Genomic DNA, 144179 nt, shown 5'->3' on the forward strand with positions numbered 1-144179 from the left:
TTGAGCACAGAAAGCAAGGCTGAGGCTCAAGTGAGAAGCTGAGGGAGGGATGCACTGTCAGAGGTGCTGCCTTTTGGATGAGTCGTTAAACTGAGGTCCCGTCTGCTCTCTAAGGGAAGCGCAAAGAGAGCAGGGAAGTTCTCCCCGGCGGCCCAGTCAATTCTTATCCCTCAATCAACATCTCAAAAAACAGATAAATAAAAGCATAATACTACGGATGCTGGAAGTCTGAAATAAAAACAGAAAATGCTGAAAAAACTCAACAGATCTGGCAGCATCTGTGAAGAGTCTGAAAAGTCATACGAGCTCAAAACGTTAACTCTGTTTCTCTCACCACAGATGCTGCCAGGCCGGCTGAGTTTTTCCTGCATTTTCTGTTTTTATCATAAAAACAGATGATGTGGTTGTTAGTGCTTTGCTGTTTGTGGGATCTTGCTGTGTGGAAATTGGCTGCCGCCTTTCCTACCTGACAACAGCGACAAAGCTTCAAAAAGCACTTCATTGTAAAGCCCTTTGTGACGTCCCGAGGTTGTGAAAGGTGCTATATAAACATAAGCCTTTCTTTTTTAAGTGCACTTTTGAAGTGCAGACATCGTTGTAATGTAGGACAAAATTCTTTGAATTATGCTTTGTTTTGTAAATTTTTTGGAGGAATGTTAATGCTGGTGAATGAGACAACTGACAGTTCAGGCATCCTGTGTCAGCACTTAGCACGCAAAGGTCAGCTGCACAACCCTGATCCAGAATGAAGGTCTCCAACTTTCTCCAACACTGACCTCAGTTACAAATTAAGAAGTGTGACCCCCTACCCTACCAAAGCATTGTCTTTCCTGTTCCTATACCATTTATCTTCTGGGCTTTGAGCACAATTGCAAACCGTAGGCTAGCTTTGTACTGAATGGCTGGATGGAGAAGGCCCAAACTCATTTCACATCAAAACCTTAAAAGAAGCCGGGCTCTTCATTTTAACTTTCGACAAGAAATATTAATTACATTTTACGTGGGTTGGTTAGCAAAACACACATGGATGATTAGCAAAACACATGCACATGGAAATTTCCCCATCATAAGCCTCTGTCACATGAACAGAAGATTAAAGGAGAGTCACTGGCAGACAGCTGCAAGCCCCACATTCAGACCTCTCCATAGTCTCGCCCCTCCCTACCTCTGTAACATCCTCCTGTTCCCCAGGTGACCATGATCTCTGTGCTCCTCCAACTCTAGCCTCTTAATCACCTTCCACTCCACCAATGATGTTCATGCCTTTAGCCATTTAGGGCCCAACTTCTGGAATTCCCTCTCTAAACCACTTGACCTCTCCGACCAAGAATTTGGTCATCTGTCCTAATGTCTTCTTAGGCTTGGTGTCAATTTTTAGTGTAATTATGCTCCTGTGAAGCACCTCGGGAGGTTTTACTATGTTAAAGGTGCTATATAAATGCAACTTATTGTTGTCAGACAGAGAGGTGAGGTTGATGTTGACTTGCAGCTCCTTTACTAGCCTTGCAGGTTGACTATTTAACTTGGTAATGGGGCTAATTTTATTTATTTTTAAACACTACAGCCTAGTTAGGCCAAACCAGGACATCCACTCTAACCTGGATTGCTTTGTTCAGCTGTGAGCTTTTAATAAACGCTCTATTCCTCTCTGTTATCCAATGTGCTCCACTTCATAGAATCCTACAGCACTGAAGGAGGCCATTCAACACATCATACCTGTGTTTGTTCTTCGATACAGCTATCTTTCCCCGTGGGCCAGCCGATTTTTCATTTTCAAGTATTTATCCAATTCTCTTTTGAAAGTTATTACTGAATCCGCTTGTATCACCCTTTCCGACTGTGCATTCCAGATCACAACATTCTCCTCCCTCTGCTTCATTTGGCAATTATCTCAAATCTGAATCCTGGTTATCAGCCACCTGACGGGAATCAGTTTCCTCCATCTTCTCAATAACCTCTTTGAAATCACCCCTTAGCCTCCTCGGCTCTAAGGAAATCAACCTCAGCTTTTCAGTCTCTCCATGTAACTGAAGTTTCTCATTCCTGGTACCATTCCAGCAAATCTCCTCTGCCCCCTTTCTAAGATCTTGACATTCTTCTGGAAGCATGGTGCCCAGAGTTAAACACTATTACTAAGATCTTGACATTCTTCTGGAAGCATGGTGCCCAGAGTTAAACACTATTACTAAGATCTTGACATTCTTCTGGAAGCATGGTGCCCAGAGTTAAACACTATTACTAAGATCTTGACATTCTTCTGGAAGCATGGTGCCCGGAGTTAAACACTATTACTAAGATCTTGACATTCTTCTGGAAGCATGGTGCCCGGAGTTAAACACTATTACTAAGATCTTGACATTCTTCTGGAAGCATGGTGCCCGGAGTTAAACACTATTACTAAGATCTTGACATTCTTCTGGAAGCATGGTGCCCAGAGTTAAACACTATTACTCCAGCTGAGGCACAACAAATGATTCAAAACAAACTTCCTTGGACCCTGTATCCGACTGATCTAAACCTTTCCCAGGCCATCCCCCGCCATGTCCCAATGCATACACACCTAAATATTGAAAGACACGGGTTGCATAATTTATTCCATAGTAATGTACATTGGACTTGCAGCTCACAGTTCATACAGCAGATGTAAAACCATGTCAACTGCCTTAACACCAAGCAATTGCATCCACAGAGGTTTTAACAGCACAATTTGCACAATTCACAAGGTGCCAGGCTGTTACAGGAAGCCTTCATCTTCCTCGGTGAAACTGTAGCCACAAAGTTCATCCGCCCTTTCCAGAAATCTTCACTCTACTTCAAAATGGGCAATCGGCTCTTTGGTTACTGAATGCGGCATCTCTGAGTGAGTACAGGTCTGGCCCACCCAATCCGTGGCACAGTTTAAAACGTCAGTAGTGCAAGACAGCACTGGCTTGCGGACTTGCTGCTGTTCGGCAGGAGCATTTCGTATAAGGTAAAACCTGTTCTGGTGAATTTGGCGGGGTGGTACGAAAAGGGGAGGCACCTCCTGTATGACCCACACAACCGGTATTCCATTGTTAGGGTCTACTTTGACTGCAGATTAAAACCTTCTCTTGATAACCAGATGAGGCGCCATTTCTCAGCCGTCTCCTGATCCTGCTCATGTACAAGATTCAGACCGAGTTACGTGTGGACTTCGCTTTCTGTGGGGGTTGGCCTCACCTGCCTGAGAGTCAAAAGGCACCCACAGAACTGGAGGTCTTCCCTGTAAATGGCTGCTTCTCTCCCACCTCCCAGGTGCCAGCTCCTTGCCTGTCACTTTGCCTCCGGCCCTGTCTCTGGATTTAGAAGATCCCCAAGAACTTTTTGCATCCACCTGCGTCTCATCAGGGGCAGCTCCTCATACATGTCAAACCCACAGGGCGATTCCACGTTGGGCAGCTTGAAGTGAAGCAGATGCCTTCTTAGTACCTAGACAGGAAAGAAGGAAATAATCTGCATTTATTCCTTTTACCACCTCAGGATGTTTCAAAGGGTTTTATAGACAAGGCTGAAGCATAGTCACTGCTGTAACGTCAGAAAAGCGAGAGCCAATTTGTGCACAGCAAAATCTCACAACAACAATGGCTAGGTAATCTGTTTTTGTTTTCTTCAGTGTTGAAAGATAAATGTTGGCAAAGACTTTCCTTTTCAAAATAGTGCCATGTGATCTTTTTAAATCCATCTGAGAGGGCAAATGGGGTTTCGTTTTAAAGCATCATCTGAATGACGGCACCTCTGGCCATGCAGCATTCCCTCGGCATCACACTGGAACGTCAGCCTGGATTTTGTCCTTGTGTCTCTGAAGCGGGATGGCAACTTACAACCATCTGGCTCAGAGGCCACAGCAATGTTAAGCAAGACCAGAGGGGCCCCAATCTACAAAGCTTGTGCAAGAACTGCTCTCAAGCGTGCTGAGATACACTGCACCTCACTATAAGAGGGTAGGAGTTCCAAATGTACAAACAATGATGGAAGGGAATAAAATCTATGGACTATCCAGCATGTCTCCCACAGTGGTGAATGTCTTGTAGACATCCCATGCCACTTGAAAGCCTCGTAATCTCCTGGAAGAGGCAAAAGCAATGATCTTAGCCCCAGCCAGATGCAGATCCAGCTTTTGCTTGAAGGAACTCAACAAATCACTGACCACCATACAAGAAAGCAGCTGTTCCAGAGCTCCACTATTCTCCACAAGAACTACTTCCTGATATCTAATCTAGATCTAGCCTTATACAATTTAAAATTGTGATCCCTTCCTCCCTAACCTATTTAATTAGAACAACCTATCCACGCAAACTGTCTATTCCTTTCATCATCTTATAAACCTCGATCCGATCACTCCTAAGCCTACATGTATTTAAAGTGTAGAGTCCCAACTCTTTTAGCCTATCTTGATAATTAAGATGCTTTATACTGAGAATGAGTCTAGTGGCCCTCATCTGCACCCTTTCAAGACCCTTAATATTACTCACCATGCAAGGAAACTAAAACAGGATACAATATTGTAAGTGAGATCTGACCAAGGTCTTGTATTAGGACAGAACAGTGGGCCTTGTTTGTACAGGGATAAAACAGTATGCTTTGCCTAGAAGAAACTTAATTCTGTACCCACTATTCCCCAAGGTGTAAGAGCAAAGTACTGTAGATGCCGGAAATCTGAAATAAAAACAGGTAAATACCCACCTCATCTGTTAATAAGAAAGATTTTCGAAGCATGCTCCTTCTGGCAGCATCGAACACCTGCAAACAAAACAAAACATCACTACAGAAAACTGTATGATATGATGCACACCATCAAAGTTTGAAACACTACAGTACACTAACTGCTTTAACTTATTATAACTAAACACGCAAGCATTTCAATGAATATTTTGGCATATTGTAAATCAGCTGCTAGTCTCTTGGACTTTAATCTTCATTGTGACTGGCTGAACAAACATAACGTTCCAATCAGTGATTACAATAAAGCCCAACTGATGTGGCTGAAGTCCATCAGTTCGCTTATTAGTTATGGTATAATTGATGTCAATCCCGGTACAAAATCCTTACATTATAAATACACTTATACTGTAATCCAGGGATGTGACCATGCACACTTTAGAAAGCTAATCACTTTTGACCAAGTTACTGCTTCTTAGTCAAGTGCTATTTCTGCTGTTCTGATTTAGCCCAAAATACTGATTGATGTGTTGTGATGGTGTTTTAAATTGACTGCTTTATCTGCAGTATGCAGGAACCCTGGCCTAAACTTTACATATCTTTCTAAAGCACCGATGCATTTTTCAGGTTTCAGCTGTACGTGCACCTAATTTATTTCTGCATTAGAGATGATGCAAGACATCTAATCCCTGTGGAATGCTGAATCTCACCCTGATAATATGCCAGGACTTCTGGTTCGCAAAGATTACATTTCATTCTGAATCCTTTCAAGGCTGAAGTATTGTTCGATTGAATAGGCCAGCAGTTCCTAACAAAATTTTGCATTTATTAATAATTTTGTGCTCAAGGTGACAGATTACATAGAATATACAGCACAAAAATAGACATCCTGCCTGTCCTGCCACATTCAGTCATGAATGGTGGTGGACAATTAAACAGTTAAAGAGAGGAAGGGGCCCAACAATTTCACCATCCTCAATCATGGGATTGTCCAGCACATCAGTGCAACAGACACGGCTCTAGTGTTTGCAACTATCTTCAGCCAGATGGAACAAGTGATCCGTCTTGGCCTCCTCTTGAGGTCCACAGGAGCACAGGTGCTAGTCTTTAGCCAATTCGATTCACTCTACGTGATACCCAAGAAATGGCTGAAGGCACCGGAAACACCAAAGACTATGGGCCCTGACAACATCTTGGCTGTGTTACTGAAAACTTGTGCTCCAGAACTAGCTGTGCCCTAGCCAAACTGTCCCAGTACAAAGAAGTTTCACTCAGCTGAATTCTAGGATCCAGGGATTATTTTATGAGGAAAGGTTGGACAGGTTGGACGGGTATCCTTAGGGAGTTTAGAAGAATGAGGAGTGATCCGGTTGAAACATATAAGACACTGAGGGGGCTTGACAGAGTGGATGCTGAAATGATGTTTCCCCTTGTGAGAGAGACCAGAACTAGGGGGCACAGGTTAAATAGAAGTACCCTGAGGTGAGAACTTTTTTTTCCTCAGAGAGTTGTAAGCCCGTGGAATAATCTTCCCCAGAGAGTGGTAGAAACAGAGTCATTGAATATTTTTAAGGCAGAGGTAGACAAATTCTTGACTAACAAGGGAATCAGAGGGTATCGGGGGGTAGGCAGGATAGTGGCAGCGAGACAGCAATCAGATCAACCATGATCTTATTGAATGGCAGAGCAGGCTCGAGGGGCTGAATGGCCAATGCCTGTTCCTAATTTGCATGTTAGTATGTACTAGTTTCTCCTTCATGGTATCTATGCATTAACTATTCCTTGCAACAGCGAATTTCACATTCTAGCTATACTCACTGTAAATAAATCTCTCCTGAATGCTTTATTGAATTTATTGGAGCTTGTTTATGACCCTTAGTTTTGAATTATTCTACAAGTGGAAACATATTCTCTATGTCTACCCAACCCCTTCCTAGTTTTAAAGACCTCTATTGGTTATATGTTATATTGTATGCGTTAGTATTGGGTAACAGAAACCCACCATTTCAGGCACCGAATCAACAGAAATAAGGAGTCCCAGCTCAAACACAGTAGATGTGAAGGAAAATTCCCTCACTGTCCCAAAAATCTCAAACCTTAAACTGAATAGAGTATCTCGGCTGCACCTTTGTGACATTGTTCCATTCCAATGCCCTGCAGCCTTCCTGAACATCATGGCCAATGTAAGGACAGATTGTGCTGTGCAACCAAGCTCATCCAGATTGCGCACACATTTCAGATCAGACGGTTAAAGCTACTCCAATAGAAGGCGCTCATCTACTAATTTTGGGGTATGAGAAACAACAATTGCAGATGATTAAGACATCCTTAGTGACGTCAGGAAGGCAAGAAAAAAGAAAGAATCTACATTCACATAATGTCTTACATGACCTCAGGATATTCCAAAGTGCTTGACAGTCAATGAGTGTAGTCACTGCTCTGATGTAGGAAATGAGGCAGTCAATTTATGCACAAGTTTCCACAACAGCAATGAGGTATTGACCAGAAAATCTATTTGAATTTTGTTGGCACGGTGATAAATATTTGTTAAGATACAAGAGCCACTATAATTCACATACTGCAGTAAACAAAGACTTGGGTTTCAGTTCACACACTTGCCTCTGAAGGCCCTGGGTCCATTCCAGAGACTTGAGCACAAAATCTCGGCCAACACTTCAGGCCAGTACCAAAGTGGGGCTGCACTGTCAATGGTGCTATCCTGCAGATGAGATGTTAAACTGAAGCCCTGTTTGTTCTCTCTCGGATGGAAGTAAAAGATCCCATGATATTATTTAGAAGAGGAGCAGGGTTGTTGCTCCCGGTGTCCTGGCCAACATTCATCCCTGAACCAACAGCTCTAAAACAGATTCAACTGATCATCATTGACATTGCTGTTGTGGGAGCTTCCTGTGTGCAAATTGACTGCAATGTTTCTTACTTTACAACAGTAACGCCACCTCAATAAATACTTCATTGACTGTAAAGCGCATTGGAACATCCTGAAGCCAGGAAAGATGCTGTATAAATACAAGTCTTTCTTTCCTTTCATGACAGGTGCCTTCTACCTATGGAAAGTGCTGACTAGCCATTAACACCAGAAGAGTGTGGGGGAAGAGAAAGATTGAAGGGCAATGAGGGCCACTTTATTTCTTGGGAATCTTTATAACTCAAGGGTAATTAATGAGCTACTTAATAGGAACTATTACGCTGACTTGGTGATCGAGAGCCATAAACACTTCTAACTTTCAGGGGGACGCCTTCAGAGGTTAATTGCCACCTTACTTGCAGGTCTAAAGCTGACTCTTAAGCAGTTAATTTATCACAGAATGAATTCCCCTCTGCACTGCTTTCAATTTTAATTCCATTTCTTGCCTCCTTTCCTGGAGGCATTATCGCCTCTTGGGGCAATAGGCTGACAAACACCAGCCAAATCCTAGTACCCTGTCCTTTAAACTACTCAGACTGGTGCCTGAAGATTTATTATGTCCTGTTCACCCTGCACTCTTGTGCTCGCTCACCTACATTGACTCCCAGTCCAGCAAAGTTTCAAATTTAAAATTCTCATCGCCCTGTTCAAAATGCACCTGTTCCTCCCCACACCAGGCTTGTCCCTCCCTTTTGCTGTAGCCTGCCTTCGAAACCTTTGTGCTCCTTCAATTCTAACCTCTTGTCCATCCCCCAATTCCTTCAGCTGCCCAGCTTCGCAGCTTTAATTTCCTCCCTTAAACTCTCTTTGTTCTACTTCAAGCCACATCATAAAACCAAACTTTTGGTCACTGTGCTAATAGCTTTTTATGTAGCTCAGTGTCAAGTTGCTTGATAACACTCTTGTGAAGCACATTGGGACATTTTATGATGTTAAAGTTGCTATATAAATGCAAGTAGTTGTTGATGTCACAGGTACAAATGATTTATATATTATGCCAATGGTTTGCTCTGCATGAGATCAGACTGGGCCTGTAGCCTTTGAATCCAATCTACCTCAGAATGTACATGGAAGAGAGAGATGTGGGATTAGATAGACAAGAAGAAAAATAAATTGGATAGGGGTACCAGCTTTTACCTTCTATCCAACTGCACCAGGTGCAGTCAGGATCAGCTCTGACAGGCACTTAAGGTGTAATAGTTAGCTGTCAATCACCAGCAAGCTCAGAACAGCAGTTCCCTATGTGAGCAGAGAAAAGATAGACAGTACCTTTCACAACCTCAGCACCTCCTAAGATACTTTACAATCAATGAAGTACTTTTTGAAGTATAATCACTGTTGTAATGTAGGAAACACAGCTGTCAATTTACAGTCGGCAAGTTCCCAGAAACAACAATGTGATAATGACCAGACAATTTGTTCCTGTGATGTTGACTGAGGGAGCAATATTGACTAGGATACTGGGGAGAACTCCCCTGGTCTTCTTCAAAATAGTGTTATGGGATCTTTAACATCCACCTGAGAGGATAGACAATGTAACACCTCATTTAAAAGAAAAACAAATGCAAGTTCTTTCTTTACCACAGTCACTCTTTTGAAGGATAAAGTAACAGCCCAGTAAGCCATTATCACCAAGTCTAAAATAAAAGCAAAATACTGTGGATGGTAGAAATCTGAAATAAAAATAGAAAGTGTTTTAATCCTCAGCAGGTCTGGCCGCATCTGTGGAGAGAGAAACAGAGTTAATGTTTCAAGTCCAATATGACTTCTTCAGAACTCCAACTCGAAACGCTAACTCCATATCTCTGTCCGCATATGCTGCCATTCCTGAGTTTTTCCAGCACTTTCTGTTTTTATGTCACTGAGACTAGACTTAATCAAGTTGTGCATTTGTAAGCGGTGGGGGGGAGTGGTGGGATGTAATAAAGGTACGGTCAAAGACTTTGATGAATAACATGACCTTTTAAATTTAGCTTCATTGCGCTATCTTAACCAGAAGTACTGTTTACAATTCAGAACTAAATTGTGGGTCCATGTGTGAGGATGAGGGGGCGAGCATATCTGCTTAGTGCCAGGTATTTTTCAGGATTTGCTTTCTGTCCCTTCTCATAAAGTTGCTGAGTCCACAGATACAACAGCCACCCAGTATCTCACCCAAGTAACCAACCTACACCGATTGTTTGACTGTGGGGGCACCATAGCTGAGCAATATCCTGTTCTCACCCCAGCCTTCCCAAAACTATGATTGGTTAGGGATGAGGAGAATGCACCCTGGCTGATTATTTCACTCCTCTTTCGCCAATGGTGGTTGTGCCCCCGACGCCACTACGCTGGCTGGGATCACATAATTATGTGCAGATGTAACAAGCTTGCAGCCTCCTTGCCCTGAATGTTTTGAGGCCAAATCGGTTGGGCAATCTTTGGCCACTGGGCAACTACGTGGAATTCTTCATAGGAACAGGAGGAGCCCACTTAATCCTTCAGGCATCTTCTGCCGTTCAATGAAAATTTGACTGATCTGGAGATCAACTCTATAATCCTTAATATCCTTGCTGAACAGGAGGATGATAATTTTAAATTGGAGATGTGAGGCAACAGGGAGTCATTGTAGCTCAGTGAGTACAGGGATGATGGGTTAGCATCATTTGGTGTGGGTTAGGACATGGCCAGCTGAATTTATGACGAGCTAAAGCTCATGAAGATTCAAGGAGATCAGAAAAGAGAGCATTGGAATGGCCAAGAGTGGAGGTGACAAAAGTAATGTCAAGTGTTTCAGCAGCATGAGGGCTGTGGCAACCAAAAACTTATCCATCTCAAGTCTTGAAATTTTCAATTTCTTCCCAGTCATAGAGTCACCATGGCACAGGAGGAGGCCATTCAGCCCTTCGAGTCCATGCCAATTCTCTGTAGAGCAATCCAATCAGTCCCATTCCCCCAATTTTACCCCCATAAGCTCCACAAGTTTATTTCCCTCATGTATCTATCGAATTTCCTTTTGAAATCATTGATCATTTCTGTTTCCAGCACTCTGTAGGCAGCGAGTTCCAGCTTGTTACCACTCATTGCATAAAAAAGATTCTTCCTCATGTATCCCCTGTATCACTTGCCCAGAACCTTAAATCTTTGTCCCTTAGTCCATGTACCATCAGCTAATGGGAACAGCTTTCCTTTGTCTACCAAACCTAAACCTATCATAACCTTGTAGACCTCGATCAAATCTCCCCTGAATTGCCTTTGATCCAAAGAGAAAAACCTCAGCTTAAGACATAGGAGCAAAAATTAGGCCATTCAGCCCACTGAATCTGCTCCGCCATTCAATCATGGCTGATAAGTTTCTCAACCCCATTCTCCTGCCTTCTCCCCGTAACCTTTGATCCCCTTACCAATCAAGAACCTATCTATCTCGGTCTTAAACACACTCAATGACCTGGCCTTTACAGCCTACTGTGGCAATGAATTCTATAGATTCACCACTCTCTGGCTAAAGAAGTTTCTCCTCATCTCTGTTCTAAAAGGTCTTCCCTTTACTCTGAGGCTTTGCCCTTGGGTCCTAGTCTCTCCTACTAATGGAAACATCTTCCCCACGTCCACTCTATCCAGGCCTTTCAGTATTCAATCAGATCCCCCCTCATCCTTCTAAACTCCATCGATTATAGACCCAGAGTCTCAAAGGTTCCTCATATGTTAAGCCTTTCATTCCTGGGATCATTCTCGTGAACCTCCTCTGGACCCTCTCCAGGGCCAGAACATCCTTCCTGAGATACGGGGCCCAAAATTGCTCACAATATTCTAAATGTAGTCTGACCAGAGCCTTATAAAGCCTCAGTAGCACATCCCTGCTTTTATATTCTAGTCCTCTTGAAATAAATGCCAACATTGCATTTGCCTTCCTAACTACCAACTCAACCTGCAAGTTAACCTTAAGAGAATCCTGGACTAGGACTCCCAAGTCCCTTTGCACTCCAGATTTCTGAATTCTCTCCCCATTTAGAAAATAGGCTATGCCTCTATTCTTCCCACCAAAGTGCATGACCTCACACTTCCCCACGCTGTATTCCATCTGCCACTTCTTTGCCCATTCTCCTAACCTGTCCAAATCCTTCTGCAGCCTTCCCGCCTCCTCAGTTCCTACCTGTCCCTCCACCTATCTTTGTTTCATCTGTAAACTTAGCCAGGATGCCCTCAGTTCCTTCAACTAGATCATTAATGTATAAAGTGAAAAGTTGTGGTCCCAACACTGCCCCTTGCGGAACTCCACTAGTCACTAGCTGCCACCCTGAGAAGGACCCCCTTATCCCCACTCTCTGCCTCCTGCCAGACAGCCAATCTTCTATCCATGCTAGTACCTTGTCTCTAACACCATGGCCTCTTATCTTACTGAGCAGCCTCCTGTGTGGCGCCTTGTCAAAGGCCTTCTGGAAGTCCAAGTAGATAACATCCATTGGCTCTCCTTTGTCTAACCTGCTCGCTACCTCCTCAAAGAATTCTAACAGATTTGTCAGGCATGACCTCCCCTTGATGAAACCATGCTGACTTTGCCTAATTTTACCATGCACTTCCAAGTATTCTGAAAGCTCATCCTTAATAATGGACTCTAAAATCTTACCAACAACCGAGGTCAGGCTAATCGGCCTGTAATTTCCTGTCTTTTGCCTCACTCTCTTCTTAAACAGAGGAGTTACATTAATGCTTTTCCAGTCCTCTGGGACCAAGCTTCTCCAACCTAACCTTGTAGCCAAACTCCTGCAAGCCTGGAGCCATTTTGTTAAGGACCCTCACATCCTTTCCTAAAGTGTGGTAACCAGAACTGGATGCAATACTCTAGTTGTGACCTAACAAGAGCTTTTTACAGGTTCAGCATAACTTCCCTGCTTTTGTACCCAATACCTCATTTATGAAGTCCAAAATCCCATATGCTTTGCTAACGACTCTCTCCATATGTCCTGCGGCCTTCAAAGATCTATGCACATGAACCCCTAGGTCTCTCTGCTCCTGCACACTCTTTAGAATGGTGTCATTAAGTATGTGTTACCTTTCCCCATCTCTTCGGCAAAAATGCATCACCTCCTTGTGTTCCCTCAACATTCGCACTGATTGCAGAAAATGTTTAGTCAGATGATGCCTTACCTCATCGACAGCCTCCTGCGAGAAGATGAAGCTATTGATGTGAGCAACTGCCACTGCGTAGAGCACGGGACACCAGCTGAGGCGTAGGGTACCTGTCACCAAGGTCTTGAAGTACTGTCGCAGCAGGTCCAGGGAAGTCTCAGCGGGATGGGTGTAATTTTCCAAGGGGATTGGCAGCTATTTTGATACACAAAATGTTGCACAAGTTGAAAATTGTGAGCAGACCAGTTTCTCAAGCAACCTCAGGGGTTTCACACATCACCTCTTTGCTGTGGAGGACGGCAAAGATTCAATTTTAAAATTCTCACTCACATATTCAAATCCCACTGTGGCCTCGCGTTCCACACCTCTTTAACATCCTCGAGCCCTACAACCCTCCAAGGACTCTGACCTTGAGTATCCTGATTTTGATTCCTCCGCCACTGACATCCCACCATCAGCTCTCTAGGCTCTAAACTCTGGAATTCCCTTCCGAAATCTCTCAGCCTCTTCCACTCTTTCTTCCTTTAAGATGTTCCTTAAAACCTTCATCTTTGACCAAACTTTTGATCATCTATTCTAATATCTCCTAATGTGGCTCTTTGTCAAACGTTGTCTGCTAGTGCTCCTGTGAAGTGTGCTGGGGTGTTTTAGTACATTCAAAGTGTGATATAAATGCAATTTTTCTTTCATTTTCTATAGAATGATGCAGCAAAAGGAGACAACCATTTGGCCCATCATTTTAAAGAACATCCAATTCCCCCACACTTTCCCCATTGTCCTGCAATGTTTTACTTTATCATGTAAATATCTAATTCCTTTTTATCTTTGGAAGTTATTATTGAATCTGCTTCCACCACCATTTTAAACAGTGCATTCCAGATCATAATAACTTGGTGTGTAAAAAGAATTCTCATCTCCTCTCCTGGTTATTTTACCAAATATCCTAAATCCTCTGGTTACCTACCCTCCTGTCAGCGGAAACCATTTTTCCTTTTTCTATTCTATCAAAACACTTTACCCTTATCAACATTTATTAAATCTCCCCATGACAATCTCAATTAATTTTATTCGAAATGTGATGCATTGAGAACTTGTACAAACCATCAGCCGAATTTTCCCTATATAAGTTTTGCGTTAAGGTGAGGAATATCAAGTCAGGCACCCAGTATCAGCACCAATCTCCCAGGATAAGCAAGATGTACGTCAGCATCTCAGGTAAACCCTCCTCCACTTTGCCCCAGTTATCTGCCTCAGCCCCAATCTTAAAGTTAATTATATGTTGGACCCTTATGCTCACAAGTATTGAGAATGAGGATGTTCAAAATCAATTCATATGTGCTCAAAGCCATTAAATAGAGGTTTTCATCCCTCTCAGTTTGGGGGTGATTTGAACCCATGTTCCTGATGCAAGAAGGAAGTGTCCAACCCACCACACCACCCAGGTCCCCAACCAACCACATACACATAGTTAAGCCATCGTTAGACTATCGATTGATCCAGCCTATTTTGACATGCTGAGGGACTCAGCACTGGCCCGTGTGGGAGCCAAATATTGGAAACCTCTAAGTATTCAAATCGATGGAAACTGTTTGTGTACCTGCTTCAGTTGCACTCCCAGTGTCCGCAATACGCTAACGTGCTCCCCAAAGACAGCCTGGCGCAGCTGGGTGTTGAACTTCCTCTGCAAGGGCAGCAGAAGAAAGCAGCCAAAGAGCTGGTTGCCAAACGAGACACTCTCAAACTGCTCAAGGAGGCTAATGTAAAGATCGTGAAAGGAAGCCAGTCCTGGGAGTGGGGTGCTCAGGTCTAAGGTGTTCATCTTCTTCTGTTGACAGTAGATCAACAAGAGGGCTGTCAGGTTGTCATGAATGCCTGGCTCTAGAAACAGGTTACTGCCTGTGAGGAATACGCATACAAGCCTTGCCAGTTTGGCAGCCAGGGGCAGGCCCTGCAAAAGTTCATCTCGCCAGGTCTCCAGCAGTAGTGCCCACTGGAGACTGCAGGTCACCATTTCCACTAAGTTAGCTGGAAGCGAGTCTACCATCTTGCCCTTCATTTCCTCTCGGTTCACCTGGTCATACAGGTTGATCAGGGGCAGGAAGGCCCAATCAGCTGGCAGAAGGGGACCTGTCATCTCGGGGAGAAGCACTGATTGGGTCAAGTGATTCTGGCCTGTATAGAATGCCTGGGACCGTAAGATGGCACACTGGAGGTGAGCAAAGTGAGCCAAGTAGCGGGCACGGATGGTGGGCAGCTGTTTGAAGGCTGCTCCCAGCAATGTTCCACGAGTTGGGTTAAAATGAACTTTTACTGAAGTGTCTCCATCTGCTCCAAGCTGGAGAATGTTGCAAAGATCTTCTGCTTCAGGACCACCAGATTTACCTTCCCTGTAAATGCAGCATACACAATACATTGTAAACATGGCATACACAACACTGTAAACACCGTATACACCCACACTGTAAACACGGCATACACAACACTGTGAACAGTGTATAAATCCCCACTGTAAACACTGAGTACACACCACACTGCAAACGCTGTACACACACCACGCTGCAAACACAGTATAAATACCAAACACTGTAAATACTGCACCCGCTCCACACAGTAACACTGCACGCACACCCCACACCGTAAACACTGCATGCACATGTCCCACACTGTAAATGCAACACACGTCCCACACTGTAAACGCAACACACGTCCCACACTGTAAACGCAACACACGTCCCACACTGTAAACACAACATGCGCCCCACACTGTAAACGCAATATGCGCCCCACACTGTAATCACAGCAAGTAAAAAATTTACAAAGGGACATAGATAGATTAAGTGAGTGGGCAAAGATCTGGCAAATAGAGTACAGTGTGGGCAAATGTGAAATTTTCCATTTTGGCAGGAATAATAAAAAGGAAGCCTATTATCTAAATGGTGAGAGATTGCAGAGCTTTGAACGTCAGAGGGATCTGGGTGTCCAAGTGCATGAACCACAAAAGGATAGTATGCATGTACAACAACTAATTAATAAAACTAATAGAATGTTTATTAAGAGGGGAGCTGATTGCAAAAGTAAGGAGGTTATGCTTCAGTTGTATAGGGCACTGGTGAGACCACATCTGGAGTATTCTGTGCAGAACTAGTCTCCTTATTTAAGGAAAGATATAAATGCGTCAGAAGCAATTCAGTGAAGGTTTACTAGCCTAGTACCAGGAATGGGCGGGCTGTCTTGTGAGGAAAGGTTGGACAGGTTAAACTTGTATCTACTGGAGTTTAGAAGAGTAAGAGGCAACTTGATTGAAACCTTTAAGATAAAGAGGGGCCTTGACAGGGTGGATGTGGAGAAGATGTTTCCTCTTGTGGGAGAATCTAGAACTAGGGGTCATTGTTTAAAAAGGGTTGCTCATTTAAGACAGAGATGAGAAATTTTTTCTCTCAGAGGGTCATAAGTCTTTGGAACTCTCTTCCTCAAAAGGCAGTGGAAGCAGAGACTTTGAATATTTTTATGCCAGGACTAGATAGATTCTTGATTAACAAGGGGGTGAAAGGTTATCGGGGCAGGCAGGAATATGGGGTTGAAGTTACAATCAGATCAGCCATGATACTGAATGACGGAGCAGGCTCAAGTGGCCCAGTTCTGCTCTTTAATTCGTATGTTTGTACGTACAACACAATGTACTTATGGATAAAACTCTGATCATTGAGGAAAGGGATGTCTATATTGGGAGACTAAACATTTTTTTTTCCCATCTCGGTCAGATACCCACCTACATCAAGCCATTTTAGCTTGGATAGGCACAGAGTAAAGCTCCTTCTACGCTACCCTTTCAAGTGCATCTGGGAGTCAGCCAAACCTTAGGTTAAATATATAGTGAATTTCCCTGTACAGGACCACACCAAACACTAACAGAATGCGTTAAATGCAAAATAGAACTTGCTGCACAGTTCCTGACTCAGTAACCACCTCAGTTGATTGACACCATGCAGTTGGTCTGGCATTTCCACATCTTACACTAACGGTTCTTTATGGTTACTTAGTGACATTTCCAACTTAGTGTTAAATTTAGGATCAACCATGGCGCAGAGAGTGGCACTCTTATCACTGAGGTTGAGAGTTCAGGTCCCACTCCAGAGATGAGCACATAATCTAGCATATCGCTCCAGTGCAGTACTGAGAGTCAATCTTTCAGATAAGACTTTAAAACCAAGGCCCCATCTCGCCTTTCATTTGAATATAAAAGGTCCCATAGCACTATTTTGAAAAAGAGCTGGTAAGTTCTCCCCAGTGTCCTCAGCTAACATCACTAAAAGCAGGTTATCTAGTCACTTTCTCATTGATGTTTGAGAGAGCTTGCTTTGCACAAGTTGGCTGCCATATTTCCTACAGTATGTTTGAAATGTGACTTGTGGTTGTGAAAGACGCTATGGAGATACAAGACTTTCTCTCTTTCTTTACATTAATTTTGTGCACTGGACCCAACAGCCCAAACAGATTTCACCGTGCTATCCAGGGAAAGGGTGTATTCATCGAGCATTCCAGGCTTAGAACTAAGTGAAACAATAGAAAAGTACTTACGAGAAATATCGACCAAATTTTCACACCAGGGATACTTACGGAATCAAATCCTGATTAAAGACCAATTTCGACAGCAAATCATGGGCCAAATGCTCACTCCCTGGCAGCAGCTGCCTTAGCAATGTCATAGCAACATAGTGATAGAGTGGAGCTTGTCGTGTAACTTGAGGGCTGAGAGCAACCTGAAAGGGTGAAAGAGCCTTATATTGTTTTGAAGAACTGCAATATTATAATTGGAAAGGGAAGTCTGGAGGGTTGGGGGAGGAGGGGGTGGGGGGCGGTGTAGGGAGGGAATTTAAAGGGATGGAAACTGGAAGGATGGAGATGGCAAGTCTAAAGTGGATAGGTGTCAGAGCGAGTTGGGGAGGAACGCTGGGTAGAGTTGGTGGGGGTGAAAGGAAGACTCTGCTGGTTTGGGAGAAAGATTGAACAGTTCAGAGTACATCTTTGGACCTCTTTCTTTGAGGATTTGGCCAAAACACAATCTACAATACAGTTAAGAGTTATTTGCAAGTAATCCAGTGAACATTACGACCTTTGGCATAAGCAAAGTGACGCCTTCACAGTTCATTCAAATGAGGTAACATATCCAGGAGCACAGTCACCAAGATCGTTCTCCCAAAAGTGGGTTATGTCTGGACAGAGAATTTTGAGTACTTAATATTTGATGGTTACAGGTCTGTCACAAATATTGAAGGCAATTTGAAGTGATGAATTGCGCATTAACATATGTTAGCTTTAATCGTGGTCTGGGCTAATAAACTTGAATTTATATTGCACCTTTCAAGATGTCTCAAAGCACACAGTCGCTGCTGTCACGTAGGTAGATATAGCAGCCAGTCTGTGCACAGCAGGATTCCAAAACAGCATAGATATAAATGACTAGTTAGCTTAAGTTGAGGGATAAATATTGGGCAGGATTCCAGGGATGACTTCTCTGTTCTTCTTTGAAATAGTGCTGCAGGATCTTTTGAGGGGGGCGCATAGGTCCTTGGTGCAGCATTTTCTCAATACTGCACTGCAGTGTCTGCCTGGATTATGGGCTCAGATCCCTGGAGTGGGGCCATGAAACCTCGCCCTCCAGATGTGAGGGATGCAATATGCTGGTTCTAGTGCATTAAACAAGCTCAATGTCTGAAGCAACAAGCAGGGCCACTTACTGTCTTGGACACGAGTTGAAGTACGAAGTGCTGAAAATGGAACTCGTGACGTAGCAACCAGGCAGACCGGTGGTTTATTGGTGGGGTCCCCTTGCAGCTGTGGACCAGGTAATCCCTCAGGCCTTTGCTGTACAAAATGGTGGAGCACTGCAAACAAAGTGTGTGAAGAAACAGGTCAATGGCAGGAAACATAGATCAGGACCGAGGGGAGGTGCCAGCTAATGGCTCACATCATAGGGAGAGGAGGCAGCCATTTAGCCCATGGAGGTTGCTCCATGATTTAATTAGATCATGGCCAATCTGTGTATTAATTCCATTTACCTGCCTTGACTCTGTAACTCTTATTACCCTTGCCTAAGAAAAAAAACTTCAAGCTCAGTTTTGAAATTTTCAATTGGCCTTCGCCCCTCATCACACCCCGAGTACTTTTTGGGAAAAAGAGTTCCAAATTTCCACTTTGTGAAGAAATGCGTCCTGAAATCACCCCTGAATGGCCTAGCTTTAATTCTGAGGTTACCCTGCCTCATTCTGTACACTCCCTTTAGAGTCTTTCTCTTTTCTCTATCAACTCCTTTAATCATCTTACACACCTCCATTAAATCACCCTTTAATCTTTTATAATCAAGGGAATACGAGCCCAGTCTATGTAGCCTGTGCTTATAATTGAACTCTTTTAGCCCAGGTATCATTCTGGTGAATCTGTACTGCACCCACTCCAAGGTCAATATATCTTTCCTGAACTGCAGTGCCCAGAACTGAACAAAGTACTCCAGATGGGGTCCAACTAGAACACGTCCAAAGCTTTAGTGCATCATTTCATGTAGACAGATGAGGGCATAACAAGCAAAGCATGAATTGCTGCATTTACCCAGAAGCTGCTTGTCTATTTGAGTGTAGGACAAAGAATATTAACTTTGTTCAGGGGAGGGACAGACAGTGAGAACAACAAACCAGTACCAATTATTCTATCAATCATGTGATTAGACAAGAGGGAGATCAATGAAGTGTCATCTCTTGTCTTGATTTAAGTGCAATCAGTAACATTCATTAATAACTACTGCTTACTGATGAAGCACGAGCTTGGCCTAAATAGCCAAGTGGTTATGGTACTGGGTTTGTAACCCCAAGATCGAAGAGTTCAAATCTCACAATGGCAAACTATGAAACAATGTAATTTCATCTGAAACAGATGGAAATGGGTTTGTACTTGAAAGAGTTACTGATGAAGCACTGTAAATTTATACATCCAGCTATTACAGAAAGCTAATCGATTGCTCAATTACACCACATTGAAGCACATGACGTGTGAGAAACCTGGCTGTAATGATGAATATCTCAGTGACTGGCCTAAGATGTACAATAGTCCACAACAGGTGGGCCCCGCAGACATGAAGCACCTTTTAACAAGGAGCTCCCCTTCCAGCTCAGCAGTTAAATGGCTGATGTGGCACTGCAGGAAAGCCCAGGCTCATGCCACGGTTATTGGTGATCAAAGTTGGGGCTCCTGTGATGTGTTACTAGCCTGTTGCTGCCTTAATGACCAATCTCCAAACTAAGTGACTAGGAAACACTCAGCTGCAGTTTGTGGTTGCCCGATAAGGAATGCTTGCTTGCTTCCCCGCAAACCACCTCTCTCTAAAATCCTTTCCTTGTGAAACAGCTTCCATTCACTCCCTATCACCACCGGCCAAACTGCCTTCGGATAGCTGAAGCAGCTCCCCGCTTGTCCCTCATAGTTATTTACACTTGGAGACTGGTAATCAGTGCAAAGGAACTGGAGCAAGGCTTGTCCTTGCAGGGATTACAGTATGAAGGGGAGCTGACTGAATTTTTCACTCCCTATTCTCCCAAATACAATGACTCATGCTGCTATTGAATTCTCGTGCTTTACACATTATTTATATTTGCATTGTGTTAATGGGTGTCAGCAAAACCATTCAGTTCCAGACAATGTCAACACCTATTGTGATTTTGTTCTCCCCAATATACATCCTAACAATAGGGCTGCAGTGGGGCCTGTACCTCAGATGACAGCGTTAAGGTTAGAGTCTCTAGACCAGGGAAACAGTGAGGCTTGAACAACACCAACAATTTGCATTTATATAACACCTTTAACATAGTAAAACATCTCAAAATACTTCACAGGAGTGTTATCAAACAAAATTTGACATTGAGCCACATCAGAAGGTATTAGGACAGGCGACCAAAAGTTTGCTGAAAGGGCTAAGTTTTAAGGAGTGTCTTAAAGGAGAACAGTGCAGTAGAGTCCAAGAGATTTAGGAACTAGGGATTTGGGCCTTGGCAGCTATGGACATGGACGCCTATGTCGGTAAGATAGAAATTAGAACAAAAACAGAAATATCTAGAAAAACTCAGCAGGTCTGGCAACATCGGTGGAGAAGAGCACAGTTGACGTTTCGTTGAAGGGTCATGAGGACTCAAAACGTCAACTGTGCTCTTCTCCACCGATGCTGCCAGACCTGCTGAGTTTTTCCAGGTATTTTTGTTTTGGATTTCCAGCATCCGCAGTTCTTTGCTTTTACCTTAGTTAGAAATTAGATATATGCAAGAGGCCAGAGTTAGAGAGGCACAGAGATCTGGGAGAGTTGCAGGACTGGAGGAGGTTACAGAGATAGGAAGAGATGAGGCTTTGGAGGGATTTGAACACAATGAACAAGTGGAAGAATTTACAGGTCTATAGGAAAAGGGCAGGGGAGTGAGATTATTCGGATAGTTCTTTCAAAGAAACGGTGCAGGCACGATGGGGCAAATGGCCACTTGCTGTGTTGTATCATTTTATGACTCTTGAGAATTTTAAAATCAAGGCATTGCTGAACCGGGAGCCCAATGTAGGTTAGCGAGCACAGAGGTGGTTGGTGAACAGGATTTGGTGCAAACTTCCAGCAGGGGTTGCTGGGTGGCATCAGGGATGGGCTTATTTCCCCCTCCCTAGCCGATGGACACCGACTGAGATCAGTGGGCTAAACATAGAGCCAGGATTAAAACTTGACCTTCCTAGAAGAATTAACAGACATGGGGCATAGTGTGGGGGAAGCACAAAGGGACCAATTTCTAAAATGGATGGGGTTGGGAAACAGAAGCTGTTTAAAAGACACACACACCCAAATACAAAAACAAATCCATCTCTTACTGTGCTCCATGACAGTCCTAAGAGAAACCCATCTGCTAGCTGATAAGACAGCCATGATTAATGCATGTACGAAAATGCCTTACCTTTTCTGCCAAGCCTTTGTGTACACTGCTGATGGTGTTCAGCAGATAAAGCAAAGCGGTCAGGAATGCAAAAGGAGATTTGGACCCCACTAGGCTGAGGGGTGGTTCTCCCCCTGCGAAGCCCAGCGATACCAGACTGTGGATGGTCTCAGGCCCGGGATAACAGGACCTTGGGTTGCACAGGACAGAGTGTGACCTGAGGAAAGATAACAGCAACTAGTCACACACTGATATTGTGCCAGCTATAGGTCAATAAATTGAGGGGAATGGGGCTGCAAGATCAGGTCAGATAGTGTCCTCCAACTCTCAATAACATCCTGATCACTTTCTGAGTGGATACTCCACTCGTGATATTGAACTGAGAGATGAGGGAGAGTATCTGCAGTGAGATATCTGAACGGGGTTAAATGAGTAGCCTGAGGGAGCAATCTCCTGGCCTAGATTAAGTAAACCAGGAGGATTACTCTTAAAGAAGTAGATGCTATCTGCCTTCTGGTCCAGCATTGTCCAACACACAAATACCAGGATTCTACGTGCAATGCTATGGAAGGGTTCTACAGCTAGATCTCCTGGTCCCCTTTCCAAATGACTGATGTCCTGTTGACCTGAGTCAATTCCTTGACAGATGGCTGCTCCTTCCTAGCAGGGATGCTACCCTTGCCACCACCAACTGTGCAGGAAGGGTTTTCCAAGACCACAAGATCCAGGGGTGAGGCCCGGGCAGTTTTCATTCTTAGAGAAAGAATGCTTTTACAGGGGAGAATGAAAGTAGAAGGTTGAGGGAAGTTCCGTTAATGTGTTTGCACATAAAATCAACAATGAGGAACACAAAGGTACTTGACTATTGCTGAAAAGGAGAAAAGAGACATGCTGTTGAAGCTTTTCATCTTACACTCATCAGGACAGATGCAAGAATGCAAAATTTCAAAGGAAGCAACAATTTATACTGCGTGAGAAAAGGGTGCTGATTGGTTGGCAAGTTAACTCAGATTGGTCGAGGCATTGCCATGAGAATGCACCAGAGAACAACTGTCCCCACACTTTGTTTAATTCAAAAAAGGCTCAATGCCTGGACATGTTCCTTTTGCCTTATCAGGGCAGAGGACAAGTCTCTGCATATGAATATATGTAGCTTCTAGCAAGCAAGCCAGGCTGACAGTTCAGGCATTTCACCTTTTTTGTAGAGTATAAATTGTTGCTCCCTTTGAAATTTGGCATTCTTGTGATCTGCCCTGATGAGTGCAAGATGAAAAGCTTCAACAGCATGTCTCTTTTTTTCAGCAATACAAAGATACCTGCTCCCCACAAAGGTAAAGTTCTTCAGTAACCTTTCATTAAAATCCAGGACCTGGCTTGTAATGGGATTTCTGAAGGCAGAACACACTTCTTCTGGGTTGCCCAGGACAATACTGCAAGGATATCATTTCATTCTTGGGCTGTAGTTGGGACATAACTAATCATGAATGCTATCCTTGGCTGTAGCAAATATAAGCTGTCCAGCTGAGCTAGTAAAACTCAGGGGTGGGTGAGAAAACCTACTAGTTACAGATTTATATGGAGGGGCTACATTCTGGAGTGCATGGTATCATGCAAATTTTGGGTTAGGCGGCAGCTCTATGACTAACTCATTTGTGAATTATGATACACCATCACCCCATCCCCAGCATGTGTTCAATGCTGTTGCTCCATCCTACAAACTTTAATCTTTGATCCATCTTTCACTCCTACTTCAACCCAGCTGAACATGAACAATTAGTCAGGCTGCATAAATGGTAGGGATTTCACAGTTCCAAAGGAAACAACAGCTTACCTGAGGTCCTCAAACATGTTCTCTAACGCTGGCAGGCTAAGGAATGGGATCAACATCTCTGAGCAAAACTGCTCCAATTCTTCCAAACACTCGACTGGCCGATAGGAAGGCTGTGGAAAATTAAAGAGAGAACAGTATCAGGAGGACATGGTGAAAACATAAACACGTATGTATGACTCAGACAAGGGGAAAATTACAGCATCTCACTATGTGTCTGACCGGTGTAAGGAGGCACCCAGAGCATCTCACCATGTGTAAGACTCAAACAAGGAGAAAGTCAGGCCATCTCATTCTATGTCAGAGAAACACAAGGCGACAGCCAGAGCACCTTAATGTTCATTTGGCTAGACAGTGGGGTCCAATTGAGCTATGAGATTGAATTACTCTGATCACCATATCTCTGAGAATATGCTCTATGAAAAAAAACACCTGCCCAAAGAAATTGGTGGGCAGGGGAGCAGCCTAGGGACAGAGACAAAATGGCAGGAGGCCAGAAAATACAGCAGTGACAAGATAGTGCAGTGTCCATGTTACAAGCAATACATTGAAATGTAGACTTCAAATTATCTGGAAGCAGCAGAATCCTGAAGTTGGTTCCTAATAAGACCATTTAGGTTAGAGGCAGAAGTGGGGCAATCTAAAACATGTGTAGGCAAGGGCACCACCAACTCTCATGACCAGGTGTGGAGAACTCAATCAGGTTGAAAGCACTCTCGTCTTTGGGTCAGGAGCTTATGGATTCAAGCCCCACATCAAAGAGTTGAGCAGATAATCCAGGCTGATTCTCCAATGGAAAACTGAGGAGAGGACTGCGCTGTTGAACACCGTTTTTCAGATAAGACGTTAAACCGAGTCCCCAGCTGCATCTCAAGTGGACATAAGGAACCCATAGCAACATTCGTAGAAGAGCAGAGGAATCTCCTCGGTGTCCTGGCCAATATTTATCCCATAGCCAATGCCTCCAAAAGGGGATGGGTCCATTTAACTGATTGCTATTTGTGGCACATTGTTGAATTGCGGATTGGTTGCATAAGAACAGAGGGTACACTTCAAATGTAATGTTAAGCATTTAGAGATATTCTGAGGTCATGAAAGACTTTATATAAATGCAAGTTCTTTCTAGGAGTAATTTTTTTTTCAAAATTTATTCTTGAGATGTAGGAAGGGGCAACAAATAATGCCCATCCTAGTTGCCCTGAGAAAGTGGTGGTGGGCCTTAGCAGTTTGATACATCTGAGGGGCTTAGTAGGTTGGGTGGAACTGGGATCATACATAAGCCAGACCGGATATGGGAGGCATTAAAAGACATTAGCGAACCAGTTGTCTTTTCTTCAGCAATCCCACCATTTACATATACAGCTCTTTACTTTCGACTTTTTTCAAAACTGAATTAAAGTTCTCCAAATGCTATAGAGACTCTGGATTCCTAGTCCTGAGGGAATCACTTTCCAAAAACATAACCTCTATCACAACCATACTGTACCAAACAAAAAAGTAACAGAAATAACGTGACAAGCATGATTGTGACAAGGAAAGGAAAAATGCAACAAGGAATAGTGTTACAGGAGTAAGTGTCATGCAACTGGAAGCAAATGCACACAGACAAGGCATGTAGGTAAAAAGTTCTGTACCTGTTGGATGAGTTTGCTATAGTATGTCCCCAGGTAAATGATATATGTTGCCGTCAGTTGTCTCACTTTATTCCAAGTCACTGGACATCTGATTTCCTTGAGGCACCTTTTGACACAGCCCTCCAGGAAGGGTTTGATACCTGCCACATGGCTCCAGTCCAATGGAGGAGGGGGAATATGTTCCATTTGGTCCCTGCTCCTGTGCGAAGCAAATAATGTAGTTATTGGCCAGTTGTTGCCTTTGGGATAAGTGTCACCAGCCCAAAACAAGAATGGACGGAGAAAGGGACCACATTAAAACAGAGAATACAATTGCTAAGGATTTCATGATTGAGCCAGCACAATGGTAGCACTCTTCCCTCTCAGCCAACAGGTTGCCTGTTCAAGTCCCACTCAGGGACATAGGAACATAATCCAATTGTAGTACTGAGGGATTGTTACACTGTCAGAGCTCCATCTTTCAAAAAAGACCTTAAACCAAGGCTGCGTCTGCCCTCTCAGGTGGGCATAAAACACCCATGGAATTATTTTGCAGAATGGTCCGGGGTTTCACCACTCACCACCCACTGTCCTGGCCAATATTTATCCCTCAACCAATGTCACTGAAAAATGGCCAGACGATCAATCTATTATCTTTTTGCTGTTTGTGGGACCTTGCTGTGTGTAAATTGGCTGCCACATTTCCTATATTGCAACAGTGACTACACTTCAAAATCAAAAATATTTGGCTATAAAACATGTTGGGACTACCTGAGATCATGAAAGGCACTATAGAAATCCAAGTCAATATTATTTATTTTATTAAGGAAGTGCTGCACTGTCTTTCAGATGACACTAAGTTAAATCAAGGCTTGTCTGCCATCTCAGACACATATAAAAAGATCCCACAGTGTTAACTGAAGAAGAGAAAAAGTCTTTATTTCTTCAACAGAGGAAACTAGATTTCTTTGAAATCAGGAAGCAGTTGTGCCAAGCAGCCTATGAAGGCCCCAGCTTTGACCTCCAATATGTGAACAAAATGATCTTACCCAGGGTGGGAGTTGGGAAGCTTCAGCTGGGTTCAAGACTCTTGGGGCTCTGTTTAGCAATGTCCACCAGAAAGACTTTAATGTGAGAGAATGAAAATGAGGACAGGATCAGACTATATGCGGCGTAAGCCCCCGTGGTACAATGGCCCGCCCAACACACACTGTTCAGGCTCACACAAGAACAGTGAGTTCTCAGGGTGGGGCAAATAGTATTTGTGGAACTGGATCCGGTAAGAAGTTAATGGCTTCAGAGGAAGATTGGGGATGGAATGAGGGGGTGAAAAAAGGGATAAAGGTTAAAATTTCTTGGGGGTATTTCGACATATTCTCTACACCTCGATAGAATGTTCTCTTTACTAAGTGAGAAATCAAAAATTTAATTTAATTCCACTGATTTCTTACTTTAATGAGCATCAAACTTTGAACAGAACTTTAGTGTGGTGCTATTTGAAATTTTAAACCCCAAATGTTGCTCCTGAGCATAGACTGGATGGAGTGCTGTATAGCCAATTCAAGGTTAGGAAATAGATACCTGATACCAACCTGCATGCTCGACCTCAAACAATAAGTGCCAATGCCAGGGAGCATGCCATCCTTAGAACACCTGCTCGCTGACACACTCAGCCCACCTTGCTTGAAGGAGCTAGCACCTGACACAATCCTGGTCAAAACATTGGCACCCAATGCCAGCTAGCTCAAACCATGCAAAGTAGCTGACAGCATCCAGTGCATTCCTGCCCAAAGTTGCTGGTAACTGCATCACCCACTGTTTAAGTCAGCTGGCACCCAGTGCTACCTTGGCCACACTATTTGAGGTGAAGGGTAACTTGGCTGTCCATCTTGTGCCTTGGAGCATGTGCCACTGTCCAGGCTACCCCATTTGACCAGATGGTACCTGCAACTCAAGTGCTCCACTCCCACGCAAGCAGGGTGATTAGAAAGAAGAAACTAGAGCTTATGGAATTATAGAATCACACAGCATGCAAAGAAGCCATTTGGTCCATCATGCTTGTACTGGTTCTTTGAAAGAGCTATCAAATTAGTCCCATTTGTATTGGCTGTGGCTCAGTTGGTAGCACACTCGCCTCTGAATCACAAGGTTCCTGGTTCAAGGCCCACTGCAGGACTTGAGGACAAAAATCAAAGCTGACAGTCCAGTGCAGTATTGAGGGAACACTGCACTGTTGGAGGTGCCATCTTTCAGGTGAGATGTTAAAACCAAAGTCCCATCTGCCCGCGTGGGTGGGTGTAAAAGATGGCACTATTTCAAAGAGTATGAGAGTTATCCCTGGGGTCTTGGCCAATATTTATCCCTCAATCAACAACTAGATTATCTAGTCATTATCACATTGCTGTTTGTGAGAGTTTGTTGAACACATATCGACTGTTGCTTTCTCCAAAGTCCAACAATGACTACACTTCAAAAAGTGCTTAATTGGTTATAAAGCACTTTGAGACATCTGGTGGTAGCAAAAAGCACTATATAAATGCGAGGTCTTTTTTTGCTTTTCACTCCCTTGCTCTCTACCCATAGCCCTGATTTTTTTTTTCCTTCTCAACTATTGATCCAATTCCAATTGAACGTCCTTATTGAACCTGCTTCCACCATCCTTTCAAGCAGTGCATTCCACATCATAGGAACTCACCACATAAAAATATTTCTCATCGCCTCTTTGGCTCTTTTGCCAATTTTCTTAAATCTGTGTCCACTGGCTGTCGATCCTCTTGCCAGTGATAAAAGTTTCTCCTTATGAACTGAGAATTTAAACAAACTTCATTTATCAAAACCCTTCACCTGCACAGCGTCTTTCACTTCAGGACTTCCCAAAGTACTTTAAAGCCAACGGATTACATTTAAACTCTAGTCATGTTGTAATGTAGGAAATGCGGCAGCCAATTTGCGTGTGGCAAGATCGCACAAATAGCATTGTGATAATGACCAGGTAATCTATTTTTTATTCAGTGAGGTTGGTTGAGGGATAAATAATGGCCAGGACACCAGAGAGAATGCCCCTGCTTTTCTTCGAAATAGCGCAAAGGGATTTTTTTTACATCCACCCGAAGGGGCAGACAGAGCTTTGGTTTAATGTCTCATCTGAAAGATAGCACCTCTGACAATGCAGCGATCCCTCAGTTCTGCACTGTAGTGTCAGCCTAGATTTGGTCTGTAGAATGGGACTCAAACCCATAACCTTGTGACTCGGAGGCAAGAGTGCTATTGCATAGAACTGCCTGTCTAAGTCTTTCAAAGGATTCTAAATTAAAGCAGACAGCATTTCATAACAACGAGCAGCAGTGTAACCTTGGAAACAGCCTGGTCACAAGCTCTGAGAATACACAAGGGAAATGTTGCAGCACCAATCACAAAGGCCTTGAAATAGGTTTCACTTGGAATCACTGCTGACCTAATGTGATTGACGAACGTGCTCTACACTGTAACCCTTAATCACATTACTAATGTTTCATGAGTACCTTTGGGTTTCCTTTATTTCATGACGCTTAAAATGCCGTGTACACCAAGGAGGTGTCAATCACTTTAATACTGACTGCGAGATCATCAGCTCTGATGGGAGGCATTCAAAATTAGGTAGCATTAACTCAAAAGTGTTCTGCTATGGGAAACAAAATCAGCCTTTGTTGCTGTATATATCAGTCACTTAGCAACAGTCATTGACCCCAACACAGCTGCCCCCTCCCCCCAACTCCACATGCTCACTATCAAGTTCTAGTCACCCTACATCAGTCAGCAATCCTACCACAGCCGCCTTGTGTCAGTTTAAGATCCGCTTCAATCATGAGCAGTGGCGCCAAGCTGTCCAGCAGTGTTACACTGTACAGCAGTATGATTAGGCATTAGGACAAATTTTTATGTGTTACAGCATATTCATATAGCACTGTTAATGCCTCAGGATGCTTCACCAGGAGAGGGAGATTCTGGCACAAGAAGGAACCCGGGGCAAAATTAGAGGTGGTGATGGAAAGCAGTGTTAATGTGATAAGCTTTCAGGAATTATATAGAATTTACAGCACTGAAACAGACCATTCAATCCAACTTTATCCACCATACAAGCCTCCTCCCACCCTCCTTTATCTAACCCTGTCAGCATATCCTTCTGTTCCTTTCTCTTTTATCTACTTATCCAGAATCATAGAATAATACAGCATTGAAGGAGTCCATTTGGCCCATTGAGTCTAGGCCAGCTCTTTCAAAGAATAATCCAGTTCTCCCACTCCACCTGCTCTTTTTCTTCTTCAAGTATTTACCCTCTTGAAGGTTACTATTGAATCTGTATCCTCCACCGCATCAGGCAGTGCATTTCAAATCCTAACCATCCATTGTATAAAAGAGATTTTCCCTCATGCCACCTCTGGTTCTTTTGCCAATCACCTTAAATCTGTGGCTTCTCATTATCAAACCCTCAGCCATTAGAAACAGTTTCTCTTTTTATTTATTCATTCATGGGACGTGGGAGTCACTGGCTCGGCCAGCATTTATTGCCCATCCTCTAACTGTTCTTGAGAAGGCAGTAGTGAGCTTCCTCCTTGAACCGCTGCAGTCCACGTGGTGTAGGTACACCCACAGTGCTGTTAGGGAGGGAGTTCCAGGATTTTGACCAGTCAGGGTGGTGATTGCCTTGCCCTTCTAGATGGTAGCAGTCATGGGTTTGGAAGGTGCTGTCGAAGGTGACTTGGTGAGTTCCTGTAGTACAACTTGTAGATGGTACACACTGCTGCCACTGTGCGTTAGTGGTGAAGAGAGTGAATGTTTGTGGATGGAGTGCCAATCAAGCGGGCTGCTTTATCCTTGGTGGTGTCAAGCTTCTTGAGTGTTGTTGGAGCTACACTCATCCAGGCAAGTGGAGAGTATTCCATCACACTCCTGACTTGTGCCTTGTAGATGGTGGACAGGCCTTGGGGAGTCAGGAGATGATTTACTTGCCGCAGGATTCCGAGCCTCTGACCTGCTCTTGTAACCACATATTTATATGACTAGTCCAGTTCAATTTCTGGTCAATGGTAACCCCCAGGGTGTTGACAGTGGGGGATTCAGCGATGGTAATGCCACTGAATGTCAAAGGGTGATGGTTAAATTTTCTCTAGTTGGAGATGGTCATTCCCTGGCACTTGTGTGGCAGGAATGTTACTTCCCACTTGTCAGCCCAAGCTGGATATTGTCCAGGTCTTAGTGCACTTAGACATGGACTGCTTCAGTGTCTAGGGAGTCACAGATGGTGCTGAACATTGTTCAATCAACAGCAAACATTGCACTTCTGATCTTAAGATACAAGGAATGGAAGAATGAAGCAGCTGAAGATGGCTAGGCTTAGGACACTACCCTGAGGGACTCCTGCAGTCATTTCCCAGAACTGAGATGATTGACCTCCAACAGCCATAACCATCTTCCTTTGTGCTAGGTATGACTCCAAACAACGGAGAGTTTTCTCCCTGATTCCCATTAACTCCAGTTTTGCCAGGGCTCTCTGATGGCACACTCGGTCAAATGCTGCCTTGATGTCAAGGCCAGTCCCTCTCACCTCTAAGTTCAGCTATTTTGTCCATGTTTAAACCAAGGCTGTAAGGTCAGGAGCTGAGTGGTGTTGGTGAAGCCCAAGCTGAGAGTCAGTGAGAATCAATGCCGCCTGATAACACTGTTGATGACCCCTTCCATCACTTACTGATGATCGAAATTAGACTGGTGGGCATCAGTTGGCCAGGTTGGATTCGTCCTTGAGGATTCGTGCGTGAGGAGGATATACCTAGGCAATTTTCCACATAGCCGGATAGATGCCAGTGTTGTAGCTGTACTGGAACAGCTTGGCTAGGGGCATGGCAAGTTCTGGAGCCGGAATATTGCTGGAATATTGTCAGGGCCCATAGCCTTTGCAGTATCCAGTGTCTTCAGCCTTTTCTTGATATCACTTGGAGTGAATCGAATTGGCTGAAGACTGGCATCGGAGGAAGCCAAGATGGACTCCTGGTTGAAGATTGTTGCAAATGCTTCAGCCTTATATTTTGCACTGCTGTGCTGGGCTCCCCCCTCACTGAGGTTGGGGATACTTGTGGAGCCTCCTCCCCCACTGAGTTGTTTAATTGTCCACTGCCATTCACAGCTGGATATGGCAGGACTGCAGAGCTTTATTAACTTTATTCTTCTTATTAACTACCTAAACCCTTCATGATTTTGATTACATTTAAATCTCTTCCTAGCCAAAAAGAGATCAACCCCAACTTCTCTAATCTACCTCTATAATTACAGTCCCTCACCCCTGGCACCATTCTGGCAAATCTCTTCTGTAACATCACCCAAGCTTTCACATCCTTCCTGAAGTGTGGAGCCCAGCGTTGGACACAATGCTCCAGCTGGAACTAAGCCCATGTTTTAATTATAGGGTTAACATAACTTGCTGATTTTTCCACTCTCTGCTTTTCTTTATAAAACCCCCAGAATCCCATGTGCTTTATTAATAGCTTTGTCCTACCACCTTCACAGATTTATGCACAAACCACACCAGGTCTCTCTCTTCTTGCACCATCTTTAAAATTGCACCACTTAGCTTGCACTGTCTCTCATTTTTCCTATCAAAATGTATCACTTTACACTTTTCTGCACTGAATTTCATCTGCCATGTGTCCATCCATTCCACCAGCCTGGCTATGTCCCCTGGAAATTTATTACTACCTTCCCCTGTTTACTACATCTCCAGGTTCCATGCCATCTGCAAATTTCAAAACTGTGCCCTGTACCCACAAATCCAGGTCATTACTGTATATCAAACCAGCAGCGTTCTTAGTACCGAACTTTGGGGAACTCCACTATATACCAGTGCTTGCTTCCAATACAAAAAGCAGCCATTCACCACAACTCTGTTTTCTATCTCTTAGTCAATTTTGTATCCATTCTTCTGCTGCCACTTTTATCCCATGGGCTTCAATTTGCAAACCAGCCTAATAGTTGTTACTTTATTAAAGACCTTTTGAAAGTGATATTGATAGCATCAACAGCACTGCCCTTATCTACTCTCTCTGTTATGCGATCAAGAAACTCAATCAGGTCAATCAATCACATTTTCCCCTTGACAAATCCAAGCTGGGTCTCCTTCATTAGTCCATGCTTGTCCAAGTGGCTGTTACTTTTTACGTAGAATACAGTGCAGAGGAAAAGGTCACTTGCCCAACCAATTCATTTTATTTTCTCCAGGATGGTTGTTTCTAAAAGCTCTAAAAGCTTTTAATTGCCAGGTTTATCCTCCTCTCCTTTCCTGAATAAAAGTATGAAAGTTTGCAATCTTCCTTTAGTATCATTAGCATCACCCCTGTAGGTGAGGATTAGAACATTGAGGCCAACACCTCTGCAATTTTTAACTTTACTTCCCTCTGCATCTACGATACATCCCATTCAGACCAGTTGACTTATCTATGTTAAGTGCTTCCAGCCTTTCTAACGCCATCTCTATTTTTATCTCGGCACCCTCCTCATTTAATATAGCTTTGACAAACTCCTCTTCCTTGGTAAACACCAATTCAGAGTACTCATTTAGTATCTTAGCCACAACTTCTGCCTTCAATAGAACTCCATTTTCTTCCCTAATTAGCCCCACCACTCCTCTGAACAAGCCTGGGGGAAACCTTTAGATTCCCCTTTATGTTAGCCACCAATCTATTTTCGGCACTATCTCTCTGGTCCTCTTATTTCCTTTTTCATTTGCCCTCTGTATTTTTTTATATTTAGCCTGATTCTCCATTGTATCATCAAGCTGTCATTTGTCTCACACCCCCCTTTTCTGCTTCATCTTATTCTCTAACTCCTTCATCATCCAGGAAGCTCTGGCTTTGGTTCCTTATGGAATGTACTTAGACTGTAACCAAACCATTTCCTCTTTAAAGGCTGCCCATTGCTTCATTTCATTAGCCCTCCCTTCAGTTAAATATTTTTATTCTAGTTTTCCTTTATATAAACTATGCTATTTGTTTCAACTACTCCTTGAGGTAGCATAATCTACACAATCATTCTCTGGGTCAAGAAATAGCTCCTGAATTGTTCATTGGATTTATTAGTGACTATCGTATGATTATGGGGCGTGATTTTGGTCCATCCCAGAATTGTAAACATCTTCTCCACCTTTACCCTGTTGAACCCTTTCATAAGTTTGAAGGTGGGGTATAGGAAGAGATGAGTTCATTGGTTGATTCATTGATTTGAATTAAGCACGAGGACTGTGTGCACTGGCTCGAGATAGCAGATAACAGCAGTGATTTCAGAAGGCGTGAAATCACCAGCTCACCAATGAAGCTGCCCCACAGAGGCGTAAGTCTAGGTTGTCCACAGTCAAAGTCTTAATTTTTAATGTGCTGGAAGGCATTGTAAGGAACAGTCTTGGATTGGCTGTCCAAACATTTCCTAATGCATTGCAGTGGTCCTTTTTGCAAGAGACAGTCTTACTGTTAGGCTCACTTTGTGACCCAGTATGCTCTACTCAGCACTGAATTAGGAGCATAGAAACAGAAATAGATCACATCGCCCCTTGAATTAATAATCTCATTCGATTAGATCCTGGCTGATCTGTAACTTAAATGCACTTACCCACCTTATTTCATAATATTTAATGTCCCTCCCTATTAAAAATTGATCAATTTCACTTTTGAAATCTTCAGTTGGCTTCCCCCCACAGCCTGAACAGCTTTTTGGGGACAGAGTTCTAGATTTCTGTTACCTTTTAAGTGAAGGAATATTTTCTCATACACCCTTGAATGGCCTGGCTCTAACTTTAAGATTGTGTCTCCATATTCTGGGCTCTCACCACCGGAAGAAATAGTTTCTATCTACCCTATCAATTCTTCTAATCATCTTAAACACCTCAATTAAGTTACCTTTTTTATTCAACACAATACAATCCTGGCCAATGCTCATAATTTACCCTTTCAGCCTTATAACATTCTGGTGGACCTCTCTAAGGCCAATTGATCCTTCCTGAGATGCAGTGCCCAGAACTGAACACAGTGCTCCCAGATGGGGTCCATCCAGAGGTCTGTGCAGCTGTATTTTATTCCAGCCCTCTTAAGATAAAGGTTAACATTGCATTAGTCTTTTTAATCCAATCTATTAGCTTTTAATGATTTCTGCACATGAACTGCTAAATCCCTCTCTTCTCTTCCGCAGTTACTAGGTTCTCATCATTTAGAAAATATAATTTTCTTCAGTCCAAAGTGAATGACTTCATGCTTGCCAACACTAAACTCCATCTGCCACAGTTCTGGCACTTTACCCATCAATGTCTCTTTGCAACTTCCTAACTTGGGTGTTACCAGCAAATTTGGATTGTATGGTTCTCTAGTTTTGCATCCAAGTCGTTTATACATCACTTAGATGAATTATGGGTGACAAATGAGACATGGTTGCATTGCCACAAGTATGTCTCAAGAAGGGATGTCAAAAGCTACTGTACTTATACTGAAAGTATAAAGGGAATTTTTTTCTGACCTGATTCATAGTGATTCTTAGAGAAGATGAACTTCAGTCTTACTACTGCCCTTTGGGACCGCACTGTTTAGGGATGAAGGGCACTTTGACCTCTTATTCTGCTTCAATTTTGCCAATGAAGATTAAGCTTTTAGGTGTCCCCGTTGCTCAGAGGGACTCATCATCCAGATAAAATATTCAATCATGGCCCCATATGCCCTCTCAGGAGAACGCATATGAATCCCATGACGCTGTTTAAAGATCGGGGGAATTCTCCCTAGTGGCCTGGCCAATATTTGCCCCTCAGTTAACATCACTGAAACGTTATCTCTCAGTTGTTTATGAGATCTTGCTGTGTACTTCATTGGCTGCAAAGTACTTTGGGGCATCTTGAGGATGTGAAAGGCTCTAAATGACTGCAGGTCTTTTCTGAAGCACTTAGGGGTGCAACAGAAGAGCTCATGTGGGAGCATACCAACCTGAGAGGTAGGTTAGTTGCCAGATGTGGAAGCAGACCCTTGAAGTAAGGGCCCCAAGTTGGAGTTTGCACTAAAGCTTGTACTCCATATAGGGCTAACACAAATTCTAACTGCGTGGGTTTCTCAGTAGATTGAATTGGTGACTTTTAAACAGAGGATGAGATTCCACAGGAGTCACAGAAGTATATCTGACCAAAGTAAAACAGGCCACTGATGGTCAAGTGGGGTTGCACAATATTCCAGGCTCAGACGTGTGAAGGGTTTGATCTGGGAGCTTGGTGCTGGAAGAATGCTCAGAGAAAATGGCATATGACCCAGAAGAGACAGTTGGGACATTCAAAAAGGTACCTGGAGGTGAACTGGGCCTGTAGTTCAGCAGCACAGCCTGCACTGTTAGTGATATTGATCAGGAGGCAAACCAACACCTCGGCTCTCTGCATGTAAAAACTGTACAATAGATCATCCTTCTTTGGCTGAGAGATAAGGCTCGGAAGTGTCTGAAGCATCTTCATCAGTGCAGGATAGAAATCTCTGGAAGACAAACAGAAATGAGCCACACGGTGAGGGAATAGTTGCTCTCCCTTCAAATCAGCAAAGAGATTTTTCAGTGCTGAAGCTATTTGCAGGCAATTTAAACTACATTTCTCTTGATTCCTCCTCAGGGCCATCCCATACACAATACATTTCTTGCAGTTCTCAGAACTTGTAGCCTTTAGATCACTCACGCAACCCTGTTCCCATACTAAAGAAAATATATACCCATTCACTCTATGTCAGCTGGACTTCAGTGGGAGTACACTTGTCTGTGAATCAGAAGGTTCAAATTCCATTTCAGAGATTTTAATTCAAAAACGAAGAGGAGAAAGGGAGCTCTCCCCAGTCATGGCCAACAGTTATCCCTCAACCAATATCACTAAAAAAGATTGTTTGATCATTACCACATTGCATTTTGCAGGACCTTGCTGTGCACAAATATACTTCAAATGTACTTAAAGCATTTTGGGATATCTCAATGGCCGCAAAAGATGCAAACATATGGATTTGACAGGCTAGAAAATAAACAATTGGTCCATTAAGCTTCGAGCAGAATCACTAGACCCTTTTCCCCTTCTCTTCCCACTTCATCACCCTCCACTCTGGTAGTATGTAATCCCCAGGGCCAAAAACATTGGAAAATTACCTATCTCCCACTCCCCAAATTGTACCCTGCAAAAATGTAGGCCAATCCCCAGAACATACTCACACCTACACCTCAAATCAAGTGTCCCTGACTTCACCAAACTTCCTCCTTCACTATACCCATCCAGTCTTTCAGCATATGCAAACCTCCCATACATATTTCCACCACAGCCCCCTAACCCATGCACATTCAGCACATGCCAGATAAATATTCCAATCCTACCCCCGTCTCCTTTTTGCCTCTCACTCACTTGTACAGGTCACATGTTTGTCCATAATTGGCCGCAACAGCCCATAACCGCAAGGTCTCAATGCTCAACACAAAGGCCTCCTGCTGCTCCAAAAGCAGATCGCTAGGGTCCTCCGATATGAACCTCCCGATTCGTGCCTTCATATTGTATTTGTTTAACTGTATAAAAAATTATGCAACAGCAAAAAACATTTGTGTTATTAAGTAGTCTACTCATTCATAGACCAATAGATAGAGTCCAACGTGCCCAGATGTAAGTGTGTGCCATGTACAGCTATAAACTGCTCATTACAAAGAGCTACTTCTCTCAATGGATCTTTTTTCAGTGATATTTAATGCCAATTGTGGGGGTGTAATCTCTGTGTTAACTCAAGTGAGAAATATCAATGCTGGGAAAAAGAGTACTTTTCCACTGAAGGCACCCAATGTCATTATAGAACACTCCCAGGGCAAGTATAACACAGATTAGCTAAAGCCTGTTGCTCATTCCACACTGCCCCATCAAGTATTCCCAGACCTAACCTGTACAGGTTAAATGCAAAGTAAAATTCCCTTTACATTTAGCCATTTGGTAGCACAGAACTTGAGTATCGCTGAAAAAAAGACACATTTTTTTGTTGAAGCTTTTCGTCTTGGACTCATCAGGACAATGTCAGGAGAAACAAAAAAATTATACTGTATGAGAAGAGTGCGCTGATTAGTTGGCAAGTGAACTCTGATTGGCAGAGGCATTGCCATGGAGAATGCACCAGTTGATGGTGACTGACAGTTAATTGCCAAGCATTGTTTGAAATTTAACCAGAGAGGTTGAATCTAACTGGTCAAGACATTGCCCTGGGGAATGAACCAGCGAATGGGCTGACACTTATTTTGTTTAGCTGAAATAGGCACAATGTGTGTACATGTTCTTTCTGACTGCAAAGAACAGGACCCTATGTATTAATATATGTAGCTTCCAGTACATACAAATGCGCCACACTGCAAGACTGATTGACATCAGTATATTCTTCTGAATTGTCCTGATGAACATAAGAAAAAAAGCTTCAACAAAGAAAGTGTCTCTTTTCAGCGATCCCTCTACTTTATTCCTCAAATATACCCAAATCCTGTGCAACACCAATAATATATGGAGTTATTTTCTCTCTTCTCTGTCCTATGTGCCTTAGCCTTAAACCTTAGCTGAGCATGACCTACTGTGATCTGCTAGTAGTCTTTTTAAGCAATGCTGCCAATTTAGTGCTGAATTATGAACAGTTCTGTAGATTTCAGCCCACAAATGGTATCAAAATGTTAAAAGCCCCTCATGTTAAGGTCTTTAGGCGAAAAAAATAGAAGAGAAACAATAAAATCAAATTTAATCTTACAAGTCTAGAGTGAAGCAAAAATTGTATGACCAGAGATGGCTAGGCCAAATAACAAAAGGTAGATTCCTGATTAGGAATTGGTTAAAATAAAAGCACTTTGATCTAGTTGTGAACCGAGCTGAATATGATAGGATTTCTAGCAGCAGTTGGGTAATAGGTTTAGACAACGTGTGCTGAACTTCCAGAGTGTCTTTGTTATTATGCTTTCATCTTGTGTACCTGAGCAACCTGTTCCTTGGTCAATAACAACTTGTATTTATATAGCACTATTGATGTAATAGAAGGTACATGATTAACCATCGTCTCCAGTCAAGGCCCCAATCAACACAGGCAACTGTGGGACAAAGAATCATTGGAATTTAAATGCAATAAATTTTAGGAAGACAGCAAGATTGAGGGTAAGAATTCCCATGATCTTGAGGTCTAGGAAAGGAATCATTAATTTACCAGCAACTGTGTTACAACAAGTTGTATTTATAGAGCACCTTTAACATAATAAAGCATCCCAAGGCGCTTCACGGGAATGCTATGAAGCAAAATTTGACAACGAGCCACTTAAAGTTATGTAAGGGCAGGTGACCAAAATCTTGGTCAAAGAGATCAGTTTTAAGGAGTGTCTTAAGGGAGAAAGAGAGGCAGAGAGGCGTAAAGGTTTAGGGAGTGAATTCCATAAAACTATAGGTATGTCTCACTAGGTCTTGGTAAATTACCAGATCCTATGATAGGGGATGAAATTACAAAACATATGAAGAGAAATGAGCTGATGAGGACCAGGCACACTGGATTGCAAAAAGGACAGGTTATGTTTGATTAATTTTTTTTCAGAAACATGGAGAAGTAGAGGAAATTAAGTAGATGTGATTAATATAGCATTTTAAAGAATACTGTAATTAAGGGGGATGTCATCATGTTAATATAGCGCTGATCAAATAGCAAAAAAAAACAGAATAGGGGTAAAAGGAAGGTTCTTCAGTTAGAAAGGTTGAGTGGTACTCCACATGGGTTTTTGCTGGGGCCACTCTTATATCCAATATAAATAAAGGAACTGTATTTAGGAATTGAAATACAGTTTGACATTTGTCCATGATTCTGAGTTGGCCAAGTATGGCAAACAGTGAGGAGAATTGTGAAAGACAATAAGAGTATGTAGATGGATAAGAGGTGGGAGATGCAGGTTATCATAAGGAAATGTGAACTACTAGATCAGAGGAAAAGAAAGTGAACTTTAAGTGGTATGGCCTTTAAATGGAAAAGACAGATGGATAAATGGACATACAAGTCAACAAATGTAGTGAGTTTAACTATGATAGACCATAAAAAGGCAAATAAAACCTTGGTTTTGCATCCTAAAGCATAGATTGCAAAATAAGCTGGAGGATTATACAGAGTTTTGGGCACCCTCTTAAAGGAGTAATATAAGAGGGCAGGATGATGTACCATTTATGCAACTAAGATATTACTAAGGGTTATAATTATAAAGAGAGACTTTAGAAATTAAGGTTTTTTCCACTGGAACGGAGATGGCTGAAGAGTGACTTGGTAGAGGTTTTCTAAATCTTGAAGGATTATAAGGTGATAAAAATGCAAACAAAGTACAGGATTCATTGCTAGAGGGGCAGTATTGAAATGCAGAGATGTTAAACTTGGTTAGACTACATCGTGAACAATTCTGGTCGCTGTATTTAAAAAAAGGTATCAAGGTACTGAAGAAGGTACAAGGATGATACTAGAATTAAGAAGTAATATCTATCAGGAAAAATTGTACAGGCTTTAGCTCTTTGCTCTGGAAAAGACAAGGCTAAGGGATGACCTAATAAAGGTCTTTAATATTATCGGAGTGTTTGATAGAGTAAACACAGAGAAGATGTTTCCACTTGTGGGGAAGACAAAAACGAGGAGTTATATATATGAGATAGTCACGATTAAATCCAATTGGGAGTTCAGGAGAAACTTCTTTACCCAGAGTAGTTAGAATGTGGAACTCGCTACCACAAGGGGTGGTTGGGGTAAATAGCATAGAGACATTTAAGGGAAAGTTGGATAAGAACCTAAGGGAGAAAGAAACAGAAGGTCATGCTCCCCGGATTAGATGGAGAGAGGTGGGAGCAGGCTCGTCTGGAGAATAAACACTGCCAAAGACTAATTGGACCAAATGGTCTGCACATTCAATGTAATTCAACATAATGATAAGGTAAATACTGACAGATTGGCCAAAGAAATAACGTTAGAGGGGAAAAATTTACCATCAGAGGATCAAAAGGAAGGTTGGAATTTTTCCCCCCACACAGAGGGTAGTTATAATGAGGAATTTGCTGTCATAAATTCTAATTGAAGCAACGTTCCTCAGTTCCTCTGAAAGAGAGAGTTAGATCATTGCTTGAGAATGAAGAATATTGAGAGGTATGGAGAGCAAGCAAGAACACAAAGGTTAGACCATGTGGAGAAAAACACCAACACAGACACACAAAGTCGGCCCCAAAAAATAGCAACCAGCTTAAAGGGATATCACACGAAGAGTCCCTTCATTTGTCGTCAAGTGTGGCAGATGAAGAATGAGTTAAGCTAAGATGACCCTCACCAGAATAGCTGACATATTCCTTCCAGCAGATGCCAGGATACGGATCAGTTTCATGGCAGCTGCAATTGGCACACCATAGGTACTGGTCATCGGCTCGCCCGTTCCCAGTGTCTGGATCTTCCAGGTAGACGGCAGGAACTCTGAAACGATAGTCTCTAGCAGCCTCGGGCACCCCAGAATCTGGGTGAGCAAGAAAGACAGAGATCACAAGATTGAAAAGACATTCTTTACGCAATGGCTTATGATAATCTAGAATGTATTGCCTGAAAAGGTCAGGGAAACAGATTCAATAGTTGCTTTCAAGATATATATCTAAAAAGGATTTGCAGGGCTATGGGGAAAGAGCAGGAGATGTGATGAAGTGAAAAAGCTCTTTCAATGAGCCGGCACAGGAATGATGGGTGCAATTTACCACCTACTGTGCTGTAAGATGGGGAGGGCTGTATAAGAACCAATACATTAAATCCAGAACAGAACACTCTAAACAGTTCTGAGATTTCTCTCCCCTCGTGCTCCCCCACGTACTTGATTCTCAACTGACCACTTTGTCTGCTTCCTGGGCTTCCAACTCATTCCTTTCCCTTCAACCCACAGTGTCTATCGAGCATCCTCTGTGTGCGTTATCGCAAAACCCAAAACTTCCTCCCCATCATCACCCCATTTTCTCTCCTATTCCCTCTCTTCACTACACACAGCATTTATATGTAACTCCAGCCTAAATTCCAGACTTGCCTCAGTGGTAAATAAGATCATGAGAAATAGGAGGGGTAGGCAATTCAGTGCATCGGGCCTGCTCTGCCATTCAATATGATCATGGCTGATTTTATTGTGTTTTAATTCCACTTTCCTGTCTGTCCCCCATAATTCTTGACTCCCTTGTAGATCCAAAATCTGTCTAGCCCAGCCATGAATATGTTCAATGATACAACCTCTTCTGTTCTGCATGGAAGAGAATTCCAAACACTAACAATTCGCAAAGAGAAGAAATTCCTCCTCGTCTCCATCTTAAATGGGAGATCCTTCATTTTTAAACTATGTCCCATAGTTCAAGATTCATCCCATAAGGGAAAACATTCTCTCAGCATCTACCTGGTCAACCTCCCTCAGAATCTTATATGTTTCCATAAGATTGCCTCTCATTCTTCTAAACTCCAATAAGTATAGGCCCAACCCTGCTCAACCTTTCCTCGTAATCAACCCCTTCATCCCAGGAATCAGCCTAGTGAACGGCTTCCAATGCAAGTGTATCCCTCTTCAAGTAAGGAGACCAAAACTATACACAGTATTCTAGGTGCAGTCGCACCAATGCCCTATATAGTTGTAGCAAGACTTCCCTACATTTATACTCCATCCCCCTTGCAAAAAGGCCAAACATTCCACTTGTCTTCCTAATTACTTGCTGTACCTGCATGCTAACTTTTTAATTCATGTGCAAGGACACCCAGGTCCCCCTGTACCAAAGCATTTAGCAGTCTCTCCATTTAAATAATATTCTGCTTTCCAATTCTTCCTGCCAAAGTGGGCAACCTCACATTTTCCCACATTATACTCCATCTGCCAAATTTTTGCCCACTACCTAAACCTATTTATATCCCTTTGCTGACTCTGTATCCTCTTCCCAACTTGCTTGCCCACCAACCTTTGCATCATCAGCAAATTTGGTTACAATGAGCTCTGTCCTTTCAATCAAATCATTAATATAGATCATAAATAGTTGAGGCCCTTCTCACGTATAAGTCAATGAGGTTCAATCTCCACTCCAATCTGACATTCCACTGTAATACAGTGGGAGTGCTGCACTTTTGCAGGTACCATCTTTCAGATGAGATACAACACCCCATCTGCCCTCTATGGTGAATGCAAAAGATTCTAAGGAACTATTTTGACGAACTTCATGGAAGTTCAACCCAGTGTTCCAGTCAATAGTTATCCCTCAACCAGGATCACTAAAACAAATTATAGGGCCATTTATGAAATTGCTGGTCATGGGATCTTGCTGTATGCAAATTGGCTGCTGCAATTCCCACATCACAACAGTGACTACGCTTCAAAAGTTAATCATTGGCTGTAAAATGCTTTGGAACTTTGTGAAGTTATGAAAGGCACTAAGCAAATGCAAACCCTTACTTTCTTTATATTGGATGCTTTCAGAGCAGTTGACCATGATAACAATTAATAGCAATGGAATAATTACCTGATTACAAGCCTCTGAGGAGTGTCTTGCTATGCGAGTCAAGATCTCCAATATGTCAAGAATGACCGAAGGAACAGGTCGAACAACTTCAAGGATATAACGCAAACGGTGAAGTATCTTCATCTTCAGCAAACCCTGAGGGGGTAAGAATACCACAGAAAAGTTAAACATCAGGGAGGGGAGATTCTGCTTTAAGCACAATTGGCAAAGCCCACAGAGTTTGAAAAGTGTTTTTTTTTCCGTGTTTCCACACGCCCATTTACATAAACACAATCTGCCATGAGCCAGCGCAATCAAAGCAGCATCTTAAAACAAAACTCCTTTGAAAGAAATTTCACTCTAAAAATGCTCTGCAATATATTTGAGTGGTAACTAAATGGAATTTTATTAATACAGCTGCAAATGGGTTCATCACAAAAGTTAAGCATGTTAATCCATCACCTGAGAGTAACATATTTAAATTACTAGAAATTATTTTCAAAAAAATATGCAGGACCAATTGCTAGTTACTGCAGTCAATTTCTTAGCAAGTTTTTTAAAAATGTAACCTTTTGCTTTCTAAATAGCTCAGAGGAGGTTTACTAGACTAATACCTGGAATGGGAGGATTGTTTTATGAGGAAAGGCTAGGCTTGTATCTGCTGGAGTTTAGAAGAGTAAGAAGCAACTTGACTGAAACATATAAAATCCTGAGATTTGACAGGGCGAATGTGGAGAGGATGTTTCTCCTGGTGGGGGAACCTAGAACTAGGGGTCACTGTTTAAAAATAAGGGGTCACCCATTCAAGAAAGATGAGGAGAATTTTTTTCTCTCAGAGAGTTGTGGATCTTTGGAACTCTCTTCCTCAAAAAGCAATGGAAGCAGAGTCTTTGAATATTTTTACGGCACAGCTAGACAGATTCTTCATAAGAAATGGGGTGAAAGGTTAGAGGCTAGATGGGAATGTGGAGTTGAGGTTACAATCAGATCAACCACAATCTTATTGAATGGGGGAGCAGGCTCAAGGAGCCAAGCGGCCTACTTCTGCTCCTAACTTATATGTATGTAAACAGGTCTAATAGTGTCCTTGCACCCAAAAAGAACTAGCTTAATTTTTAAAGAATCCTCAAAAGTGCACTGTTAGTGGAAACACCCAGTTGCTTGGCCAGCAGCTTTTCAACTAGCTCAAAATGATGACATTGCAGAGTGTAATTTGGTTTAAAATTCCCCAAAACTTTGTGCCATTTTACAGCAATTGTGGCTGAATTATGTCGGAAAAACCAACATAGCCAAGTGAAAACTTCAGGCCAGGTAGATTAAAGGATTTGCTAATTAGTGGGGAGTCTAGAACAAGGGGGCATGATCTTAAAATTCAACTGAAGCTGCTCATGGGCTGATGCCAGGAAACACTTATTCATACAAAGTGTAGTGGAAATCTGGAACTCTATCCCCTAAAAAGGTTAGGGGTTGGAGAGAGGGGTTTGTGGTCAATGAAAATTTCAAAACAGGCTGATAGTTTTTGTAAATAAAACAGAAAATGCTGGAAAGACTCAGCAGGCCTTGGCAGCATCTGTGGAGAAAGAAACCGAGTTAACATTTTAGGTTGATGCACAGATGCTGCCTGAGCAAACCACCTAGGAGGTGGTGGTGGGAGCTTGCTGTGCTTACAATGGTGACTACACTTCAAAGATAGTAAATTGGCTGTAAAAGAGCTTTTGGACGTCCTGATGTAGTGAAAGGCGCTACAGAAACACAAGTCTTTGTTTTGCTTTTTTTTACAGTGTAACCAACATAATTCAAACACATAATGCAGATAGGGCTGGAAATTGCCCAAAGGTTAGACCGTAAGACCAAAAGACATAGGAGCAGAAATTAGGCCATTCTGCCCGTCGAGTCTGCTCCGCCTTCAATCATGGCTGATAAGTTTCTCAACCCCATTCTCCCACCTTCTCCCCATAACCTTTGATCCCCTTACCAATCAAGAACCTATCTATCTCGCTTTTAAATACACTCAATGACCTGGCCTCCACAGCCTTCTGTGGCAATGAATTCCATTGATTCACCACTCTCTGGCTAAAGGTTTCTCCTCATCTCTGTTCCAAAAGGTCTTCCCTTTACTCTGAGACTGTGCCCGCGGATCCTAGTCTCTCCTACTAAGGGAAACATCTTCCCCATGTCCACTCTATCCAGGCCTTTCAGTATTCTGTAAGTTTCAATCAGATCCCCCTCATCCTGCTAAATTCCATCGAGTTTAGACCCAGAGTCCTCAAACGTTCCACATATGTTAAGCCTTTCATTCCTGGGATCATTCTCGTGAACCTCCTCTGGACCCTCTCCAGGGCCAGAACATCCTTCCTGAGATACGGGACCCAAAATTGCTCACAATATTCTAAATGTGGTCTGACCAGAGCCTTATAAAGCCTCAGCACCACATCCCTGCTTTTATATTCTAGCCCTCTCGAAATAAATGCCAACATTGCAATTGTCTTCCTACCGACTCAACCTGCAAATTAACCTTAAGAGAATCCTGGACTAGGACTCCAGGATTAACTTAGGTTGAACCTGATGCCTGCGATTAAGTGATTTAAAAACCATCCAGACATTCCCCTCACCACAGTCTGCACAGAAAATCAGCTGCCTCACCAGCCTGTCTTTTCCCACTATCTCAAAGGGGTTTGGTTTGTAAGGTCTGTGAATCCAATCCCTGGCAGTGGCACCTCCCCAAACAATCCAACATGATGTAGGTCACAGATCATGGGTGGCACATGATTAACAAGTGTAAACTGGCATGGCTGCCATCTGTGGATGGACAAAGGTCTAACAGGGCAACAAACTTGGGTCAAGGCCCTGGTCTAGCGGCCTTAAAGAAATTATTCTGTACCATTTGAAATGCTCAAATGTCTCTGTAAAGCAATGCAGGATGTTTAAAGGACATTACTTTCACAGCATCAGCACGGGCAACATCCGGGTCAGCTTTCTTATCATCCTTGGTCTTGTCTTTCTCATTCTCCCTTGCCTTTGACTCCTCCTCCTCAACATCCTCTTCATCCTCGTCGTCCTCCTCCACTTCATTAGGTCGAAGGGGGAACGCAGATGCTCCCAAGTACCAGGAGAAAGTCCTGTCAAGATATTCCTGCAGGGAACGGATTCATTTTAAGTGGCAGCAACAGAGTCAGTCTCCATTCAGTACCAAATATGTTCACATTTATTTCTTGCATCACACATATTGCATTTTAAACAAAAAATGTTTTGCAGATTCTGAAGATACACTGTGAAAGAGAATGTGAGATTTTCATCGCTTTACAATATTTTAAGGCTAAGGCACTCTCATGGTCCAGTAGGAGTGCGGCAGAGTGAGTAAGTGACTGCCATTTAAGTCGTTAACCTGAAGTAAATAATTAATAGTTAAGAAAAACAGAAGTACAATCTTCTTTCTTTTTGATCTAAATATTCCAACATATATCAACTGCATTTCCAGTTGTGTTGAAGAGAGTTGAAGTACACCATCTCCAGCCTCCCCCACCCCCCCAAACTTATAATTCTGGGACTACCCTGCCAACTCATATTTCCCTGCCATTGCTCCGCCTCATTCCTTTCATCCAATCTCTTTCTTCAACTCCATCTCTGCGATCCCCTCCCCTCCTCTCAACTCATCATTGTACCACGTCCTCCATCCCTTCTCTTCGCTCTCCTTCATCCCAAATCTCCTCCATTCTCCCCTTCACCACATCTCTCTTGCTCCTAATGCTCCCTAAATAACCTCCTCCTTCCTTTGTTCCATCTCTCGCTCCCAACCCTCCCCCTCTTTCCCCCAATCCTTCCCTCCTCTTTCTCGCTCCCAACAACTAGCCCACCCCTTCCCATTAGTCTCCTCTCTTCATCAGTCTAATTATCTCCCAATCACCTAATAATGTTTGACCTGAATACAGCACTTGCTTTCCACCCCTCATCCAGAGTGCCACAAGAGACAGAACCAGTTTTTAATATGAAGCCAGAGGCATGATGCCTTCAACAGTACTAGGCTCATAAATAATCCAGTGCAATAAAAAGACTTCAGAGTTGGATTGTCAACAGTTGGATATAGAGATTTCATCACATCTCATCACTTCCCTCCAACTGCCCCATCCCCACGCTGCCATCATTGGCTGCTTGACACATTCATTCTCACTGTGTCCCTAATTCCCACACCAACTGGTCTCATTAAAGGGCTGGATAATTCATGACTATCAGACAGCCCTTTTTACCCCCATTTCCAATGTTTTTATAACCAGTGAACAAAGAGCTTTTTTTTTAAAATGCCTCTCTGATTTTTCTCCTGGTTTTGCTCGCAGCTTTCTCCAGGGGATTAGACTTTAATTCCTGGGGACTCCAAGGCAATCCTGGAGGATTGGCACCCAATTCAATAGTAATCCAGTCAGTGGTAAAAGCTCAGGTAACTGAGGCCAGCGATGGATTCCAAGCCCTTCTCCAAATAGCTGCTATGTGCTTGTGGACAGGGAACCCAAGAGAATTACAGGCCCACACATCATGGCCAACAGTGGCTGCTATTCTGAGAGTCTGGGAGAGTCAGATGTAATCAGAGATACAACCACCCTTCAAAAGAGAAGCTCATTAACCACGCAGTGAAAGTGGCACACCCTGATAAGAGAGGATGGTGCAGCAAGGCAAAACATCTGACGTGTGGATGATATTTAGTGTGAGCAGGAAGAGGGTCTGCAAGAGCTCTTCTCTGAATTTTAAGATTTCTGAGTGGAATTAGTTGCCACAGCACTGAGGCAGCTGAGCAGTCATCAGCAATTAGGAGATGGAAAGCAGAAACAAAGCAAACATATGTCAGTGCAGAGTGGCTGGGTGAAGGCAGCACTAAGATTACAGAGGAATAGCCTCAGCTTTCAGTCCTACGCCACGGTTCAAGCACTAATGTGAAAGGACCATAACAATTTGGTTGGGGGGAGTTGGGTGGGATGTTCAATGACTATGGGATAAATATCTGAGGGATTAGTGAGTGGAACTAATACCTGAGTGGCTCAGTGACTGCAGGAATAATATCTGAGGGGTCAGTGACTGTGGGAACAAATTCTGAGGGGCCAGTGCGTGTGCGAGTAATATGAGAGGGTTAGAGGCTGTGAGACTAGGATCTGAGAGGGTCAGTGACTTTTAGGGTAATATTTGAGAGGTCACTGACTGTCAGAGTAAAATCTCAGTGTGTCAGGGAATGAGAATCTAAAATTTAAATAAGTCAGTGTCCGTGGAATTGATTTACAATGTACAGCTGTATGAGCAAGCAGAGCGAGCTTCAAACAACAGATTCAAGAGCTGCAAATGTCATTCTGTAATCACTCAGTCGCATAGGGAAGTGACAGACTGGGTATGATCACAATACCGGCACCCTTTACTTAGCTATACTCATACTGACCTAGTTGTGACTGTATAAACACATCCCAGGGGCCAAGGTGCACAGGAATGAGTTCTCAAACATCAAATTTGTTTGAAGGGTCAGGTGACTTACCTCATCAGAGGGAGAGACTAGAAGTGCTTTCAGGGCCTGGACACAAGCAGCGATCACATTCTCAACGCTGTCATCCAGCGAGAACCGCAGGAGGAACAGGAAGCCAGCATCCAGCAGCATTCGCAAGATGCTGTACTTGAGTGAGGAGGAGAAGTCACCAACTTTCGCCTGGTAAAGAATAGCATAAGAACTCACCATAAGGGCTCTACACATCTCACAACCGACAAGTCACTCTTAGGCCTCATTTGAGACACTACCTTCCAATTCCTTTGTCCACTCCTCTCCTGAGACACTGGCTATGGTATAGTCCCCATGGTACTTTGACATGTAACCCACTCTATGTTGTGTGAACTTTGGCAGTACATATCTGTGTGCTGCTTAATAATGAGACATCAAACTGAACTAGATACTGTCCCTGCCTAAAGTCTACCCAACTGCACTCTCCAAAAGTTGCTCTTTGTGGGATGTTTCCATGCCCAAGTTGACTGTTGCACTGCATACGTATCAACAGATTGCTGCACGTTAAGGTTAAATTGCGATCAGTCTTCCTTCTATCACACCCACTGAACTGAGGTGACATCTAAAGTGTGTAGAAACAGCGTACGTAAGAGAGAAACCAAGAGAGTGCGACCAAGTGAAAGTGAGACAGCAATACAGAGGATAGGAGCAAAAGAATACATGCAAGAGAGAGGAAAGAGAGTGTGCGCGAGAGCAGGAGAAATAAGGCAAGAGACAGACAGAAAGAGAAAGCACGGGAACTGTGACACTGTGTGATAGAGGGAGAAAAGAGCAAGAGACGGAATAAGAGTATGAGATAGTGTGCATGAGAGCAAAAGACTTTGAAAAAGAAAGCGAGAGAGTGAAAGAGAGTGAATAGTGAGATGGAAAACGCAAGATAGGAATGAGCGGATGATTAGTCCCCAAGTGTTGCTGGTGGGTGGGAGAAAAAAATTGCGAAGAGGTTATGGGGCAAAGGCCTACACATCAGGTGGTGGGAGAGGAGGAAGAGCAGTGAAGGTCCATGGAACCTTAAATCCTGTGAGCAGCCTGCCCATCACACCAAGGACACAGAGAGTCACACAGTGCCGTGCATGGGGGAGAGCAGAACTGAAATTCTGCTGCTTGAAATACTTCTATTTTGGTAAATGCTTAAAATCACTAAAAAAGAAACTGTTTAGCTTCACACATTTGATCAAGTGATGCACCTGGCTTGAAATTTTATTGGCAAGCTGTAACCATGGCAACAATGACATTTTCTATGAATCTCTTTAAAATAGCAAGTGGAATAGCCAAATAATGGGGTCACATGCCCTTTGCAGCCTGTCATCTGTCAATCCTCAGTTAAGTCATTCAGCCACTTCTGCTGCTTTCCTGCCCCCATTCTCTTTGCCCACCAAGCTAGACTTTACCCTGCTGATCCTGTCCTATCTCTGAATCCATGTCTGTCTCTCGTTTCTCTTCCATTGTCTCTCAGGTCCTCTCAGAGCTTATCTGGCCCAGCTACTGCTTCTCTCACACCACAAAATTGCTGACCATCCAACTTCCTTTCCTGGCCCCCATGATAATGGACAAAATAAATGGTTCAGTCTCCTCAGGCACTGTGCCCCCTTCCCTTTCAAATCTGCCAACAGCACCCCCTCCTCAAAAAACATCAACTCTCAACCAACTCCAAAATGAGCCCATCTCTCCTGATCCTGTGCCAATGTACTAACAACCATTCTGAGCAGCCAGAAGGAAGGAAATCATCATTCAATCCTGTGAACCATGACATGCATTAAGTAGAAATGGAGCAACAGTTTTATTATTATGCTTTGTCTTATCTGTAGCTACATTTTATTTGATGCACATATGATAACCTAACAACTAACAGATTTAAAACAGGAACTAAAGTGTTAATTGAAGATGGCCTTGTGTGGGACTGTCATACAGAATAAGAAAGCTCCAGATTCTGTCATCGGACTGGGAATGGTTGTTGTGTCCGTGGTGTCACCCAGAGCTCTTCTCACTCCAGCACTGAGGAGGGAGAAAATCAGCCAGGTTCCTGATTATTATGTGGGGACTCCTCTGGGGACAAGATAGAAATTTAAGCACAGCAGGAGGCCATTTCAGGTCTCCGCCACTACTAGCTCCACACCTGACCTATTTTAATATAATTTCCCCACTCATACACATATCCTTAAATGCTTCAAGCTTTTAGTCTCTGTCTAAAATTTGACTGAAACCAATTCAATAGCTATTTGTAGTAATATTTTCCATATTTTAATAACCTTTTACATTAAAAAGTGTCTGACCCCTCCCTTTATGCTTCTGGTACTAATCCTAAATTAACGTTTTCGCTCATCAATTCAATACTAAGTAGAGTCTCCTACTGATTATCTTTTAAATCCTTTCATAATTTTTGAACACTTCTATCTTTCCTTAACCTCTCTGCTCCAAAAATACAGCCCTAAATTTTCATCATAGCTATATCCTCAAATCTCTAGCATTATTCCAGTAATTCTATGTTTCATATTTTCTACAGAAATAATATCCTCTCTATAATGAGATATCCAAGACTCCATACGGTACTTCAGTGATGACCTAAACGCTGTCTTGTACAGATTCACATTCTGGCTTTTGGATGCATTGCCTTAAAACATAAAACCCAGAATCCTATTTGTTGCTTTGCCTGTATTCCACCTGCACTGCTGGTCTGTATATGTATCCTCACTCCTCTTCCTCCAGTCCACTGAAAAGGTTACTAGTTAGGGTGCATTCCCATTGCCCGTATTCTTCCCCCAAGTGTGTTGCTTCACAATTGACTTTGTTGAACAGCATTTGTCACACATCTGCTCAAACCTTAACCCGTCAATGCCCTCTTGTGTCTTCAGCTTGGTAACATAATCATGTGAAACTCTCTGTCTAAGCAGAGGCCTGAAGGGTGATCATTTAATTAAGATGCATCAATTCTGATTCGCTCAGAAAATCTAGATGTAGGATCAGTCTGGGTGGAGCTAAGAAGCAACAAGGGGTGGAAAACATTAGTGGGAGTTGTCTATAGGCCTCCAAACAGTAATAATAAGATAAGTGACAGCATTAAACAGGAAATTAGAGATGTATGTAACCAGGGGGCTACAGTAATCCTGAGTGACTTTAATCTACATAATAATAGTAATTATAATAATAATACTGTGGCGGATGAATTCGTGGAGTATGTACAAGATTTTTTTTAGGCCAGTATGTCAAGGAACCAACTAGGGAACAGGCTATCCTAGATTTGGTATTATGCAATGAGAAGGGGTTAATTAATAATCTTGTTGTGCAGGGCCCTTCAGGGAACAGTGATGGAAAGTGAAGTAGTCCGATCTGAAATTAGGGTCCTAAATCTTAAAGGAAACTATGAAGGTACGAGGCGTGAGTTGGCTTAGATAGATTGGGGAACTCCATTAAGAGGCATGACAGTGGATAGGCAATGCCTAGTATTTAAGGAACGAATGTAGGCATTTGCAACAGTTACACATTCCTTTCTGGCACAAAAACACAACAGGAAAAGCGGCCCAACAACTGAATGGCTAACAAAAGAAATTAAGGATAGAATTAGGTCCAAAGAGAAGTCATATAAAGTTGCTAGAAAAAAGTAGCAAGCCTGAGGATTGGGAGCAGCTTAGAATTCAGCAAAGAGATTGGTTAAGAAGGGAAAAATAGTGTATGAGAATAAACTTGCAAGGAGCATTAAAGTGGACAGTGAAAGCTTCTATAAGTATGTAAAAAGAAAAAGGTTAGTGAAGACAAATTTAGATCCCGTACAATCCAAAACAGGAGAATTTAGAATAGAGAACAAGGAAATGACAGAGCAATTGAACAACTACTTTAGTTCTGTCTTCACGGAGGAAGACACAAATAACTTCCCAGAAATACTAGGGAACCAAAGGTCTAGTGAAAGGGTAGAATTGGAGGAAATTAGTATTACTAAAACAATAGTGCTGGAAAAATTAATGGGATTGAAAGCCGATAAATCCTGATAATCCAATAACCTAAATCCCAGGGCACTAAAGGAGGTGGCCATGGAAAAAGTGGATGTGTTGATTGTCATCTTATAAAATTCAGTAGATTCTGGAACAGTCCTGGCAGATTGGAGGGTAGCAAATGTAACCCCACTATTTAAAAATGGGAGAAAACAGGGAATTATAGACTAGTTAGTCTATCATCAGTAGTCGGGAAAATGCTAGCGTCTATCACGAAGGGTGTGATAACAGGACACTTAGAAAATATCAACGGGATTAGACAAAGTCAACATGGATGTATGAGCGAGAAATCATGTTTGACAAACCTACTGGAGTTTTTTGAGGATGCAAATAGCAGAATAGATAAGGGAGAACCAGTGGATGTGCTGTATTTGGATTTTCAGAAAGTTTTTCGTAAAGTCCCACATAACAAAATTAAAGTACATGAGATTGGGGGTAATAGATTGGCATAGATTGAGAATTGGATAGCAGACAGTAAACAGAGAGTAGGAAGGGTCGTTTTCAGAGTGGCAGGCAATGACTAGTGGGGTACCACAGGGATCAGTGCTTGGGCCCCAACTATTTACAATATACATCAATGATTTGGAAGAGGGAACCAAATGTAATATTTCTAAGTTTGCCTATGACATGAAACTTGGAAATGCCAGCAGTGAGGAGGGTGTTAAGAGACTTCAAGGCGATTTAGGAAGGTTGAGTGAGTGGGCAAATACATGGCAGATACAGTATAACATGGATAATTGTGAAGTTATCCACTTTGGTAGGAAAAACAGAATGGCAGAGTATTATTTAAATGGTGATAGATTGGGAAATGTTGATGTACAAAGGGGCCTGGATGTCTTTGTACACCAATCACTGAAAGCAAGCATGCAGGTGCAGCAAGCAGTTAAAAAGGCAAATGCTATGTTGGTTTTCATTGCAAGAGGACTTGAGTACAGGAGCAAGGATGCCTTACTGCAGCTGTACAGGACTTTGGTGAGACCACACCTGGACTGTTGTGTGAGCTTTGGTCTCCTTACCTAAGAAAGGATATACTTGCTATTGAGGGGGTGCAGCGAAGGTTCACTAGACTGATTCCTGGGGTGGCATGATTGTCCTATGAGGAGGGATTGGGCTGACTAGGCCTATATTCACTGAAGTTTAGAAGAATGAGAGGAAATCTCATGGAAACATATAAAATTCTGACAGGGATAGACGGACTGGATGCAGGGATGATGTTCCTTTGACGCGGCTGTCTAGAACAAGAGGTCACATTCTCAGGATACTGGATAGACCATTTAGGACTGAGATGAGGAAGAACTTCAATCAGTGGGTGGAGAACAGTCCCTACCTCTCCAAGCTATCTTCATAACTGAAGTCTCTCATCCCTGGAACCATTCTTGTAAACCTCTTCTGCACTCTCTCCAATGCGTTTACATCCTTCCTATAGTGTGGTGCCCAGAGCTGTACATAATACTCTACCTGAGGTCTAACTAATGTCTTCTATAAGCTCAGCATAATCTCCCTGCTCTTGTACTCTATGTCCCTATTAATAAAGCCCAGGATACTGTAAACTTTATTAATTGCTCTCTCCACAAGTCCTGCCATCTTTAATGATCTATGCATATATATACCCAGGTCCCTCTGCTCCTGCACTCCCTTAAGAATTGAAGCCCTTACTTTGTATTGTCTCTCCATGTTCTTCCTACCAAAATGCGTCACCTCACACTTCTCCACATTGAATTTCATCTGCCACCTTTCTGCCCACTCCACCAACTTGTCTATGTCCCTTTGAAGTTCAATACTGCCTTCCTCTCAGTTTAGAATGCTTCCAAGTTTCGTATCATCCGCAAACTTTGAAATTGACCCCTGCACTCTAAGGTCTAGATCATTAGTACATGTCAGGAAAAGCAAGGGTCCCAATACCGACCCCTGGGCAACCCCACTATAAGACTTCCTCAGGCCCAGAACGTATCTATTGACAATTACCCTCTATTTCCTATTACTCAGCCAATTTTGTATCCACATAAGACCATAAGACTTAGGAGCAGAAGTAGGTCATTCGGCCCATCGAATCTGCTCCGCCATTCAATGAGATCATGGCTCATCTGATAATCCTAAACTCCACTTTCCTGCCTTTTCCCCATAACCCTTGATTGCCTTACTGATTAAAAATCTGTCTATTTCAGCATTGAACGTTGCTATTGTCCCTTTTATTTAGTGTTAAACTTGAAAGGGACAGAGGCTGCTGGAATGAGCAGAAAAGTATCACATGAATTTTAATGAAGTGTGAAGTAATTAATTTTGATAGGGAGCCAATATAAAATAAAGGATACAATTCTAAAAGAGGTGTAGGAGCAGAGGGGCCTGGGTATATACGTGCATAAATCACAGAAGGTGCCGGGACAGGTTGAGAGAATAGTTAATAAAGCACCCGGAGCTTTATAAATAGGGGCATAAAGTATAAAAGCAATGAAGCTATGATCAACCTTTATAAAACACTGGTTCGAACTCAACTGGAGTGATGTGTCTAATTCTGGACACCCTACTTTTGGAAGGATGTGAAAGCATTACAGAGTGCAGAAAAGGTTCATAAGAATGGTTCTTTATTTAGGAACTTTAGTTATGTGGATAGTTTGGAGAAGCTGGAGCTGCTTTCTTTGGAGAAGGCTGAGAGGAGATTTGATAGAGGTGTTCAAAATCATGAGGAGTCTAGACAGAGTAGATAGGGAGAAACTGCTCACATTGGTGGAAGGATTGAGAACCAGAGGACACCGATCTAAGATGACTGGCGAAAGAAGCAATGGTGACATGAAGAGAAAACCTTTTTAAACAGGTGATTAGGATCTGGAATGCACTGCCTGAGAGCGTGGCAGAGGTGGATTCAATCAGGGCTTTAATGAGAAAATAGGATAATTATCTGAAGAGAAGGAATTGCAGGGCTACAGGCCTAGTGGGCTTGGCCTAAATAGCCAAGTGGTTATGGTACTGGGTTTGTAATCCCAAGATCAAGAGTTCAAATCTCACAATGGTAAACTATGAAACAATGTAACTTCATCTGAAACAGATGGAAACAGGTTTGTACTCGAAAGAGTTACAGGGAAAAGTTGGGGGAGTGGGACTAGATGAATCGCTCTTGCAGAGACACAATGGGCCGAATAGCCTCCTCCTGTGCAATAATCCATTTTATGCTTCTCTAGCTCCCTTTCTTCTCCAATTTCTTGTATTTGAGAAGCAACAGTATATTCATTTTTCCCATAACTCTACATCTTAATCTCTCCAATAAGGTTTTCGCTCCTACCATGGCACAGTGACAACCCTAACCAAAGTCAAAAGTAACATCCTCTGTGACCGTGACCTGCATGCAGACCTAAACATTGTCAACCACACCATCCTCCTCCAAAATCTATTGTGCAGCTTAGTGGAACTGCCAGCGTTTGCTTCCACTCTTACCTCTCTGATTGTAACCAGAGAACCTCCAGCAATGGTGTCTCTTCCCACCCCTGCACCATTATCTCTAGAGCCCTCAAACATTAAACGTTGGCTCCATCTCTTCCTCATCCACATGTTGCAAAGGAGGCTACATCAAAAAGCATAGCGTCAGCTTTCACACATATGCTGATGACACCCTTACTCACTTCCCCTGTCTCCAACCACCACCCCCCACCCCCGATTCTCTCAACTCCTCTGTGAGTTTGTAACACTGGTCCAAAGCGGGACATTGGGCCGTAACGTCTGAGCTCCCCAAGGTCAGATTCGTGGGGTGCACTAAAGATGTGCTGGGAAGGCCCTCTCAGAACTTCACAGGTAAGGGTTTGCAAGGCAATTGCCCATAAACGCAAACTTCCTCTGGCCAAGTGCCCTGCACTGGGAACCATCAGAAAATGCAATTTAAATTGGAAACTTTGGATGGTCCTGATAGGGTTACATCAGTAGTTACTCAGAAAAAGTTAGAAGAATTAAAATCTCTTCTAACTTCTGTGTAACTATTGTAAAGGCCTTGGCCGACCCTCCGCCCCACTACAGGACTCCCCATCCCCCCACTCCCGAACCCCCACAGGACTCCCTGACCCCACCCCCCCAGACCCCGGCTAACCAACCTCCACAGCATTCCACGCCCCTCCACCCACCACCCGCACAGCCCAACCTGACTCAAGCACCCGCCTCCCCACCAAGGTCCCAAGTCCCCCAAGGTCCGAACCCCTCCCTTCGCCAGCCCGACCGCCTCCTACCCAACACCGGCCTGACCACCCCCTACCCAACCTCGGCCACCCCTTCCTCCCTTAGGTTCCAAATCCCCCATCTCCATGAGGTTTGGCCCCAATCCCCAACCCCCTGATTCCCACCCGTTCCCCGCCACCAACCTTGTCATCCTACTCAACCCCAAGCTGAGTTTCTAACCATACGCTCTCCGGCACCTACCTTCACCTCCCACAACTTCACCCATCTCCACCTGAGTTAGCTCATCTGCCACTGAAACCTTCATGTATCCATTTTGTCATCTTTAGACTCGTCTATTCTAATGCTCTCCTGGCTGACCTCTCAGCTTGACCTTCCATAAACTTCAGCTCATTCAAAATCCTGCTGGTATCCTAACCCAGAACAAGTCCCACTCACCCTCGTACTCAGTGACTACATTGGCACCTGGTCCACCATCAACTCCAGTTTCAGATTCTTGTCCTTGTTTGTAAAGACTCCAGGGTCTCTCCTTGCCCTTTGTGTGTAACCTCCTCCAGCCCTACAACCTTTGCAGAGCTCTCTGTTCCTCCTACTCTAGCCTTTCGTGCATCTCCTAGTTCCTTTCCCTCACTATTGTTGGCCGTGTTTAAGCTCTGGAATTCTCTCTTTAAACCCCACAGCTTCTTCATCTCCCTCACCTATTTTAACCTCCCTCACCCATGGTTATGAACAAGCTTTTAGTTATCCTACCAAATATCCTTTTCCTTGGCCATTTTTGGCTGGTATATGCCTGGGCCTTCTATGTTAAAGGTACTATATAAATGGGTACCAAATGAGTACAAAATCTGGTCGAGTTTCATTCCAATCCCACGCAAACTTGGAACAGTCCACACACACACACACTCATCTGTCACTTCATTTGAAGACGGATAACTTGCTATGTGGTCGCACAATAAATGGATGAGAGCAATACAACCCAATATAGGTACACCTATTCACCTAATATGTACAACACACATTCACATGAATGTGTTACCCTAAATGTTCCCTCCCTTACCTGAACAAACTATAAGACACATCCCTTAGGTTTAGATACGGCTCATGATCAAGGACAGGAAGATGTGACTGTAAGTCAGGCAGGTAAGGGGAGCCTCAGCTTTTGCCATGATCCAACAGGTATAAGGTGCATGCTACTGGTACGGTAGAGAACCAAGACTGCAGAAACAGCGGGCAAATGATACAGGAGGCCAGTCAAGTGGGGGGGTGGGGGCGGTGGAAGCTATGAGGGAATGTGCTAGTCATAGGGGATAGTACAGGCAGGGGAGTAGATACTGTTTTCTGCAGCTGCGACCGGGTGTCCCAAAGGTGCTGCCAGCTGTGGAAGAACTTGAAGAATGAGCCAACAACATAAGATTGAACTAGGAATGAGGTTCAGCAAAAAGAATTTGAGAAACTGGGGCACAAATTAAAAAACAGAAGCTCAAAGGTGACAATCTCTAGATAACTACGTGTGCTATCTACAAATTGGCACAGGGACAAACGAATTAGAAATTTAAATGTATGGCTGAAAGAGTCATGTGAGAGGCAGGGGGTTTAATTTATGGGACGCTGACACCAGTACTGGAGAAAAATGTGAGTCACTTAGGTGCAAAGGCAGAAGAAATTTTAATGGGGAATGAGGAAATGCAACGACATTAAACAAATATTTTGCGTCAGTCTTCACAGTAGAAGACACAAAGGCTACATCAAATATTGTGGAGAACCAAGAAACTGAGAAACTTAAAATAATTAATATTAGTAAAGAAAAAAGACCGAAGGAATTAACAGGACTAAAAGCTGACAAATTCCTTTGACCCGATGGCCTATACCTTAGAGTCTAAAAACTTTTGTCATCCATGATCCATAATGCTCACTGATTATGGATTGGAAGTTAGCAAATGTAACCTCACTGTTCAAGAAAGGAGGGAGAGTGAATTAATGGAAGCAGCAGCCAGTTAGCCTGGCATAACTAGTAGGGAAAAAGCTAGAATCCGTTAACAAGGAAGGATGTGAAAATAGGGCACTTGGAAAATCACAATATGATTAGATAGAGTCACACTGTTTTATGAAAGGGAAATTGTGTTTGACAAATCTATTAGGGATTTTGAGAGTGTAATTAGCAAGGTAGATAAGGCGTAACCAGTGGGTGTGGTATATTTGGATGTTCAGAAGGCATTTGATAAATTTTCTCACAAAAGGGTGTTACACAAGATTAGGGCTCATGGTATTGCTGTAATAAATGATAATAGATTGAAGATTGGTTAACAAACAGAAAACTGAGTAGGAATAAACAGGTCATTTTTGGAATGACAGGGTGTAATTAGTGGAATGCCGCAAGAATCAATGCTTGGGTCTCAGCTATTTACAATCCAGATCAATGACTTAGATGAAGAAATCATGTAATATAACCAAATTTGTTGACAATACAAAACTAGGTGGAAAATAAACTGCGAAAATTGCACAAAGAGACTGCAAAGGGTAATATGCTTGTTAAACAACTGGGCAAGAAGATGGTGGTTGGAATATAATGTGGGGGAAGTGTGAAATTATTCACTTTGGTTGGAAGAATAAAAAAGCAGAATTTTTTTTTAAAAAGGTAAGAAACCAGTAAATGTTGGTTTTCAAAGGGATTTGGGAGTCCCTGTACATGAATTACAGGAAGTTAACATTCAGGGGCACTGGATGTCTTGCTGCAATTGTACAGGGCTTTGGTGACACCATACCTGAAGTACTCTGTGCGCTCTTGGTCTCTGTACCTAAGGAAGAATATACTTACTTCAAAGCAGTGCAACAAAGGTTAATTAGACTGATTCCTGGGGTTCGAGGTTTGTTCTACAAGGTGCGATTGAATAGAATGGGCCTAAACTCCCTAGAAGTTAGAAAACTGTGAGGTAATCTCCTTGTATCATTAAGATTTTGAAAGGGCTTGACAAGGTTGATGCTTGAAAAGATGGGTTCCTGGATAGAGAGCTGAAAACTAAAAATCATCTTCAGATAAGGGGTCAACCATTTAGGATCGGGGCGGGGAAAACTTTCTTCACTCAGTGTGGTTGTGAAACTTTGAAAACCCCGGGGAGCTGTGGATGTTCAGTCAATTAATATATTTAAGACAGAAATGAGATTTTCGGGAACTAAGAGAAGCAAAGGATACAAGTATTGGGTGGGAGAGTGGAGTTGAGGCCGAAGATCAGGCACAATCTTACTGAATGGTAGACAGGTTCAAGGGGTCATGTGGTTTATTCCGACTCCTATTTCTTACATTCTTAATACTGCGGAAGCTACACATAACCTCAATTAATTACACATGTTCACTTCAGATAGCCAAACTCATTACAGTGCACAATTTTCAATTGAACCAAGCTCACCTTTTGAACGATGCGTGCCAGCATCTGAAGTGCCAGGGTTCGCTGCTGAATTATTTGACTGCGAGCTAAATGAAAGAGCTCTTGAAGTGAGTACCCAGCTTGCTGAAAGAAACAAACCAATAGTTAGAGATAATTAAAGCAACTAACAGTTAAGAAACATTAGGAAGTTTGCCAGCTTCTCACCGAGCGTCAGCTCTGTGCCAACAAAATGACACAAAAAAATATTTGCATTTGCATGTGCCTTCCATAAACTCAGGGTGTCTTAAAGCATCTTACAGTCAACAAAAATATTTTTGAAGTGTTGAAAAAGTAGGAAATGAGGCAGCCAATTTGCGCACAGCAAACTTCTAAAAACAGCAATGTGATAATGACCAGATAATCTGTTTTTGTCATGTTGGTTGAGGGATTAAATATTTGCTAGCACATGGGGGGAGAACACTCTGCTCTTCTTCAAATAGTGTCAAGGGGCATAAATGTTGGGTCTTGCCAGGGGCAGGAATAGAGGCTTCTGGACCCAAAAATAGCAGCACATCCAGCTTGTCTGTTTCTCTCTGCCACCCCCAGCATGGCCATTTTAGTGCATATCGGATCAGGGCCAGGCAGGCTACCCGCCCTGCTGGTGAGTAGCCAATTTGACTGGTTAAGACCCTTATTAAGGCCAATTAAAGGAAGCCGACTGGTATTTTCCAGTTTCCTACAACAGTGGGGGCCAGTTTAGGTGTCTGGAGGCAGACACCCAACACCATGCCAGGCCAGGGGAACACTGCTCTCACCAGGCCTAGAGGCCCTCCTTACCTGCCTGGGTGTAAGAGCAGCCATAGGTTACCCTGTAGAGGGGCTCCTCACCCTCACTGCCCCTCCACACCACCCCCAGTCCTACTCCCCCCACCCCCACAGTGGTGGCCTGGCCTCTAGAATCATTTTTGAGTTAAAGTTTAAATAATTGGTGAGAGAGCACCTCCATGTTGAAACACCCTCTCCATTAATTCCCTGCAGCTCTTCTCAAGCTGGAAGGCCTCTGATTAGCCCTCCAGCTTCGAGGCCCTGCCCAAGGCTCTTCATTTCACAGGGAATTTGTTCCGTATCAATTAAAGGGATGACTCCTTGGAAATCCTAAACAGTGACTGCTTCCCCCCCAGGGCAGGTTTGAGACCTGGAAACAGTCCGAGATTTTGTTTCCTGTCTCCATAGGGAAAGTCCAGACCATGGAATTTTATGCCCAAAGGGCAGATAAAAGTTTATTAGTTTAACACCTCAGCTGAAAGACAGCATCTCCAAAAGTGCAGCACTCCCTCAGCACTGCAGTAGCCTGTCAGCCTGGATTATCTAGAATGGGGCTTAAACCCACAACCCTCTGGCTCGGAGCTAAAACTGAGCCATTGCTGATGCTTCAACCCAGAGCCTTAGGAAATTTGCACTACAAAAGGCTCTCCTAAACCACAACAACAGTACTGACCTTGAATTAACCCTTTGTTTCAGCAAATGATCAAATAACGAATGAGATCTGGGTTTATTGGATTTTTTGACAGTGGCCTCTTCCACCCACTGACAAAGCTCAGTGACAAAATCTACCCCAATACAGAGGTCTGTGCGTATACAATGAATCTTTATCGCATACACAATGACAGAAAAATATAATCTATTTAAGGTTGGTTTAAAGTTGGCTACTACTAATTGTCCTCCAAGCTGCAAGGAATTTACTATATGGGTCGCACACTTAAGATGTTAATGGTTCAATTGATGCCATGGTATTTTGATGGGAACTCACCTAATTGATCAGCCAAAATGTTTGTCAAAAACTAACAAATTGAATCATTCCACTTAATTTAAACACCCTGCATAATTTCACTAGCTGCAGATGGTTGACTGAATAATATAAAAGAGAGTCCTTATTGTGATTAGTTCTCATACATCAAGAGAATTTGAACTGATAATGTGGAGAGACTACAAAGGCTGAGATTGTTCTCCTTAGAGCAGAGAAGGTTAAGGAGAGATTTAATAAGATGGGTTCAAAATTAAGGGAGTTTTGGTGGAGTAAATAAGGAGAAACTAGTTCCACTAGCAGGAGCGTCATTGGGCAGAGGACAGAGGATTAACCTAGGCAATGGTAGCCTAATGGTTATGTTACTCGACCAGAATCCCAAGGCCTGGATTAATAATCCAGAAACACCAGTTCAAATCTCACCCGGGCGTCTGGAAAATTTCAATTCAATTAATTAAATAAATCTGGGATTAAAAAGCTAATATTGGTAAAGATGTTCAGTAAGTACCAGATTATTGTAAAAATCCATCTGCTTCATTACACAGTTGGGTCTATATGTGACCGCAGACCCACAGAATTGTGGTTGACTCTTAACTGCCCTCTGAAGTGGCCTTGCAAGACACTCAATTAAAGGCAATATCCTGTGAATGAATTAAAAAAAAAACAAAATTTGGGGTGAAAACAGAAGTTGTTATGGTTTGGAAGGCACTGCTTAAAATAACTACCCAAAGGAAACTGGATAAAAGCCTGAAAAGGAGAATTTGCATGTGGAGAAAGAGCAGAACAATGGGGTTAATCGGACAGCTCTTTCAAAGAGCTGGGACAGGCATGGTGGGCCACATGGTGGGCCACATGGCCTCCTTCTGTGCAGTAAGATTCTAGGTTCAGTCTGCTCAGTTGTCAGTCTGAAGCCGCTTTTAGAACTCAACTAATCAAGAGGCTCGATGGCAGCGTTTTACCAAATAAGGAGCAAGCACCTGCATTTCAATGATTAACTTTACATCTGTCACCCTTGCTGTTCTGATACTTTGGGGAAAATATTGAAATTTGTGAAAACTGTAAATTTATTGCTTCGCTGATCTGTGTCTTTACTCCAGTTACCCATTCCATATCCGTTAAAATGCCCATCAAAAATCTGGTGCTATCAGCTTTGAAATTTTCAATTGAACGCCTAGCCTTGCCAGCTTTTTTGAGGGGGAGAGAAAAGTTACAGATTTCTCTCACCTTTTGTGGGAAGAGCAGCTTCCTGACATCAGGCTGAACAGCCTAATTTTAGGTTAAGCCTTCCAGTTCCAGACAACCCCCAACCAGAGAAAATAGCTTCTCTTCATCCACCCCAATAAATCCTTTAATTGTCCTAACCACCTCAATTAGATCACCCCTAAGACTCCCTTACTCAGGGGAATACAGGTAAAGTCTAAGCAATCTGACCTCATAATTTAATCCTTTTACCCCACGTACCATTCTGATGAATTTATGCTGCATCTCTTCTAAGACCAATATATCCTTCCTGAGATATAGTTCCCAGAATGAAAACAGTACTCTGGAGCTCTATACAGCTGTAAGATAACTTCCACCCATTTGTATTTCAGCCTTCACTTTATTAAATGTGGAACAGCAGGTCCAAAAAATTCTGTGTTAGAGGAAATAATATAATGTCTAACCTCTTGCTGCTCTCCATGATGGTGCAGTCCCAGGTGTGTTGGAAGATCAACATCTGGAGGTATCAAATCACCATGGAAACTGAACCTTGCCTGCATCTCCTGAATGCAGAAAAAAGACATTAAATAACGACACATTTCTTAGGAAAGGGGAGAGAACATGCTTCCGTTCGTTGTGATAAGTTTTCGGTATATTCAGCACTTGCTGGATTTACTGCTTTGAGAATTTGATAATGGAGGTTTTTAACTATGTGAATGTTTGTAAAACCACGTCAGCATTTTAAACGTTCCTCAGCCTCAAACTCAGAGTGCTCCTCAACAAGCACTGTCAGTCACCCAGCTTCCAACATCCCCATGGGACAAGGGCCACTCAGTCTTACTGGCCCTCACAAATCCTGACTGGGCCATTCAGTCCCACAGTTTCTCCCTGCTCTGTGACTGGGCCATTCAGTCCCACAGTCTCTGGCTTAGGGCAGAACAATCATACAGCAAGTATCCACACTGCCACAGCTCACCTTTTTAGTTTTCCGTCGCCTGGGTTTGGGCAGATCTTTCATCCACTCTAACTTCTCATGCTCTGGGACATCCATGTGGACCCACCCTTTCTCAGGCTTCAGTGGAATATCAGCCTCTGTAAAGATTCAGCAATATTGTAATAAGATTAGTCTACCATCTGGCACCCACCAGTATACTGTGTACACCTGCATCACTTGGTCTTGCACACATTCAGCACACCACCACTCATCTTACAGGCTCCATGCCTGCAGATGTGCAGGCACTCACTACATTGGTAGTTTCTCTGGTCTATGCATAAATCTGGGTTATCATTACAAGCACACAACCTTGAACCTATCATCTCACAAATACTTGGAATATAAATACTAGGTTGTTCAGAAGTTCAGACCTTTGGCGTGAAATCCAACCCAGACTATCAAAATAACAAGGAGTCTCATGTTAAATGCACTTTGGCAATCTTAATCCTGATTGTCCTGGCACCACAAAACTGACTGCAATCCAACCCTGATTGAGAACCCAAATGCTGTTGACCATGAGAAATACTGATACAAGAAAATAAAAGGGAGATTTCATATAGTGCCCTATCTGGTCTTAGGATTGTAGGATTGCAGTCAATGAAGTAGACACTTGACAAGGTGTGCACAGGATTGTGAGAGACAAATAGTTCATAAATGGGAGGCATCAGACAGGAGACACTTGAAGATGGGCTTGGATTACGTGTGTGTAAATGCACGAAGCATGGTAAATAAGGTTGGTGATCTGCAGGCACAAGTCACCACATGGGACTATGATAAAGGGGCAATAACAGAGACCTGGCTTAAAGCAGGGCAGATTGAGAACTTAAGGCCAGCTACATGCTATTCAGAAAAGATAAAGTAAAAAAAGGGAGGCAGAGTGGCAGTATTGATCAGTTGAGAACTCAAAGACAAATTATTTGGTTAGAATTAAGGGTCAATTGAAAAGCTACTATATTACTGGGTACGTACTCTAGGCCACAAAATAGTGGAAAGAAGATAGAGGAGCAATTTTTCAGGTAAATTATAGAAAGATCACAAATTAGGCTATCGGCAATGGGAAATTTCAATTATCCTAAAACAGGTTGGGATAGGAACAACATAAAGGGCAAAGAGAGGGAGGAATTCCTGAAATGAGTACAAGAAAATTTTCTTCATCAGTGTGTTTCCAGCCTACTGAGGAAGGAAGCAGCACAGGATCTAGTTTTGTGGAATGAAGTGTCATGTGGAGCATGTTTCTGTGGGGGGAGCATTTGGGCAACAGTGATCAAATCATAAGGTTATGGAAAACTGTAAAAATAATCAACTGAAAGAGGGTTAGCATCAGTGAGTTACAAAGGGATCTTGCTCAGCCCAGGTGGAAAGGAATCAAAATTGTTAAGTAAAATAGTAACTAAACACTGGCAGGCTTTCAAAGAAATGATGGTTCAGGGACAGAATAGACACATTCCCACAAGGGGAAAAGGAAATGCATCCAAAGCCAGAGCTTCCTCAATGCTAAAAGATATAGAAACTAAAATAAGATAGAGAAAAAAAAGGTTCATAATACAGTAGAGAACCAAGCTGAGACTGATTCCTGGTTCTATACATCCTAGTCAACAGGACCATCCTCTGATCATCCACTCTATTGAGCCCCTTAGAATTTTGTATGTTTTAATGAGATCACCTCTCATTCTTCTAAACTCTACGGAATATTGATCCAGTGTACTCAGCTTCTCCTCTTAGAACGATCCCCTCATCCCAGGAATCAGTCTGGTGAACATCTGTTGCACTTCATCCAGGGTAATTGTGCCCTTCCTTAGGTAAGGAGACCAAAACTTTACACAGTACACCAGGTGTGGTCTCACAAAGGACATATACAATCATAGCAAGATTTCTTTACTGCTATACTTCAATCCCTTTGTAATCAAAGCTAACACACAATTTACCTTCCTAACTGCATGTGATTTCATTAAAACCCAGCAGTGTAAACAGCCCCTTGCTCCCACAGCCCCCCTCCTCTCTCAGCACCCCATCAGCAACCCCCACTCCCACAGCCTGCCTTGGCTTTGTGATTTGTGTACAAGGGCATTGAAATCACTCCGAATACCAACATTTCCCAATCTCTTTGGAATTCTGGACAATCAAAACTCATACATCCATTCATTCTTTAGCCATCTCTTTTAAACATCATGTCCAGGGGATTTGTTGTATTTTTTAGTTTCATTAATTTCTCCATTATTATTAATACTAAGGTCTTTAAGTCCCTCATTTTCACTAGACCCTTGGTTCCCCATTAATTCTGGAATTATTGAAAAAAGAGACATGTCTCAGCTTTTCGTCCTGCACTCACCAGGACGAGGATACCAATATAAGGGGAAAACAACAATTTATACTGTATGAGAAGAGAGTGCTGATTGGTTGGCAACTGGGTAATGTGGTATATGAATTTCAGTGCCAGTGGAATTAGGTATGTAGGCCGTATGTCCCAAAGACTGGCGAATTGTATCAAACAGCATGTCCTAGCCACTGTTCATAACAGACAAGGTACAGACCGTACCCAACCAGCCCGTGCTTGCAAATCTCAAAACACAGTGTCTAACATTAGATGTGATTCCGCGATTGGACAACATTTGCTAAATAATCCTCAATGTGCTAAGAATTAAGTCGGCAACCAATTCAAAATTGTCAATCGGGCTCACATTGTGGCTCATTTGCGTGTACAGGCTACATATATTAATACATAGGACCCTGTGCTTTGCAGACAGAAAGAACATGTACACACAGCCAAACAAAATAAATGACAGCCATTCATTGCCTCATTCCTCAAGGCAATGCCTTGATCAATCAGGGTCAAGTTGCCTGGTTTAAATTTCAAACAATGCTGGCAGTTAACTGTCAGTCATCATCAACTGGTGCATTCTCCATGGCAACTTCTCTATCCATCAGAGTCCACTTGCACTCTCTTCCCATACAGTATAAATTACTGTTTTCCCCTTATTTTTCTGAAGTGTCCTGAACAGTGTAAGACAAAGAGCATCAACGTCACTTTTTCAGCAATACTCAAGATCTGTACTACCAAACAACTACTGTAAAGTATGCATTAATTCTTTAAATCACCATGACCAGCTGCAGCACTGGCAGCTACCCAGTAAAGTAATGGAAGGGGTCATCAACAGTGCCATCAAGCGGCAATTGCTTAGCAATAAACTGCTCACCGATGCCCAGGTTGGATTCCGTCAGGGCCACTCAGCTTCTGACCTCATTACAGACTTAGTTCAGACATGGACAAAAGACCTGAACTCCTGAGATGAGGTGAGAGTGACTGCCCTTGACGTCAAGGCCACATTTGACAGAGTGTGGCATCAACGAATCCTTGCAAAACTGGAATCAATGGGAATCAGGGAGAAAACTCTCCACTGGTTGGAGTCATACTTAGCACAAAGGAAGATGGTTGGAGGTCAGTCATCTCAGTTCCAGGACATTACTGCAAGAGGTCCTCAGGGTAGTGTCCTCGGCCCAACAGTCTTCAGCTGCTTCATTAATGAGTTTCCTTGCATCATAAGGTCAGAACTGGGAATGTTCTCTGATGATTGCACAACGTTCAGCACCATTTGCAACTCCTGAGATACTGAAGCAGGTCCATGTCCAAATGCAGCAAGGCCTGGACAATACCCAGGCTTGGGCTGACAAGTGGCAAGTAACATCTACGCCAAACAAGGGCCAGGCAATGACCATCTCCAACAAGAGAGAGTCCAACCATCGCCCCTTGGCGTTAAGATAAAAGCAAAATACTGTGGATACTGGAAATCTGAAACAAAAACAGAAAATGCTGGAAAAACTCAGGTCTTCTTCGTCTTCATACGTTCTCAAAACGTTAACTCTGTTTTTCTCTCCAAAGATGCTCTTAGACTTGCTGAGCTTTTCCAGCATTTTCTGTTTTTGCCCCTGATGTTCAATGGCATTACCATCACTGAATCCACCCACCTCCATCAACATCCTGGGGGTTACCATTACCAAGAAACTGAACTAGCCATTTAAATACTCTGGCTGCAAGAGCAGGCCAGAGGCTTGGAATCCTGCAGCGAGTAACTCACCTCCTGGCTCCCCAAAGCTGTCCACCATCTACGAGGCACAAGTCAGAAGCATGATGGAATACTCTCCACTTACCTGGATGAATGCAGCTTCAACAACACTCAAGAAATTTGACACTGTTCAGGATAAAGCTGCCTGCTTGATTGGCACTACATCCACAAACATTCCTTCCCTCCACCATCAATGCACAGTAGCAGTACAAAATACACTGCAAGAATTCATCAATGCTCCTTAGACAGCACCTTCCAAACCTATGCCCACTACCATCTAGAAGGAAAAGGGCATGGGATACACGGGAACACCACCACCTGGAAGTTCCCCTCCAAGTCACTCACTATCCTGACTTGGAAATATATCACCGTGCCTTTACTTTCACTGGGTCAAAATCCTGGAACTCCCTCCCTAACAGCACTGTGGGTGTGCCTACACCACGTCAACTGCAGCGATTCAAGAAAGCAGCTCACCACCACCTTCTCAAGAACAACTAAGGATGGGCAATAAATGCTGGCTCAGCCAACGAAGCCCACATCCTGAGAATAAAAAAAACAAAAAAAGGGGGCATTGCTCCCACCATTGTTTTCTGTCCTTGTTTTTTCTTAGTTCCGACCAAACTAATGCTACATCTTGATTTTCCAGGTTAAAATGCTCTCTCAGTATTGTCTTTATCTCACCCTTCAATACCCTCCTTTTCCATTTTACATGTCTCTTCCTGAAATATTAATCCTGGTTACTTTGCAATCATGGTCAATATTTTTAAGCGGGTAGGGGCTGGGATTGGAGGTGGATAGGTACACAATTTCGCATTACCAACCTCCATGCCAATTCCCCACCATGATTCCAAGGCGAGCCACTTTCAATGACGGTGGTTTACAGTTGGATCAGCTGCGCACCAAGCAATTAATGTAAAGTATAGGGTTAACATCAGAAACATATGATGCTGATGTAATGATGACATAACAGCACATGATTGATTAACAGAGATGTGGAGGATGGAAAAGTTCCAACCTTGTACAGAGGTCTTAATATGTACATAAAGAGATGTAGCTATGTATATTTAAGTAAATCAATATGTATATGTAAATAAAGAGAAATGGTTTAACAAACTACAGTCTCAAGCAGCTTACTTTGGGAAAGTAGACAAGCCCCAAAGGTAGACAAGCCCCTAAAAACCCCACCTAGACACAACACACAACAAAACAATTAAGGCTAATCATTGGCAATGACGAGCTTTTTAAGGCACCATTCCCCTGTCAACTGGAATTTCCAATTGGCAATGCAAGTGGCACACATTGGCCTGGACCGTGGGTTCAAGGTGGAAGTGGGGCCACATGATGAATCAGAGGAGGGACACTTTACCACTGCCTGCCCCCATATCCAGTAGCAGAGGAGTCGGTAACCACAGGACATAGATTTAAAGTGATTGGCAAAAGAACCAGAGGCAACATGAGGTAACCTTTCTTTCGTAAAGCAAGTTGTCATCATCTGGAATACACTGCCTGAAAGTGGACAGCAAAGCAGATTTAATAATAACTTGCCAACAGGAACTGGATAAATACTTAAAGTGAAAAAACTGGCAGGTTTATGAGGGAAAAAATGGGACCAATTAGATAGCTCCACCAAGAGTTAGCACAGGCATGATGGGCCAAAGGGTCTTCTGCTGTGCTTTACCATTCTATGAGGTACTTTTGTAGTCTAGCTATCATTATAATATTGGAAGTGCATCAGCAAGGCCTCACAAATGAATGAGACAATAACCAGATGAGCTGTTATAGTTATGCTGCTTGAGGGATAAATATTGGTCAGAATACCAGGGAGTATTCACCCATTCTTCTTAGAATAATGCCATTGGATCGTTTATGGTTATCTGAGAGGGCAGATAGGACCTCCATTTAACACTTCATCCAAAAATCGATACCTCAGACAGTATAGCAAGTCCTCAGTCCTGCACTGAAGTGTCAGACTAGCTTTTGTGCTCAAGCCACTAGAGTAGGACTTGAACCCAAAACCTTTCTTTCGGTCTCAGAGCGCTACCAGTTAAGTCACTGCGAGTTAAGTGGAGCTCTCTCTGATTGCGAATGATTCATGTTGTTGAGAACGAGTGGGAGGAGCTTCGGTGTGCATTTACCCTGCGTGATATCTGACGCCGGAGTGCTTGATCCAACACAAGGTGGCTGAAAGGTAAAGGGTTCCATTTCTCAGTGCAAACATCCTTTACAGAAAAGCACATTATAAATGGACAGCAAATTCTAAAGGTGCGATATTATGATGTAAGTATTATTAATACATTACTATGATTGGGTGCTTTGTGATACAGAACAGTTGCTTTTAAGAAGTGAACTTTCAGTTTCTAATCCAGTCAGGTGGCAGAGTTGCAGCTCTGTGACACAACAGTATATCTTAAACCCTTGGGGGCGTGCCTAACAGCTAATGGCACAGTGCCACCTCTGCAAGGCCTTGAATCAATACATGCAATCACTAAAGCGTACTCCTGTCTGGCAAAGAGCAGTCTTGAAATCGTGATCAATTACACTGTGGCACTCAATTCACTTTCCAATTAAGTGGTTTTTGTGGTGCAGCCTTTTTTCCAAATTGGAGCAATGTCTTTGTCCCTGCAATTTCAAGATATATGTCTGGGCTTCGGAATGTTACCCATTTCCAACACACCACAACTGCAGATTGCTGGTCAATGCTGGGATAAACACAGGGGGTAGCAACATGCTCCTGACCAGTCATGCTTTGTTCTCTCTGTTAAACAGTCAGGCTAACCCAAAAATGCCACCTTTTACATTGATGGTCCTAGAGTAAATTCAAGGGTAGCAACATGCACTTGCATCACCGCAGGAGTTCCTCAGGGTAGTTTCCTAGGCCCAACCGTTTTCAGCTGCTTCAATGACCTTCCCTCCGTCAGAAGTGAGGGTGTTCATTGATGGCTGCCTAGTGTTCAGTTCTATTCGCAGCTCCTCAAATACTGAAGCAATTTGGTCTGCACACACAGCAGGGCTTTGGCTGATAAGTGGCAAATGATGTCCATGCCACACAATGTCCAGACAATGACCATCTCCCCCTAACATTCAATGTGTTATGAGTGTGATGGAATACTCTCCACTTTCCTAGATGAATGCAGCTCCAACAACACTCAAGAAGCTTGACACCATCCAGGACAAAACAGTCCACTTGATTAGCATCTCATCCACCGCCTTAAACATTCACTATCTCCACTACCAACGCACAGTGGCAACCATTTACAAGGTGCATTGTAGCAACTTGCCAAGCCTCGTTCGAAAGCACTTTCTAAACCCCAATGTCTACAACTTAGAAGAACAAGGGTAGCAACCACATGGGAACGCCACCACCTGCTAGTTTCTCTCCAAGCCACACACCAACCTGATTTGGAACTATATTACCGTTTCTTCATCGCTGCCGAGTCAATATCTTAGAACACTCTTGCTCACAGCACAGTGCATGTACCTACATCACAAGGATTTCAGTGGTTCAAGAAGGTGGCTCACCATCACCTTCTCAAGGGTAATTAGGGTAATAAATGCCTGCATCTCATGAACGAATAAAAATAACTTCCCATGTTTGTTCTCCCTGCTCAGTCACACTAACCTGAAGAAACCATTTCCTACACTGATTGACACTAAGATAAACTTACAGACGGATTGAGAACACTCTCCTGAACCATCATGCTTGCTCTGCCTGCTAGATGATGGTTCGCCAATCCCAAAGATCTCAATTCTTTACATTGATTTCAATGCATTCTTGCATATGATCCTAAACCTTGTCCACGGCTTAAAGGGCTAAATTATAAGGACAATTTGCATAAATTTGGCACATATTCCATTGGGTACAGAAGACTGAGGGGAGGGGTAATCTGATCGAGGTGATTAAAATGTTAAAGGGATTCGAATGCTGCACAATCACAGATCCCATCTTTCAGAAGTGGTCTCAGCACCTACTCGTAAAAGATGCCATAGAACTATTCAAAAGTGAGCAGGGGAGTTCCCCTGCCAGTGTCCTGGCCAACATTCATCCCTCAAGAAATAAATTAATTGATAATTTATCTTCATTCTGCTCATGGGAGCTTGTTGTTTGCAAACTGACTGCCACGTTTCCGACATTACAACAGTAACTATAGTTCAAAAGTACTTAAATTCCTTCACTGTCACTGGGTGAAAATCCTGGAACTCTTTCCCTAACAGCACTGTGTGTGTGCCTACAGCATATGGACAGCAGCGATTCAAGAAGGCAGCTCACCACCATCTTCTCAAGGGCAATTAGGGAGGGGCAATAAATGCTGGCCTAGCCAGTGGTGCCCACATCCCAAGAATAGATTTTAAAAATTGGCTGTAATGTGCTTTGGGACATCCTGAGGTCTTGAAATACACTATATAAATTAGAACCTATAATGAGAATTGAAGGCTTGTTGCAGAATACCATTTAGAAAAACTAAATGATGTGAAGTAATATACTCAGGAAGTCTAACAGATTAGGTAATGAGTGCCTCCTCCGCAACCAAAGAGATTCAAAATAGTTATCCCAAACTAAGATAGCCAGGGAGAAAAACCTTAATGTTACCAACTGAACCAAAAATGGCACCTTGGTATAACATAATCAAAGGTTGACACCAAGATCTCTTGATCACATAGTCCTGTCTTGCACAGACCAAAAATGTCCCCAGTCCTACCTCAATGAGGCCTCAGTTGTGGTGCTACCTGCCGACTTTGCAGTCTCTAAGCTATGGAAAGGAAACATTGATCTAAGTTTGTGGTACTAATTGTTATCCAATGACCCCAATGGAAAGGAGTGCATTTCACTCTGATGCTCTCCATTGTCAAATGAGCTGCTTACATTAACAAAACTCACTCGGACATGGCGCAGGAGCAGAGCTTCAGCAGAGAAAGGGAGGAAATTGGGAGTAGTAACCACGGGGATGTGGATTAAAAAATTTCATCAGGACATGATTTACCCCTATATAGAGGGCTGCAGAGCAACTCTTTCTAAGGAAGAGGCTAACTGGCATCAAAGAATCTATAGTCCATTGATATACACTGTATTTTTGCAATGGTGTGTCAGTGCTAATCTGCTGCCTGTCTCAGTTTTCATCCCTTGAAAAGGTCAGGGAATGCCCTAGTTCCTGTTTACTATGGTTTCTATGTGGTGACTCTTTTTCTAAATCCTAGACTAATGGATTAGAGCCTTATTCTTGAAGTCTAGAGTGGTGTGTTCATGCTGTAGACAGACAAATCTTTACTACCTTGTAATGCAGGTTGAAACCTTTCCAAACTTTCTTCATTCCGGTGAAGCTTTCATTTAAAATAATTATTGACCATGTTTAATGCTTTAGATGAGCTGTACTGATCTAAGAGATCGCAGAGCACAGCAAAGAATGCAGGTGAGGAAGCCAAGATTTTGAGAGAGCAAGGCAGGACTAAAACAATTGGACTTTAACCCTTATGTAACAACTGAGGTCCCACTGAGATGGAACCAGGGGGAATGTTTCCTGTAAAATTATGTTATTTTGTGTGGCTAGCCTTTTCAATATACAATACATTTACATATTTTGCCCAGCAATCTATGAGCAATATTTAATCTGGAACAAGGCCGGCATGATATCTTCCAGGCTGCTGCACAGCTGTGCACGTGCACAAGTTAGTGAGAACATTGACTGGGATCCTTCCTGGTTTGTGTGTGTATCTCAGTTCAGGAAAGGGCCAAGCCATTGCGAGATCTTTGATGTCACGTTATACCAAAGCATCAACTCAACTGGCGGTACAGGCTCAAACCCCACTAGAGGCTTGAACACAAAATCCAGGCTGATACTACAGTGTATTACTGACAGCGTCCTAGACAGTTGGAGGCGCCATCTTTTGGATGAAACATTAAACCAAGTCTGTGTGTCCACTCAAGTGAAAATAAATTATTCCATGGCACTATTTCTACCTGGTGTTCTGGCCAATATTTATTTGCCAAGCAACATTACTAAAACAGATAATCAGGTCCTTATCACATTGCTGAGGGAGCTTGTTGTGCACAAATTGGCTGTTGTGTTTGTCAAATTACAACAGTAACTACACTTCAAATGTACTTTGTTACTTGTGAAGCATTTAGAGATGACCTGAAGTTGTGAAAGGCAGTATATAAATGCAAGTTCTTTTATTTTCTTTATACTCACAGGCTTTGTAACTGCACATTATACTTTCTACATTCCTGTAAGGGTGGAATATTCGCCAATACTCTTGTAACAACACAGAAAGCAGAACGACCAGCAAACCAAGTAACCTGGATCTAATCAACATTTTCCCACAATTGCTTTTTTAGCTCCAACCACATTCTATGGCAGAATGTGTCAGTCAAAAAGTCAGAACTATTGGTTATGGCATTTCACTGCAACCCAGTGAAAACCACAGCAATTTCCACATAGTTATTCACTGACACCTCACCAGCAATACATAGGAAGATGTTCCATTCTTCAAATTTTCAGGAGATTGATTCCAACAGACAAAGTTTTAATGTCCAGACTAAGTTCTCAGCATTAATCAGGGAGAGAGATTTGTCACTGGGATCAATTCCAGCACTGACTGTGAGCAGAAACATCATGACTCTTGCAGTTTTAACCAAACCCAGGCCCCACGTTGTGGAAAGAGCACAGAATGAGTGGTCATGTACATGAGGCAGCAAAACCTTTGAGATCAGCAGATGCAGGCAGCAGACACTTTAAACACGCAAATACAGAAGGATGGAACCACCTGACAGGCTGACACAAACCAGGCAGTTCCTTTCACAATAGGGTAGACAGGCTAAGGGCCTGGAATACAGTACAAAGAATGATTCGGTGTTTCAGTTGCAAACCATGCATTTGGATTCCTGGATGAGGTAACGCTGAGGCAGCAATGTATTGTAATCCTACACAAAGATATAGGTCAAAATTATTTAGAACATTCTGCAATTAGCAGGATCAGCATCATGGTCTGCTGTAGAGTTCACAAGCCCCAATTCCCCACATGGTGGTCTCCCAAAATCATTAATTCTGTCCAGTTGATCCCCCACAAGTACAAAGCAGGCAGTATTTGCTGGTTTTGAGGGGGGGTGGGGGGGGGGGGGGGGGTTGCAACTTGGCAGCTCCTTTAGCCAGGATATGTGAATGTGTGAAGACTGTTGAGATTTAACCGTTAGTCAACCTCCTTCCCTCTATGGTTCACAATGACACTTTATGGTGGAATATACAGAACAGACATTATTCATATACAACACAGCCATCGATCTAACTGTACAGAGTGGCTTTCGGTTTTCTGATTCTATCCTTTGAGCCCTCAAGAGAACTGTAGAAAACCATGCCGCTTTATACATTTTATTATGCCAATATCGAAGGTGCAAGTCACAGATAAGCCCTCATGACATACCTGTTCCTGAATCCTTTAAAAACAGACTTTCCCAAAAACAGGAGTAATTGTAGATACTTTTCTGAAAAATAAGACTTCATGACTTAACTGTTCTCGAGTCATTTGAAGTGTAGGTTTATTAACCATTAACTTTCTGTATTGTAGCTAATGGATCCCTCTACCTAGGTTCATTACCCTAATCACTTATGCTATATCTTAATCACTTAGTCATTACTGTCACTTATTTTCCTGTATAAACACTTCTCGTTTATAATGCTCAGAGACTAAAAGCAGAAGGCAAGCCATGATTTCTTCTCATGACAGTTTGAAGCCATTCTGTTTATCTTGGAAAGCCCATAGCTGCAAGATACAAAGAACTTTATTAACCCTTAACTATCCAATAATGTCCAATGCAGATCATGATGCAGAGCAAGATAGAAACAGAATAGGACCTCAGCCAAAGATTTCAAATCGAGATTACATTACTTTAGAGATATGCAGAATTCAATCTCTTCTTTCATTTCCTGCCCCCTACCTTTTTGTTACTTTTCTTGAGAGGCCTCTACCACCTCCTCACACAATGCAGGTTCTCATAGGCAAGCTGGGTGCCATCAGCCATCAAAGGCTGAAGCACTGTCCACCATTGGTCCTTCGTTAATCCTGTATTAGGAGCTGGCAATGCCTGTGGACAATGACCATTCAGACAGGATTCCTGCCAGCTTCACAAAACTAGAAAGACAGCAATCCACCAATCCCTTGGTCAATCCATATTGGAGCTTTTAGCTGCAAAGACTGAATTTATGTCACAATCTCCAATGCGTAATCTCTCTCGAGGTAACCTCTCACAAATTATTGCTGTTGCGCCGCCCACTGTAAACTTGAGTTCGTCTAAAACTCTGCTACCCACAGCCTGACCTGCAAACAGGTCCTGTTCACTCATCACCTCTGTGTTCATTGTCCTACATTGGCCCTTGGTCCAGCAACACCTCAATTTTTAAATTCTGATCCTTGTTTTCCAGTCCCATCATGGCCCCACTGTTTCCCTATCTTTGTAACCTCCTCCAGCCCTACAGCCCTCTGAAATCTGTGCACTCTTACAATTCTGGTCACTTACATCAATGTGGCAGCCAGGAATGTGCACGTTTTTAAACAGTTCTCTCTCCATAGATCCTCTCCCTTTCTCTTTCAAATCATCCCTCTCCTCAAAAAACCAATAGTTGACCCTTCAGTCCTTGCAAATTTACTGCCCACCACCAACTTCCCTTTCCTCTCCAAAGTCCTTGAACGTGTTGTTGCCTCACAAATTCATGGCCATCTTTTCCAGAATCCCATCTCTCCAATTAGTTTTCCATCCCCGTCACAGTACTGAAATGGCTCTTACAAAGTCATAATTACATTCTGTGACTGATGGTGCTAAACCATTCTTCCTTGTCCTTCTTGACACCTGCCTGCTGCCTTGGGCACAACTGGTAACACCATCCTCCTCCAACATCACTCCATCATCACCCAGTTGTGTAGAACTACACTCGCCTGGTTCCATTCTTAGCTAATTGTAGTCAGAGAATCACTTGCAATGGCTTCTTTTCCTGCTCCCGCACCGTTACCTCTGGTATCCTCCCCAAGGATCTATTCTTGGCCCCCTCCGAAAACACAGCATCAGCTTCCACATGTACGCTGGCGACACACTGCTCTATTTCCTCACCACCTCTGTCGATCCCTCCACTGTCTCTGATTTGTCACACAGTTAGCCTCATATCTAGTCCAGCAGTAATTTCCTCCAGTTAAATGGAATAGGCCAAAGCCACTGTCTTCAGTCCCCACTACAAACTCCATTTCCTGATCACTGACTCTATTATTCTCCCTGGCAGCTATTTGAAGCTGAACCAGACTGCTCACAACCTTGGTGTTTAAATGTGACCCCAAGGTGAGTTTCCAACCATGTCCCTGCTTTCACCATGACTGCCTATTTCCACCTCTGCAACATCACCCTGCTTCAGCTCATTTGCTGGTGAAACCCTCATCCATGCCTTTGTTAGTTCTAGACTTAACTATTCCAAAAGACCCCTGATCAGCCTCCCTCCTCCCATCCTCTGTAAGCTTAAGGTCATCCAATATTCAAACTTATGCCTATATTCAAACTTACCACCAAGTCCCATTCACCCATCATTCCCTGTGCTTGTTGACCTAGCTTCTCTGGAAACACCTCAATTTTAAAATTTTCATCGTTGTTTGCAAATCCCTCCATGGCCTCACTCCTCCATTTCTCTGTAACTTCCTCCAGCTCTACAACCCTCCAAAATATCCATGCTCCTCCAATTTTGGCTTTTTGAGCATCCCCAACTTTAATTGCTCTACTTTGGCAGCCATGCCTTCAGCTGCATAGGCCCTAACCTCTGGAATTTCCTCTCCAAACCTCTGTTTCTTGTACTTTAAGGTGCCCCTTAAAATCAATTTCTTTGACAAACTTTTGGACACCTGCCTTCATATCTCCTTATGCACTTTGGTGTCACATTTTGTCTGATGACGCTTGTGTTAAGCACCTAGGGATATTTTACTATAATCCGGGTGCTGTAGGATTGGAATCTCCTCCAACTGGGAAATTTATGGAACATAATTTCAAACCCATGGACATGTTTTTACCTCATAACTGGAACTATTATTACAAAAGATAAGCTGCAGTCAGCAGTACAGGGCTGGGCAGCAAGGGGTTAATCCGGACATTTAGTGAAAAAATGGTGACTCATCAAAAGGGTTTGGGCATTGACTGACTGCTATCAGGTAACAATGGTACCAGGAAAAGAAAACTCAAGAAATTAGCAACTAAGGTCTGCAACACAGACAACAATACTGGAATAGGTCATTCAAGCTCTCACTAACTTTGGCCAACTGTTACTGTGCCAACTCAAACAGCAGGAGAATTGCTCATGTGATGAGAACTGATAATATTCGTCTGGATACATCTTCCATGGAAAACCATGCTTCAACCAGCAGGAACTGATGACATTTGTCTGGACTTTGCGTGGAAGCAACTAAATGGACATTGGAACAACAGGAAATATGTTTTGGCATGTCTGAGTTAAAGTATTATAAAAGAAGAGCAGATCTGAATATATGGGCTGCAGTTGGAAGGAGGGTTAGGGCTGGTCATCTTAACTCAGGCCTACATTCTACACTGGACAGACCAGCCATGTTGGGGATTAAGTGTTTTCAGTCATATCATGGAATTATTGGCCTGAAGATTTTGGATTGCAGTCAGAAGGGTCAAGTTTGATCACCTTGACTCAGACCTACAGTCAACACCGGTCAGACCAGCCGTATTGGCGATTGTAAGTTTCAACCAAATCATAGTTATGACGTGCCACAGAATCACACAGAGCAGAAGAGGCCCTTTGGCCCATCGAGTCTGCACCAACATGTGAGAAACACCTGACTTACCTACCTAATCCCATTTACCAGCACTTGGCCCTTGGCTTTGAATATTGTGATATTGGTCTGAGGGTTTTGTGAAGGTTTGGGGTGAAAACTTGGTGTCTTTTTGCCAGTACCTTGTAACTTGCTTCAGCAATATCTTGGTGATACTGGTCTGAGGGTTTTGTCTTCAGATTTCAGGACAAGATGTGGTGTTTTGCCTGTGTTTTTGTAAGTTGAAACCAAGTCATGGGGACTTTGTGTGGAGTTAGCATTTGTGTAAGTTTAAGCCTGAGTCGTGGTGGCTTCATGTCAGGTACTGGGAATGGGATTGTTTTAAATTTTGGGGGGTTGTACTGTGGGGTTGTGGGTGATTCAAGAGCAATTGTGAAATATCAGAAGAAGCTTGTCTCACTGGTTATTCTGTTTAAGCCATACACTTGTGAATCTGGTGTCATGAACTTGAGTGTGGGGAGAGCATCTAAGGGCAAACCTACACTACATAAATGCAAGTTGTTGCCTTCCTGTTTATATGGGCACTGATGCTAATTGCAGCACTCCTAAGAACTATTCTGAGTAAGATCAGCACAGATTGACTTGGGACCTTTCTGGTTTATATGGTTCAGGACCTCACTGGGGAGCACATTTACCCAATAATACTTCAAAGAATCTGAAATTAAAAAGCAGAATCAAAGAACCCCATGACTGTGCTCAGTGCTAAATACAGTCTAACTTAGTTCCTTAAAGATAATGCCTCCAAAAACAAAAAGCTCTCTCTGAGCTTAAGTTACATTACGTAATCGGGCACGGGACTGTAGATTCTCTGGCTGGAGGCCTAAGTGTCAGGACCTTCGGTAGTTTCTATTTGATATCCTCTGCAACATCCTTCATTCTAATTGATCTTAGCAAGACTGGTCCAATCGATACCCATCAGTATCTCAACTTCAGAGTCTCAACCCTAGGGACAAAAGAACTTGGCGCTGTTATAACATTGTAGCTGATGTTTAAATATTGTTGTTAACCCTAAAATCTGGCAGGTAATGAAGTAACATTTATCCCAGGAAACCATTACAGCACCTTACTGTTAGAATCAGACACTGCTGGGATTGAAAATTCTGTCTTGTCTTAACAGAACATTAATGGCAGAATTTAATTTAGAATATTGTCGTTCTATTATGAGATGCGAGGCAAAATCTTGCATGATATAGTGCCTTTAATGTAGAAAAAATGTCTTACGGCACACCACAGGAGCGATATCAGTGAAAATCTGGCAATACGCCACATAAGGAGATGTTAGGAGAGAAAACCATAACCTTGGTTTCAGAAGTAGGTTTTAAGGAGTGATTTAAAGGAGGGCAGAGCTGTGGACTCACAGAAAGGTTTAGGGAGGGAATTCCAGAGATTAGGGCCAAGGCAGCTGAAGGCATGGACTCCAATGATGGAACAAAATTGCGTGAAGCAGAGTTGGAGAAATGCAGGGATTTCAGATGGCTGTAATACTGGAGAAGTGAGGCCATGGAGAGTTTTGAACACAAGGGTGAGAATTTTAAAAGCAAGGTGTTGCCAGAAGGGGAGTCTTCATAGTTCAGTCAGCACAGGAGTGATGGGTGAAAGAGACTTGTTATGAGTCAAGACAGGTGCAAGCAGAGTTTTGGATGAAGTCAAGATTACGGAGCAGAAACAGTGTCATTCCATTTGAAAGGGACTGCATATAAAATTTCAATGCAATCAGGCAGAGTCAACATGGTTTTGTGAAAGGGGAATCACGTTTGGCTAATTCATGGGAGTTCTTTGAGGAAGTAACAAGCAACGTGGATAAAGGGGAACCTGTGGACATGTTATACTTAGATTTCCAGAAGGCATTGACAAGGTGCCACATCAAAGATTACCACACAAAATAAGAACTCATGATGCAGAGGATAACATATTAGCATGGACAGAGGATTCGTTAGCTAACAGGAAACAGAGACAAGGCATAAATGGGTCATTTTCGGGTTGGCAAGATGTGATGAATGGAGTGCCATGGGGATCAGTGCTAGGGCCTCAACTATTTACAATTTATATCAATGACTTGGATGAAGTGACCAAATGTACAGTTGCTAAATTTGCTGATGACACAAAGACAGGTAGGAGAGTAAATTGTGAAGAGGATATAAGGAGTCTGCAAAGCAACATAGATAGGTTAAGTGAGAGGCCAAAAATTTGGCAAATGGAGTTTAATATGTGAACCTGTCCACTTTGACAGGAAGAATAGAAAAGCAGCATATTATTTAAATGGAAAAAGATTGCAGAATTCTGAGGTGCAGAGGGATCTGGGTGTCCTGGTACATGAAACATAAAATGTTAGTATGCAGGTACAGCAAGTGATTAGGAAGGCAAATTGAATTTTGTTGTTTATTGCAAGAGGAATGGGGAAAAATAGGGATGTTTTACTGCAGGGCATTGCTTAGACCACATCTGGAGTATGGTGTCCAGTTTTGGTTTCCTTATTTAAGAAAGGATATAAATGCATTAGAAGCCGTTCAGAGAAGGTTCACTCAACTGGTATCTGGGATAAGGGGGGTTATCTTATAAGGAAAGGGCGGACAAGCTGAGCCTGCATCCATTGCAATTTAGAAGAATGAAAGATAACTTGACAGGGTGGATGCTGAAAGAATGTTTCCCCTTGTGGGAGAGACTAGAACTAGGGGACACAGTTTAAAATTAAGGGGTCACCCTTTTAAGACGGAGATAATAAAATTTTTTTTCTTTCAGAGGGTTCTGAGACATTGGAACTCTCTTCCACGGGGAATGGTGGAGGCAGGGTCATTGAATATTTTTAAGGCAGAGGTAGATGGATTCTTGACTAACAAGGGAGTCAAAGGTTATTGGGGGCTAGGTGGAATGTGGAGTTAAGGCCACAATCAGATCAATTAGATCATTCATTCAATGATCCTATTGAATGGCAGAGCAGGCGCGACTGGCCAAATGGCCTTCTCCTGATCCTAAATGCTATGTTTGTATGTAAAATAGAAAGCACTGCAAACATAAGAAATGATGGATTAAAGTTTCAGGCCTGGACCATTTCATTAGGTACCAATTCCCATAAAGGGTGAACAGCTAAAATGCTATTATGTTTTTCCTCTTTACAGATACAGCCGGACTTGCTATGCTTTACCAGAATTTTGAGTGCATTGCAGACTTGTAGCTTCCTTTTCACCTCAGGTGATAGCTCCCAGAATCACTTTCACTGAATGTAGCTCTTTGTCAGTGTTGAGATATTAGCTGCATGCAGGGTCTCTCTGAAGCAGATAGGTTACATCTGCACTTCCTTCCATACATAAATCTCATTATCCCTTACAGCCCTGCTCATCTATTGTAACAATGGTGTTGGTGCCCTTGAGTGTTGGTCAGCCCAAGCCTGGATATTGTCCAAGTCTTGTTGCATTTGGACATGAACTGCTTCAGCATCTGATGAGTCGTGAATGGTGCTGAACATTTTGCAATCATCAGTGAGCATCCCGACTACTGACCTTATGATGGAAGGTAGGTCATTGATGAAGCAGCTGAAGGTGGTTGGGCCCAGGACACAACCCTCAGAAACTCCTGCAGTGTTGTCCTGGAACTGAGATGATTGACCTCCAACAACCACAACCATTTTCCTTTATGCAAGGTATGACTCCAACCAGCTGAAATTTTTCCCCCTAATTCCCACTGACTCCAGTTTTACCAAGGCTCCTTGATGCCACGCTCAGACAAATGCTGCCTTGACATCAAGAGCAGTCACTCTCACTTCCCCTCTGGAGTTCAGCTCTTTTGTCAATGTTTGAACCAAGGCTTTAATGAGGTCAGGAGCTGAGTGGCCCTGGCGTAACCCTAACTAAACGTCAGTGAGCAGGTTATTGCTAAGCAAGTGCTGCTTGATAGCATTGTTGATGACATGGTGCTTGACAGCATTCTTGATGACAAATAGTCTGCTGCTATGCTGTAAATTCGATGTAGTGCTGTGCAATTTTATACTTGCCCGAGCTATACTGGCTTGTGATGATCTCCATCAGCTGTGGTTGGGAGCCAGGTCACACTCAGTTGGATCTGGGAGCAGGGCCATTGCCAGCTGGGGCTGGGAGCCGGGCCACACTTTGTTGGCATGAGTACTTTCCTTTGACAGAATCTTTCAAACTCACGACCTCTACCACCCAGAAGGACAAGGACAGCAGATGCATGGCAACACCGCCATCTACAAGTTCCCCTCCAAGTCACACACTATCCTGACTCGTAACTATCCTGACTCGTAACTATATCACCTTTCCTTCACTGTTGCTAATCAAAATCCCGGAACTCCCTCCCTAACTGCACTGTGGGTGTACCTACACCACATGGACTGCAGCGGTTCAAGAAGACAGCACACCACCACCTTCTCAAGGATAATTAGAGGATGGGCAACAATGCTGGCCTAGCTAGCTACTCCTACAAGGCATGAACGAATATCAAAAAAAAGAGGCTGTGGAAAATACAGCAGTCAATCAAGGGATGAAAGGAGGAATGTGCACAGCAGGTCAAAGATAAAGGGAGAGAGAGTTCGGAGGGAGTGGCAAGGTTGTCAGGCGAGGATTTAAACATGCATTAGTTCTAATTGATGCCTTTAGGTCATGGAATCATAGAATCTTCAGCACAGGAGGCCATTCAACCCATTGTGCCTGTTTCGACTCTTTGAAAAAGCTATCTAATTACTCCCACTCCATCACTCTTTCCCCATAGCCATGAAATTTTCTCCCTATCAACCACTAATCAAATTCCCTTTTGAAAATTACTGCTGAGTCTGCTTCCACCGCTCTTTCAGGTAGCACATTCCCACATTACTCGCTGCATAAAAAATTCTCATCTCCCCTCTGGCTCTTTTGTCAATTACTCTGAATCTCTCTCTTCTGGTTATTGACCATTGTGTCAATAGAAACACTTAGTCCTTGTTTACTTTTATCAAAACCCTTCATGATTTTGAACACTATTAATAAATCTTCCATGCTGAGTTTTTTACCTGTAGGTTTCTGATCCATTGGTGCTTCCTTGATTGGACTGGCCTGTGATTCTGTGGTTGAACAAGAATGCCCCTGCTTATCCTCGTAGATCTTTTCTGCACCACTTGTTTCCATTTCATCTTTGGCACCATCACTGTAGTTTTTCCCAGGCTTTCTTGATTTTAGGAAAGCAACCAAACTTGGATCTAGTTAAACAGGGGGATAAAACAAAGTTAATTGTATGTTGGCAGAAGGGAAGAACAAGTCATTTGCTTGCTTTTGAAATAAAAACAATTATGGTATTTGCTGAATTTTAACCCTTAACACAGAATGTCGGTAAATGGGCATTTAAGCAGTCACAACCAGAAACTAACATGTACCAGCCACAAATGAAGTGTCAAGATACAATGTCCAAATAGCACTGTGTAACACCCAATGAACAAACCACAACTAGCAACGCCCAGTGGATGAGAAACAATATGCAGTACCCAAAAGCCAACAAGGAATGTTCAATGAACAAATCGCATGTAATAAACAGATAGCATTAATATGTAATGCCCTCTGATGAACACCACCAAATTGGAATGCCCATTGATGTAGTAACAACATGCAATAACCATCGCTGAACAAATCATACCGATGTGTTCCGCCCAGTGATTAGCCTCATCGTGCAATCTGATGCCCAATGAATAGCTTCAGCATACTATACCCAATTAATAAAGCACACCAATATGCCAACTAATGAAAAACAGTACCAACGTGTAATGACAAATGAACAAACACTCCCATGTGCAATGCCCATCAGTAAACAAGTAACAACTTCAGTATTGCCAAAATGTACAGAATTCTAAGACAATCACTGCAAGTAATGGATCAAAGCCCATGAAGTTCACTAACTTCCATAAAGACACTGACAAAATGGCAAACACACTGAACTGACATTGTGTAAACTGACACTTTCAACCCTCAAGCACAGCAAATACCTCATCATCATTTAACAGTTCAGCCTAGCTGTCTAACAGACTCTTCCAGGAGACTAGCACAGTAGTCAGCTGTCATAGAAATTTCCTGACTGTTTAGAATTACCCTAGCTCATGACTCCAACCCCTTGCCCCGAGGTATCCGAGCCACGTCCAATGCACAATCTTGCTTTGAAGGGTGACCAAAGCCAGCATCCAAGTAAAATCACATTCAGCCTTATTCCGAGGTTCAAATGTTATAACACATGAGAGCCAACAAAGTACAATCAGCTGTCACTATTTCCAACCCATTGAACAATTAGGTTGTTAATGGCAAATAGCACAGTTGTCAATCTTTGCTCAGTGGTAGCTCCCTTGCCTCTGAGTCAGAAGGTTGTGTGTTTAAGCGCCACTCGTGGCTCAAACCCATAATCTAGGCTGGCAATTTGGTGCAGTGCTGAGGGAGTGCTGCATGGGTTTGGATCCGTAATCTTTCAGATTAGACCCTAAACCAAGATTCCATCTCCAGTCTCAGATTGCACTATTTGAAGAAGAGCAAGCAAGTTCTGCCTGGTGTCCTGGCCAATATTTATCCTTCAACAAACATCTTAAAATAGATGACCTCATCATTATCTCAGTTCAGTTTGTGGGAGCTTGCTGTGTGCAAATTGGGTGTTGTGCCTCCTACGTTACAACAGTGATTACAATTAAAGTACAGTTCCGATGACAGGTCATCAGGCTGAAACGTTAACTCTGTTTCTCTCTCCAAAGATACTGCCTGACTGGCTGAGTATTTCCAGCATTTTCTGCTTTTGATTCAAAAGTACTGCATTAGCTGCAAAGCGATTTGGGGCATCCCAAAATTCAGAAAGGTGTTATGTAAATGCAAGCTATTTATTTGCTTTTACCCAAGCTACATATACCAATCTGGCTCAGTAAATGGCACACCCACCTTTGGCTCAAAAGGTAGCATATCTAAAACCTACACCTTGGGTTGCATGCATAATCCAGGTTAATAATCCAGTCACTTTTGAGCCAAGGTTCTGCCTGCTTAGGTGATGCCATGGCACTATTCCGAGAGCATTCCTGATGTTTTGGCTCCTCCTTCTACCAGCACCATCTTCAAAAACAGATTAACTCACCATTTATTTTCACTCCTATTTGTGAGAGTTACTAACACATAATGATCACAGGATTATGGAAAACACTGTTCAAAGCCCTTCATACCTGATAAGGCATCACTAAAGTGCAACTTATATTTATTATATAGCAAAAGGCACGAGGTTTGATTCCTCCCCTGTGCTTAGTTAGCTTATCGCAACCAGGGCAGTGATAGAGCACAATTAAACTCAGAGCCAAGAGGAATGACAGGCTTGCATTTATATAGCGCCTTTCATGACTTCCAAACATCCCAAAGCACCTTACAGCCAATGAAATGCTTTTGAAGTAAAAACAGAAAGTGCTGGAAAAATCAGTGCTGGAAGTCTTTGAAACTTCGGCATTCCGGAGAAGAATCATATTGGACACAAAACGTTAACTCTGTTTCTCTCTCCACAGATGCTGCCAGACCTGCTGAGTGTTTGATTTCAGATCTCCAGGGTCCACATACTTTGCTGTTATTTAAGTAGTTTTGAATTGTAGTCAACTATTGTAATGTAGGAAACACGGCAGATTGTGCACAGAAAGCTCCCAAGCAGCATTGTGATAATGACCAGACAACTAGTTTTGGTGATGTTGGTTCAGGCATAAATATTGGCCAGGCCACACTAATCTCAGCTTGCTAGCTGTAGGAATAGGAAGTTGGAGCACAGCAACTGTCCAAGGGAACTCCTGGGGTAAAGGCACTGGGAAAATCAACTTAAGTCCCAATTTTGACTGCCATTCAGTGATCCATGCCAGATATCAGACAAGATGCTTGTTTTCATAGTTGAATAGCCAGGCAGTGAGATTGTCAGACTGACAGCACTTGTACAATGCATGCCTTGAGAAGGGAAAGTGAATGCTGGAGGAAGAAATTGGAATGAAGAACACAGACAACAGTGCTACACACTCACCTAACCGGGCCAGAAGATTATTGTGTTCTTCCTCAATTTCCTCTTTAGACATGGCCTGCAGTCTGGCTACATTCTCTTCATGAATCTTCTGTGCTTCTTGGGGGGCTATTTCCCCACCCAATTTCTCTCCCGATATCTGTCTCCCATCACCTGTGCCTGTGAGCAAATGCAACAATTAAAGGTGAAAAATCATAATCCATGCAAACAAAATAATTTCTCAATTAACATTAACAATTAAACTCCACCATAGGAACATAGGAGTAGTTCATTCAGCCCCTCAATATATTCCACCATTCAATGAGATCATGACTGATCTGCATTTTGACTCAAGGGAAAAACTCAACAGGTTAATGTGCACGTTTCCAGTTCAATACTGGCCCCAGATCAACCAGGGGCTTAGCTATCTCTTCGCTCCTGTTAATTCAGCTCAAAATATTTCTAAAGTAGTCATATCGGTGAGGATCCCAGTACAGGACTTTCACAGGTCGGACTGTCCCTGCTGTTACTGTGGGAGGGTTTAATCCTGTGAACAGCCCAGGCTCCCTTGCCATTCCTGCTGGAGGATTCAATCCTTCAACATTCTCCTGTTGCAACAAAAGCCTTTTCCATGAATTCACCTGATCTGTGCCCCTTTTCCGATATCTCTGTAACTCGAGTTGGAGCTGACCTTTGCTCCCCTGTGACCCCAGTGAAGGGGCTGACAGCACTGACGGAGGGCACTGTCCGATTTGCTTCAGCTGCCTTCTTTGCAGCGAGTTTCTGGGCAAAGATACTTTTCTTTCCCGAAACCGGCTTCACCTATTGCAACAAAAGAAAAATACGAGTCAGGTATTCATGCAAAATGGACAACTCATAAGATTGTAAGATAATTACAAATGAGAAAGGGCATCGGATTCTTTGCAGCTCATGCATCCAGGTTGACCTTAAATTCTAATCATTCCTTAAATGATTCTAGGGCTTTGCCTCCAATTTTTTTATCTGGGAGCCCAATGTATGTACAACTGCGTGTGTGAGCAAGAGGCGGTGGCATAGTGGTATTGTCACTTGACTGGTATTCCAGAGATCCAGGCTAATGCTCTCAAATCCCACCACAGCAGATGGTGAAATTTGGATTCAATAAAACTGATGATGACCATGTTGTAAAAACCCATCTGGTTCACTAATGTCCTTTAGGGAAGGAGATCTGTCGTCTTTACCTGGCCTACATGTGACTCCAGGCCCACAGCGATGTGGCTGACTCTTAAATGCTATCTGAACAACGGATGGGCAATAAATTCTGGCCTAATAAAAAAAAGAGCTTCCACACATCAGTCCTCAATGTGACAGGTTTGGTCTCTCAGTCTCAAGTTATGTTGATTTTCCTCTTCCTAACCAATGCCAAGTCCAAGGGCAAAAGATATGGGGAACAGATAGCAAAAGATATGGGGAACAGAATTGCTAATCATTCATTGGAGTTTCAGAAGTAGTACAAGGTGCCAATGAGCAATGAAAATTGTTTTTTAGGTTGCATAGAGAAAAAGATTCAGATGTGCCAAAGCAGCTTACAGCCAATGAACTTAGTTTTGTATTGGAAAGAGAGTTGGGGGAGGCGACTTGAGTAGGAATGGAACAAGTCATGTTCCACATAAGCAAGCATAACTAGGCCCCATGCGGGTACCCATAACAACACCTTTAACTTGTAGGGCCTGAGTAGGAACGGAACAAGTCATGTTCCACATAAACAGGCATAACTAGGCCCTATACAGGTACCCATAACTACACCTTTAATTTGGAGGATATGAGACAAATTAAAGGAGAAATCATTCAATGAGAGAACAAGTTCAGCGAGGCAGAGGAGGGTGCTGGTGAATGGGGACTGTTTGGGCTTCTGTTCAAGAAATAAGCAGGGAGCCCTCAATTCATCCTGGTGGTGTAGAGAGATTGGACATCCATAGTGAAGAGAGGCTGGGAAACTAGAAATTGTTGAAATGATGCAGGGTATTTAAAGAATCACAAATGTAGGTGGGAAGAGAATGAACTACTTTCACAGAATTGTTATGATGGCAGATGATGTGTGCCAGGCGGATCAAATCCACAAGGGTAGCTTGATCACATGGTCACAACGGTTTTGCAATTTGTATTTATTTCAAGATGCGTGCTCTCACTGGTAATAAGCCCACCCAGACTTCAGAGATTTTTTAGAAAACTATATTAAACATTTATTAACAAAATAAAAGATTTCAACCACATACATGGGTCAACAAATTAATACTTAAATAACTCCTAAAACCCTAATTAATCTGGCTTCCAGTTACACCCCCATTAAGGCAACATTAAAAACAAATAGATTTGAACAGATCCAGGCAAGTCAACACAATACCTGGATAGTAGAATTCAAAGTGGCTTTTCCTAGCTTTGGTTTTGGTAGACAGCAGGCTTAATGCATAAATACTGCAGGCTTTTCATACTTCTGGTAGATCTTACAATGTCTTCCCTGACACAAAGTTTCAATCTCCTTTATACAAGTTTCTCCCTTTTAATGTAAATTCCATTTTTCCCATCTGTCTTTGGAACTTTACTTTTTTCATAATATAAATCATTTCATGGTGCTAATATTATTAGAAGCCTTTGGGAAAAATAAACACACTGCTTGGCTTAGTTTCTCTGGCTAGGTATAACATCTTACCATCTCTTTGAAATTCAAACTACCCTGATGTATCTAAAAATGCAAATTCTCCTCACCTCACATTCCAAAACTTTAGCCACGTTTACGTATTTAGCATTTCAAACCGAGCTTCTTTTGATGAGTCAAAGCCTCCAGGCCTGCTGTCTCCAATTCAATTAAGTCCCCCACACACACACACAAAAACTATCCAAACCCCACTATTAACCTACTTTTACAATAAATCACAATATTATGAGAATTATTATACTTTCATGACAAGATGCTACCTTCCACAATGGCGCTTCTGACATGTCTTCCCTTTGCCGCAACCAAGGATTCCCACCACTATGGCTGAAAGGATCCTCAACCTTGAATGACCCATTTCTCGCACTTCTGCCCTCATCCCCTCCCGACCCTTCCAGAAACACGATAGGGTTCTGCTTGTCCTCACTTTCCACCCCACCAACCTTCACACTGAAAAGGATCACTGCCCCCATCTCCAGCATGATGCCGCCCTCGAACACATCTTCCCCTACTCTTCCCTGTCGACATTTCCAAGAGGCCATTCCCTCTGTGACACCCTGGTCCACTCCTCTATCACCCCCAACACTTCATCCCCTTACATGGCACCCTCCCATACAATTGGAGCTGTAACATCTGCCCTATTATTCCCTCTCTCCTCACAGTCTAAGGCCCCAAGCACGCTTTCCAGGTGAAGCAGCGCTTTATTTGTACTTCTTTCAGTTTAGTATATCATATTCGCTTTCACAATGTGGCCTCATCTACACTGGGGGAGCAAATGCAGTCTGGGTAACCGCTTAATCAATCCACAAGTTTGACCCTGACCCTGTCACTTGCCATTTTAATTCATCACCTTTGTCTCATGCTCACATTTCTGTCTTCTGCCTACTGCAATGTCCCAGTAAAGCCCAACATAAGCTTGAGGAATAGCACCATATCTTCCAATTACACATTTTACAGTGAATATTTAGCAATACTCTAACAAGGCACAAAGAGCTCTTTGAACTGTCTGAATTATTCTACCTTCTTTAATGCATTATATGCATGTGCTTTACATGCCTTTGTAACTGAATTGAATGGACATGGTGAATGGTTAGTGCCACTGACCCAATATGAACAGGTGCCCATGATAAGTCTGAACAGAATAAGGGGCAGGGACTGCCAAGTTGGGAGTGATATAAAGTTGTGGGCCCAGGTTGACAATAAAAGAAACCGAGATAGTCAAAGCCCATTTTACGTAAGACTCTTATAGCCAACAGATATCAACTTTCATTGCGTCAGTCTAGGCTACATCAAAACCCAGGCCCAGAGGTGAAAGGTCAATGTAGCACCCAGTCCTACAATATCACAGAATGGTTACAGCACAGGATGCCATTCAGCCTATCATATCTGTGCTGGCTCTTTGATGGAGCAATTCACCGAGTGCCATTCTCCCACCTTTTCCCCATAACCCTGCAATTTTTTCTTTTTCAGATAATGATCCAATTCCCTTTTGAATGCCTCAATTAAACCTGCCTCCACCACACCCTTAGGCAATACATTCTAGATCTGAACCACCAGCTGCGTTAAAAAGTTTTTCATGTCACCATTGCTTCTTTTTCCAATTACCTTTAATCTGTACCCTCTGGTTCTCGATCCTTCCACAAATGGGAACACGTTCTCCCTATCTATTCTATTTTTCGATACCTCTATCAAATCTCCTGTCAACCTCCTCTTCTCCAAGTAGGACAGTCCCAACTTCGCGAATGTTTCTACGTAACTGAGGTTCCTCATTCCTGGAACTATTCTCAAGAATCTTTTCTGCCCCCTCTCTGATGCCTTCACACAGAACCGAATGCAATACTTCATTTGAGGCTGGATCAGTGTTTCAGACATGTTTAATACAACTTCCTTGCTTTTGTACTTCATGGCCCTATTAATGAAAGCCAGGACGCCAAATGCTTTGTTAACCGTGCTCTCAACCTATCTTGCCACGTTCAATGATTTATGCACATATATATCCAGGTCTCTCTGTTCTTGCAACCCCTTCAGAATTGTACCCTTTATTTTATATTGTCTGTCTGAGTTCTTCCTACCAAAATCAATCACTTCACACTTCTCTGCATTAAATTTCATCTGCCATTTATCTGCCCTTTCCAACAACACACCATGCCCTTTTGAAGTTCTATACTCTCCTCCTCATGGTTTACAAGACTTCCAAGTTTCATTTCATCTGCAAATTTTGAAATTGTGTCCTGTACACCAATCCTTAATACATATTAGGAAGAACAAGAGCCCTAACTCTAAACCCTGGGGAACTCCACTACAAACCCCCCTTCAGTCCAAGAAAACAGCTGTTCACCTTGTTTCCTGTCACTCAGCCAATTTCGTACCCATGTTGCTACTGTCCCTTTTGTTCCATGAGCTCTAACTTTGCTCACAAGTCTATTGTGCAGCGCTTTATCAAAAGCCTTTTGGAAAACCATGTACACCACATCAACAGCATTACGTCCATCAACCCTCTCTGTTATCACATCAAAAGGCTCGAGCAAGTTAGTTAAACACAATTTGCCTTTAACAATTCCATGCTGGCTTTCTTTAATTAACCCACATTTGCCCAAGTGACTATTAATTTTATCCCAAATTACCATTTCTAAAAGCTTCCCCACCACCAAGATTAAATTGATTGGCTTGTATTTGCTGGGCTCACCTTTACACTCTTGTTTAAACATGGGTGCAATATTTGCATATTTTATTTCTGGTGACTCCAATGGACAGTACTGAAACTGGTCATTCTGCGCAAATGGCAGATGCCAGTGTATATGCTCCACATCAGCCTATCCCCGCCCCTGATCACCTAACCCTATCAGCAGAACATTCTATACCTTTAGCCTTTATGTACTTATCCAGCTTCCTCTTATACATCTGTGCTATTCACCTCAACTACTCTGTGTAATAGCAAATTCCATATTCCAACTACTCTCTGGATAACGGGGTTTCCCAATCCCCAACTGGATTTATTAGTGACTATCTTATATTTAGGCCCCTTATTTTTGGTCTCCTCCACAGGTTTCTCTATGTCTACCATCATGAAGCTATTAATGTATATAATATTAGAAAATATATTTCTTTTAAAATAGAGGTTTAGTCTGTGGGTGTGTTTAATTGGATTAAAGCCAGCTAGTCTGGGTGCTTTGATGTGTATTAGTTTTGACATGTAAGAGAGATGGAGTGCATTTTTTTGAATAGAGCATTCAAGGAGTGGGGTGAATTCTGGCACCTGGTGAGCAGAGGCCAAGCAATATGTTTATATTGCTTATAAAAGTTGGCACTATGAAAGGGGTTTTATTGTTGGAGTGGCTGGTGATACAATAAGAACTTACATTCAATGGGATGTGCTGGGTATAACAAGACAACCGTTTTATGTGTATAGAGCAGGGGCAATGTGAGATCAAAAGCAGCTGTAAACCTCCAACTGTCTCCACAGGAACCAAAGTGAAAAGAACCTCATTTTGAATTCATTCAGTGAAAATGCTTTGCCTGGTGTCTGGTTAAATCTACGGATTCCTGTTGCCTTAATGGAGATTAGCTTGATCATAATTTGTAGCCATATGTATATATTTAACTTGTGCAAACTTATAGTATGATTCCTGAATTTAGAGCTGCATTTCAAACATAACACTTAAAATTATAGGTTATGATAGTTGTTTAAAGTTTTCTTCTGGGACTTTTAAAAATAACTCAGCTTTACCAACTGCTCAGTCATAACACTGCTCTATCCAAACCTTCCATAGTCTTAAGGACATCCATCAAAAAGCCTGGGTCTTTTCTTTTCTTGAGAAAAGAGTCCCAGCCTGTTTAACCTATCCTAATAGGTATAAACTCTCAGTTCTGGTATCATTCTACTAAATCTTTTTGCACCTGTCCTGTACTTCCATTACTTTTTTGTAACATGCATATCAGGAATGCATCTTAGAACCATGTGGTAGCTGATATTAGGTGAAAAACATGAGGCTTTAAGTCCCTGCTTTCAGACAATGCTGAGAAAATCAATATATTTGAAAAAGAACTACCTCGTTCTGTACCTCCGACCTGTGAAAGACCTTTGGGAAGGCTAGCCCTGTTGATACAGGAAGGCATATCGGAGTCGCTCTTGTGTCTCTCTCCTGAAACAAAAATACAAAGCAAAGAAATTGGTAAAATGCCCAACCCTATCTTTTAAAGTTTCCTATGGAAGAATCTGCTAAAGAGGACTCTCCATTCTGTGGAGGAGTGAGAGGAAGTGAGATTGTTCTCCTTAGAGCACAGAAGATTATGAGATTTAATAGAGCTGTTCAAAATTATGAAAGATTTTGCTAAATGAGGAGAAGTCATTGCCACTAGCAGGAGGATCAGTAACCAGACATCTGCTAGTACAGGATTTTTTTTATTCTTTCATGGGATGTGGTTGTCGCTAGCACGGCCAACATTTGTTGCCCATGAGTGGCCTGCAGTTAAAAGTCAACCACATTGCTATGGATCTAGAGTCACATGAAGGCCAGATTAAGTAAAGATGGCAGATTTCCTCCCAAAACAGACACTAATAAACCTGATGGGTTTTTAGGACAATCTTTAGGACAAACAAGTCAAGGTCACCATCGTGAGACTAGCTTTCAATTCAAGTTTATTAATTGAATTTAAATTCCACCAGCTGCCATGGTGGGATTTGAACCCATGTCTCCAGAGCATGAGTCAGGGCCCCTGGATTACTAGTCTGGTGACATTACCACTATGCCAGCATCTCCCCTAAATTATAGCCTTAAATGTTTAGTCTACCTTTAAGCATGTGAATAAACTTTACTTTCTAAAGACTTGGTATTTTAAAGTGCTGTTACTAGTGTAATGTAGGAAACATGGCAGCCAATTTGGACACAAAAAGCTCCCACAAATTAACATCGTGATAACAGCCAGATTGTTCTTACACCGAAACTAAATGACCTCCACCATGTAATGGACAGAAAGGGAAGTTGCCATAATCTGAGCAATCCAATAGGGATAGCTCTTCAGGCACATGATTTCAATTACTCAAAATCTCACAATTACCCTTGCTTCATGTGAAACAGATCTAAATTTCATCGACTGGTTCCATGTGAATAGTTGTGGGAACGCTATGGTCCTATTCCTTACACCTCTAAGTGCTCTAAAATGGCTGACTCAAAAATTACAGTCTTATTTGACTTACAGCAGCCAATTAGCACACAGCAAGGGCCCCACAAACATCAATGTGGTAATGACCAGATAATTTGTTTAATGATATTGATTGAGTGATAAATATTGACCAGTACACTTAATTACTATTCTTCAAAATAGTGCTATGGAACCTTTTATGTCCACCCGAGAGCACAGCCAAGGCCTTAGTTTAACAGCTCATCTGAAAGATCGCATCTCGTACTACTCTGGAGCGTCAGGCTAGTCTCTGTATTCAAGTCTCTGGAGTGGGACTACAAACCCAAAATCTTCTGACTCAGAGGTGGTAGTGCTACCAACTCAGCTGGAGGGAACATAGCCATGCAAAGCCCATGACATTGGGTGGAACACCAACCTAATGAGGGGAGACAAAATATTTAACAAGATACCAGTGACTGTGTATGATGACCTGAGACAATGAACCAATGACGAGAATAAGGCTTCCAGCTCTCTACAACCTTTTCAGGCACAAGCCCTACTATTTACCATGTGAGCGCCATGGTGTGAGAGAATTTGTGCAAAACTTACAATAATCTTTGACAAGACAGCTGTGATGTGTATATCCTGTAGATCCATCTGCTCCTCACTATCATCTCCTTGGAACCTAACTTTTTCTGCCTTGGATTTTTTGGGTGGAGCTGGCACTAATGTTGGAGGAAGGCCAGGAAGAGCTGAAACAAAATAGACAAGCAGTTGACTTTTGGTTTGCAGCTGCAAGGTCCCACAACAGCATTGTGACAATTATCAGATGATCTGTTTTAGTCATACTGGTTGAGGATTGAGTAATGCTGGGAGATGAGGGAGAATTCCCCTGCTCTTCTTCTAATAGTACCACAGAAGCTGTTAGTCAATCCAACACCACAGACTCAACTTAATGTCTCATTCAAAAAGCAGCACCCCCTCAGTACTTCACTGAAATGAGATCACATTAACATAATAGAATGTCCAAAGGTCATCCATTTTGGTTGAAACAAGGACACTTCTAAGTATTTGTAAATGATGAAAAGCTAAGGACAGTGGAGGGAGGTCAAAGAGATTGAGGGGTTCATGTACACAGATCAATAAGGTGCAGTCAGATACAAAAAATAATCAAAAAACCAATGCAATGTTAACCTTTATGACGAGAGGGTAAGAATATATAGAGGGGAGTAAGTTTTGCTACAGCTATGCAAAGTTATCATTAGACTACATCTGGAGTACTGCGCACCAGGCCTTAGAAAGGATTTATTGGCCTTGAAAGGAGGGCAACTCAGATTCACCAGAATTTTACCAGAGCTCTAAGGGTTAAATTGTGGGGAGAGATTGGAGAAGTTAACTTTGTATTCCATTGAATTTAGAAGACTACAAAGTGATATGATTAAGGCTTATAGGACTTTGAAAGGAATTGATAGGGTAGATAAATAGAAACTAATTCTGCAGATGGAATCGTCTAGCTCAAGGAGGCTAAAAACTTAAAATCAGAACCAAGCCATTTAGAAGTTAGGAAATATTTCTTCACACAAATTGTGGTACAAGTATGGAACTCACTCCCACAAAAAGCAGTAGTCGCTAACTCAATTAATAATTTTATATCTGAGATTGACAAGAGTTTTGCTAGCCAAGGATATTATGAAATATGGAGCCAATATGGGTGAATGGAATTAAAATTCAGATCAGCCATGATCTTAATGAATGGTGAAATAGGCTTGAGGGGTTGAATGGCCTCCTCCAGTTCCTGCGCTCCCAAAATTTGAATGACAGTTAACAGCAAACAAATCTCTATACTCAGCACCTCCTAGAATGGTGAAATCCTTTTAATTTTAATAACATAAAACTACCTGGGCAAAATCTCAACATAAATGCAACCCATCGGTACTCTGAATATTCCTTCTGTTGTGACGATACAAGGGTACATCAAGGCAGCATCTTCCCTCTTCCCTGTCACAGATACATGCTGGACCAACCAGCACAAAGTTGCCTTGTCACACTGAAGACAATCCTATGAAGAGGTGAGGTGACAGAATCCACGGTTTGCAGGACCAGTGAGGAGCATGTACAAGCTGTTGTACAAATGCACTGACCCTAGTTTCAAAGCTTGTATTTTTTGAGCCGTACCCTGACTGAAACGGAAACCGAATCATCGGGTTTCTGGGGAAACTGAAACTGGTTGTAACCAGATAAAAGAGACAGAGCCATCGGAACTCATCACCCAGCACTACAGTGCAGGCAGACTAAAGAAAGAAAGGCTGGATCCAACAGCTGGAAATAGGCAAATACAACATTGCTACAGATGTTTCTGTTACTTTAGTAATTGACTGACCAGACTGACCATACAGTGCACAGGGTTATCACTGAGGGTTCTGATAAAGGTAATCCTGGTGGATCGAGGCCATCAAAACTGTCATAAGCAGAGCTGAGGAGGTTCTGGAAAAGTACATCATTTGGGTGAAAATTGTACCTGCGGAACTTGGGTTGATAAGGAGCTGCTGTTAGATGAGGATCAGTGACTAAACCTTTGAAGGAAAGGAGCTGGAATTATACCTAAGGAAGATAAGAGCCTTGAAGGACTTTGTGCCTGAAATTGTTGCCCTATAGGCTGAATAGTCGGCCTAGCAAATCTGAGAGTTCTATCTGCTATTCAATGTGTAATTTATGATATATATTGACCAGGATTTGATTGTTAATTCATGTTTGACTTATGTTGATTTTGGCTTGATTGTTAAAGTAAAAGTTGTAAAAAGTGAAATCTAGTCCATTGGTATTTTTTGTGGGGGTCGTTTGGTAAATTCTGTTTTTTTGGTTTGTCTGTCTACATGGGGATCATAATGTTGGTCTTTGTGATAAATTGTGAGGAACAACGTATCTACACATTAACTATAACAAGAATTTGGATTTATAGAGCGCTTTTAATATAGTAAACTGTCCCAAGGCGCTTAACAGGAGCATTACCAAGCAAAAGAACTGACACAGAGCCAAAGGAGAAGATATTAGAACAGGTGATCAAAAGCTTACTCAAAGATGTACATCATAAGGAAGGTCTTAATGAAGGAGAGACAGATAGAGATCCAAAAAAGATTTAGGGTGGTGGGAGGCAGAGAAACATAAGAAATAGGCGTAGAACATATGACCCCTCAAGTCTGTTCCACATTCAATAAGATCAGGGCTGATCTCCTGCCTCAACTCCATTTTCCAGTCCATTCCCCATATCCCTAATTCCCTTAGAAATATATTCAAGGAAGGGACATCTAAAACTCTCAAGGGTGGAGAATTCTAAAATTTCACAATCCTCTGAGTGAAGAAATTTCTCTTCATCTCAGTCCTAAATGATGAACCCCTTATCCCAGGGCACATGCTTTAGATTCCCCAGCTAAGAGAAACAAACTCCCTTTGTCCACCCTGTCAAGCCTCTTTAAAATCTTGTATGTTTCTAATGAGATTGCCTCTCATTCAACTAAACTCCTGAGTATAAGCTGAATTTACTTAGTACCTCACCCCTAGAACCAATCTAGTGAACTTTCTCTGTACCACCTTCAATGCAAGTATATCCTTTCTTAAATATGGTGACCAAAACTGCGCACAGTATTCCAGATGTGGTCTCACCAAAGCTGTGTACAATTGTAGCAAGACTTTTTTAGTCTTATACTCCAACTTCCTTGCAATAAAGGCCAACATACCAGTTTCCTTCCTAATTGCTTGCTGTACCTGCGTACTAACCTTGTGTTCCTGTACCAGTACACCGAAAGTCTCTCCAAACATCAACATTTTTCAGTTTTAAGCCTTTAAGCCTTTTAAAAGAAAAAATTCTGCTTTTCTATTCTTACAGCCAAAATGAATAACATCACAACTCCCCACATTATACTCTACCTGCCACCTTGTTAACAACTCATTTAATCTGCCTATATCTCTTTACAGCCTCTTTGTGTCCTCCTCACAGCTTACTATCCCACCTATCTTTGCATCATCAGCAAACTTAGATGCGTTGCTCATGATTTCTTAGTCTAAGTCATTAATATAGATTGTAAATAGCTGAGGCCTCAGCACTGATCCTTGTAGCAGTCCATTAGTTACAGCCTGTCAACTTGAAAATGCCCCATTTATCCCGAATCACTGCTTCCTGTCTGGTAACCAATCCTCCAATCATGCTAATATATGACCCCCACCACCCCCACCCCAATTCTATGAGCCCTTATCTTGCATATTAACCTTTTGCGTGACATCTTACTGAATGCCTTTTGGAAATTCAACACACTACATCTACTGCTTCCCCTTTATCTACCCTACTAGATTTCCCTTTTATAAAACCATGTTGCCATTGTTTCAAAACAATGCCTCAAAATGCACTGTCACAAATGGAAAACTGTCAATACAGCATATCCAGTTCAAAACACCTGGCAGAGGCTGTTCAAATATTGGAACCACCCCATATTTAAAGTGTATGTACATTTTACTAAAATTTTATGGTGACATTGAATAAGTATATGAGAGAGAGGGGAATAGAACAATACATTGATAGGAACATATGCTCAAGGGATTGAAAAGTTGACTTGGCTTGACTCTCATGGAGGTATGGCTTGCCCAGCATTCATAACAACACAAGTCCTCTATTAAAACTAACAACATTACAGTGGGATGAAGTAAATGGGAATCCCAGCCAGGTGTGCTGTAAACGTAAGGGATAAAAAGAACTAGGAAGAGAAATGGAGCACTTAGCCAAAACTACAACTTATGTGTCCAACACAACTTTCTGTTTTAGGCAACTTGATAATGGTTTGAAAACATCAGCCTTAGATTTGTCCAATGTTGAAAATGTTTTCAGATTGACCCTTGAGTATAGAAGATTGAGAGGTGATCTGATCAAAGCACTCAAAATCAGGGCAGAGGGGTGCTTGGGCTCCCTAAGGGGGCTTGGGCTCGAGCAAATACCTCCCATACTTCTGATTGACTGCTTCAATACTCAGGCAGCTTCATAATTTCATGAATGCCAGGGACAATGCGGGGATGTTGGACGCAAGTTACCTGTCAATCAAATGGGTTTTCAGAAGCTTTGATCCAATCAGATCAAGAGGGAAAGGAATTGACTACAATCAACAGAATTCCACAGGTCTCCATTGTAAAGGCTGGTCAATGTGTGTGGGGATACGGACGTCCAGCCAGGACTTCCAGTTAGTGAAGCTCCTAACATTAGCGCAATTTCTCCCTCATTACGAGCATGCTGATCTGTAAAGTAGGGTAAATAAACATGCCTTAAAAAAAATATAGATTTCAATTGAAGAGAGAGCGAAATAAACACCTCAGTACAACTGTTAACTGTCTGATCTGTTGAGTAATTAAATTAAAAATTTGTAAATTAGCAGCTCTGTCATGAACTTTCCATCAGCCAGCTCGTAATAAGTAAGTCGAGCTGGACTTCGGAGGATAGCTTTCCGAGCTGGGGTCTATGAACCCTATGAGGGAGGTGAGGGGTCCCAGGAGTCATCAGATTTCTGTCTGGGATTCAACTCACTCTGCACTGAAAACACAGGCAGGTAAAATTTTCAACTTGACGTCCAGGCATAAAACTGGTGATGTGGACTGGCAAATAAAAATGAGTGATTTCCATAACCGCCAACCAATCTAATGGGAGTCTTACACCAGGCAGCAAATTGAAAATCTAGAAGTTCACACACATTTCTGTTGATTAATAGCATGTGGATTCTAATAATAGTTTCTCATATTTATGGCTGGGATAGACAGATTTTTGGTGTCTCAGGGAGTAAAGGGATTTGGGAAGCGGGCAGTGGAGTTGAACACCAAAATCAGCGATGATTGTATTGAGTGGCAGTGCAGGTTCGAAGGATCATTTGGTCTATTCCTGCTCCTATCTCGTGTTCTTGTGTTATGAGATCGAGGGGTAATGTGAAGGATTTAAACAGGGATGTTGAGATTATTTTAACACTGACACAGATCTGTGGGAAGGTTTAATGAATTTTCTCACACACATATATAACAACATTAAATACAGACATGGTAAATGATGAAAAATCATTGTAAAGATGTACTTGATAAAAGGTTTAATGATGAAGCCCATTGCATTTTGGTAAGAAAACTAGAAACATACTATATTCATGGTACTTTAACTAAAACAATGAGTTTAATCTAAAATTAAAGCAAAATACTGCGGATTCTGGAAATCTAAAATAAAACAAAGTGCTGGAAAAACTCAGCAGGTCTGGTAGCATCTGAGATTAATGGTTCAAGTCCAATATGACTCTTCTTCAGAACTGAAAAAAATGAATTTAATCTATTGTCTCCGAATTAACATAAATCACACTGCAGGACTATGCAAATCTCAAATTTGACAGAGCTCTCCAAACTAAATTAAATGGTTGTAAATTAATCAACATCTCTGTATTGCAATCTGTTGGAAATAAAGACTTCAACAGAGTTCACATAGCAGGCAAAAAGTACAGTTAAGAATCTGCAAGGCAACTTTATGTATTGGAATTCAGTCAATGAAACCTGCAAAATAATAAATGCAGGAGGAGGGTCTCAAGGAGGTGGAGTTGCCAGTATATTTCACCTCAGAATATAATGTCTGTAACGAAACATAGACAACATCTGCTACATTAGAATGCTAGAAATAACATGCAAAAATGCACATCCCTGAGCTTGTCAAAATGGGCGTAACATAAAAAGCAATTGTCTTTTAGATATATTAGCTTCAGGTTGAGATGTCAAACATTAATTGAATTCATAAATGCGCAATTCAAAAAAGTATTATGCATGATAGAGGGGGAGGGTTAAGGGAAAGGGGAACGCATGTTCATATAAGGGGCCCGGAAACAAGAGAAGTGCCAGGATCCATGATTTCTCTCTTGGACCCTGCTTAAAATGTTAAAATTATTCGATAGAGAGGAACTATTTCCTCTGGTTGAGGAATCAAGAACAAGGGAAGATAATTTTAAAACAAGAGTTAGACCATTCAGGAGAAAAGCCAGGAAATATTTTTTCACACAATGGGTTGGGGAAATCTGGAATACTCTCCCCCAAAAGATGGGATGCTGGGGTACAACTGGAGCTTTCAAGACTGGATTGATAGATGAGTTCTGAAGGAGTCATATTGGAAACTCTGTTTCTCTGTCCACAGATGCTGCCAGACCTGTTCAGATTTTCCAGCACTCTGTTTTTATTTCAGATCTGCAGTATTTTGCTTTATTTATATTGATAGATTTCTGGGTAAAGATATCAAGGAGCATGGAGAAATAGCAGGATATTGAGATTGAGTAACTAATCAGCCATGATCTGATTGAATGGTAGAACAGATTTAAGGGCTGAATGACATAACCGCATTCTTATGCATAATTCTTAATGTGTCAATTAGTAACCAAATAAAAAATATCCCAATATTCCATGTTTCTACCAGTAAAAAGTCTGGTTTAAATTCCTGCACAACCCTCAACCTCCTTGCATCAGCTCCAGCACCTGGCTCCTTAAGTAAGGCTACAGGACAAAAATTCGATTCAAACCTTCCAAAGTGACCGTGTCCCGTAGGCCTGCATTGACCTGGCCTCCATCAGTATTTTCCAATTCTACTTTCCTCTTGTTTACGACCTTGGCAGCTGGAGATGTTCCTGCTGCTAGGAACTGCTGCTGGAACAGGAGGAGATCGTCCTCAGATTCTCCAGGCTTCGGCCTACCCAGCATCTTTCTTGCTTGGAATGGCTTCCTGTAAATGGGACAGTGGTACAGTCAGCCTCACTGCGCTGGAAGGCACATAACTGAGATAAAACCATCTTGAACAACCCACTTCCCCTGCTTGCTGTCATCATAGATTAGGAGCATTCAGTGCAGGAGGCCATTTGGCCCATCATGCCTATGCCAGCTAATTGAAAGAGCTATCCAATTAGTCCTACACCCTGCTCTTTCCCCATAGCTCTGCAAACTTTTCCTTTCCTAGATTTATCCAATGCCCTTTCAAAATTTACTGCTGAATCCACTTCAACTGCCCTTTCAGGCAAATGCATTCCAGGCCAAAGCAACTCACCACATAAAACAAAGTTATCATCTTCCTGGTTCTTTTGACAATTACCATAAATCTGTGGCCTCTGGACATTGATACTGCCACTAAGGGAAAGTTTTCCCCTATCTACTCCATCAAAACAGCTCAATTTTGAACCTTCTCTGCTCTATGGCACACAACCCCGGCTTCTCAAATCTCTCAGGCCTGGTATTATTTTGGTGAATCTCCTCTACACCATCTCCAAAGCCTAAAGTGGAATGCCTGGAATTGGACACTATATTCCAGCTGGGGCCAAACCAATAGTAACCCACCTTTCCACGCTTATCACAGAGAAAGATGCTCAGCAGTTACTGATTTCCAACTGTAGAAGCCCTTGAGTCGGGTCCATTGGTAATATCAAACCTAAGGCTGCTGGCCACTTGTGAACCCGAGCAGTGAGTGGCAACAGATCTTTCAACTGCAAGAGGTTTCATTGTCAAACCCCATCCCATCTTAACCTGTTGTCTACCAACGAACATTTTCCAGCAGGGGATGGTGCCTTGGATTGAGGTTGAGCAAGTGGGAGGAAAAAGAAAACTCTGGTTGATTTCCCATTTCACCTTTGGTGACTTGGGACCAAGGTCAAAAGCAGCCTTAAATCAGAAGACACGGCAAGAGACCATGAATCCAGTATGTATGGCTCAATGGTTTTTACCACTAAGCTACTGAAATGCAAAATGCGCTCCAAAAAGAAAGACTTGCATTTCTATAGTGCCTGTCCTGAGCACTGAATGTTCCAAAGCACGTTAGAATCAATGAAGTACTTCTGAATTGTAGTCACAGCTATAATGTAGGAAACACAGCAGCAAAATTTGTTCCACAAACACCAATGTGATAATGGCCAATCTGTTTTAGTGATGTTGGTTGAGGGATAAGTATTTGCTAGGAGACTCTCCTGCTCTTCACCAAAATAGGACGTCCTGAGCACGCAGAGCCTTGGTTTAACATCTCATCTGAAAGGTGGTACCTCCGACAGTGTAGCACTTTCCCAGTATTGCACTGCAGTGTCAGTCTGGATTATGGGCTCAGATCTCTGTACCCATGGCCTTCTTGACACCGAATTGAGTGCTAACACAGAGCCACAGCTGACAAATTGTTCTTTTCAACTGTTATAGAGTGCTGATTGTCATAAAGGAACATAAAGGCTGATGGTCCTCCCTCATATTACCTCGTCTAATGCTGAAAATTTACAGGATAATGGCATTCTGGGAGCAGCCATTTCATTTAGAATTTACTGCATTTTAAATCCAATGGCCCATTCCACTGATATCACAAAAGCTGATGGCCCACTGTGGAATTGACACCTGATAGAAATGCTGGGCTAAAAAGGAGCATTATCCCACTGCTATGCCCACCGACCCATCCAGAGACCAGCCTTCAGCCCTAACCCATGTCCAGGTCTGCCAGCCTTCACCAAGGCCCTAACTGGACAGGAGTTGATCTTCCAGCATGGAGTCTGAAAACCTGCCTAAAAGGGGCAGCCACAAAATCAAACCACCCAGTTCAAAAATGACATGTATGGTTGCCTGGCCAGGGTGCTCAGGAATCAACTTAGCAACCCAATGTGGCAAATCGGCACCAAGTGCAATCGCACATCATTCAATTAAGGATATAGAGCAGTCCATAAGTAAAGTACATGCTTCTACCTAACCAATTCCAGGCCTTTTATTCTGCTTCCATTCCCATGAGAAAAAGGTTTTTTTTTGACAAATAATTGGATAACATGAGCAAAGCTATAAAAGTGACAAAATATGAAGGGGAGTTTCAAAGGAGGGAAAGACACAATTAGAGGAAGCATTACATCCCTGTCTCCTTTAGGCTCTCCTGTTCCTGGCCCATCCATTGTGCTTTCCTTTTGTAATTTGCTCAGATTTAAATGTGCCTGTTGCACCTTCTGTTAGTATGCATTCCTCCAACAAGTGTGCCCAACAGGTCGCTGTGATGTGGCTTGTGTGGGTGAAGACAGTTGGCATGCTTTCCACTTTTTTTGTGCTAACTTGCTTCTTATTTTCAGCCCACACCGCTGGCTAGCAGCAATAAGGAAAAGAAGCCCAGTGTAAGTCTCCCCTTCACAGTACACAGACTCTCCATTGACAAGCCGTGCCTCCTCATGGCAACACATGGAAACTGGGTCCCTCGTTGCCCCAGGCTGAAGCTTCGGAGGAACTTGGAGAAAGTTTGGCCCCCAGATATGCAGTGTGCAGACCCACACACAATGTGGACATGCCCTGGCACTCATGAACTAAACGCCCAGCTTTAGGAAAATAGCTCTACATCCTTGTGGCAGGACAGTGGGAGGCTAAGGGAGTAAACCCTGTCAAAAATCTGGAGTGTAGCCCAAAGACGGACTGATGTCTAAATATGTCATCTTTCAGGCAACTCCTGCAACCAAGCTAGGGTCAAATATAGTATCTTGCATTCCTTTGGGCTTAACCTAGGAGGTTGAGAGGGAGACACTGACATTTAGGCAGCCCAGGATCTCCATACGTTTTTCACAGGCTTGCATCCTGGAGAGAACGTTCCAGTTTTGTTGCAGAGCATTAACACAACAAAAGAGGCAGAAGTTATGAGTGATAAGCACAACTTGATTGGCATAGGGGACAGATGCTACAGGCTATCTCTGGCAGTGGAGGGGGTGGTCCATCATGTCCCACTGGTCAGCCACAGCCCATCTCAAGTCAGGCAACCCCCATCTAATAAGGCGCTGGCCAGCTGCCATCCATCTGCTTCAATGGGTTTGCAGCTTAGAGTCTCCGATCAAGAAGTGGATGGAATCTATCGCACCAGGCAAACAAACGAAATAAACAAAAAGAAAGAAGATGTTAACTCTTCGATCGGCAAGCTGGAATGTCAAGACCAAGTACAGGGACTGACAAACGACTTGCGGCTAGTCAAAAATATGCACAAGACAGCCATGACAGACATGCAACTTGATAGGCTGAGCACTGATGTGGCTTCCCTATAAGAGACCAGATCACTGAAAAGAAAGCATTACGTGTTCATCTGGCGGGGGAAGAGTTCAGAGGAAACACGTGAGCAAGGAATAGGCTTCACTGTCAGGAACTCAATACTCTCAATGATAAAACCCTCACAAGTGATTCAGAACGTGTTCTTTCCATCCAGCCCTCGACTCAAACAGGGCCAGTTGACCTCATGAGTATCTATGCTCCAACGCAGCACTCCACTACATAGGTGAAAGATCAGTTCTGTGAGGAGCTTGACATGGCTATCAGCAGAATCCCGAAATCAGAACACCTTCACCTACTTGGGGGTTTTCAACGCAAAAGTGGACGCGGACCATGAGACCTCCTGTCTGGGACATTGTGGCCTGGGAAAGTTAAATAAGAATGGACTGAGACTATTTGAGCTTTGCTGCTACCACAAGCTTTGTGTACTGACACCTTCTATCAGAACAAACCATGCCACAAGGTGTCCTGGAGACATCCAAAATCAAGGCATTGGCACCAGCTGGAGCTGATCATCAGCACATACGATTCTCTGAACAGCATTCTCAACACACAAAGCTACCACAGCGCTGGCTGTGATACAGATCACTCCCTGGTGTTCACTAGGGTGAGGGTGAAACACAAAGTCTTTTCATTCAAAGGTGAAATGTCGCCCTTGTATCAACATCAGCCATACTGCCTGCCCAGATAAAAACCAGCATTTCCTCAACTCGATTCAACAGGCACTCTCTGGCATTCCCACACAGAGCGCAGAAGCAAAATGGAATCTACTTCAAGACACCATGGAAAATACCGCTTTCTCAACATATGGGAAGCAACAGCAGAAAAATGCTGGCCGGTTCAAGGCTAATATCGCTGTGATGGAATCCGTCATTGAACCTAAGCAGCCCACTCTCATTAACTACAAGAAAGATCCGCACGAGAAGACTCTGAATGCTCTAAGAGCTACTCAAAGTAAACTTCAACAGACCATTAGGTGATACGCCAATGACTACCGGTTACAACTTTACCAGAATATCCAGATGTCCTTCGACACCAGGAATGATAGGGGCATGTCCGAAGCAATCAAAAAGGCAACAGAAGCATCAGCAAACAAAACAGTTCCACTGAAAACAAAACTTGCCATGGGCAAAGCTCCAGGTGCTGATGCTGTACTGCCTGAACTCGTCAAGCATGGTAACTCCACAGCTTCCACATAAACCTCTCTGTCTCAGTGCTCCAGGATATGCGTGATGCAAGGATTATGACCCTGTACAAGAACAACAGCGGCTGCAATGATAGCAATAATTATCGACGCATTTCCCTGTTGAGCATCGCGGGAAAAGTATTTACCCGTGTTGCCCTGGTCAGACTGCAGATCTTAGCTGGACACATCTATCCCAATTCCCAGTGTGGTTTCAGAACTGGAAGATCTACAATTGACATGATCTGCTCAGTTTAGCAGCTGCAAGAGAAACTCCGTGAGCAAAGGAGACCACTATATGTTGTCTTCATCGATCTCACCAAGGCATTCGACAATGTGAGTAGAGGCTGTCATTTAAACTGCTGGAGAAAACTGGCTGCCTGCTGAAGCTACTCAATGCAATCTCCTTTTTCCATGACAACATGATGGGTAAGGTCAGCGATGATGGGGCAATATTGGAACGCTTTAATCTGCAGTGGGGCCAAACAGAGTTGTGTTCTGGCAACAATACTGAAATATTCTCATTGTTGCTGTCATTGCCTTAAGGTCATTTATTGAGAGTGTCTACTTATAAACCAGAACTGGTGGAAAGTTATTCAGCCTTGCTCGCTGAGATCCAAGACAAAGGTGCACCAAGTCCTCATCAGAAATTTTCTCTACACCGATGATGTCACACTCACATTCCATACCGAGGAACACCTTCAGCAGCAAATGGACAGATTCTGTCATGAGTTTGATTTGATCAAGCATCAGGAAGCCAAAGGTCCAGGGTGTTGCCATACCACCATCTATCAGCATTGATTGTGTGATGCTGGAGGTTGCTGATAGTCTCACATCTCACAGGCTCCACACTCACCACCAATCTGCCACTTGATGCTAAAGTCAACACGTGCATTGCAAAAGCTGAAGCTGTTACGTCCAAGCTGAGTAAGAGTGTGGAACAAGAGCAACCTGACTGAGAACACCAACCTGGGAGCCTACCAAGCCTGCATCCTCAGTGCACCCTCTGCAGCAGTGAGACCTGAACATCTGCTAGGCAGGAGAAAAGGCTGAACAGTTTCCACACTCATTGTCTCAGACTCATCCTCAGGATCTCTTGGCAAGACAAGGTCACCAACTCAGAGGTCCTGCAGCAGCTAATTCCATCAACGTGCACTCATTGCTAAGCCAATGATATCTGCACTGGCCTAGCCGCATTCATCGGATGGATGATGGCCGAATACCCAAGAGCTTCTGTATGATGAACTAGCCACCAGGTCACAACCTCCTGGGCATCCATACTTCCGCTCCAAGGGCACTTGCAGTGAGATTTGAAGATGGCATACATTAACGGTGACAATTGAGACAATCGCTGACAGCCATGACTTCTAGAGCTGACTGTTTGAAAGGGCAGTGGAGAGGCGAGCAGAAACAAAATGCTCAGCTGTCCAAGAACAGGGCCCAGAGAAAACAGCGGCCAGGGAATCACGCACCTTCTCAGCCCACTGTCTTCACCTGCAACAAATCTGTCAAAGACTGCCATGCCAGAGTGGGGGTCCTGAGCCACACTAGCCAAAGGTTAACACAGTTGACCACCCTCACACAAACCATTGTCTTACAGGACAGAAGGCTAGCCCTCCGCTCCCACACTCTGCCCAGGATTCCTCACCCCTCCCCCCACTCTCCTCACCCCTCCCCCCACTCTCCTCGCCCCTCCCTCCCCACTCTCCTCGCCCTTCCTGCCACTCTCCCCATCCCCTCTCACTCCCCCGCCCACACTCTCCCCTCTCCACTCACACGGTTCCCCCTGCCACCTCCCCAACTCACCCACTCTCCCCTCGCCCCTTTCCTGGGGTTTCTCCCCTTCCTCACCCCCGTTTCCTGGGGTTTCTCTCTACCCCAGCCCCCACTTCCAGGGGTTTATCTCATCCCCCCCCCCCCCCCCAATCCTGGACTTTCTCTCCACCCACACTCTCCCTGGGGTTTCTCTCTCCCGGACCCTCACTTACTCTCTGGCTCCAAAACCTCCACCTGCAATTCACACCAAAGGCCACTTCCGCCCCGCTTGGCGTCACGCGAATGAAGTTCCCCTGGGCTTCCGGTCCATGCCGCGAATAGACCCTATTCTCAGCTGTGCCGCAGTAAATCCGTCCCCACAACTTCCGTCCGCCGCCAACAGCAACCCTCCCCCCACCCCCCTACGTTTGGCACAAGGAAATTGAACTGGTTCCACCGACCAGAAAGACACAGGGAGGCGATGTGGGCGGGGTAATCTCCGACTCTAATGCTGTTTTGCAAAATAGGGAAATTCTTCCAAAACTAGAAATAACCTCGACACCTCAAGCTGCCCCTTAATGAGACACAAAGTGAACAGAGGCTCCGGAGGAGTAACTCTCCCACATTAAACTGAACAGTGCACGTCAAAAATCCCGGTGCATATTTGCTCTTCTTAGGCCGGTCTCCTCGTCGGAGGCTCAAAGTTTGAAGGAATATCTCATTGGGGCCCCGTTCTGTTTCCAACATTACAACAGTGACTGCCCTTCCAGCAGCACCTAACAGGCAGTTGAAGCGCTTTGAGAGATCGGGAAAGTCGTGATAAGTGCCAAATCAATGGAAATGCTTTATTTTTTCCGCTTTGAAAATTTCAGAAGGGCTCAGCCCGTGGGAGCCCCTCGATCCTCCCATCTGGAAAGCTCGGATCAGTCGGCAGTTTCCTTCACAATCACATCAGCGGCTGGCAATGTTTTCCAAAGTAAATCTTGCTTATTGCAATGTGAACTGGGAGAAAGTTGTGACAGGTAAACGTTGAGGAAGGGGGTTTACCTCGGTTTTCTGACCAGCATTTAGCCCTCAACCAACACCACCAGAAAACAGATTTACTGGCCACTTATATCAGCGCTCGCTTATGGGATAAAAGCAAAATATTGTGGATGCTGAAATTCTGAAATAAAAACAGGAAAAGCTGGGAAACACTCAGCAGGTCTGACGGCATCTGTGGAGAGAGAAACAGAGTTAACGTTTCGAGTCCGTATGATTCTTCCCTCAGTTAACTCTGTTTCTCTCTCCACAGATGCCGTCAGACTTGCTGAGTTTTTCCAGCATTTTCTGTTTTCACTTGTTTATGGGATCCTGCTGTGCGCAAATAAACCGCGACGTTTGCTACCCTAGACAGTGACTGCACTCCAAAACAATTCATTAGCTGTGATCCGTTTTGGGGGTATCCTGAGGATGTGAAAAACGCTATATAAATGAAAGATCTGTTCCTTATGCTTCCTTAACAATTAAGGAATAGCAAACAATGCAGCAGTTAGAATTGAAGGGCTTTCAAATGAAAATGCGGGGTTTTGGAAAGTGATGCTGCTCTTTCGCAGTGATGTTATTTAAAAAAAAAACTCTGGGAAATTCCTCTCCGGAGTCGAAAAAGAATTAAACAAGTTCCAGACGATCACGGTGAACAAGCGACACATCAGTCAATATTCAACCACTGTTCTATGCAGTATTTAGTTATATCGAAACGCATTAAGCGTGTTTCCAGCCAATCCACATTCATTGCAAGAGCCAGGAGCTTGTTCCGTAACAAAAACAAAAATTGCTGGAAAACCCCGGCAGACAGCATCCGCGGAGAGAAAGACAGAGTTAACGTTTCGAATCCGTATGACTTCCTTCAGATTTCCAGCATTGCAGTATTTTGCTTTTATCTTGTTCCAAACGTCACTGGCTTTGCATGAAGATAAATCCAATCTGACCTTTAGACTGGCTCTCTGCTGACATAACGAAAGCACTGGAATGTCTTTCATGACCTTAGACATCCCAAAGAGATATAGCCAATAAAGTACTTTTGTAATGTAATCACTGCTGCAAGAAACACAGCAACTCATATTTGTGCGCAGTAAGGTCCCTCAAATGGTAATGAGAAAGTGACCAGATCACTTTGCTTAAGTGAAATACTGGCCAGGAACACTTGGAGAATTAACCCTGCTCTTCTTCAAATAGTACCAAAGGATCCATAGCAAGGTAACCTGGCCCACGCAGGCCAGGGGAATTAGCAATTGGAGTGCTACGAGTGCTCCAACCCTGTTTCTTCGCTTTCATCACTAACTTTCGCTTCCGCTGGACGCAAGACATCCCTGCTCCCACTGCTCTACACCCAAATCCGCAACATGGTTGAGAAGTTGAGCTCTCGGCAGTTTCCTTGTGCGTCTGGAGAGTAGGAACACGATCATCCATTATAAAAAAAAAATTCTTTAAGTTAAGCTTTTTCATGAATGTATTTATAGGCTTGATGCCTGTGGAAGAAAAGGTCAGTGTACCGGGATTTTCATGCATTTCATGTGCTTAAATCCTGCACTACACTTGGATGAGGGGCTTCAGTTACCTGGATAGGTTGGAGAAGCTGGGGTTGTTCTCCCCAGAGAGGAGAAAGTTGAGGGGAGGTTTGATAGAAATATTTAAAATCATGAGGGGTTTGGACAGAGTGGATGGAGTGAAACTGTTCCCATTGGCAGAAGGGCCAAGAACCAGAGGACAATGTAAAATCATAAAACTATAGGGGAGGCAATGGTGTAGTGGCATTGTCACTGGACCAGGGACCCAGGGTAATGCTACCACAGCAGAAGGTGGAATTTGAATTTAATAAAAATCTGGAATTAAAATGATGACTATGAAATCATTGTTGACTGATGTAAAAAAAAAAAATCTGATTCACTAATATCATTTAGGGAAGGGAATCTGCTGTCCTTCCCCAGTTTGGCCTACATGTGACTCCAGACCTACAGCAATGTGGTTGACGCTTAATGGGTAATAAATGTTGGCCTGGCCAGTGACACCTGCATCCAATGAATAAAAAACAAACTCTTGGAAAAACTCAGCAGGTCAGGCACCATGAGAACTTTTTGATGCAAATTCACTCAACACAAATGCTGCCTGACCTGCTGAGATTTTTCTTTGCTTCTATTTCCAATTTCCAGCATCCTAGAAAACTGTGTTTTGCTTTTGTATTAGTGGACAATTTAAAGTGACTGGCAAAAGAACCAATGGCAACATGAGGAAAAACTTTGTTACGCAGAAAGTGTTTAGGATCTGGAATGCACTGCCTGAAGGGGTGGTAGAAGTAGATTCAATCAGGGCTTACAAAAGAGAATTAGACAAGCAGAAAAAGAGAAAAAAAATTGTAAGGCTATGGGGAAATGGGAAGGGGAGAGGGACTAGCTGATTTCCTCTTGCAGAGAGCTGGCATGAACATGATGGGCTAAATGGCCTCCTTCTCTGCTGTGATCATTCTATGATTCTAACTGACATAATTTAAGTTTAGGCCTCTTGATCCTCACTGACCCATCGAGCTCAAATAACTTATGTTGGATGGGCCAAATCTAATCCTTTCATTATCTTAATGACATAAATCAAGCCATCTCAAAGTCAAGAAAAGCAAAATACTGCAGACCCTAGAACTCTGAAATAAAAAACAGAAAATGCTAGAAATATTTCGCAGGTCAGTAACTGTGCAGAGAGAAACCAAATGATCATTTCAGGCCAACTGCCTTTCATTAATCCCGTCCTTCTGGCATTTTCTGCTTTTACTCCTCGATGTTCACACTTATCCAGAGTTAAAGACCACAGCTCTCGAAGCCTGTTGTATTAATACATTGTGAGTAGATTATAATTCTAGTGCCTCCCTCTGAGCCTTTTCCAGGATCTGTCTTTTATCCACCACCTGCAGAGTTTAAAACTAGACAGTGTTCCAGATGTGGGCTAACCAAGATCTTTTAGAAAGGGAGTATGGAACTTTGTTTTTTTTATTTAATCATTAATATATCCTTATACTTCATTTGTTTTTGCAATAGCCTTCCAGCACTGGTCTTAGGCTTACACAGATTCAGGTACAATAACAGATTGTTCTTTCCATTCAGCAAGCCAGAGCTTGAAACCACAAACATTTGGATTGTTCCCCAGTAACTATATCCATATCATCAGTAAAGATTCTATAGCATTTTATACCTTTCCTTGACATTCACTGGCATTACCATCACTGAATTCCCCTATCATCAACATCCTGGGGGTTATCATGGACCAGAAACTTATCTTAACAGCCATATAAATGCAGTGGCTTCAGAACCAGGTCAGACGCTAAGTATTCTGCAGCAAGTAACTCACTTCCTGACTCCCCAAAGCCTGTCCGCCATCTACAATGCACAAGTCAGGAGTGTGATGGAATACTCTTCACTTGCCTGGATGAGTGTAGCTCCAACAACACTCAAGAAGCTCAAAACCATCCAGGGCAAAGCAGTCTGCTTGATTGACAGCCCATCCACAACCTTGAACATTCACTCCCTCCACCAGCGACACACAGTGGCAGCAATGTGTACCATCTTCAAGACGCACTGCATCAAGTCACCAAGGTTCCTTCGACAGCACCTTTCAAACCCAGGACCTCTATCACCTAGAAGGACATGGGCATCAGTTACACGGTAACATCATCATCTACATGATCCCTCCAAGTCACATACCATCCTGACTTGGAAATTTATCACTGACCCTTCATCATCGGTGAGCCAAAATCCCAGAACTCCCTCGTGAACAGCACTGTGGATGCACCTGCAACATATAGACTGCAGTGGCTCAAGAATGCAGCTCACTGCCACCTTCTTAAGGGTAATTGGGAGCAAGCAATAAATGCTGGGCTTGCCAGTGATGCCCACATCCTGTGAACAATCAAGAAAAGCAACTATGGCTAGAAATAGCCAGTCTAAGTGGGAATGAATTACTAACTGTTCTTCAACACTGATCCATATGGGAATCAATGAATAACTGGACACTAACACCAATCCATATAGGAACTAACTATCAACTTAACCCTGACCCTGATAAATGTGTGAGTAAGCAAGTAGCTGGTCACTAACACCAATCCAGATGGGTCTCTTCTCGTAATTGATCTGCATGCAAATCCACAACCTTATATCCAAAGATCAACCAGCTCCTTACCCAAACCAAACATTATCCACTATTCTCACAAGATTCTATCTTAATAATGAACATTTTATGTGGCGCCTTGCAAATACTTTTTGAAAATCAAGGGGTATGATCTCACTTGGTCTGTCTAATGTGCATCCACCAACTGAGTAACTTTACCAAAGAGTTTTAAATGATTGGTAGGACACAAGCTTTTCTAGGAGCCATTTTAAGACTTTATCATAGCCACTTCAATGTCCAGATGGTTAACCTCTATTCCTCTAATGATTTTTGCCATTTTTACATGTTAGCTCCACAAGAGCTCTCCCCCAGTCCATGGGACCATTCCCAACCTTTAGTGAGCTGCAAGATATAGGCAGAGGGTACAGATTCTACTAATGCTGTTGGGATCAGAATGAGTACTATTCCTGCAATTTATAAATGCTGCTTACAGCAGTGTTGCTGAGATCAGAACAAATGCAGATTACTGCAGTTCTGCTGGGATTAGTGTGTGTGCAGATTATGGCAGTGTTGCTAGGATCGCCAGCAGTGCAGTTTACTTTTTTTTAATATTTGTTCATGGGATGTGGGCATCACTGGCTTGGACAGCATTTATTGCCCATCCCTAATTGCCTTTGAGAAGGTGATGGTGAGCTGCCATCTTGAACCGCTGCAGCTCATGTGGTGTAGGTACATCCACAGTGCTGTTAGGAAGGGAGTTCCAGGATTTTGACCCAACGACAGTGAAGGAATGGTGATATATTTCCAAGTCAGGATGGTGAGTGGCTCGCAGGGGAACTTGCAGGTGTTGGTGTTCCCATGTATCTGCTGCCTTTGTCCTGGCAGAGGTTGTGGGTTTGGAAGGTGCTGTCGAAGCAACCTTGGTGAGTTGCTGCAGTGCATCTTGTAGATGGTACGCACGGCCACCACCGTGTGTCGGTAATGGAGGGAGTGAAGGTTTATTGTGGTGGATTGGGTGCCAATCCAGTGGGCTGCTTTGTCCTGGATGGTGTTGCGTTTCTTGAGTGTTATTGGAGCTGCACTCATCCTGGCAACTGGAGAGTAGTCCATCACACTCCTGACTTGTGCATTTTAGATGGTGGACAGGCTTTTAGGAGTCAGGAGTTGAGTTACTTTCCACAGATTTTCCAGCCTCTGACCTACTCTTGTAGCCACAGTATTTATATGGTTGGTCCAGTTCAATTTCTGATCAATGGTAATCCCCATGGTGTTGATAGTGGGGGATTCAGCGATGATTTTTTTAAAAATTCATTCACGGGATGTGGGCTTTGCTGGCTGGGCCAGCAATTTTACTGCCCTTGTCATTCTAGATGGTAGTGGTCATGGGTTTGGAAGGTGCTGTCTAAGGAGTAATGGTAAGGAGTAATGGTAAGCCATTGAATGTCAAAGGAAGATGGTTATATTCTCTCTTGTTGGAGATGATCATTGTCTGTCACTTGTGTGGGCGAATGTTATTTGCCACTTATCAGCCCAGCCTGAATATTGTCCAGGCCTTGCTGCACATGGGCACAGATTGCTTAGGTACAAGGGGAGTCATGAATGGTGCTGAACATTGTGAAATCATCCACGACCAACCTCACTTCTGACCTTATGTTGGAGGGAAGGTAATTGATGATGCAGCTGAAGATGGTTGGGCCTAGGTTGTAGTGACCTAGGCCCAACCATCCTCAGTGTGGTGCTGAGGAACTCCTGCTGCAATGTCCCATGACTAAGATGATGGATCTCCAACAACTACAACTACCTTCCTTTGTGCTAGATATGGCTCCAACCAGTGGAGGGTTTTCTTTCTACATACAAACATAATAGCAGGAGTTGGCTATTTGGCCCCTCAAGCCTGCTCCTCCATTCAATAAAATCATGACTGATCTGAAAGTAATCTCAACCCTACTTTCCAGCCTGCGCCGAATAACCTTTACCACCTTGTTAATCAAGAATCTATCTAGCTCTGCTTAAAATATTCAAAGACTCGGTTTCCACTGCCTTTTGATGAAGAGAGTTCCAAAGACTCACAAACATCTCAGAGAAAAAAAATTCTCCTCATCCCTGTCTTAAATGAATGACCCCTTAATTTTAAACAGTGACTCCTAGTTCTAGATTCTCCCCCAAGAGGAAACATCCTCTCCTGTCATCCATCCTGTCAAGACCCCTCAGGATCTTAAAGGTTTCAACTAAGTCGCCTCTTACTCTTCTAAATTCTAGTGGATACAAGCATAACCTGTCCAGCCTTTCCTCATAAGACAACCCTCCCATTCCTAGTATTAGTCTAGTAAACCTTCTCTGAACTACTTCTAACGCATTTACATCTTTCTCTAAACAAGGAGACCAGTACAGTAAACAATACTCCAGATGTGGTCTCACTAATGCCCTATACAACTGAAGCATAATCTCCCTACTTTCATAATCAATTCCTCTCACAAAAAAATGATAACATTCTATTAGCTTTCCTAATTACCTGTTATACCTGCATACTAACATTTTGTGATTCATGCACTAGGACACCCAGATCCCTCTGAATCTCAGAGCTCTGCAATCTCTCACCATTTAGATAATAAGTTTCTTTTTTATTCTTCTTGCCAAAATGAACAATTTCACATTTGCCCATATTATACTCAATTTTGCTAGATCATTGCCCACTCACTTAACCTATCCATGTCACTTTGTAGCCTCCTTATGTCCTCTTCATAATTTACTTTCCTACCTACCTTTGTGTCATCAGCAAATTTAGCCACCATTCCTTCAGTCCTTTCATCTAAGTCATTTATATAAATTGTAAAAACATAAAAGCACTGATCCCTGTGGCACACAACTTGTCACCTCCTGCCAACTCCCTGCTTCCTGTTAGCTAGCTAATCTCTATTCATGCCAATATGTTACCCCCTACACCATGAACTTTTATTTTCTGCAATAACCTTTGGTGTGGCACTTTATCACATGCCTTCTGGAAATCTAAGTACAGTACATCCATTGGTTCCCCTTTATCCACAGCACACATGACTCCTTTAAAGTAGTCCAATAAATTGGTTAAACATGATTTCCCTTTTACAAAGTGCCATGCTATAACGTCTTTAATAATAGCTTTGAACATTTTCCCTGTGACATATGTTGGGCTGACTGGCCTATAGTTTCCTGCTTTTTGAATAAAGGAGTTATATTTGTTATTTTCCAATCTAATGGAACCTTCCCCACATCCAAGGAATTTTGGAAAATTGAAAAAAATGCATCAGCTATCTCACTAGTCACTTCTTTCATCACCTTAGGGTGAAGTCCATCCAGACCTGGGGACTTGTCAGCCCGCAACGCCAACAACTTGCTCAATACCACTTCCCTAGTGACTATAATTTTCCTGAGTTCCTCCCTCCCTTCCATTTCCTGATTTGCAGCTATTTCCAGGATGCTACTTATGTCCTCTATAGTGAAGGCCGAAGCAAAATACCTGTTTAATTCATCCATCATCTCCCTACTTTCCATTATCAATTCCCCGACGCACTTTCTATAGGACCAACACTCACTTTGTTAACTCCTTTCTTATTTAATATCTATAGAAACTCTTACTATCTGTCTTTATATTACTAGCTAGCTTTCTCTCATACTCTAATTTTTCCCTTCTTATTAATCTTCTTGTCATTCTTTGCCGTTCTTTGTGTTCTTTCCAATCTTCTGACCTGCCATCCGTCTTTGCCATTTACTTCAGTTTTGCTAGGGCTCCTTGATATCACACTCAGTCAAATGCTGCCTTGATGTCAAAGGCAATCCCTCTCACTTCAACTCTTTTGTCCATGTTCCGACCAAGGCCGTAATGAGGTCAGGTGCCGAGTGGCCCTGGCAGAACCCAAGTTGAGCATCAGTGAGCAGGTTATTACTGAGTAGTGCTCCTTGGTAGCACTGTCAACAACACTTTCCATCACTTTACTGATTATTGAAAGTAGACTGATAGGGCGATAATTGGCTGGGTAGGATTTGCCCTGTTATTTTTGGACAGGAGATACCTGGGCAATTTTCCACGTTGCCAGGTAAATGCCAGTGTTGTAACTGTACTGGAACAATGCAGCAAGTTCTGGTGCACAAGTGTTCAGTACTATTGCTGGAATGTTATCAGGGCCCATAACCTTTGCAGTATCCAGTGCCTTCAGCCATTTCATGATGTAACGTGAATCATATTGGCTGAAGGCTGGCATCTATGATGCTGGGGACCTCAGGAAGAGGCCGAGATGGCTCATCCACTCGGCACTTGTGGCTGAAGATTGTTGCTAATGCTTCAGCCTTAGCTTTTGCACTGATGTGCTGGGCTCCTCCATCATTGAGGATGGGGATATTTGTGGAGCCTGTTCCTCCAGTGAGTTGTTTAATTTTCCACCACCATTCACAACTGGATGTGGCAGAACTGCAGAGCTTAGATCTGATCCATTGGTTGTGTAATGTCTTAGCACTGTCTCTTACATGCTGCTCTGCCATTTAGCATGCAAGTAATCCTATGTTGTAGCTTCACCAGGTTGACATCTCATTTTTAGGTATGCCTGGTCCTGCTCCTGGCATGTCCTTCTGCACTCTTCATTGAACCAGAGCTGATCCTCTGGCTTGGTGGTAAAGGTAGAGTCAGGCACATGTCAGGCCAAGAGGTTACAGATTGTGTTCAAGTACAATTCTGCTGCTGCTGATGGCCCAAAGCGCCACATTGATGCACAGTTTTGAGTTGCTAGATCTGTTCGAAATCTATCCCAGTTAGCACGGTGGTAGTGCCAGACAACATGAAGGAGGGCATCCTCCAATATGAAGGCAGGACATTGTCTCCACAAGGACTATGTGGTCACACTGATGTTGTCATGGACAGATGTATCTGCAGCTGGCAGGTTGGTGAGGATGAAGTCAAGTACGTTTTTCCCTCTTGTTGGTTCCCTTGCCACCTGCTGAAGAACCAGTTCAGCAGCTATGTCCTTTAAGACATGGCCACTCAGTCAGTAGTGGTGCTACCGAACCCTCTTAGTGATGGACATCGAAGCCCCCAGCCCAGAGTACATTCTGTGCCCTTGCCACACTCTGTACTTCTTCCAAGTGGTGTTCAACATGGAGGAACACTGATTCATCAGTTGAGGGAAGACAGTGGGTGGTAACCAGCAAGGGGTTTCCTTGCCCATGTCTGACCTGCTGCAGTGAGACTTCATGGGACCCAGGCTCTATGTTGAGGACTCCCAGGACAACTCCCTCCTGACTGTATACCACAGTGCCGTCACCTCTGCTGGATCTGCCCTGTCGGTGGGACAGGACATACCCAGGGACGGTAATGATGATGGTTGTGTCTGGGACATTTCTGTAAGCCATGATTCCATGTGTATGATTATGTTAAGCTGTTCCTTGGCTAGTCTGTGAGAAAGCACTCTCAATTTTGGCACAAGCACCCTGATGTTAGTAAGGAGAAACTTGCACGGTTGACAGGGCTGAGTGTGCCATTGTCATTACTGGTGCCTAGGTTTCATTCCCTTTAGACTTCACAGAGGTTTGATACAACTGGTTGACAGGCTAAGCCATATCAGAGGGCATTTAAAAGATATAATATTGCTGCAGTGCTGCTGGGATCAGTATGAGAGTAGATTTTTGCAGTGCTGCTGCAATCAGCTTGAGGGCAGATTACTGCAGTGCTGCTGCGATCAGTGAGAGTGCAGATTACTGCAGTGCTGCTGTGATCAGTTTGAGTGCAGATTACTGCAGTGCTGCTGCGATCAGTGAGAATGCAGATTATTGCAGTGCTGCTACGATCAGTGAGAAGGCAGATTATAGCAGTGCTGCTGCGATCAGTGAGAATGCAGATTATTGCAGTGCTGCTGCGATCAGTGAGAGTACAGATTACTGCAGTGCTGCTGCGATCAGGGAGAATGCAGGTTATTGCAGTGCTGCTGCAATCAGTGAGAGTGCAGATTATTGCAGTGCTGCTGCGATCAGTGCGAGTGCAGATTACTGCAGTGCTGCTGCAATCAGTGCGAGTGCCGATTACTGCAGTGCTGCTGCGATCAGTGAGAGTGCAGATTACTGCAGTGCTGCTACGATCAGTGAGAGTGCAGATTACTGCAGTGCTGCTGTGATCAGTGAGAATGCAGATTATTGCAGTGCTGCTACGATCAATGAGAATGCAGATTATAGCAGTGCTGCTACGATCAGTGAGAGTGCAGATTATTGCAGTGCAGCTATGATCAGTGAGAATGCAGATTATTGCAGTGCTGCTGTGATCAGTGTGAGTGCAGATTACTGCAGTGCTGCTGCAATCAGTGTGAGTGCAGATTATTGCAGTGCTGCTGCAATCAGTGAGAGTACAGATTACTGCAGTGCTGCTGCTATCAGTGAGAATGCATATTATTGTAGTGTTGCTCTGATCAGCGTGAGTGCAGATTACTGCAGTGCTGCTGCGATCAGTGAGAATGCAGATTACTGCAGTGCTGCTGAGATCAGTGAGAGTGCAGATAACTGCAGTGCTGCTGCGATCAGTGAGAGTGCAGATTACTGCAGTGCTGCTGCAATCAGTGCGAGTGCAGATTACTGCAATGTTGCTGCGATCAGTGTGAGTGCAGATTACTGCAGTGCTGCTGTGTTCAGTGTGAGTGCAGATTATTGCAGTGCTGCTGCAAGCAGTGCGAGTGCAGATAACTGCAGTGCTGCTGCGATCAGTGAGAGTGCAGATTACTGCAGTGCTGCTGCGATCAGTGTGAGTGCAGAGTATTGCAGTGCTGCTGCAATCAGTGTGAATGCAGATCACTGCAGTCCTGCTGCAATCAGTGTGAGTGCAGATAACTGCAGTGCTGCTGCAATCATTGTGAATGCAGATTACTGCAGTCCTGCTGCGATCAGTGTGAGTGCAGATAATTGCAGTGCTGCTGCGATCAGGGAGAATGCAGATTATTGCAGTGTTGCTGTGATCAGCATGAGTGCAGATTACCGCAGTGCTGTTGCGATCAGTGCGAGTGCAGATTACTGCAGCGCTGCTGCGATCAGTGCGAGTGCAGATTATTGCAGTGCTGCTGCGATCAGTGTGAGTGCAGAGTATTGCAGTGCTGCTGCAATCAGTGTGAATGCTGATTACTGCAGTCCTGCTGCAATCAGTGAGAGTACAGATTACTGCTGTGCTGCTGCGATCAGTGGGAATGCAGATTATTGCAGTGTTGCTGTGATCAGCATGAGTGCAGATTACCACAGTGCTGCTGCGATCAGTGTGAGTGCAGCTTACTGCTGTGCTGCTACGATCAGTGAGAGTGCAGATTAATGCAGTGCTGCTGCAATCAGTGAAAGTGCAGATTACTGCAATGCTGCTGCGATCAGTGTGAGTGCAGATTACTGCAGTGCTGTTGCGATCAGTGCGAGTGCAGATTACTGCAGCGCTGCTGCGATCAGTGCAAGTGCAGATTATTGCAGTGCTGCTGCGATCAGTGTGAGTGCAGAGTATTGCAGTGCTGCTGCAATCAGTGTGAATGCAGATTACTGCAGTCCTGCTGCAATCAGTGAGAGTACAGATTACTGCTGTGCTGCTGCGATCAGTGGGAATGCAGATTATTGCAGTGTTGCTGTGATCAGCATGAGTGCAGATTACCACAGTGCTGCTGCGATCAGTGTGAGTGCAGCTTACTGCTGTGCTGCTGCGATCAGTGAGAGTGCAGATTAATGCAGTGCTGCTGCAATCAGTGCGAGTGCAGATTACTGCAATGTTGCTGCAATCAATGCGAGTGCAGATTACTGCAGTGCTGCTGCAATCAGTGTGAGTGCAGATAACTGCAGTGCTGCTGCGATCAGTGAGAGTGCAGATTACTGCAGTGCTGCTGCGATCAGTGTGAGTGCAGAGTATTGCAGTGCTGCTGCAATCAGTGTGAATGCAGATTACTGCAGTCCTGCTGCAATCAGTGTGAGTGCAGATAACTGCAGTGCTGCTGCAATCAGTGTAAATGCAGATTACTGCAGTGCTGCTGCGATCAGTGTGAGTGCAGATAATTGCAGTGCTGCTGCGATCAGGGAGAATGCAGATTATTGCAGTGTTGCTGTGATCAGCATGAGTGCAGATTACCGCAGTGCTGCTGCGATCAGTGCGAGTGCAGATTACTGCAGTGCTGCTGCGATCAGTGCGAGTGCAGATTACTGCAGTGCTGCTGCGATCAGTGAGAGTGCAGATTATTGCAGTGCTGCTGCGATCAGTGCGAGTGCAGATTACTGCAGTGCTGCTGCGATCAGTGCGAGTGCAGATTACTGCAGTCCTGCTGCAATCAGTGAGAGTACAGATTACTGCTGTGCTGCTGCGATCAGTGGGAATGCAGATTATTGCAGTGTTGCTGTGATCAGCATGAGTGCAGATTACCACAGTGCTGCTGCAATCAGTGTGAGTGCAGCTTACTGCTGTGCTGCTGCGATCAGTGAAAGTGCAGATTACTGCAATGCTGCTGCGATCAGTGTGAGTGCAGATTACTGCAGTGCTGCTGCGATCAGTGCGAGTGCAGGTTACTGCAGTGCTGCTGCGATCAGTGCGAGTGCCGATTACTGCAGTGCTGCTGCAATCAGTGCGGGTGCAGATTACTGCAGTGCTGCTGCGATCAGTGCGAGAACAGATTACTGCAGTGTTGCTGCAATCAGTGTGAGTGCAGATAACTGCAGTGCTGCTGCAATCAGTGTGAGTGCAGATAACTGCAGTGCTGCTGCGATCAGTGAGAGTGCAGATTATTGCAGTGTTGCTGTGATCAGCATGAGTGCAGATTACCGCAGTGCTGCTGCGATCAGTGTGAGTGCAGCTTACTGCTGTGCTGCTGCGATCAGTGAAAGTGCAGATTACTGCAATGCTGCTGCGATCAGTGTGAGTGCAGATTACTGCAGTGCTGTTGCGATCAGTGCGAGTGCAGATTACTGCAGCGCTGCTGCGATCAGTGCGAGTGCAGATTATTGCAGTGCTGCTGCGATCAGTGTGAGTGCAGAGTATTGCAGTGCTGCTGCAATCAGTGTGAATGCAGATTACTGCAGTCCTGCTGCAATCAGTGAGAGTACAGATTACTGCTGTGCTGCTGCGATCAGTGGGAATGCAGATTATTGCAGTGTTGCTGTGATCAGCATGAGTGCAGATTACCACAGTGCTGCTGCAATCAGTGTGAGTGCAGCTTACTGCTGTGCTGCTGCGATCAGTGAGAGTGCAGATTAATGCAGTGCTGCTGCAATCAGTGCGAGTGCAGATTACTGCAATGTTGCTGCAATCAATGCGAGTTCAGATTACTGCAGTGCTGCTGCAATCAGTGTGAGTGCAGATAACTGCAGTGCTGCTGCGATCAGTGAGAGTGCAGATTATTGCAGTGTTGCTGTGATCAGCATGAGTGCAGATTACCGCAGTGCTGCTGCGATCAGTGTGAGTGCAGCTTACTGCTGTGCTGCTGCGATCAGTGAAAGTGCAGATTACTGCAATGCTGCTGCGATCAGTGTGAGTGCAGATTACTGCAGTGCTGCTGCGATCAGTGCGAGTGCAGGTTACTGCAGTGCTGCTGCGATCAGTGCGAGTGCCGATTACTGCAGTGCTGCTGCAATCAGTGCGGGTGCAGATTACTGCAGTGCTGCTGCGATCAGTGCGAGAACAGATTACTGCAGTGTTGCTGCAATCAATGCGAGTGCCGATTACTGCATTGCTGCTGCGATCAGTGAGAGTGCAGATTACATCAGTGCTGCTAAGATCAATGAGAATGCAGATTATAGCAGTGCTGCTACGATCAGTGAGAGTGCAGATTATTGCAGTGCAGCTATGATCAGTGAGAATGCAGATTATTTCAGTGCTGCTGTGATCAGTGTGAGTGCAGATTACTGCAGTGCTGCTGCTATCAGTGAGAATGCAGATTATTGTAGTGTTGCTCTGATCAGCGTGAGTGCAGATTACTGCAGTGCTGCTGCGATCAGTGAGAATGCAGATTACTGCAGTGCTGCTGCGATCAGTGAGAGTGCAGATAACTGCAGTGCTGCTGCGATCAATGAGAGTGCAGATTATTGCAGTACTGCTGCAATCAGTTTGAGTGCAGATTACTGCAGTGCTGCTGCGATCAGTGAGAGTGCAGATTACTGCAGTGCTACTGCAATCAGTGCGAGTGCAGATTACTGCAGTGTTGCTGCGATCAGTGTGAGTGCAGATTACTGCAGTGCTGCTGTGTTCAGTGTGAGTGCAGATTATTGCAGTGCTGCTGCAATCAGTGTGAGTGCAGATAACTGCAGTGCTGCTGCGATCACTGAGAGTACAAATTACTGCATTGCTGCTGCGATCAGGGAGAATGCAGGTTATTGCAGTGCTGCTGCGATCAGTGTGAGTGCAGATTACTGAGTGCTGCTGCGATCAGTGCGAGTGCAGATTACTGCAGTGCTGCTGCAATCAGTGAGAATGCAGATTATTGCAGTGCTGCTGCAATCAGTGTGAATGCAGATTACTGCAGTCCTGCTGCAATCAGTGTGAGTGCAGATAACTGCAGTGCTGCGGCGATCAGTGAGAGTGCAGATTACTGCAGTGCTGCTGCGATCAGGGAGAATGCAGATTATTGCAGTGTTGCTTTGATCAGCATGAGTGCAGATTACCGCAGTGCTGCTGCGATCAGTGTGAGTGCAGCGTACTACTGTGCTGCTGCAATCAGTGCGAGTGCAGATTACTGCAGCACTGCTGCGATCAGTGAAAGTGCAGATTACTGCAGTGCTGTTGTGTTCAGTGTGAGTGCAGATTACTGCAGCGCTGCTGCGATCAGTGAGACTGCAGATTACTGCAGTGCTGCTGCGATCAGTGAGAGTGCAGATTACTGCAGTGCTGCTGCGATCAGTGTGAGTGCAGAGTATTGCAGTGCTGCTGCAATCAGTGTGAATGCAGATTACTGCAGTCCTGCTGCAATCAGTGTGAGTGCAGATAACTGCAGTGCTGCTGCAATCAGTGTAAATGCAGATTACTGCAGTGCTGCTGCGATCAGTGTGAGTGCAGATAATTGCAGTGCTGCTGCGATCAGGGAGAATGCAGATTATTGCAGTGTTGCTGTGATCAGCATGAGTGCAGATTACCGCAGTGCTGCTGCGATCAGTGCGAGTGCAGATTACTGCAGTGCTGCTGCGATCAGTGCGAGTGCAGATTACTGCAGTGCTGCTGCGATCAGTGAGAGTGCAGATTATTGCAGTGCTGCTGCGATCAGTGCGAGTGCAGATTACTGCAGTGCTGCTGCGATCAGTGCGAGTGCAGATTACTGCAGTCCTGCTGCAATCAGTGAGAGTACAGATTACTGCTGTGCTGCTGCGATCAGTGGGAATGCAGATTATTGCAGTGTTGCTGTGATCAGCATGAGTGCAGATTACCACAGTGCTGCTGCAATCAGTGTGAGTGCAGCTTACTGCTGTGCTGCTGCGATCAGTGAAAGTGCAGATTACTGCAATGCTGCTGCGATCAGTGTGAGTGCAGATTACTGCAGTGCTGCTGCGATCAGTGCGAGTGCAGGTTACTGCAGTGCTGCTGCGATCAGTGCGAGTGCCGATTACTGCAGTGCTGCTGCAATCATTGCGGGTGCAGATTACTGCAGTGCTGCTGCGATCAGTGCGAGAACAGATTACTGCAGTGTTGCTGCAATCAGTGTGAGTGCAGATAACTGCAGTGCTGCTGCAATCAGTGTGAGTGCAGATAACTGCAGTGCTGCTGCGATCAGTGAGAGTGCAGATTATTGCAGTGTTGCTGTGATCAGCATGAGTGCAGATTACCGCAGTGCTGCTGCGATCAGTGTGAGTGCAGCTTACTGCTGTGCTGCTGCGATCAGTGAAAGTGCAGATTACTGCAATGCTGCTGCGATCAGTGTGAGTGCAGATTACTGCAGTGCTGTTGCGATCAGTGCGAGTGCAGATTACTGCAGCGCTGCTGCGATCAGTGCGAGTGCAGATTATTGCAGTGCTGCTGCGATCAGTGTGAGTGCAGAGTATTGCAGTGCTGCTGCAATCAGTGTGAATGCAGATTACTGCAGTCCTGCTGCAATCAGTGAGAGTACAGATTACTGCTGTGCTGCTGCGATCAGTGGGAATGCAGATTATTGCAGTGTTGCTGTGATCAGCATGAGTGCAGATTACCACAGTGCTGCTGCAATCAGTGTGAGTGCAGCTTACTGCTGTGCTGCTGCGATCAGTGAGAGTGCAGATTAATGCAGTGCTGCTGCAATCAGTGCGAGTGCAGATTACTGCAATGTTGCTGCAATCAATGCGAGTTCAGATTACTGCAGTGCTGCTGCAATCAGTGTGAGTGCAGATAACTGCAGTGCTGCTGCGATCAGTGAGAGTGCAGATTATTGCAGTGTTGCTGTGATCAGCATGAGTGCAGATTACCGCAGTGCTGCTGCGATCAGTGTGAGTGCAGCTTACTGCTGTGCTGCTGCGATCAGTGAAAGTGCAGATTACTGCAATGCTGCTGCGATCAGTGTGAGTGCAGATTACTGCAGTGCTGCTGCGATCAGTGCGAGTGCAGGTTACTGCAGTGCTGCTGCGATCAGTGCGAGTGCCGATTACTGCAGTGCTGCTGCAATCAGTGCGGGTGCAGATTACTGCAGTGCTGCTGCGATCAGTGCGAGAACAGATTACTGCAGTGTTGCTGCAATCAATGCGAGTGCCGATTACTGCATTGCTGCTGCGATCAGTGAGAGTGCAGATTACATCAGTGCTGCTAAGATCAATGAGAATGCAGATTATAGCAGTGCTGCTACGATCAGTGAGAGTGCAGATTATTGCAGTGCAGCTATGATCAGTGAGAATGCAGATTATTTCAGTGCTGCTGTGATCAGTGTGAGTGCAGATTACTGCAGTGCTGCTGCTATCAGTGAGAATGCAGATTATTGTAGTGTTGCTCTGATCAGCGTGAGTGCAGATTACTGCAGTGCTGCTGCGATCAGTGAGAATGCAGATTACTGCAGTGCTGCTGCGATCAGTGAGAGTGCAGATAACTGCAGTGCTGCTGCGATCAATGAGAGTGCAGATTATTGCAGTACTGCTGCAATCAGTTTGAGTGCAGATTACTGCAGTGCTGCTGCGATCAGTGAGAGTGCAGATTACTGCAGTGCTACTGCAATCAGTGCGAGTGCAGATTACTGCAATGTTGCTGCGATCAGTGTGAGTGCAGATTACTGCAGTGCTGCTGTGTTCAGTGTGAGTGCAGATTATTGCAGTGCTGCTGCAATCAGTGTGAGTGCAGATAACTGCAGTGCTGCTGCGATCACTGAGAGTACAAATTACTGCATTGCTGCTGCGATCAGGGAGAATGCAGGTTATTGCAGTGCTGCTGCGATCAGTGTGAGTGCAGATTACTGAGTGCTGCTGCGATCAGTGCGAGTGCAGATTACTGCAGTGCTGCTGCAATCAGTGAGAATGCAGATTATTGCAGTGCTGCTGCAATCAGTGTGAATGCAGATTACTGCAGTCCTGCTGCAATCAGTGTGAGTGCAGATAACTGCAGTGCTGCGGCGATCAGTGAGAGTGCAGATTACTGCAGCGCTGCTGCGATCAGGGAGAGTGCAGATTATTGCAGTGCTGCTGCGATCAGTGTGAGTGCAGAGTATTGCAGTGCTGCTGCAATCAGTGTGAATGCAGATTACTGCAGTCCTGCTGCAATCAGTGAGAGTACAGATTACTGCTGTGCTGCTGCGATCAGTGGGAATGCAGATTATTGCAGTGTTGCTGTGATCAGCATGAGTGCAGATTACCACAGTGCTGCTGCAATCAGTGTGAGTGCAGCTTACTGCTGTGCTGCTGCGATCAGTGAGAGTGCAGATTAATGCAGTGCTGCTGCAATCAGTGCGAGTGCAGATTACTGCAATGTTGCTGCAATCAATGCGAGTTCAGATTACTGCAGTGCTGCTGCAATCAGTGTGAGTGCAGATAACTGCAGTGCTGCTGCGATCAGTGAGAGTGCAGATTATTGCAGTGTTGCTGTGATCAGCATGAGTGCAGATTACCGCAGTGCTGCTGCGATCAGTGTGAGTGCAGCTTACTGCTGTGCTGCTGCGATCAGTGAAAGTGCAGATTACTGCAATGCTGCTGCGATCAGTGTGAGTGCAGATTACTGCAGTGCTGCTGCGATCAGTGCGAGTGCAGGTTACTGCAGTGCTGCTGCGATCAGTGCGAGTGCCGATTACTGCAGTGCTGCTGCAATCAGTGCGGGTGCAGATTACTGCAGTGCTGCTGCGATCAGTGCGAGAACAGATTACTGCAGTGTTGCTGCAATCAATGCGAGTGCCGATTACTGCATTGCTGCTGCGATCAGTGAGAGTGCAGATTACATCAGTGCTGCTAAGATCAATGAGAATGCAGATTATAGCAGTGCTGCTACGATCAGTGAGAGTGCAGATTATTGCAGTGCAGCTATGATCAGTGAGAATGCAGATTATTTCAGTGCTGCTGTGATCAGTGTGAGTGCAGATTACTGCAGTGCTGCTGCTATCAGTGAGAATGCAGATTATTGTAGTGTTGCTCTGATCAGCGTGAGTGCAGATTACTGCAGTGCTGCTGCGATCAGTGAGAATGCAGATTACTGCAGTGCTGCTGCGATCAGTGAGAGTGCAGATAACTGCAGTGCTGCTGCGATCAATGAGAGTGCAGATTATTGCAGTACTGCTGCAATCAGTTTGAGTGCAGATTACTGCAGTGCTGCTGCGATCAGTGAGAGTGCAGATTACTGCAGTGCTACTGCAATCAGTGCGAGTGCAGATTACTGCAATGTTGCTGCGATCAGTGTGAGTGCAGATTACTGCAGTGCTGCTGTGTTCAGTGTGAGTGCAGATTATTGCAGTGCTGCTGCAATCAGTGTGAGTGCAGATAACTGCAGTGCTGCTGCGATCACTGAGAGTACAAATTACTGCATTGCTGCTGCGATCAGGGAGAATGCAGGTTATTGCAGTGCTGCTGCGATCAGTGTGAGTGCAGATTACTGAGTGCTGCTGCAATCAGTGCGAGTGCAGATTACTGCAGTGCTGCTGCAATCAGTGAGAATGCAGATTATTGCAGTGCTGCTGCAATCAGTGTGAATGCAGATTACTGCAGTCCTGCTGCAATCAGTGTGAGTGCAGATAACTGCAGTGCTGCGGCGATCAGTGAGAGTGCAGATTACTGCAGTGCTGCTGCGATCAGGGAGAATGCAGATTATTGCAGTGTTGCTTTGATCAGCATGAGTGCAGATTACCGCAGTGCTGCTGCGATCAGTGTGAGTGCAGCGTACTACTGTGCTGCTGCAATCAGTGCGAGTGCAGATTACTGCAGCACTGCTGCGATCAGTGAAAGTGCAGATTACTGCAGTGCTGCTGTGTTCAGTGTGAGTGCAGATTACTGCAGCGCTGCTGCGATCAGTGAGACTGCAGATTACTGCAGTGCTGCTGCGATCAGTGAGAGTGCAGATTACTGCAGTGCTGCTGCGATCAGTGTGAGTGCAGAGTATTGCAGTGCTGCTGCAATCAGTGTGAATGCAGATTACTGCAGTCCTGCTGCAATCAGTGTGAGTGCAGATAACTGCAGTGCTGCTGCAATCAGTGTAAATGCAGATTACTGCAGTGCTGCTGCGATCAGTGTGAGTGCAGATAATTGCAGTGCTGCTGCGATCAGGGAGAATGCAGATTATTGCAGTGTTGCTGTGATCAGCATGAGTGCAGATTACCGCAGTGCTGCTGCGATCAGTGCGAGTGCAGATTACTGCAGTGCTGCTGCGATCAGTGCGAGTGCAGATTACTGCAGTGCTGCTGCGATCAGTGCGAGTGCAGATTATTGCAGTGCTGCTGCGATCAGTGCGAGTGCAGATTACTGCAGTGCTGCTGCGATCAGTGCGAGTGCAGATTACTGCAGTCCTGCTGCAATCAGTGAGAGTACAGATTACTGCTGTGCTGCTGCGATCAGTGGGAATGCAGATTATTGCAGTGTTGCTGTGATCAGCATGAGTGCAGATTACCACAGTGCTGCTGCAACCAGTGTGAGTGCAGCTTACTGCTGTGCTGCTGCGATCAGTGAGAGTGCAGATTACTGGAGTGCTGCTGCGATCAGTGTGAGTGCAGATTACCGCAGTGCTGCTGTGATCAGTGTGAGTGCAGATTACTGCAGTGCTGCTGCGATCAGTGAGAGTGCAGATTACTGCAGTGCTGCTGCGATCAGTGAGAATGCAGATTATTGCAGTGCTGCTACGATCAGTGAGAATGCAGATTATAGCAGTGCTGCTACGATCAGTGAGAAAGCAGATTATTGCAGTGCTGCTGCAATCAGTGAGAGGACAGATTACTGCAGTGCTGCTGCGATCAGGGAGAATGCAGATTATTGTAGTGTTGTTGTGATCAGCATGAGTGCAGATTACTGCAGTGCAGCTGCGATCAGTGTGAGTGCAGATTACTGCAGTGCTGCTGCGATCAGTGAGAATGCAGATTATTGCAGTGCTGCTACGATCAGTGAGAATGCAGATTATAGCAGTGCTGCTGCGATCAGTGCGAGAACAGATTACTGCAGTGTTGCTGCAATCAATGCGAGTGCCGATTACTGCATTGCTGCTACGATCAGTGAGAATGCAGATTATAGCAGTGCTGCTACGATCAGTGAGAATGCAGATTATTGCAGTGCTGCTGCGATCAGTGAGAGGACAGATTACTGCAGTGCTGCTGCGATCAGGGAGAATGCAGATTATTGTAGTGTTGCTGTGATCAGCATGAGTGCAGGTTACCGCAGTGCTGCTGCGATCAGTGTGAGTGCAGCTTACTGCTGTGCTGCTGCGATCAGTGAGAGTACAGATTACTGCAATGCTGCTGCGATCAGTGAGAGGACAGATCACTGCAGTGCTGCTGCGATCAGTGAGAGGACAGATTACTGCAGTGCTGCTGCGATCAGTGAGAGGACAAATTACTGCAGTGCTGCTGCAATCAGTGCGAGTGCAGATTACTGCAGTGCTGCTGCGATCATTGCGAGTGCAGATTACTGCAGTGCTGCTGCGATCAGTGAGAGTGCAGATTATTGCAGTGTGCTGGATTCAGTGAGAGTGCAGATTACTGCAGTGCTGCTGCGATCAGTGTGAGTGCAGATTACCGCAGTGCTGCTGCGATCAGTGTGAGTGCAGCTAACTGCTGTGCTGCTGCGATCAGTGCGAGTGCAGATTACTGCAGTACTGCTGCAATCAGTGCAAGTGCAGATTACTGCAGTGCTGCTGCAATCAGTGAGAGTGCACCTTACTGCTGTGCTGCTGCGATCAGTGAGAGTGCAGATTAATGCAGTGCTGCTGCAATCAGTGCGAGTGCATTTTACTGCAATGTTGCTGCAATCAATGCGAGTGCAGATTACTGCAGTGCTGCTGCAATCAGTGTGAGTGCAGATAACTGCAGTGCTGCTGCGATCAGTGAGAGTGCAGATTATTGCAGTGTTGCTGCGATCAGTGAGAGTACAGATTACTGCAGTGCTGCTGCGATCAGGGAGAATGCAGGTTATTGCAGTGCTGCTGCGATCAGTGTGAGTGCAGATTATTGCAGTACTGCTGCAATCAGTTTGAGTGCAGATTACTGCAGTGCTGCTGCGATCAGTGAGAGTGCAGTTTACTGCAGTGCTGCTGCAATCAGTGCGAGTGCAGATTACTGCAATGTTGCTGCGATCAGTGTGAGTGCAGATTATTGCAGTGCTGCTGCGATCAGTGTGACTGCAGATTACTGAGTGCTGCTGCAATCAGTGCGAGTGCGGATTACCGCAGCGCTGCTGCGATCAGTGAGAGTGCAGATTACTGCAGTGCTGCTGTGATCAGTGAGAGTGCAGATTACCCAATACTGCTGTGATCAGTGAGAGTACAGATTACTGCAGTGTTGCTGCGATCAGTGAGAGTGCAGATTACTGCAGTACTGCTGCAATCAGTGAGAGTGCAGATTACTTAGTGCTGCTGCGATCAGTGTGAGTGCAGATTACTGCAGCGCTGCTGCGATCAGTGCGAGTGCAGATTATTGCAGTGCTGCTGCGATCAGTGTGAGTGCAGAGTATTGCAGTGCTGCTGCAATCAGTGTGAATGCAGATTACTGCAGTCCTGCTGCAATCAGTGAGAGTACAGATTACTGCTGTGCTGCTGCGATCAGTGGGAATGCAGATTATTGCAGTGTTGCTGTGATCAGCATGAGTGCAGATTACCACAGTGCTGCTGCAATCAGTGTGAGTGCAGCTTACTGCTGTGCTGCTGCGATCAGTGAGAGTGCAGATTACTGGAGTGCTGCTGCGATCAGTGTGAGTGCAGATTACCGCAGTGCTGCTGCGATCAGTGTGAGTGCAGATTACTGCAGTGCTGCTGCGATCAGTGAGAGTGCAGATTACTGCAGTGCTGCTGCGATCAGTGAGAATGCAGATTATTGCAGTGCTGCTACGATCAGTGAGAATGCAGATTATAGCAGTGCTGCTGCGATCAGTGAGAATGCAGATTATTGCAGTGCTGCTGCGATCAGTGAGAGGACAGATTACTGCAGTGCTGCTGCGATCAGGGAGAATGCAGATTATTGTAGTGTTGCTGTGATCAGCATGAGTGCAGGTTACCGCAGTGCTGCTGCGATCAGTGAGAGTACAGATTACTGCAATGCTGCTGCGATCAGTGAGAGGACAGATCACTGCAGTGCTGCTGCGATCAGTGAGAGGACAGATTACTGCAGTGCTGCTGCGATCAGTGAGAGGACAAATTACTGCAGTGCTGCTGCAATCAGTGCGAGTGCAGATTACTGCAGTGCTGCTGCGATCAGTGCGAGTGCAGATTACTGCAGTGCTGCTGCGATCAGTGCGAGTGCAGATTACAGCAGTGCTGCTGCGATCAGTGAGAGTGCAGATTATTGCAGTGCTGCTGGGATCAGTGAGAGTGCAGATTACTGCAGTGCTGCTGCGATCAGTGTGAGTGCAGATTACTGCAGTGCTGCTGCGATCAGTGTGAGTGCAGCTAACTGCTGTGCTGCTGCGATCAGTGCGAGTGCAGATTACTGCAGTACTGCTGCAATCAGTGCAAGTGCAGATTACTGCAGTGCTGCTGCAATCAGTGAGAGTGCACCTTACTGCAGTGCTGCTGCGATCAGTGAGAGTGCAGATTAATGCAGTGCTGCTGCAATCAGTGCGAGTGCAGATTACTGCAATGTTGCTGCAATCAATGCGAGTGCAGATTACTGCAGTGCTGCTGCAATCAGTGTGAGTGCAGATAACTGCAGTGCTGCTGCGATCAGTGAGAGTGCAGATTATTGCAGTGTTGCTGTGATCAGCATGAGTGCAGATTACCGCAGTGCTGCTGCGATCAGTGTGAGTGCAGCTTACTGCTGTGCTGCTGCGATCAGTGAAAGTGCAGATTACTGCAATGCTGCTGCGATCAGTGTGAGTGCAGATTACTGCAGTGCTGCTGCGAACAGTGCGAGTGCAGGTTACTGCAGTGCTGCTGCGATCAGTGCGAGTGCCGATTACTGCAGTGCTGCTGCAATCAGTGCGGGTGCAGATTACTGCAGTGCTGCTGCGATCAGTGCGAGAACAGATTACTGCAGTGTTGCTGCAATCAATGCGAGTGCCGATTACTGCATTGCTGCTGCGATCAGTGAGAGTGCAGATTACATCAGTGCTGCTAAGATCAATGAGAATGCAGATTATAGCAGTGCTGCTACGATCAGTGAGAGTGCAGATTATTGCAGTGCAGCTATGATCAGTGAGAATGCAGATTATTGCAGTGCTGCTGTGATCAGTGTGAGTGCAGATTACTGCAGTGCTGCTGCTATCAGTGAGAATGCAGATTATTGTAGTGTTGCTCTGATCAGCGTGAGTGCAGATTACTGCAGTGCTGCTGCGATCAGTGAGAATGCAGATTACTGCAGTGCTGCTGTGATCAGTGAGAGTGCAGATAACTGCAGTGCTGCTGCGATCAATGAGAGTGCAGATTATTGCAGTACTGCTGCAATCAGTGTGAGTGCAGATTACTGCAGTGCTGCTGCGATCAGTGAGAGTGCAGATTACTGCAGTGCTGCTGCAATCAGTGCGAGTGCAGATTACTGCAATGTTGCTGCAATCAATGCGAGTGCAGATTACTGCAGTGCTGCTGCAATCAGTGTGAGTGCAGATAACTGCAGTGCTGCTGCGATCAGTGAGAGTGCAGATTATTGCAGTGTTGCTGTGATCAGCATGAGTGCAGATTACCGCAGTGCTGCTGCAATCAGTGTGAGTGCAGCTTACTGCTGTGCTGCTGCGATCAGTGAGAGTGCAGATTACTGCAGTGCTGCTGCGATCAGTGTGAGTGCAGATTACTGCAGTGCTGCTGCGATCAGTGCGAGTGCAGGTTACTGCAGTGCTGCTGCGATCAGTGAGAATGCAAATTATTGCAGTGCTGCTGCGATCAGTGAGAGTACAGATTACTGCAGTGCTGCTGCGATCAGGGAGAATGCAGGTTATTGCAGTGCTGCTGCGATCAGTGTGAGTGCAGATTATTGCAGTACTGCTGCAATCAGTTTGAGTGCAGATTACTGCAGTGTTGCTGCGATCAGTGAGAGTGCAGATTACTGCAGTGCTGCTGCAATCAGTGCGAGTGCAGATTACTGCAATGTTGCTGCGATCAGTGCGAGTGCAGATTACTGCAGTCTGCTGCAATCAGTGTGAGTGCAGATAACTGCAGTGCTGCTGCGAACAGTGAGAGTGCAGATTATTGTAGTGTTGTTGTGATCAGCATGAGTGCAGGTTACCGCAGTGCTGCTGCGATCAGTGTGAGTGCAGATTATTGCAGTGCTGCTGCGATCAGTGCGAGTGCAGATTACAGCAGTGCTGCTGCGATCAGTGAGAGTGCAGATTATTGCAGTGCTGCTGGGATCAGTGAGAGTGCAGATTACTGCAGTGCAGCTGCGATCAGTGTGAGTGCAGATTACTGCAGTGCTGCTGCGATCAGTGAGAATGCAGATTATTGCAGTGCTGCTACGATCAGTGAGAATGCAGATTATAGCAGTGCTGCTACGATCAGTGAGAATGCAGATTATTGCAGTGCTGCTGCGATCAGTGAGAGGACAGATTACTGCAGTGCTGCTGCGATCAGGGAGAATGCAGATTATTGTAGTGTTGCTGTGATCAGCATGAGTGCAGGTTACCGCAGTGCTGCTGCGATCAGTGTGAGTGCAGCTTACTGCTGTGCTGCTGCGATCAGTGAGAGTACAGATTACTGCAATGCTGCTGCGATCAGTGAGAGGACAGATCACTGCAGTGCTGCTGCGATCAGTGAGAGGACAAATTACTGCAGTGCTGCTGCAATCAGTGCGAGTGCAGATTACTGCAGTGCTGCTGCGATCAGTGCGAGTGCAGATTACAGCAGTGCTGCTGCGATCAGTGAGAGTGCAGATCATTGCAGTGCTGCTGGATTCAGTGAGAGTGCAGATTACTGCAGTGCTGCTGCGATCAGTGTGAGTGCAGATTACCGCAGTGCTGCTGCGATCAGTGTGAGTGCAGCTAACTGCTGTGCTGCTGCGATCAGTGCGAGTGCAGATTACTGCAGTACTGCTGCAATCAGTGCAAGTGCAGATTACTGCAGTGCTGCTGCAATCAGTGAGAGTGCACCTTACTGCTGTGCTGCTGCGATCAGTGAGAGTGCAGATTAATGCAGTGCTGCTGCAATCAGTGCGAGTGCAGATTACTGCAATGTTGCTGCAATCAATGCGAGTGCAGATTACTGCAGTGCTGCTGCAATCAGTGTGAGTGCAGATAACTGCAGTGCTGCTGCAATCAGTGAGAGTGCAGATTATTGCAGTGTTGCTGTGATCAGCATGAGTGCAGATTACCGCAGTGCTGCTGCAATCAGTGTGAGTGCAGCTTACTGCTGTGCTGCTGCGATCAGTGAGAGTGCAGATTACTGCAGTGCTGCTGCGATCAGTGTGAGTGCAGATTACTGCAGTGCTGCTGCGATCAGTGCGAGTGCAGGTTACTGCAGTGCTGCTGCGATCAGTGAGAATGCAAATTATTGCAGTGCTGCTGCGATCAGTGAGAGTACAGATTACTGCAGTGCTGCTGCGATCAGGGAGAATGCAGGTTATTGCAGTGCTGCTGCGATCAGTGTGAGTGCAGATTATTGCAGTACTGCTGCAATCAGTTTGAGTGCAGATTACTGCAGTGCTGCTGCGATCAGTGAGAGTGCAGATTACTGCAGTGCTGCTGCAATCAGTGCGAGTGCAGATTACTGCAATGTTGCTGCGATCAGTGCGAGTGCAGATTACTGCAGTCTGCTGCAATCAGTGTGAGTGCAGATAACTGCAGTGCTGCTGCGAACAGTGAGAGTGCAGATTATTGCAGTGTTGCTGTGATCAGCATGAGTGCAGATTACCGCAGTGCTGCTGCAATCAGTGTGAGTGCAGCTTACTGCTGTGCTGCTGCGATCAGTGAGAGTGCAAATTACTGCAGTGCTGCTGCGATCAGTGCGAGTGCAGATTACTGCAGTGCTGCTGCGATCAGGGAGAATGCAGGTTATTGCAGTGCTGCTGCGATCAGTGTGAGTGCAGATTATTGCAGTACTGCTGCAATCAGTTTGAGTGCAGATTACTGCAGTGCTGCTGCGATCAGTGAGAGTGCAGTTTACTGCAGTGCTGCTGCAATCAGTGCGAGTGCAGATTACTGCAATGTTGCTGCGATCAGTGTGAGTGCAGATTATTGCAGTGCTGCTGCGATCAGTGTGAGTGCAGATTACTGAGTGCTGCTACAATCAGTGCGAGTGCGGATTACCGCAGCGCTGCTGCGATCAGTGAGAGTGCAGATTACTGCAGTGCTGCTGCGATCAGTGAGAGTGCAGATTACTGCAGTACTGCTGCAATCAGTGAGAGTGCAGATTACTTAGTGCTGCTGCGATCAGTGTGAGTGCAGATTACTGCAGTGCTGCTGCAATCAGTGCGGGTGCAGATTACTGCAGTGCTGCTGCGATCAGTGCGAGAGCAGATTACTGCAGTGTTGCTGCAATCAATGCGAGTGCCGATTACTGCATTGCTGCTGCGATCAGTGAGAGTGCAGATTACATCAGTGCTGCTGCGATCAGTGAGAGTGCAGATTACTGCAGTGCTGCTGCGATCAGTGAGAATGCAGATTATTGCAGTGCTGCTACGATCAATGAGAATGCAGATTATAGCAGTGCTGCTACGATCAGTGAGAGTGCAGATTATTGCAGTGCTGCTATGATCAGTGAGAATGCAGATTATTGCAGTGCTGCTGCGATCAGTGTGAGTGCAGCTTATTGCAGTGCTGCTGCAATCAGTGTGAGTGCAGATTACTGCAGTGCTGCTGCGATCAGTGTGAGTGCAGATTACTGCAGTTTTGCTGCAATCTGTGCGAGTGCAGATTACTGCAGTGCTGCTGCGATCAGTGTAAGTGCAGATTATTGCAGTGCTGCTGCGATCAGTGAGAGGACAGATTACTGCAGTGCTGCTGCGATCAGCGTGAGTGCAGATTACTGCAGTGCTGCTGCGATCAGTGCGAGTGCCGATTACTGCAGTGCTGCTGCGATCAGTGAGAGTACAGATTACATCAGTGCTGCTGCGATCAGTGAGAGGACAGATTACTGCAGTGCTGCTGCGATCAGCGTGAGTGCAGATTACTGCAGTGCTGCTGCGATCAGTGCGAGTGCAGATTACTGCAGTGCTGCTGCGATCAGTGCGAGTGCCGATTACTGCAGTGCTGCTGCAATCAGTGCGAGTGCAGATTACTGCAATGTTGCTGCGATCAGTGCGAGTGCAGATTACTGCAGTCTGCTGCAATCAGTGTGAGTGCAGATAACTGCAGTGCTGCTGCGAACAGTGAGAGTGCAGATTATTGCAGTGTTGCTGTGATCAGCATGAGTGCAGATTACCGCAGTGCTGCTGCAATCAGTGTGAGTGCACCTTACTGCTGTGCTGCTGCGATCAGTGAGAGTGCAAATTACTGCAGTGCTGCTGCGATCAGTGCGAGTGCAGATTACTGCAGTGCTGCTGCGATCAGGGAGAATGCAGGTTATTGCAGTGCTGCTGCGATCAGTGTGAGTGCAGATTATTGCAGTACTGCTGCAATCAGTTTGAGTGCAGATTACTGCAGTGCTGCTGCGATCAGTGAGAGTGCAGTTTACTGCAGTGCTGCTGCAATCAGTGCGAGTGCAGATTACTGCAATGTTGCTGCGATCAGTGTGAGTGCAGATTATTGCAGTGCTGCTGCGATCAGTGTGAGTGCAGATTACTGAGTGCTGCTGCAATCAGTGCGAGTGCGGATTACCGCAGCGCTGCTGCGATCAGTGCGAGTGCAGATTATTGCAGTGCTGCTGCGATCAGTGTGAGTGCAGAGTATTGCAGTGCTGCAGCAATCAGTGTGAATGCAGATTACTGCAGTCCTGCTGCAATCAGTGAGAGTACAGATTACTGCAGTGCTGCTGCGATCAGTGGGAATGCAGATTATTGCAGTGTTGCTGTGATCAGCATGAGTGCAGATTACCACAGTGCTGCTGCGATCAGTGTGAGTGCAGCTTACTGCTGTGCTGCTACGATCAGTGAGAGTGCAGATTAATGCAGTGCTGCTGCAATCAGTGAAAGTGCAGATTACTGCAATGCTGCTGCGATCAGTGTGAGTGCAGATTACTGCAGTGCTGTTGCGATCAGTGCGAGTGCAGATTACTGCAGCGCTGCTGCGATCAGTGAGAGTGCAGATTATTGCAGTGCTGCTGCGATCAGTGTGAGTGCAGAGTATTGCAGTGCTGCTGCAATCTGTGAATGCAGATTACTGCAGTGCTGCTGCAATCAGTGAGAGTACAGATTACTGCTGTGCTGCTGCGATCAGTGGGAATGCAGATTATTGCAGTGTTGCTGTGATCAGCATGAGTGCAGATTACCACAGTGCTGCTGCGATCAGTGTGAGTGCAGCTTACTGCTGTGCTGCTGCGATCAGTGAGAGTGCAGATTAATGCAGTGCTGCTGCAATCAGTGCGAGTGCAGATTACTGCAATGTTGCAGCAATCAATGCGAGTGCAGATTACTGCAGTGCTGCTGCAATCAGTGTGAGTGCAGATAACTGCAGTGCTGCTGCGATCAGTGAGAGTGCAGATTATTGCAGTGTTGCTGTGATCAGCATGAGTGCAGATTACCGCAGTGCTGCTGCGATCAGTGTGAGTGCAGCTTACTGCTGTGCTGCTGCGATCAGTGAAAGTGCAGATTACTGCAATGCTGCTGCGATCAGTGTGAGTGCAGATTACTGCAGTGCTGCTGCGATCAGTGCGAGTGCAGGTTACTGCAGTGCTGCTGCGATCAGTGCGAGTGCCGATTACTGCAGTGCTGCTGCAATCAGTGCGGGTGCAGATTACTGCAGTGCTGCTGCGATCAGTGCGAGAACAGATTACTGCAGTGTTGCTGCAATCAGTGTGAGTGCAGATAACTGCAGTGCTGCTGCAATCAGTGTGAGTGCAGATAACTGCAGTGCTGCTGCGATCAGTGAGAGTGCAGATTATTGCAGTGTTGCTGTGATCAGCATGAGTGCAGATTACCGCAGTGCTGCTGCGATCAGTGTGAGTGCAGCTTACTGCTGTGCTGCTGCGATCAGTGAAAGTGCAGATTACTGCAATGTTGCTGCGATCAGTGTGAGTGCAGATTACTGCAGTGCTGTTGCGATCAGTGCGAGTGCAGATTACTGCTGTGCTGCTGCGATCAGTGGGAATGCAGATTATTGCAGTGTTGCTGTGATCAGCATGAGTGCAGATTACCACAGTGCTGCTGCGATCAGTGTGAGTGCAGCTTACTGCTGTGCTGCTGCGATCAGTGAGAGTGCAGATTAATGCAGTGCTGCTGCAATCAGTGCGAGTGCAGATTACTGCAATGTTGCTGCAATCAATGCGAGTGCAGATTACTGCAGTGCTGCTGCAATCAGTGTGAGTGCAGATAACTGCAGTGCTGCTGCGATCAGTGAGAGTGCAGATTATTGCAGTGTTGCTGTGATCAGCATGAGTGCAGATTACCGCAGTGCTGCTGCGATCAGTGTGAGTGCAGCTTACTGCTGTGCTGCTGCGATCAGTGAAAGTGCAGATTACTGCAATGCTGCTGCGATCAGTGTGAGTGCAGGTTACTGCAGTGCTGCTGCGATCAGTGCGAGTGCCGATTACTGCAGTGCTGCTGCAATCAGTGCGGGTGCAGATTACTGCAGTGCTGCTGCGATCAGTGCGAGAACAGATTACTGCAGTGTTGCTGCAATCAATGCGAGTGCCGATTACTGCATTGCTGCTGCGATCAGTGAGAGTGCAGATTACATCAGTGCTGCTAAGATCAATGAGAATGCAGATTATAGCAGTGCTGCTACGATCAGTGAGAGTGCAGATTATTGCAGTGCAGCTATGATCAGTGAGAATGCAGATTATTGCAGTGCTGCTGTGATCAGTGTGAGTGCAGATTACTGCAGTGCTGCTGCTATCAGTGAGAATGCAGATTATTGTAGTGTTGCTCTGATCAGCGTGAGTGCAGATTACTGCAGTGCTGCTGCGATCAGTGAGAATGCAGATTACTGCAGTGCTGCTGCGATCAGTGAGAGTGCAGATAACTGCAGTGCTGCTGCGATCAATGAGAGTGCAGATTATTGCAGTACTGCTGCAATCAGTTTGAGTGCAGATTACTGCAGTGCTGCTGCGATCAGTGAGAGTGCAGATTACTGCAGTGCTACTGCAATCAGTGCGAGTGCAGATTACTGCAATGTTGCTGCGATCAGTGTGAGTGCAGATTACTGCAGTGCTGCTGTGTTCAGTGTGAGTGCAGATTATTGCAGTGCTGCTGCAATCAGTGTGAGTGCAGATAACTGCAGTGCTGCTGCGATCACTGAGAGTACAAATTACTGCATTGCTGCTGCGATCAGGGAGAATGCAGGTTATTGCAGTGCTGCTGCGATCAGTGTGAGTGCAGATTACTGAGTGCTGCTGCGATCAGTGCGAGTGCAGATTACTGCAGTGCTGCTGCAATCAGTGAGAATGCAGATTATTGCAGTGCTGCTGCAATCAGTGTGAATGCAGATTACTGCAGTCCTGCTGCAATCAGTGTGAGTGCAGATAACTGCAGTGCTGCGGCGATCAGTGAGAGTGCAGATTACTGCAGTGCTGCTGCGATCAGGGAGAATGCAGATTATTGCAGTGTTGCTTTGATCAGCATGAGTGCAGATTACCGCAGTGCTGCTGCGATCAGTGTGAGTGCAGCGTACTACTGTGCTGCTGCAATCAGTGCGAGTGCAGATTACTGCAGCACTGCTGCGATCAGTGAGACTGCAGATTACTGCAGTGCTGCTGTGTTCAGTGTGAGTGCAGATTACTGCAGCGCTGCTGCGATCAGTGAGACTGCAGATTACTGCAGTGCTGCTGCGATCAGTGAGAGTGCAGATTACTGCAGTGCTGCTGCGATCAGTGTGAGTGCAGAGTATTGCAGTGCTGCTGCAATCAGTGTGAATGCAGATTACTGCAGTCCTGCTGCAATCAGTGTGAGTGCAGATAACTGCAGTGCTGCTGCAATCAGTGTAAATGCAGATTACTGCAGTGCTGCTGCGATCAGTGTGAGTGCAGATAATTGCAGTGCTGCTGCGATCAGGGAGAATGCAGATTATTGCAGTGTTGCTGTGATCAGCATGAGTGCAGATTACCGCAGTGCTGCTGCGATCAGTGCGAGTGCAGATTACTGCAGTGCTGCTGCGATCAGTGCGAGTGCAGATTACTGCAGTGCTGCTGCGATCAGTGAGAGTGCAGATTATTGCAGTGCTGCTGCGATCAGTGCGAGTGCAGATTACTGCAGTGCTGCTGCGATCAGTGCGAGTGCAGATTACTGCAGTCCTGCTGCAATCAGTGAGAGTACAGATTACTGCTGTGCTGCTGCGATCAGTGGGAATGCAGATTATTGCAGTGTTGCTGTGATCAGCATGAGTGCAGATTACCACAGTGCTGCTGCAATCAGTGTGAGTGCAGCTTACTGCTGTGCTGCTGCGATCAGTGAAAGTGCAGATTACTGCAATGCTGCTGCGATCAGTGTGAGTGCAGATTACTGCAGTGCTGCTGCGATCAGTGCGAGTGCAGGTTACTGCAGTGCTGCTGCGATCAGTGCGAGTGCCGATTACTGCAGTGCTGCTGCAATCAGTGCGGGTGCAGATTACTGCAGTGCTGCTGCGATCAGTGCGAGAACAGATTACTGCAGTGTTGCTGCAATCAGTGTGAGTGCAGATAACTGCAGTGCTGCTGCAATCAGTGTGAGTGCAGATAACTGCAGTGCTGCTGCGATCAGTGAGAGTGCAGATTATTGCAGTGTTGCTGTGATCAGCATGAGTGCAGATTACCGCAGTGCTGCTGCGATCAGTGTGAGTGCAGCTTACTGCTGTGCTGCTGCGATCAGTGAAAGTGCAGATTACTGCAATGCTGCTGCGATCAGTGTGAGTGCAGATTACTGCAGTGCTGTTGCGATCAGTGCGAGTGCAGATTACTGCAGCGCTGCTGCGATCAGTGCGAGTGCAGATTATTGCAGTGCTGCTGCGATCAGTGTGAGTGCAGAGTATTGCAGTGCTGCAGCAATCAGTGTGAATGCAGATTACTGCAGTCCTGCTGCAATCAGTGAGAGTACAGATTACTGCTGTGCTGCTGCGATCAGTGGGAATGCAGATTATTGCAGTGTTGCTGTGATCAGCATGAGTGCAGATTACCACAGTGCTGCTGCAATCAGTGTGAGTGCAGCTTACTGCTGTGCTGCTGCGATCAGTGAGAGTGCAGATTAATGCAGTGCTGCTGCAATCAGTGCGAGTGCAGATTACTGCAATGTTGCTGCAATCAATGCGAGTTCAGATTACTGCAGTGCTGCTGCAATCAGTGTGAGTGCAGATAACTGCAGTGCTGCTGCGATCAGTGAGAGTGCAGATTATTGCAGTGTTGCTGTGATCAGCATGAGTGCAGATTACCGCAGTGCTGCTGCGATCAGTGTGAGTGCAGCTTACTGCTGTGCTGCTGCGATCAGTGAAAGTGCAGATTACTGCAATGCTGCTGCGATCAGTGTGAGTGCAGATTACTGCAGTGCTGCTGCGATCAGTGCGAGTGCAGGTTACTGCAGTGCTGCTGCGATCAGTGCGAGTGCCGATTACTGCAGTGCTGCTGCAATCAGTGAGAGTGCACCTTACTGCTGTGCTGCTGCGATCAGTGAGAGTGCAGATTAATGCAGTGCTGCTGCAATCAGTGCGAGTGCAGATTACTGCAATGTTGCTGCAATCAATGCGAGTGCAGATTACTGCAGTGCTGCTGCAATCAGTGTGAGTGCAGATAACTGCAGTGCTGCTGCGATCAGTGAGAGTGCAGATTATTGCAGTGTTGCTGCGATCAGTGAGAGTACAGATTACTGCAGTGCTGCTGCGATCAGGGAGAATGCAGGTTATTGCAGTGCTGCTGCGATCAGTGTGAGTGCAGATTATTGCAGTACTGCTGCAATCAGTTTGAGTGCAGATTACTGCAGTGCTGCTGCGATCAGTGAGAGTGCAGTTTACTGCAGTGCTGCTGCAATCAGTGCGAGTGCAGATTACTGCAATGTTGCTGCGATCAGTGTGAGTGCAGATTATTGCAGTGCTGCTGCGATCAGTGTGAGTGCAGATTACTGAGTGCTGCTGCAATCAGTGCGAGTGCGGATTACCGCAGCGCTGCTGCGATCAGTGAGAGTGCAGATTACTGCAGTGCTGCTGTGATCAGTGAGAGTGCAGATTACCCAATACTGCTGTGATCAGTGAGAGTACAGATTACTGCAGTGTTGCTGCGATCAGTGAGAGTGCAGATTACTGCAGTACTGCTGCAATCAGTGAGAGTGCAGATTACTTAGTGCTGCTGCGATCAGTGTGAGTGCAGATTACTGCAGCGCTGCTGCGATCAGTGCGAGTGCAGATTATTGCAGTGCTGCTGCGATCAGTGTGAGTGCAGAGTATTGCAGTGCTGCTGCAATCAGTGTGAATGCAGATTACTGCAGTCCTGCTGCAATCAGTGAGAGTACAGATTACTGCTGTGCTGCTGCGATCAGTGGGAATGCAGATTATTGCAGTGTTGCTGTGATCAGCATGAGTGCAGATTACCACAGTGCTGCTGCAATCAGTGTGAGTGCAGCTTACTGCTGTGCTGCTGCGATCAGTGAGAGTGCAGATTACTGGAGTGCTGCTGCGATCAGTGTGAGTGCAGATTACCGCAGTGCTGCTGCGATCAGTGTGAGTGCAGATTACTGCAGTGCTGCTGCGATCAGTGAGAGTGCAGATTACTGCAGTGCTGCTGCGATCAGTGAGAATGCAGATTATTGCAGTGCTGCTACGATCAGTGAGAATGCAGATTATAGCAGTGCTGCTGCGATCAGTGAGAATGCAGATTATTGCAGTGCTGCTGCGATCAGTGAGAGGACAGATTACTGCAGTGCTGCTGCGATCAGGGAGAATGCAGATTATTGTAGTGTTGCTGTGATCAGCATGAGTGCAGGTTACCGCAGTGCTGCTGCGATCAGTGAGAGTACAGATTACTGCAATGCTGCTGCGATCAGTGAGAGGACAGATCACTGCAGTGCTGCTGCGATCAGTGAGAGGACAGATTACTGCAGTGCTGCTGCGATCAGTGAGAGGACAAATTACTGCAGTGCTGCTGCAATCAGTGCGAGTGCAGATTACTGCAGTGCTGCTGCGATCAGTGCGAGTGCAGATTACTGCAGTGCTGCTGCGATCAGTGCGAGTGCAGATTACAG

General features: G+C 44.2%; 1 protein-coding gene across 2 annotated transcripts; it reads right to left on the reverse strand.

The window, feature by feature from the left end:
* Window positions 1-2573: 2573 nt before the first annotated feature.
* Window positions 2574-108637, reverse strand: rpap1 (RNA polymerase II associated protein 1). 2 transcript variants are annotated; one of them, XM_041215157.1, is made up of 25 exons: window positions 108558-108637; window positions 101888-102087; window positions 94932-95074; window positions 93251-93343; window positions 87151-87331; window positions 86534-86689; window positions 83541-83726; window positions 63648-63763; window positions 63136-63234; window positions 59710-59811; window positions 48147-48314; window positions 45576-45770; window positions 42659-42793; window positions 40465-40644; window positions 36524-36681; window positions 35442-35624; window positions 25129-25327; window positions 23498-23607; window positions 21688-21883; window positions 18454-18600; window positions 17333-17475; window positions 14313-15102; window positions 12734-12910; window positions 4705-4761; window positions 2574-3450 (listed from the first exon to the last, which is right to left on the reverse strand). In XM_041215157.1, exons 2-25 carry the CDS (start codon window positions 102063-102065, stop codon window positions 3295-3297), a joined length of 4248 nt encoding a protein of 1415 aa, XP_041071091.1. In that variant the 5' UTR covers window positions 102066-102087; window positions 108558-108637; the 3' UTR covers window positions 2574-3294. The 2 variants fall into 2 exon arrangements, with proteins under 2 accessions (XP_041071091.1, XP_041071093.1); XM_041215159.1 differs by lacking the exons at window positions 94932-95074; window positions 108558-108637 and having other exon boundaries at window positions 101888-102068.
* Window positions 108638-144179: the final 35542 nt, after the last annotated feature.

Source organism: Carcharodon carcharias, chromosome 20 (genome assembly GCF_017639515.1).
Source record: "Carcharodon carcharias isolate sCarCar2 chromosome 20, sCarCar2.pri, whole genome shotgun sequence".
Taxonomy (NCBI): Eukaryota; Metazoa; Chordata; class Chondrichthyes; order Lamniformes; family Lamnidae; genus Carcharodon; species Carcharodon carcharias.

Bases quoted from the DNA above. Each gene is read 5' to 3' on its own strand.
- rpap1 (XM_041215157.1), bottom strand. From the start codon at position 102,065: ATGCTGGGTAGGCCGAAGCCTGGAGAATCTGAGGACGATCTCCTCCTG. The intron at 93,344-94,931 runs GTAAGTTTTGCA...TTTTTGTTTCAG, and splicing joins CTGTCTTGTCAAAGATTATT to GAGAGAGACACAAGAGCGAC. The intron at 42,794-45,575 runs GTAATGTCCTTT...TTACCCCCTCAG, and splicing joins CCCGTGCTGATGCTGTGAAA to GGTTTGCTGAAGATGAAGAT.